Genomic DNA, 144179 nt, shown 5'->3' with positions numbered 1-144179 from the left:
AATGACAACAACCAATTTTTTTTTTTTTTTACAGTTTTCTGTTTGGCAGATCAGGCATGCAGAATGAAGAGTCTGTGCCCTGGGGTGCCAGAAAAGATGTGCTCATAGTTCATGCACACAAACAGGAAGAATTCATATTAAATCTACTGAGAGTGAAGTTCATGTAGTAAATGTTACTGAAAAATACAACAAATTTCAAATACATTAGAGCTCAGTCGTTAAATAAAAATAATTTCCTTTCTCTTATGTTTATAGCAACATGTCATTACTGGAATAAAGGAAACATGAATTGAAACATCCAGAAAGATACATTAAAAGTTGCAAAAGAGACCAACAGTTATCAGGTGGCAGATGGAGACTAACACATCTACAATTACAAACTGCTGCAACACATGATTATATCACCCAGCACAGGTTCATCCATTTTCTTCTGCTTATCCTGTTAAGGTTCACAGGGGGGCTGGAGCCTATTCCAGAGGTTGTTGGGCGTGAGGCGGGGTTCACCCTGGACAGGTTGCCAGTCCATCGCAGGGCCAACACATAGAGATTGACAACCATTGACACTCAGACACACCTACGGTCAATTTAGAGTATCAGTCAGCCTAGTCCCCATTTCCATGTCTTTGGACTGTCGGAGGAAGCCAGAGTACCCAGAGAGAACCCACACAGGCACAGGGAGAACATGCAGACTCCACACAGAAAGATCCCACACCTGAGCCAGGACTCAAACCCAGAACCTTCTTGCTGTGAGGCGACAGTGCTGACCACTGCACCACCGTGCTGCCACAGGTTCAACTTTTAAGACATAATTCATTTATTCAAGTGAGTGTGTTCTTGTACTTGCTACTTATTGAGCACTAGAACATGTATGTGTGTAAAATCAGTAAATGTGTGTGTCAATACTTTCTATTTATTTTCTATAATATGTTAGAAAAAAGCTAAGTTATTGAAAGGATCAGAACTCTGTTAACGTCCACAATACACTGATCCACATCTGTAGCTAAATAAAAGGTTTTGTTTCTCAAACCAATAACTTTCCCCTCAAACACATGATCAACAAAGTGCTATCCTGATCACACATTTGATCACCCAATACATGGAAATTAGCCAACTCATATTCTCACAACTTACACGACTGTCAAGACAGAAACAAAACTGAATCTACATCTCAAATTAAGATTTACACACACAAAACATCGGACAGGCAATGATATGCAATGCAGTCTCTCAGTCACAACCTGGCACAATAGGTAACTCTACTATCATTTAACATCAGTCATATTTGCAAATGTTTAGCATATGATGATTTCATGAAAAAAGCCATCAACACATGATAGACAGGAAAGTCCCTAAAAATCCTTACTACACCAATTCACATCTGAAGCTACTGCAATTGAGATTTCTCCTCACAGAAACAACACATGCTTCTTTAGTAACATGGCTAAGTAGTTTGTTAATTGTAACATTGGGGTCGCGTAAAAAAAGTCTTGTTCAGCATTTGGTTGTAATAAAAGACCCATCAATAACTCAGATGATCAGTTTTTCTGGTGAGGAAATTAGCATTAGCATTATCACTGTTAACCATAGATTGTAAATGCTAACCACGCTAGCAGTTAGTGCTATGGTCAGCTACACCCCCTCGTCCAAATGTGGGCACTTCCGGGTCAGATTATCAAACATGGCGACGGCCAAATTCAAGATGGTGATGGTCACTACACTGAAACGCTTCACAACAGCAGTTTGCAAACCAATGCCAGGCGATTACGTCCATATTTTCTACAGTCTATACCTCTTACTCAACTTTCCTGCTGCAGTCAAGTGAGGCACCACACAGGCAAAAATGGCTGCTACCGTGCAGTACTACCCCCATTCAAATGTACAGAACTGGTGTTTTTGCCGAACTGCCTGATTTTGCCTGAATACGACTTAAACATACAATTCGCATGAGCACAAAATGACGAAAAACCCTCAATAAATCATGTGATACATCTTACATCATTTGCACTCCTTATTATATGTTATTGTAACGTCAGCCGCCTGTGTCTACTGACTACATTTTATCAGGAAAATTACACTGAGTGAAATTTTAGGCCAAGCACAGAATCACCCAAAAACCTTCACATTACAAATTTACTGTAAATATTCAATAAAAAGTAAAAAGTAATTACTAAAGCCATCAGTAAACCTAACAGAAGTTCATGCTATACAGATGAAAAACACGTTCCTTGTATCACAGTGACCACCAAGTCACAATGGCGGACAAGCCGGCTACTTTTATGAGCTTGCATGAAGACACGTCATAAGATGTAATGTGGCACAGCAACTTTTGGGCTTACAGAATGCAAATGGTTGGAGTTACTACAAAATTTTTAACACCTTTTTTTCAGCACAGTGTCATAAGTCGTGTATTAAAATTTGAAGGCGATAGTATTAACCCCCTAGGAGGAGATGGCGTCCAAAATTGGTGCATCATGTGGACTTTCTGTTGGATTCAGGTCAGGGGTGTCAGCGTATGATTTGTAGGTATTGATGAGACGAATAATTGAGGTTGGGTTTCTAAGACATTCCTATGGGCAGTGGCGCCACCTAGGTGGCGTTGTGGAGCACATTTTGGCACTTTGGCAGGTAATTTTTACTAGGCTCAGGTCCTAGTAAATACTTTGCAAGAAAAAACTAAAGCTTGTCCAAATTGGACACAGAATGTGTAAGTGGACATCCTTACTACAGTTGCTTAAGTTGGGACATGGGCAACATCATGATTGTTTACATCCTGAGCCTCATCACAATGATGGGAAGATACCACACAGAGATTGCCATCGCAAGCAGCTAGTTTCCCAGCAGCCTTCCCACATTATCTTTCTGACACCAGCCTAACATTTCACAGAAGACGTAGAAATATTATGGTGGACTGGACTCACTTGAGAATTACTGAACAGAGCAATAACAAGTAGTGGTGGCACAGTCAATTACAGTCAGCTACAAACTACAATTCAACTCTTTCCCCTCAATCTTATAGCTTCTCGAATCCCATACACACACTGACCTGCATAACATGCATTTCTGTCATGATTTAAAGCCACTGCAAAGCTTTGACTGTGAGATTGGCAGTCAAATCAGTACAAGTATCTCCCTAGCTCACAATAAGTGGTTAAGGTAGGCTAACACATGTTGTGCTAAAGTAGGCAAACACATCTGCTGTAGTTACTAAATGGTATGGACAGCTACATCCAGTTATTAAGATCACTAGTGCAAATCTCCTCTCGATGAATGAGATAATTTGAAACAGCAAGCATTTCACTTTCAGGGTCAGAGGTCATCAGAATCATTGGCTGCTCAGTGAGCTGACAAGTGCAGAAAATCACTGTATCTGATGGTGATGGATCAACAAAGATGTAAAACAGTATTCATTGTGGAATTAAGCACCCTGTGATACAAAGTAATACAATGTATTCGCTCTGACAGGCAATGATTACGCACTCTTTAAAGCTGCGATAACTTCAACTTGAAGCAATTTAACAATATTCATTAGAAAATGTCAACTGTCATGGGCTCCTAAGCAGCTGTGTAAGAAAAAGAAAGATATTGATAACTACAAAGCAGGTGAGGCTTAAGAGAGGAAAGGATAACATTTTGACTTTGCAGTTTCCACCATGCTAAATGGTATGGTGACAGTAAGGATGTGTAAAGAAAATTGTGTGAACAACTGAGAAGTTCTTATTTCATTTTGTTAAATCTTCCTTGAGTTTTGGATGTATGCTTAGATTTCTGGATTTGTTTCATTTTTCGTTGTTTCATCCCACCTTTTATGTACCCGCCTATATCTTGTTGGTCAATCTGGTCAATGGTTATCCTTATATTCGAGACCCGTCCTGCTATGCAGGAAGATTTTTTTGGTAGGGGATGCAGTGTAATACACCAAATTCAATATTTTGTGGCAGTTTACCAAATCGGCACAAACATGATTATACTTAAAAGTGTGATATTTTGCCTGTTAAATTTATCTCCAGAGTCCAGATTGTTTGATTTTGTATCTAATTATGGCTATCTTCCAACAGAGGGCTCAATTTACCCCAGCCTCACGATCATAATTCCATGGATACACAATAATATGAGGTATATACTGTATAATAACTAATTATTTGAAACAAACACTTTAGGTTACCCAAGGATTACTTGTGATCCTGAGAGTCTCTAAAAGTAGAAAGGGAGTCAGAGCCTTCAGCTATCAGATTCCTCAATCTCAGAATCCCAGTTACAGTCCGGGACACAGACACCCTCTCTACATTTAAGAGCAGACTTTAGACCCTCCTTTTTGATAAAGCTTACAGTTAGGGCTGACTTAGGCTAGCCCTGAGATCTGAGATATGCTGCTACAGGCTTAGACTGCCGGGGGGATCTCCCATGATGCCCTAGGCTGGCTTCTCTCTCCTCCTCTCTGTCCTGCTGTACTCCTACATGTTATTAACTCATCTTCTCTGCAGCATTTATGCTTCCCCACTTCCCAGATCCCTGACTGATGCTACTGGAGGAGGCTACAGACCTGATGAGGCTCAAGCTGCCATCCTGAACATCACTATTAGTAGTAGCACTAGTCATATTCATGTCAGTTTTCTCAGTACTGTATTGGAATTAGCCTCAGCATTCTGTTTGCTACCATATAATTGCTCATATTATGCTGCAATTGATTGCTTGTTTTGTACCTGTAGATGTGATTATTGGTAGCTAGCTGTTGTTATTTTTTTGCCGTCCTTCTCTCTCTGGCCTGTTTACATCCCAGGATGTCCAGCATTCTCTCCACCTTTCTCTCCCTCTTTATCTCTGTCCCTCTCTTTCCTTCTGTATATCTGTCTTTCTCCATTATCTGTCTGTCTTGTCTCTGCCCCGCTGTTGTGCTCTCTTTCCTCCTGACCGGTCAAAACAGGTGGTCGTCCCCTTCGAGCCTGGATCTGCTCGACATTCCTGCCTGTTAAAAGGAAGGTTTTTGTCGCCGCTGTTGCAGGATGTGCTTGCTCATGGTGAACTTCTGGGTGTAAATTCATTAAAGGATTGTGGTACTAGACCTGCTCTACTTGTAAAGTGTCATGAGATAACTTTTGTTGTGATTTGGCACCAGTGTTGGGCACATTACTTTGAAAAAGTAATTAGTTATAGTTACTAGTTACTTCTCCTAAAAAGTAACTGAGTTAGAAACTGAGTTACTCCATTATGAAAGTAACTAGTTACCAGGGAAAGTAACAATTGGGTTACTCTTTTTTCTGTCAAGTTTAAAAATGTGAAAGAATTTGTTTTCATTTTTTTAGAAAATACCTTTCTGCAGGACAGAGATGCTCCCCTTCTCCTTGGTATTTTGCCTATGAAGGCTCTGAAGGAGTGTGAATCAACTGTTGACAACTGCAGCTTGTTTTCATCAACATAACATAACGGCCAATCAGTTTGTTAAGTTCTGTCTGTGTCACAAGTTTTTGTGGAGCAGGGCAGAAAAATCCAGCTTTGGCTGCTTGGATGGCGTGGCTCCATATCCTTCTTTGTTAGCGGAGGTCACTTTAACAGCACCTGGCTTGCTATCACCATTAATGGTGTCAACGGCGTTTCTGGCAACTAGTGTAGTAGAAGCGTGTGCTGTCAACGGTGCTTCATTAAATTGGAGTTGCTTACATTGGACATTGACAGTCTCTTTGTTTTCGCTCTGGGACGACATAACATACCCTCAACATGTACATTTTTACCTTTAACCTCCATGAAGGTAAAGTCGTGCCTATCTTGAAAACGCCGTCTTTCCTAGCGACTCCAGACTCGCCATCTCTAGTAGTTTGTGTGTGTGCTGCTACATGCTGGATTCGTGTTCAAACACCCACCCACCTGATGTCTCTGGTTGGCTCAACGTGAAATCTTACTCTATCTTAGCCAATCAGCATGACCGAGGCGCTTATCTCGCCCCTCCCCTCCCCCCGCACCAAAGGAGGAAAAAAAACACGCATTTGCGGCTCCTGTGTCTGTGTGAGCCAAGCCGGATGGCAGCTTCAAATGAGTCGCTTCAGCAACGCGTAGTAACGACGTGATGGTAACGGTAATGGCGTTGTAACGATAGTCAAAGTGATTAGTTAGATTACCCGTGACTGAAAAAAAGTAACGCCGTTTATTTTAACGCCGTTATTCCCATCATTGTTTGGCACTGTACAAATTAAACAAACTCGAAGTGACTTGGCTTTTGCAGTAAAGTCATCAAATGTAAAAACTGACTCATACTGTAACGTCACCTCGGATTGGCTGGTGGGTATAACGAGCCCCCTGATTTGCTGGCAGGATGGCCAATCCAGGCCCCATTCACATGAATGGGCACTGTTTTAAACATGGCGCCTAGCCGTGGGATACAGCACCGTACTGGACGCGTTAGTGCTGCATCCCGCGGCTGGGGTAGTGAGTCCCTCGTTGGATCATCGTTGGATTGGGATCAACTTCGTTCATTGTTGTCACCAAGCGGCCGCCGCCGGTTGGATAATCGACGACGACCTCCAATCATCTGCCACCCTAAGTCATCGCTGTCCCCGGGTAGGGTAAAAGCTAACAATCGCTGCCATAAACCGACTGACACTTAACGTGTCTCTGCCAGGTGAGCGTGTGTGATATTGTGTTGGCTACTTGATGATGAGAGCTGCTGTTGTTTTATATCCCCTCTCACTCTCCCTCCTCAGTTTTTTTTTTTTTGGAATGAGAGTGTGTGGGTTTTTTTGGACTAGATTAACTTTTTCCTTGAGTGAACTGAACTAATTCTTTCTCCTCCTTCTGGCTTACCTTCCTTTTTTTGTTGGATTAGACTGAATACCTTTTTTTTTTGGATTATTAATATTGACTGGGATTCTTTTAGAAGCCTATTTTCCCCCCTCTTCTCTTTTGGATTAATTCAAACTGTCAAATGAACTACTGAACTGACTCTGAGCTGAACCGAAAAAAAGAGAAATATAATTATGTTGAAAACGAATCCGAGTTGTTGTTTGACTATTTCTGTTGTTCTGGGCAGGGGTACTTGCAAGTTGGTGAAGGGAAGTTTTCATTGTTTGCTGCTTACATTCAGGGTTGATATATTTTGTGGTCATCAAAGTTCATTGATGCTCCCTTGTGTGCGGGTGTGAGGGGGACTAAAATGTGACAGAAAAAAAAAGACAAAGACAAATAATCAAATACCATTTATTCTCAGGCTTTATGCCTGGCTGGCACCCCAGAACAACCCAGTCCCCGAAAACCATCACATAAAAAAATAGCACCCCAGATTTGACAAAAACCTGAATGAAAGCAGAGAATCAAACAAAATGAAGAACGTAAAGGCTGGACCCTTCACCGAAACCCAGAACATAAGGACAAGGCCTGGAAAAAATAGCCGCTGCAAGCACCCACATGGACGGAGCAGGCGCAGACCAAACCTTTGGACAAGCCACTTCTCTCATGCTCCTCGAAATGGATTCTTGTGGACCTGAGGAACTCACACAACCTCTGATACCACTTCCACTGGGACCTCAGACCACCCTGCCTGCCGCAGCTGAAGGGGAAGGCAGAAAGGAGGAAGTGGAGGAGCTGAAACGCTATGTGGAAACACATATAAACAAAATGGCCTCTAGGTGGGAGGATAAAATAAAAACACAGGAAGACAAGATGGAGAAACACTTCCAATATCTCAACCAACAACTCTCATCAATAATAAACTGACGCCTGAAGCATTATCACACAGAATTACTATGCAATCTGAAATCCATCATGGAACCAATGGTTTCAGTCGTCCAGCACGTGGAAGAGGAAGTGAGTCACTGCGCTGCGAGCATCTGCACTCTGACCGATGAAGTGAATCATCGCAGCTTCGCTCCTTTTATGCGTCCTGCAGCACTGGTGGATGTTTCAGTGCAGACCCTCCCACCGCTCTGCCACCCTGTACAAACACAAAGACACAGACTCCAGTCAACTATTTTACCAGGTTGCCCAGAGCAGGACCTTGTTTCACCTCTTCCACCAGAAAATCAGCATGACCTAAATGCTGTTGTTGGTGGGAAGAGCCCCATTAAAATGCAGTTTCCTACCTTTGGGAGAATAGAGGATTCTCAGGACCCCCTCTCATTCTTGGAGCGTTGCAAAGATTATCTTGCGTTACATCCCCTCCATGACAACGAACTAATGGCAACACTTCGGAACTTGCTGCACGGAACAGCTCGGGATTGGTGGGATGTTGCCCTCCTTGATATCACACCTGGCAGCAGTTTGAGAGACGATTCACTTCAGCATTCCTGTCAGAGGATTACCAGGATGAACTTGCTTGAAGAGTCAGAACCAGGGTACAAGGAGAGAATGAAAGCATCAGGGACTTTGCTTACATGTATCGATCCTTGTGCAAGCGTTGGAATCCTCAAGCCACAGAACTAGAGGTGGTAAAGCTCACCCTGAAAAACATCAACCCCCAGCTAGCTAGCCAGCTAAGAGGCAGTAACATCACCACAGTGGAGGCACTGGTTCGCCTTGGGCAGCAGCTGGAGAAAGATAAAGACAATCAACGCCTCTATGAGCAAAGGAGGAAAGCTGTTAGGCTATGTGTTGGGGGACCCAAACGCAGAAGGACAACGGAAGGTGTCACACAGGATTTATTCGACAAACGGGTGTAACAAAAAGCGCTCATGAAGAGGATAACAAACAACAAAAACCTCTCCACTGGGAGGAACCAAGAAAGAAGATGATAAGGCCGGAAACTCCACGGCTGGCTGGCAAACAGAAGGCGCATCAACAAGTGACAGAACGGGAAACCTCGGGGGGGGGGGGGGCAGAAACGAAGGTTAGTCAATAATGAACCGTCCTGACAAAGTCCAAAAAAAACAAACAGGCAAAATACCACTATCCAAGAAATGATGAGCAAGTAAAGATCCAAAACCGGGCAGGAAGGTCAACAATCTGACAGCCGCAGAGAGGGAGACCCTACCCCCACAATTAATACACTTTCACACCAGGGGGAAAGAGCCTACACCCCTAAGGTTACTTGGTGATCACTTTCCCCAACAGCTTGTGATTCCGGCTGGAATAGGCTCATGGAATGGAAATGTCATCCTGGACTCTGGTTCATCCTACACCCTCATCACTGACACTGTCTGGAAGCAATTTAATGGCAGAGGAACGCAGTTGAAACCCTGGCATCAGGGCCCTCTCTACTTGGCTACTTGGCTGATGGTACAGCGAGGCATCCCCTGGGCTGGTGTGAGTTGGAAATCCACATACATCAACGTAGCCCAACGATACCTGTGGTTGTCCTTCCATCCCAGTGTTTGGCTTTTCCTGTTGTTCTTGGGCTGGACTTTACGTTTTTCACCGGGTTGCAGTTTGATGTGTCCGAAAACTCCTACTGGTTCAAATCTTGGGCCAAGAAGAAATATCACTTTCGGAGAAAAACTGTGAATGAACCCTTACCACCCCCGGCATCCTCAAACCTTGCTTTCTATTCTGCGATGCCGTCCGCTATGGTATTCCCAAGTCCCTCCATGGTTGACCCCAGAGAAACGGACATTGTGGAGACAGTTGTTCAGGCGTCTCACCTGGATGAAGCGGGGAAATACCGGTTGCAGGCTCAACTGCGCATGAACGGATCAGTCTGCACCACCAAGGTCGGAAAAACAAAGGTAGTGTCCCACCACATTCTACTGTCCCATAAAATGCCAATAAGACAGAAACCCTACCGATGTTCTCCTACAAAACTGCAGGGGATGAAACAACACATTTGAGGAAATGTTAGAGGCGGGCATCATCACCCCCTCAACATCACCATATGCAGCTCCAGTTGTGCTTGTCCCTAAGAAAAACACCCCCAAGTCTCGCTTTTGTGTTGATTACCGTAAAGTGAATGCAGAAACTCAGACCGATGCTTATCCCATCCCAAACATTCAGGAAATCTTGGAATCCCTGGATGTCTCCGCTGTCTTCACCACGATCGATCTCAATAGTGGCTACTGGCAGGTGCCTATGGAGGAAGGGAGCAAGGAGAAGACAGCCTTCATCTGCCCCTTTGGGTTGTTTCAGTTCAAGGTCATGCCATTCGGCCTGAAAAATGCTACCTTCCAAAGGCTGATGGAGTTGGTTTTGGGGGGCCTTCGGGGGAACATCTGCATGGTCTATCTGGATGATATTATCATCTACTCACCCACTCTTGAAAAGCACTACCATGATACAGGCCGTTTTGGACAAGCTGAGGCTGGCCAGCCTCACTGTGAACTTGAAAAAGTGCCTGTTTTTCAGGAAATCCCTCAAGTTCCTGGGCCATGTGGTGTTGGTGGAGGGAGAGCAGGTGGATGAGGGGAAGACTGAGGCCGTCCAGGCATTCCCCACCCCCAGGAACATCAAGGAGGTGCAACGGTTCCTGGGAATGGCGGGCTGGTACCATCGTTTTGTACCCAATTCCTCAGAGATCGCTGAGCCACTGACTGCCTTGAAGAGGAAAAACAGTAAATTCATCTGGACCCAGGTTTGCCAGCTAGCCTTCAACACCTTGAAACAGCATCTTGCTTCTCCACCTATACTCGGTCATCCTGACTTTAACTTGCCTTTCATAGTGTACACTGATGCCAGTCATGTTGGTCTGGGAGCTGTGCTGGCTCAAACCTCAGGGCTGGGCACTGTGAGCATCATTGTATTTGCCAGCCGTACCCTCAATCCAGCCGAGAGGAATTACTTCACTACCGAGCAAGTGTTTGGCTGTGGTCTGGGCACTGGAAGTGGCAGTATTATTTGGAGGGAAGGCTGTTCACAGTTGTTACTGACCATTCGTGCCTGATCTGGGTGTTCCGAACACAGAAACCCAGTTCAAGACTGATCAGGTGGGCCCTCAGGCTCCAGGTGTTTACCTTTACTGTGGAGTATTGAAAGGGGAAATATAACACTGTCCCAGATGCCCTATCCAGGGCTCCTGTAGAGACTGAGAGCTCCACGACCTCCCTGTGTGCCACGGTCCAGCCTGCGAAAAGGGAAATGTCAAAAGATCTACCGGTGTCAGATGAAACCATATGGAGGGCCCAGCAGCCTGACCCCGAGGTTAGGAAGCTGTATGACACCTTACTTGACAAAGTGGAAGAACACACAAACTTGACCATGTACTTCACCATCCTGGAGGACAAGGTTTACCGCGTGGTCAGGCTCCAACACAAGACCTTGTCCCAAGTGTATGTTCCGTTCACACTACATTCAGACCTGCACAGATTCTTCCACGACCATCCCCTCGCCCGCCATCTGGGACAGTACAAGACCTATAAACGGTTGCAGGCCCTGGCATACTGGCTCGGAATGAGTTTGGAGGTAAGAAAATATGTGCAGTGCTGTCAGACATGTCAGGTACACAAGCCTGAGAACCGCCGATCACCTAGGAAGATCCAGCCGACGGTGGTCAGCCAGCCGTGGGGGCTGTTGGGGGGTGGACAACGGGGCGTTTCCTCGGAGCTCCGCTGGAAATGTTTACCTGTTGGTTTTTGTGGATTATTATTCCCGATGGGAAAAGCTATTCCCTCTGAAGAAAGCTACTGCGGAGATTGTGTTATGATCTCTGACCAAGGGCCCCAGTTCATTTCGTCAGTGTTTTAAGCCACCTGTAAGAAGTGGAACCTGAAACAATGGAAAACAACACCATATCACCCCCAAAGTAACCTCACCGAGCGGGTAAATGGGAACTTGAAGGCTATGACATCCTCCTATGTCAACGGCAGCCACAAAGCCTGGGACAAGTACCTGATTTCCGGTTTGCCCTGAATAGCTCTGTGCATGAGTCCACCGGAGTGACACCGGCTGAGCTCAATGTTAGCCGTCCACTCAAGGGCCCCATGGACAGTGAGCTAAGTGCTGAACTCTGCACTCCTGATAGCCCCGCATACCAGAAGGTGGCTGAACTGACAGACCTGAGGGAGTTTGTGGTCAAAAACCTGCAGAAAGCAAAGACAAGTCAAAAAGTGAACTACAACCACTACAGGAGAGAACAAATATTTGAGGAAAAAGACAGGGTGTGGCTGAAGACTCACCCCTACTCCAAGCTGGACAAGTCGTTCATTGCCAAGCTTGAGCCGCGATGGAAAGGCCCATACAGGGTCCTGTGGAGAGTGAATCCCCTCAACTACGAGGTGGTGTTGGACGATTCCAGTAAGGATATGCGGCTGGTGAACATTGCGCAGCTCAAACCCTGTTATCCCACTGCAAGCGAGTTGGACGAGCTACAACGCCAGAAAATGATGAGGATATTTGAAGAGGAATGCCAGGACAAGGATTTTCCTGGTTTTGCATCCTCCCATTAGTGGGGCGACAGAAAAATTGCCCACAGCTGCAGGCTTCCCTCAGGGGGAAGGGGATGTGATGTGATTTGAGAAACCTATTTCGGGTTGTTTAAAATGGTTTTATTTTTATAAATATATTTATTGGTTTATATTTTTGTTTAGTTATTGGATTATATTTTTCTTATTTTCCTGTGTTGAAATAAATAATCAAACACTAACAATTAACTGTGAGTGTCAAATCTTTGTACAACAACCTGCTTTCAAGAGTGACTACAAACACAAACAAGAGTCCATGATATAAAGTTGTGGGATATGAATAGTGATGTCATCTGGAGGACTTTTGAACATTTTGGAATCGTATTGTAAGTCTTTGAAAAAGAGGTGTGTTTGTGCAACTTTGATCCGTGTGTTTTAAAATGGGTTAATTTGCCAAGTGCTTGTTTAGATTAATTTCGCTTTTAATAAAGATGCAAATGCATTTGTGCACTGCCTTAAGAAATTAAAATTTGTTTTGATGGAAAGAAGCTTTTTCAAGATACATCAAAGAGCATGACAACTCTTTGCTGAAATTTGTTCATAACAGCTCATAAAACAAGCAATTCTAATTACAGTAACAGAAGTTTCAGCTAGAAGGAAGTTTTTAGCGTAAAACTCAAAATAAAACATACCTAAGGTCAATCATGCCTCAAGAACGTCTCAGTGGCCTGTCTGCAATCAGCATCAACCATGAAGTTTGTGGTCAGATTTCATGCTGATGTTGAAAGGAAGGCTAGGCCTCTGTAAACATTGCCTGCTGTGCCCTGCTCATACACATACAACAGAATAGTGTTACATTTCATAAATTCCAAGTTCAATTCTCAAGAATTTTAATAAACTAAATTTTTTTTTATTAATAGTTACCTTAAAAATGTGAGTGGAGGGAAACAGATTTTTGAATTATCAAGATTGTTTCCACAATTTTTTTACACTGCCTGAGCAGCCAATAAAACCTTTTTCCTTTTTTATTTTTCAGATCTAATCCAAACCCCATTTAAATGTGATTTGGAATCCTATTGCACACAGAGGATTCTAAAGTATTTTATTGGCTGCCTCAATTTTGTGTCTTGTGGATTGGCTGCTGATGTCCAGACACAACAAACCTTATATTATCACTTGTAATTTACATTGTGGAGAGAAAATATCTGATTTAATATTTGTTTCCCAAATGAGATTTGCCTGTGGTCTGAACAAGGCCCAAAAAGAGCACCTAACTAAAAGCATCTGCGATTAGGACTTCATGAAGCACAAGATGTCCAATCGATGCATTTTGCGTGCAGCGGTGATGTGAGGTGTGCACATAAGGCAGTTCCTGCACTGCACATACCCAGCATCATCTCACTTGACCAATCATCGGTTGAAGATGTCACGTACAAGTAGAGCTGAGGGTGAGGAGACAGCATCTAAAAGACATCGTGAGCTGAAAGCAGGCTGGGGGGGGGGGGGACATCAACAATAAGAAGAAAGATGTGGTTCACTTGAAGTGTGATTGTTGAAGTGTGATTGTTGAAATGAAACTGCTACTGAGCCAGAAAAGAGACCCCCTTTTATATACAATACCGTGAGAGAATTCTGCTTAGGGAAATATTTATACAATGATAACAATAATCTTCAGAATTGTATATTATGGATTAAATGAAAAAAAGTAATATGATAAAATCAAAAATTTCAGATCCTTATTTTTATTTCAAAATTTTTTCTTAAAATTTTGTTTTTCATAAATAAGATTAAAATACATTAAGAATACATATTATATCAACCTAATATATATAAACAAAACATGTCATAAAGGATCATGTTAATGTTGGTCTGTCTCACGAGTGAAGCTCCATTATTTATGCTACAAATAATGATTGTGCTTCTCCTGCTATGACTGACTCATTCTAAAAGTAAAAATCCACGTGATCCAGCGAAATAAAGTGTTTTTGTTCAGTGTCTATAGTGTCCATGAGGAAATGTGTGCATTATTGTCATGGTCACATGACAGCTTTAGAGAAGGATTCTGCTGTCAAGGATGCAAGAAGCAGCACCTAAACAGTCAGCTCTCACTGCTACCTTTTGACAAGGTCTGTTGTGCTGGATGTAACATGCTGAGCAGGCCTCATTATATATCGAGCAGCTAGTAAAATTCCACACAAAACACTGCTAACATTTCTCTCTCTACCTGCTCACAGCTCAATCCACCACCTTCACAGCAGATTGATGCTTCGTCTTATTTTATAGTAGTGTTATTGATTAGCACTGTGCTTGTCAGTGGTGCATAAAATTAACACTGTGTTATAGGGGCATGGATTTCTGTCAGGCCTTGACAAGATAACCCATTATTGGAAGACTGCTCCTAATTTGTTTTTGTTTATTCAGATGTATAAAGTAACGTTCAGCCAGCCCCAATAATAAGACTATTACCTGCAAATCCTTGTTGCGCCATTGACGGCTACTAATCTTTGCTGCTTCTAATTACATCAGGATTCTCAGCCTTAATTAACCAATCTTTACCCCATTTTACCTGCTTAATGCTGCACACAACCCAACTTCATCAGCTCAACTGCTCGTGTTTGCTTAACAAGAGTTTACAGTTTTCCAGCTGGCAATTCCAAAGAAAGCAAATATGTTGAAGTTCTGTGCAACTGAAAACTTAGTATTTATATCATTCAGATTATATTTTAAGATTGTGTGTCCTTGTTATCCCCTTTTGTATTTTTTCTTTATGTTTCCAACCACTTCAAATTTCACAGTAATCTCAAAGAAAAAACAAAAAAATTACCAAAGACTCATAAGAACTGCAATGATGTTACCATGAAAAAGAAAGTAATTTATTGTTGTGAGGTACACAAATTCTATGCATCAACAATGTCGTGCTCGGTGGTTTTAAACCTTTTAGATATGAGGAAGTAGATGGCGGTTGGGGTAGTGATTAGATTCAATTTTTCCTAAGCAAAGCCAAATGTATTTCGTCAATAAACATAACTAGACCAAAACTGTATTGACACATCATAGAAAATTATTTGATGTCGAACGTTAGCATTGTCTCTTTCACAAAGCATGCAAACTCAGATGCAGATGCAGATTGGAAAATGTCCGTGCACTAATGCAGCGAAGGAGGATGGAATTTTTGGCTAATCTGGAAGGGATTTATTTATTTATTTAATTTCCTGGAGCTTCCACAATGACAAAATCAGAATGCGACAGGAAGGTAGATCTATGTCAATGGGTCATATCGCAGGAAACCTGAGACAACGCAGGGTGCCTTTTTCACACTGCAGGCAAGCCGAGCAGAGCCGAGGCGAGCTGCTGAACACCCGGGTCGCTTGGAGAGTCGGTGGACACTAGTCGAAATGCCAAGGCGTTCATCCTCATTTTTGGTGCAGTGTGAAAGGTGAAAGTGCCAGAAGATCCAAGTGTGAACGGGTGTTTGGTTTCCCAGGGAGGGTGCTTTGGACCATATTGTAGTTAGGTGACAGGTAATGATGAAGGCCACCTACTCTGTTCAGGGATGGTTGCTCTAGTTGGATATAGATAGCATCTTTTAACTCCTCTTTCAAAAAAAAACCCCATCTTCTCTGGCCAAGATGTGTACCTGGCTGTCCTCAAAGGAATATCCCTTCTCCTTCAGATGAAGGTAGAGAGCAAAGACTGACACAGGTCTCAAGCGATACCATGACCCGGTATGGTTGTCCTGGCCCCAACTCCAACCTCAAGTATCATGGCAACACCATAATGTTATTGAATACTTAAATATATAAATGACTTTGAAGTGTTTTTACCGATTGCTGTCCTTATAAAGACAGCATACAAACTGGGGTCTAAGTCAGTTAGATCACATCATTGGACAATAAAAAAAAAATTCATTTTATTTTCTATTGTTTCTCATGTCATAGTGCACATCAGTGCTTTGTAGCATGCTTAACGTGCTGCTCAACGTGCTGCTCAACAGTCTGCTCCAAGGTACAGTACTACAGCTTGAACAAGTAATAAACATGTTACAACTTTGATTTAAAAAATTTTATACGTTATGAATAAAAATGATGAAACATAAATATTTTTCATTTGTAGAGTATCATTCAAAATATAAGAGATAGGTCCTTCAATTTAGTGTTTAAAATAAATTATTCATTGAAATAGCATAAAATGTGGTCTCATATTTTGATGTATCATCATAATATGAAATTTTACCTGTATTGCACCGTCCTTTTAACATTTTAATCTTCTAACTTTATGAAAAATATGTGCTTTGCAGTGCCCCACTTTTTTTCATTGCCCCATTCAACATAATCTTCTTGTAAAACTTTGAGCTTTTCCTGGTCGTACAGTGTACAATTATGCTTGGGCAATATTATGGATTATTTTTTGCAAGCTGCTCTGACCTAATTGCCCCATGTGGGATTAATAAATTTGCTGTATTGAATTTAATTGAATTCCTATCATTTAATTTTTTCTCTCCCTCCCCTCATAGTGGGAAAGGTGAACAGTATATTTGAATTTATACTAAAAAGTATTATGGTCTGAGTTTTATTGTGTTCCTTGGTTGGGTCTTCCTATGATGTTGTTCATTCCCTTACCTTCAGGGCTGCTGTGTGACTGGAGGTGGGGTTGAGAGACTTTTCCACCATAGGCGGTGAGGACACACCTGGCTGAAATCTTGCCACATCATCTCCACTATGAGATCGGCTCTGCCCTTTGCTTCAGCACCAGATAATTCCAATTCTGGCGCCTATGCTTCGCGGAAATCCTTTTTCCTCCCAACACCAACCTGTCCTGCAGCCGTCTTTGTGTTGTTGTTTTTTTCTGTTGCTGTTTACAATAATTTTTTTGTTATCTCTGCTCCGTTTCTCTAAAGGCCCGAGTCAATTCATTACATATGTAAATATTAGAAATGAGTCAGACACTGATGAAACAAGTAACTGATATGGATATTGCTATTGTTAAGAGGCCAGGTAAACGTGTAAAAATGTGCTCGGGTGTCCTTAGTGGGTGTACCAAAATGTTCTGTGATAGGTAGCCAGCCTGACGGTCACATACAGAGCCCCCTCCAACCTCCACACACACACACAGACACACACAGACACACACACACACACACACAGCTGAGAAGCGCAGCTCCTGCTGCTGCCTCTGTCATCACTGGGGATTAGCAAGTACACCATCATCTGTAGCTGTACAACCATTGAAATTACAAGTATCCATATCTATACCCAAATGGGGCAGGTTTTCATCCAGAAGTGGGTTGGGCTTGACAGGGAATTGAGTGTGGCTAAGTGTGGAAGTGTGGGCTTACTGGAATTGGTTTCAAGAAAACATTCATTTTTGAAGTGTATGCAGAATGCAAACCAATTGCCAGTGGGTGTATAGGCACCTGAGAAATGGGGCAATTGCTTCTTTATTATTCAGAACTGGGGAAAAGTTTTTTCCCATCACATTTTTAAACCCTCAATCAGGTACCTGCACTACAAAGCAAAATCAGAGCCTAAGCAACATTACTTCTTATTCAACCCTTGAGTGTGTTCTACTATGATGCTTCATGTTGAGCTTTCAGCAATTTAGGCTGCAAATCTGACCTTAGGGGCGGGGCTTTTACTGTTTAATGTTTCTGTGACTTGTGTGTGTGATTTGTTTATCATCTATGCCCCCTCATTCATTATCTTTCATACCCCCATACATATTTCTGTGCATTTATTTTTGTTGTTCCAAGATTTGTTATTTCTCAAGTCAAGTCAATTTTCTTTGTATAGCACCAAATCACAGCAAAAGTTATCTCACGTCACTTTACAGGTAGAGCAGGTCTAGTACCACACTCCCTCAATGAATTTACACCCAACAATTCTCCATGAGCAAGCACATCCTGCAACAGTGGGGATGAAAACCTTAATTTTAACAGGCAGGAACGTTGAGCAGACCCAGGCTCAATGGGGACGGCCTTCTGCTTTGACTGGTTGGGGGGAAAGAGAGCAGGAGAGCGGGGCAGAGACAAAGACAGATAATGGAGGAAGACAGATATGCAGAAGGAAAGAGTGGGACAGAGATAACGAGAGAGAGAAAGGGAAGAGACTGATGGATAGACAGGGACGTGAGCAGGTGGAGCTACGGGTGGCAGCTTGAGCCACCTCAGGTCTGCAGCCTCCTCCAGCAGCACCCAGGATCTGGGATGAGGGGAGCCCAAAGGCTCTGGAAAAGAAGACGAGTTAGTAATACTCAGCCTATAGCAGCATATGTAAGGGCTGGCCTAAGCAGCCCTAACTATAAACCTGATCAAAAGGTAGGTCTTTAGTCTGCTCTAAAAGGTAGAGAGGGTGTCTGCATCCCGGACCAAAACTGGGAGACGGTTCCACAGGAGGGGAGCCTGATAGCTGAATGTTCTGGCTCCCATTCTACTTTTAGAAATTCTAGCTGTGTGTTCACACCGAATGCGAATCCGCGCTTTTGCGCAAACAGTTCCCATACAAAGTCTATGCAAACGCGCGAATGACGCGAATTTTCAGTTGGGCGGCGTGAATGGGCCAATGACGCGATTTCACCATTCGTGCAAGTTGAAAATATTCAACTTTGACGAAAAATTCACGTTACAACAGCCAATCAATGTTGAGGTTGTCCTGACGTCACGGCTGACTGTGTCAAAAGATGGAGGACAAGTTGATTGTGCCTATGTGTGGGAACCCGGTGCTATATGACACTACGTGTCAAAATTACAAGAACCGGCTGAATAAGTTGGTGTCCATTCGTGAATTTCTGTCATTGATCCTAGCTAGCAGGTCGTCAAACTGGCCAATCGTCATTTGAAAATACCACTGAAGCGGCAGTTATCCAGACGCAGCCCCTGGGGGAGCTGAGCTCGCCTCTAGATGGTGTTGTTAACCCAGATACGACGGCGTTTAGTTTTCCAACGTATTTCGGCCTTCCACAGCAGGTACAACGCAACAGTTCTTTGAATATCCGTGGTGAAATACTCGCTACTCGGCCAAGTGAGCAAATCCTCGTATTCGCGTGAATGACACAAATGGACACTAAAATGATCCGGCGGTCATATTTGCATGAATAACGCAACGCAAAATTCGCATTCGCGTTTGGTATGAACACACAGTAGGAACCACCAGTAACCCTGCATCCTGGGAGCGAAGGGTTCTAGCTGGATAATAGGGGACTATGAGCTCTGTCAGGTATGAGGGAGCCTGACTGTTGAGGACTTTGTATGTTAGAAGGAGAATTTTGAGTTCTATTCTAAATTTGACAGGGAGCCAATGCAGAGAAGCCAGTACAGGAGAGACATGGGGCCTCATGTATCAATACTTGCGTGGCGGTCCTGCAGTCGCAGGAGGACATAACGTGGATCAATGAGCGGCTCGACGGCCTGATAAATGTTCTGGAACGTTTCGTGGACAAAACAAATTAATCTGGCTTCATGAATTGTGTAATCGCTTCTTACACATACACACTGTGGAAATGAAATTCATGCGTGCGAGGACGGCTGCTAGGATCGGCGTCCATCCCTCCAGCCTCTGCGCATCGATGATCTGCACACTGATGGAGTGGAAACCCTAAAGATGAACGTAAGCGTGTTCCTCATGGGATGGCGCTTTTATAGCAACATGAGTGCAGTCATTAGAGAATCCAGCTATTGCTGCAAATTGCGCTTTAATATTGACCTGTTCAACCACACCGTAAGGGAATTTTATGTACCTGCGGGAGAGGCAGATGATCAGGTCCACCACCCAGGGCATGGCCCGGCAGAGGGTCGACTGGCTCACCCTGGAACGGTCTGCCATCTCCCGCTGAAAGGCTTTTTTGTGCCCAATGTATGTGCTGTTATCAAATAATGTCAGTTACCAAACACCGCCACAGGGTGTCGCCAAAGTGGCACCAAAGTGCAGTTAACGCAAGAATCAGCTTTCCGCCAACTTCTACGGCACCTCCAGAGTTGGCGTGAAACCGCAAGAATCGACAAACTTTTTGCGTTGATCCATTTCTCTCCAGAATTTGGAGAGAAGATTTATTTAATTTTCTTAATTTTTATGAGGTTTTTCCGATTGACTCCTCTACAAGTAGAATTGGAATGAGTAAACTGACGTGGTCGGGGGACAGACACAGTCTCTATGTAGTTTTGGGTGGGTAACTGCCCTAATGGACGCGCAGAGAAGCGTGTAAGACGGCAGCCCTGCTTCCTGGTCTGAACTCTGGGTTGTCAGGGTTTTGGTTCTATCATAAACTGGGCCATATTTCTGGAAATGAGAGCAGCTCCGTCCAACGTGGGATGGATGCCGTCCCTCCTAATCAGACCAGGTCTCCCCCAGAACGTTTTCCAATTATCTATGAAGCCCTCTTGGTTTGCTGGACACCACCTCGACAGCCAGCGGTTGAACGATGACATGCGGCTAAGCATGTCATCGCTGGTCCGGTTAGGCAGGGAACCAGAGAACACTACGGAGTCCGACATCGTTTTCGCAAATGTACACACCAACCCAATATTAATTTTTGTGACCTCTGACTGGCGTAGTCGGATGTCATTACTGCATAACCATATTTACGTTTACTTTTAGCCAGGAGTTTTACATTTGACTCGACGTCGCCCGCTCTGGCCCCTGGAATGCACTTGACTGTGGTTGCCGGTGTCAATAAATTTCACGTTTCTGAGAATGGAACTTCCAATTACCAGCGTAGTTTTCTCGGCGGGTGTGTCGCCGAGTGGGGAGAACCTATTCGACACGTGAATTGGTGGTTGGTCACTGACAGCAGGATTCTGCTTCGGACTACGCTTCCTTCGGTCAGTCACCCAGCCGCCCTGGTTTCCCGGATGCTCGGGAGCTGCCCGGGGAGCGCTAGTCGGGGCTAAGCCAAGACGGTCCGCACCAGCTAACAGGGACTGGCTAGCTGTAGCGGCTAATTGTTTTTGATCCATCGGTGCGGAGCCGGCGCAGGTCCAATTCAACCTCGTTAAGCCTCGCCTCCAACGCTACAAACAAACTACATTTAACGCACTTATCCGTATCACTAAAGGAGGCTGAGGAGTAACTGAACATGTGGCACACTGAGCAGGAGAGAGGAGAGCGAGAGGGGGAAGCCATTGCTAGCTTAGAGTGGAGAGTTTACAGAAAGAAAGACTGCAAAAAGACAGATGGTCTTTAAACTTCGGCCAAATAAAGCAAATAGATATGTAGTTTGGGCAGGTAATTAGTCAACCATTAAGGAATTAGTGGGGATGATAACACTTTAGCTAGCGCAACGAAGCAAAGCACTACGTTCAGCAATGCACAAACAGGAAGTGAGGTCACACGCTTACCGCAACGCAGGTAGAGGAGGAGACCAGTAGTAGAGGTTTAGAGTCACCATATTTCTCTTATTCCCTTTTCTTATTTATCTAATTTTAATTCATCATCTTGATCGTAAAATCATATTTAGCACCAATTCAATAAAAATACAAGAAGTGAAAAAAAAAAGAAATCCTGTTTTTAGTTTCTCTTCTAAAAATATTGTTCTATGGATGAGTTAGAGGTCCTGTCACTTACAAAGATATGGGTGAGTATGATAGTTAAATCCACTGAAAGAAGACACATTTGGGAGGTGTAAAAACTGTGAGGGTCAGTTGGCCACTCTTTGTTTGCAATGTCACTCCCTCTGAAAATTTGGCTGCACCGAAATTAGTTGCTTTTTTTTCACTGTGTTGTAGTTTTTGCATAATCCTGCTACAGATACGAGTTACAGCACCCTTGGCAAAGTTTTTAATGTCACTTGCTGATGCTTTTTTTTCTTAAACAAAATGCAACCCTAGTTCTCCTGCTTTTAGCTTATTAGAAGTCCTCTCATTAAAGCAACTATATCAATGACTTTCAGTGCTCTGGAATGAAGCACTCCGTCCTCTGTGCACCTGCCACTATGCACTCTAGGCAGAAAGATATGGAAGATTCAATATGCAAATATGCTAAAATCACACAAAGAAGTAGCAAGGACCAGATATTGCTGACTGTCTGCTAGTTAACAGCTGAGACCTTAACAAACACAGCTGTGTGTCTGCTTTGCCTGCCAAATGAATGTAGAAAGAGCCCAGTCATAAACACTGTCATTATGTGAATGGACCGACATCCCTTTCACTCTACTTTCTCACCAAGTGTCCCTCTGCTGGGTCAACAAACTAAGCCTGAATTAAGATCTTTGCATCCATTGTGGACAGAAAATCATTCACTCTTGCTATGTTACGTGAAAAAGAACTATTTTTTTTGGGGGGGGGGTGACAAATATCTCATTTTCTATTTCGATTTGGATAAAGAGCTGGAGACGATACTGTTATCTCAGATCTTCAACTGGATAATCAGCTGGTAGAAGGAGTTTGCTGCAGTGCAGTCAACCTTATTGAAGCTGCTCATTAATTGAGTAATGAGTTAATAATATTAAAAACTATAGGCTGCTACAAGCCAACTAGTTCACGAAGTGGTCTTGTCTTAACTGCTTACAACCTAAAAAAACAACAGACAAAAACCAGATCATGCTCTGAACTAGCCAGGACTGCTAATGTACTGCATTCCTGCTCATCGACAGCATCCTGGAAACTTTTGCTTATATTGGAGGTGTGACGGCCCAGAACCTGAGTAGTGTTGCCTTGCTACTGTGTGTGTGTTATGTCCTTCCAGGTCCTTTGGTGAGCAGGTGATGAGATAATTGTAAAACACTTGAGCAGGGAGCTCGTAGGTTTTAAGAGGCTGGTCCTGTTGCCCAGACTATCTTCGGTCTTGTGTCCTGCTGATCTACCTCCCTATTTGCTTTCATCCTTAGCCTTTGTTCCGCACCTTACAACATGCACTCATATTTGCATATTGCACTCACAAACATGCATGCACTATTGACTTCCATTTACATATCCCATGTGTTTGATATCATTTAATTTATATCATTTGACTTAAATCCTCAGGTTCTCTCCCACTTTTATTGCAGCCTACGAGACGGTCTTAACAGAGGACAAGTCCTAAAAAGGTACCCTGCTTTTGTTTTGCTCTAATTTGAGTGAAGTTGTCATGCTATGAAGGAAACACAACATGGGTTTGAAACAAACAGCAAAAAGAGGGCTTACAAGATGAAGGTTGCTCTGTTGGTAGAGCATGTGTTGGTTGGTTTGTGTTTTCTGTCATTGGCATAACTAGTTGCCAGAATAAATGTGTTGACCTGGCTGCAAGTTAAACGCAACCTATTAATATTTTAATGGTGGTTAGAAAAGTCACACAGTGAATTTAATAAGTTGGCTAGGAATATGGGCAGTGGAGAATCTGTGTTAGTTGTTGTGGCTAACATCAGTGGTCACTGGCAGTTGATGCATGGAGAGATGGCAAGAATCATTGGCTATATAGACTAGATGTCTTTGATGAGTGAGCTGAGCAGGGATTGACATATTTGGACAGCTTTACAGGTGACGGGCATGAGGCGGGGTTCAACTTGGACGGGTTGCCAGTCCATTGCAGGGCCAACACATACAGACAGACAACCATTCACTCTCACAGCCACACCTACCGTCAATTTAGAGTATCCCATTAACCTCTTGCATGACTGTGGGAGGAAGCCAGAGTACCCAGATAAAACCCACGTAGGCACAGGGAGAACATGCAAACTCCAAACAGAAAGACCCTATGCTTGAGCCAGGGCTCTAACCCGGGACTTTCTTGCTGTGAGGGGACAGTGCTAACCACCGTACCACCATGCCACCCATTTTGGTGACATTTCTTCTGTTTAATTCTCATAGAACCACAATCAGAGACTGAATTTATTCTTGTCATGGACTGACCAACCCAATATCACTACACTCTTAAAGTGATGCAAATACAGCTCAGCACATTACAACAAACACTGAAAGTAAATTTGAAACCAAAACCTCGCTGGTTCTTTACATAAACATGCATTTAACAAAAGTCAAGGACACAGGCTGACAGGTCAACAAAGCTCTGAGACAGATGTGAAAGCAAATCTCCCCGAGGAGGTGCTACTCCAGCAGCACAACTCCTAACAAGCCTCCCAGCCACCTCTGAGAAAGCAACAGCTTCTTCTTCATTTCAGCAATAATTGGGATCTTACCTCCTTCCGGCATCCACTGCCAGTCACAACCACTCTGCACTCAATAAAAGATAGCAGCTCCAGCATGTGTTTGTGTGTGAATGCTGCTGCTATCTTTTTGAGGATGTTTAAAGAGGCTTAGAGCATTATTGTAGGCCTTCCCTCTGAGAAGCTATTTCAGGATTTGGATTTGGCTAGTGGCTAAAGGTGAGAAGTGAGTTCCGGGGGAAGTTGTGAGTTTAGGAATACAAATTTTTGAGGTGTCTTCACTTAGCATCACTTCACTTCTCTGTCAACTCAGGTCGTGTTTCCACTGGCTCACTTCGGCTCTGTTGTAGGGTGGGGACAGTTTAGTACAGCTCGGTATGGGTGCATTTCCACTAGCATTGGGTACCACATCAGCGTGAATGGACTCACCAGCCTAGAGTTCCCCAGCATAATTTGTGTGCGACCCAACAATAACCATGGATGGCATGGAGGCAGCGTTATGCCTGTTGCCCGGTCAGTGGTTTTTGCTCAAACTAAAAGTAAGGGACGACAGTGTAGAATTACCAATTACACAATTAAGGGGGGGGGGGGGTGCACAACACATGGTTAATAGATGTATTTTAAACTATGATGTCACAAATAGACAGTGGCACGGTGGTGCAGTGGTTAGCACTGGTGCCTCAAAGGGCTCCGGGTTCGAGCCCTGTGGCTGTGGGTGTGAATAGTTGTCTGTCTATATATGTTGGCCCTGCAATGGACTGGCCCTGCAATGGATGGATGTACCCCACCTCATGCCCAGAAGTTGCTAGGGTAGGCTCCAGCAACCCCTCCCCCCCAGACCCTTAACAGGATAAGCGGAAGAAAATGGATGGATGGATGTCACAAATGGGTTTAAAAAATGAAGGTTCCAGGTTGAATTAAGGTAACAGGTACATTTGAATCGGGAGGTGCTAAGCCCACAGTGATGAAACACTAAATAAACAGCAGAACAAGCAAAATAACATCATGAGAGCAAAAGAATATATACAGTTAAAGAACCCACAACATGTCAAATGTCACACCATAATCAAACTAAATATAATTTTTAAAGTCCTTTTTTGAATTAAAAACACAATACAGTAAAATATTACATTTATTTGAGCTGTATAATGTGAAATTTATCATTTTACTTGTGAAATCCATAGTGATTTTTCCTTTTGTCCTCTGACTTTGTCCTTTTTGGTATGTAAAAATAACACTTCAAATGTGACTGACCAGGTTGCAACAAAACAGCTCACTGGACCAATTGCTTATCACAATCCATCTCAGAAAGACATACCCTGCCAAATATTTTCTGTTTGTCTCAAACATTTATTTGAATGATCCAAGTAGAAAATTTGTTTGGTAATTCTGTTCTGAGATATGGATTAATCTCTTCCAATGCTGTAACATATCACCCTCATGCCACAAGGCGCGTGGCTCCCATCCCATTTCCCCAGCTCTAGTCTGAACTATCACATTGTGTTTGCCAACAGTACCCCCAGAACACAGCATGTAATCTAAAAAAGGAAAAACACAGGAATGATCAGTGTATTGACTTTAACCAAGATAGAAACCTTGTCTCATTAACCACAGCTCTGACAAGACTTTCAGTCTGATAAGACTTCTATTCTACGTGAAGACAGTCATCTAGAGTAAGTCCTAAATATTTTAAATAGACAGAGCCACTGAATGGAAAAACAATAATTAATCTTCGGTCACTATTTAAAAGACCAGAAAAAAACAACATTCAGTAAACATTTTCAGTCTCTGTTTGGAGGACTGTAGCATCGTATATCACCTGAGTCCTGAGTGCTAACTATTACAGTATCAATAGCTGCTTGTGACATTTCTAGTGTTATATTGTTGCATTTAAATTAGATAGCAACAGTTTAGGTGAGAGCATATTACATTCAAAACCACCCTGTCTGATAGCCATAAGCCTGCACACCTGGATCTGGCTTTTAGATATTCAATAATGTACTACATAAAACAGCTTACATGAATGTCAGATTGGGAAGGTTACGATTTATACTCTATAATAAGTTCAGTTTGCCTTCTATCAAAATGTAATCACTGGCATCTATTTATCTATAAAGTCATCATTGGAAAACTATTATCGTGTTACATTTGTGTTACATATAAACACTGGTCAGTGTTCATTAGGCTCTAGAAACTGGCTTGTTCTGCAGGAACATTGTGCTTGGACTGATCTGGCTTCCAGCATCAGTGCACCAATCTTACAACATCCCACTTAATGTCTATAGTAGATAACTGCCTTTGCTCTCCTTGTAGTTGTTTTGATACTGCTGCTTGTGTTTGTGGTCCAATTTTGGTATTTGTTTTTGTTTGTTTAATTTCTGTCAATGCGCAACGTCATTGTAAATGAGTACCCCCCCCGATAGTGTCTTTAGTAAATGTTGAAATGAAGGAATGAATATATGCTGTGAAAAATCAAAAAAACAAAACAAATGTAGGCCACTTCTTTTAGCAAGAGCTAAAGGGGGTAAAGAATATGTCTTTTTTAAGACCAGTTAAAAAATTGCAAGAATTTACATTTTGCACTGTTGGACCTTAAGAAGGGTCTAACTAGAGCTTCAAAATGCAACAAGAAGAATAGGGGAACCAGAGACCAAAAGTTTTGAGCAGGCAATTTATTGAAAACAACAATTTAACTGAAATAGGCAGTTCATCAGCTGATCAAAAGTTTAAGACCACAGCTAAAAAAAAACCCCGAAAACCTCCTTAAACAGAAATTAAAGTGTCAAAAACTGACTCATTAATGAGCTCCACCGTTATTGTTGATCACTCCAAAAAATTCTTTTTGGAATGCTTGATGTAAGTGTTTCCAAAAGACCAGTGGGAATGTTGCTCCAAGTGGTGAAGATGGCCTCATGAAGGACATCCACTGTCTGAAACTGATGATGATGCCCGCTGCAACATCTCCACATAGCCAGCTGCTGTTTGACGCCCCTGCACAACCTGGAGCTCCATTGTTCCATTGAAGGAAAAAGCACCCCAGATCATGATGGTGCCCCCTCCACTGTGCTGCGTAGACAACATCTCAGGTGGCATCTCTTTGTCATGCCAGTAACGTTGGAAGCCATCAGGACCATCAAGGTAAAAAAATTTTCTCGTCAGAGAATAAAAATTTCTTCCATGTTTGAATGTCCCATGTTTGGTGCCCTCTTCCAAACGGGCAATTTTGTGGCGTTGAAGGAGACGTGGCCTTTGAAGACGTTTTTTTTGTTTTTGAAGCCCTTCCTTTGCAGATGCCGTCTGATGGTTATTGGGTTGCAGTCAGCACCAGTAATGGCCTTAATTTGGGACAAGGATTGTCCCATGTCTTGATTCGTGACATTCAGATCCTCCAACTCAGCCGCAGTGAGATTTTTTTTGGGTGAACCACTTGATTTTTTTGTTCCATAACCCTCAGGATCTTTAAAGAAATGCAAAATGACTGTCTTACTGCGTTCAACCTCAGCAGTGATGGCACATTGTGAGAGGCCTTGTTTATGCAGCTCAACAATCCTACTGCGTTCAAAGACTGAACTTTTTTTGCCTTTGCCATCAAGAGATCTTTACAGTGTGATAACTTGACAGGAAATGAAATGGAATCCAAATTTTTGCAGAGTTTGGCTTTTAAAGGCTGTGGTCTTAAACTTTTGATCAGCTGATGAACAGCCTAATTCAATGAAATTGTTATTTTCAATAAATTGCCTGCTCACGACTTTTGGTCTCGTTCCGAGTTCTTCTTTTTGCATTTTGAAGCTCTAGTTAGAACCTTCCTAAGATGCAACAGTGCAAAAAGCAAATTCATGCAATTTTGTAACTGGTCTTAAGATTTTGATCAGGAGTGTATGTGAAGTGACCACGACCTTGGAACATCATGTTGCTCTGATGAGAAGTGATTGCACTTCCTTTCTGAACTGGGAACATGTCTTCCCTGGTTCAACAGTGTTATGCTATGGATGGTGGTTATTACCATGAGAATATTGGCACCAGGAGGTGTTGCAGGCTTGTGTATCAACAAAGGCTGGATTTTGTTGTGGGAGACAAGTATTTGAGTACCTATAGAATCCTGTTTAAAGGCCTGAATCACAACTTTAATCCAAAGCACAAAGCATAACCAAATTGTACTTCAGTAATGTTTATCATTATTGTAAAAAACAAAAACAAAAAAAAAAACAGTTAAATTCATTCTTTTTATGTCCTTTTTTGTTGTGCTAGTTGTTTGACATTCAGGAAATATACACCCAGATGGTACTGACCTCAACCTTTGCTTACGACATGTCTAATAGTCGAATCTGATTTCCCATGTTGATGTTTCCCTCCATTCTGTCCCTGCCTTCACTGTTATTTCCCTCTGTGTTGTCCCCATCTCACTTCTTGGTTGTCATCTGACCTGACATGTTGAATGTACAATGATGAATTGGGCCTCACAGCCCCTGACCATTTCACAATGATTAAAAATAACCTTTTCCTAGAGTTGATGGGGGTTACTGGGGAGATATTTTTGAGTTGTGGTTTCTCTTAGATTTAAAGCCTCCCTGAATTCAAGACATCATGTTGTCACACTGAGAAACATCCCAAGACTTTGATTATTTACTTCAGATACATTTGATCAAAAGCATCTACATGACATATGAAAACATCTTCAAAGCAGCTGATATTCAGACTCTAACTAAACATCAACTCCCCGAAGTTTTTAACCTTATGGTTAAAAATGTTTTTGTTCCTCTCGTCGATATCAGTTGTTTCACAATGAACGATGATACAACAGTCCTCTCTACTGTGATAGTTCTCAAATTAACAGATTTGGATGTACCAGCATCCTTTATTTTAGCACAAAGTATCAGCAGAGGTCACTGCTGCCCAATAAATCTGCAACTGTGGCCAATACTGCAGCTTGAGGTTAGTTGGTACTTTTCATTGCCAGCAATCAATAGACACAAAGTAAATCAGGACATGTAAGTGAATGTGAATCTGATGTAGATAGGTGTGTGTGTGTATATATATATATATATATAGATAGATAGATAGATAGATAGATAGATAGATATAGCTATATATATATATATAGAGAGAGAGAGAGAGAGAGAGAGAGAGATAAATCACTGACCCAGACAAACATCAAGGAGGGCATTCACATTTGATACCAAAAGGCCACTCATGAGTGTCTCCATCTCCCTCAGATCTGTCAGCACATGGTCGCAGTTTCATACACCATGTTCAATGAAGGGTGTCAAATGTGGTTTCTAGATAAAGATGTGATGTCCTGACAAGTTTAAAAAATCTCTGCATTTCATGGTATGCAGTTGCCATATTTGACATTAATTACTTACAGAATACAATTACAATAAAGGCACCTTGCATGCATCAATGGTGTAGCAGTGTTGCCATCCTGTTATTCTATTCTGGAAGTGCACAGCAATGGGCAGCAAATAAAAACTCTGAATTCTTTTTTCAGTCAGGTAGAGGTTGATATCATCATCTACTGTACAGTTAACATAAGAGCAACAGTATTTGGTCTTTAGCTGGTTTATGATCCAGTGATGGCACTGTGACAGATGATCTTCAAAAGTATCCACAGGTTGACTGGTTAGGAAATCCCTCAAGCACACATTTAGAGGAAGTTTGTTAGACAGCAGATTATGGTTCAGTTTCACAGTTGCTGTTAAATTTGAGGTTGGACTGCCCTCTAGTGGAAGAGAGGGGGAATCTTTACTCCATATCATTGACAACCGTGAAGCAGTGTAATCCGCACCTAAATGATGAGTACAACCATTGACTCTCAAATCCTTGGTAAACTAAGAGTATAAATAAATGCAGCATTATATTTTGGGGCTCCAGCTTTTGGGGCTATAAAGCTCCATTTAAAATTTTTTATTACATAAGGGATATTCACCCTCTGATCTTATATTTTCATTCAAATAAATTGAAGTTATTTTGCTGTGGTCCAACATCAGACATTTGAACCATTAAGTGTAATTTTCAATTTAAGAATATCCACTATTATCTAAATGTCTTTAACTATTCATTTCCAGGCATCTAATTACAAGCACACCTTTGAAAAAAAAAGTTTAAGTATGACTACATAATTGGTAATGATGTACAATATGTTATTCAAAGCAATAGTCATGATTCACAAGTTTATTACAGTTTAGGCTGAGTACTTGAAACTGCTGCAGTCTTCTACATCAGAGCAAGTATTTTGATGTTCTAGAACCCAAATGTTACTTGCAATAGGCCACAGACCCCATTTGAAGTGATTTTGGACAATAGGGATTTTTATATCAAGAGATAACTTGAAGAGAAATTCAAAAACAGGGTACAAAAGCTAATAATGGTTTCCCATCTGAACTTGTCTATCTTATTTTCCTTATTTCATGCTTATCTGGAGCAGAGTTATCATTCCTGCTCCAGTTTGTTTTTGTATTATTTAAGTTACTTTTGTACTTTTTTACTTTTACAAATTAAGTAAGATGAATAGATTTATGATTAGCCTTTTAATGTTGGACTTCAGCAAATTACAAGAGTAATTGACAAAATGAAACAGATTCTGAAATTGGGACCCAGGGACCCAAGGAGGTCCTCAACAAAATTAGGAATACTGATTTCACCTTCCATCTAAAAGCATGTGAAAGGTTTTTTTGTATTTTAAAAAGGTGCAATCAGTGATAAAGGATCAGATATTTTGACAGCAAAATCAATTCAAATGAGTAATAATAACCTAACTTATAGAAAATGAACTTGGATGTCCGGAGCATGAAAAAAAAAAAAATGTCAAAACCGCCTGCACTAAAGCACCATCAACTATTAGTGAGGAAACTGAATGATTTCCAAAAGCAACAGATTTTAAACAAAGGAAAAAAAACTGAATAGCTTTAATAAAAACACCCACATGGTACCACAATTGAAAAATGCTGCAATTTTACAGACACAGGAAAACACAGACAACTTTTTAATAAGCTCTGTAAATTTGGAGTGAAAAATTTAGAGCTTCTCCGAGTCTTAACATTTTCAAGGGATAAATTAAAAAAAAAAAAAAAGGATCAACATTACAAGATTTGAAAAAGTGACCTGAAACTGCAATTAGAAGTCCAATCAGTCCCTCTGTGCAAACACACGTTACTGCTGTTGATGCAATTTTGGTCTGGCAAGGTTGCTGTACATCCATCCATCATTTTTCTATAACGCTAATCTGTTAAGGGAAGCGGGGGGGGGGGGGGCTATCCCAGCTGACATTGAGCAAGAGACGGGGTACACCCCGGAGTGACAGGGCCATTAGGAGCAATTTGGGGCTCAGTATCTTGCTCAAGGATACTTCGACATGGTCATCGGAGGAAGTGAGGATCGAACCAGCGACCCTTTGGGTGCAAGATGGCCACGCTACCTCCGAGCCACGCCGCCTCACGGTTGCTGGACACTTGGAAAGAAATTTAATGGTGCTGTTGATCATACGGTATTTTTACTTATCAAAGAGTTGGAAAATGTGAATTTTCATGTGGAATATTCTCTTATCAAAACACAGTTAACTGAACACTAGATTTGCAAGAGTAAAGGGGACATTGGCACTGAAAAATCCAATCTCCAGGGACATATACCATAAGATCTTTTTGCTTTCCTTTCTATGCAAACTCGTTCATACAAGTAAGCAAACCTGGATAGCTGAGCTGAACTGTTAACATTTATCTGCATGATGCAAACAAAAGAGCATTAACATTGTACAGTAAATGTATACATCTTATACACAATCACCTATACTGGAGTTGTAAAGGCTAACCGTGTTTTTAAGTCTTTGAAGCCCAGAAAAAGGTCCCTGAGATTGAGCTCCTGATGGCTGGGAGTCCATATAAAGAGCAAGCAATCTCCACCATGTATGATACAATAGCTGCCCTGTTTATCGCTCTTCATGTTCCTTCCTCTTCCTGTGAAAGCAGGCTGATGTGTTGATGTTGAGTAAAATGTTCAGTTCTAATCATCTTAAAACATAAGCATTGAAAGCAAAAAAAAAAAAAAAAAAAAAAGTCACAGTTCCAGAGAATTAACAAGACCAGGGGTCTCAAACTGATCCAGTTAAGGGCCGTGTGGCTGCAGGTTTTCATTCCAATCAAGCAAAAGCAACACCTGATTCAACAAACGAGCTGTTCTGACACAGCTAGAATCAGGTGTTGCTTTCGCTCAGTTGGAATGAAAACCTGCAGCCACACGGCCCTTAACTGGATCAGTTTGACACCCCTGAACTAGACTTTGAAAGGAAGGGTTTATACTTTTTACATTTACTGGTCTGAAGAGGTAAACAAAACCCTTTAACATAAAATCAGATGAACTGCTTGACAATTGCAACACTGTGCATGGGTTCTCAAACTTTTAAAAGAATTGTCACTGATTAAGTGCTATTTTTTTAAAGTTGAACAATTCTTTTAAAAGTTTGAGAACTTTTAAAAGAATTGTTCAACTTTAAAAAAAATAGCACTTCATCTGTGACAATGGAATATCAACCTCATAGCCAAGTATAGTATGTATGGTAGTAGTTTGATGCTCAGAAGTCATGGTGGGGTTAGCCTCGATTAGCATTCAAACTGGCAGCAGGGGAAACAACTAGCTTAGGGATTACAATTTAAATAAACTGTTTTTCTTATTTTTTTCATCGTCTTTATATTGTGTAAAAAATGAAACATTAAGTAATCGGCTTTTGAAATTGTTTATGAGCATGTGTTTTTCTTTTTCTTTTTTTAACCTTTAGCCAAAGCCAGGTTGTTCCCTCTTGCATTCAACTTTATACTAAACCAGGCAAAACCACAACCTGATGAACAAATCATGGACACAAAACTCCAGGTTGGATATTGAGTGGCAAAGAGCACCTGAAATAGTTTACAATCTGAATGACATTAACATCTATGTTATTCCTAGCACAGATTTAAATCATTATTGATCTGACTACATTTAGAAAAGAACAAAGGAACGATTTCCATCTCTATGACAAGAAAACTGCTCTGACAAACCCCATCAAGGCATTGACTGACAGCTATGGTTCAGATATTTTCAACCAATGAAAATGTCAGAATTGTTGACCAGCCATCAGTGTTTCCATTTCTGTTAATGAAAGGGTTACTACAGAAACAGTGCTGTTGACTAATTGTGAAAGGACAGAACTCCATAGTCATGTTTGTTCATCAGTCCAATGGAGAGAATTTCAAACAATTCATTCACTTGCCTGGCCATGTAATTCATATTCACATTAAGATGTGACACTTGAATTATAAAAAATAGTAAGATAAATCTACAAGTAACCAAATTTTTGCTAAACTTCACTTGTTCCTCTGTGTTTTAGTCATGGCTTTGTCAATAGTTACACCACTTAGAAATATTGAAGCTAAACCAAGGTAGAAAATATCAAGGAATTTTGGCTAAACCACTACTGAAACCCTTGTAACTAAATCAAGGTTAAAATAAAGGGAAATATTATCGAAAACCAAGGTTAAAACACAAGGAAGTACAAGATTAAATCAAACGGGATGGTAATGAAGGCTCAAATGGGTTGCCTTGATTGCTTGATAGATGTCTAAGATTTATGTTCAGTAGGTAACAGTTTGATAACACATGAGCCATTAAACGTTGCTCACTGAAACAATGTAAGAGCTCAAAGTTTATTTGGTAGCCTTCCTTCCTTCCAATGTGTTATTTATGAGATCTAAAGGACCACTTGAACATTTTAAGAAACGTGTTGCTGTCATCGAAGTAATTTTCTCATTTTTTTCTGACGAGAGATTAACGCTATCTGAAATAACTTCCTATTGTCTGCTCATCTAGTGTTAAGGGTATGACAACGATTTAGAACATTTTACCAAATCCTAAAATGTTCCTTTTAGAGAGTTGGTAATTAATGATGACGGACATTTGGAAATTGGCATGTCCTCAGTGTATGCTGTCTTCAGCAAACGTACAACAGTAGATAGGATAACACCCCCCCCCCCAAAAAGAGAAAAAATGCCTACAAATGATACCATTTTCATAGAGAAAATGCCACCAAAGTGCAAGTGTATACCAATTTAGGTAATGTCAAATACGACTGGGCAGTTACTCCATATCCCAACTAAAAGGCCACAGGAAACAGGCCAGGAAAGGTCTGGCAAAATGTGGCTCAGTCTAGAGAAATAATATCTGTTATACTGTTGTCAGTTCCTCCTCCAGCACCAACTCCCCCTGTGATCACCCGGGTCTCGTGGATAGAACTGGTTGTGTGACTGCTCGCTTCATAGTGACCGCTGGACGAGGAGACAAGGGCTGAGCTGGTGCTAGCTGAAGCTGCACTTTGCATGCTGCTCGTCAGGTTGTCCAAGAACATTTGAGGTCGGTAATGCTGAAAAGGACGAACAAGAAAAACAGGATGCACTTGGATGAAGTCCTGGAAATCAGAATCATTTAGTACGTCAACAATGAACTGATGTGGGGAGCCAATTTCTAGAAACATGACAGTATACAAAAAAATTCTGTTACATTCTGTCCACAATTTTTTATATGTATTTTTGCCAGAGCATAGGCACATTTGTCTTCTCTAACCCACACAATGTAACTTTTAAGTAGAGAAAGGCAAAGACAGGAGAAGGACACTTCACATTGGACATTCAGAAGCAAAACTAAACAGGGTCCTTTCAGAGATGCTGTATTGTCAACATTTCTTGCACCACAAAAAAAAATCTTTTATATCGCTAGATTAACATTTTACTATAACATTGACTGTACAACATTTGATTAGTACTGGTGGACTTGTCTGTGCTGTTGTTGTGGTTCTTATTTTTGACTTGTAAAATAGAAAATAAAACCCCACAATCCAATTTAACACTAAAGAAAAATACAAACATACCTGGGGATCTGCTTGAATTAAGGAGAACAAATCCAGACCTATATGTCAGAGAATAATCGGATTATTTACAATCCAACAAAGCTGGTAAAATACTCACGGGCAATTTAGAAAACTAGCTGACTTACTCTGCATGTCCGTTGGGATGGTAGCCAAAGTTGATGGGTGGAAGGGGACTGCATAGTCAGCGAGTGTGGATGTCAGATATGATGGGTCCAGGGCCTGAACGGTTGGCACACGCATAGTGGAAGGCTGGTAGGTCAACACTCTGAAAGAAAGTGAACATTTCACACTGAAAACATTTCTGCTGTTGAATGATGTAAACATGGAGGTGGATGACTAACCAACAGTTACAATAATGTAGAGCAAGGTCATTATTCAGAGGATTTTTTTAAATGTTGTGGATCCCCAAGTTTGATCAATAAGCTGCAGACACCCATATGAAATGATTCTGCACACATTTAAACACAAAAGAGGAAGGAAGGAGGAGAAAGGAAGGAGATAATACAGTTTTGAAGTGGATATAAGTTTTTTTGTATTTATTTTAGAACGCAGCTTTCTTAAATACTAAGTTCTGATTGGTTAATCACTAAACTTGAGCTGTGTTTATGTCTTGACAGACCACCACTGCTCTGTGAAGCTGGCTGTTGCTAGGGTCACTATAGCAACAGCTGACAACTTTTATATGAATAAAATGCCTCTTAATCATTATTTTGTGTCATATCATTGGATTGTTATGCTGTAATACAGGTGAAATATGGCTAAATGCTATCTTAATCTTTAAAATTGTTTTTCACAAAATCAACATTTGAGGACTTTCACATGTCATAATGCAGACAACATTTGGCAAAAAGGAAAAAAATGGTATTGACTTAAAGCTGAGATTTTCCTCTATACAGACAAATAGAAAACTTAAAATGGTTCAAAGTGACTCAAATTGATGGAGTTCAACAGTTTCAGACTTACCCCTTTGCATGCATATCCTGATCCTTGGGAATGTAAACACATCGTTTCTTCAGTGGAGGATCCTCATCCTCCTCGGAGGATGAACTTTCCAGAGTCAAATCAATGACATCAGCCTTTTTGGTGGTGCTGGGCTCAGCAGAATGTGGAACCACTGAAGACTGACGCAAAGGAGCTGAAGCTGAAAGATAACAGTTAAATAAATGTTTTGTGCATCATCAAATCACATGAAATGACAGAAACGAACAATGTGCCATCCTAAAAATACCTCCCAGTCAATGGCACACACAGGGTCCTATTGGAGATATAATCTGTAAAAACAGTTGTATTGTTTCATTGTCTAACAAAGCTCAGCAGTTTTCTAAAATCACAAACATTTGGGGAACTGTGTCATCCATTGATATTTGGTGCTCTAGTGACAGTGACTCCATCTGGAAAGAGGGCAGTGAACAAATGATAAATGATGCCTAACAATAACATGAACAATATTGAGAACACGTATTAGTTTGTTTTAGGACCAAAATATTTTCGTCAGGTTTAAATAAACAGCACTGCTTTTACTTCCATGTTGTGTTACTGGGATTCACATTGCATTGACTCTAAGACGAAAACATAAAAGCTGTTGTTCCACAACTTCATTCATTCACTCAACTTGCAGTTTTCTGTTTTTCCTGGTGGTTGAACAAGTTGGTCGTGTTGTTTTAAAATGCAGACCCAGGTCTCATGTATTCTTCTAATACAATTTACTCTTATTCAGCATAATTTGTCATAAAACTAACAAAAATCCAAATAATGGACAGTAATCTATTGAGGGAGGGGGACTTCACCTTTGCCAGAGATCTACATTTTAAAAGGTCAACATTGCAGATGATCTTGTTCATGTAAATTTTGAGGAGCAATCCTGATTGAGACGACTCAATACTGGTGTCACCCAGGAAAAAAGTGGGGTGTTTTTGGAAAGCAATTTAGCTACGTGTCACAGAGGAATGACATCAAGCCAGGGTATGATTCACACACAGTACTTGATAATACAAGAGAAATTCAAAGCCCTTTCATGTAACACGAGGATATACTCACTCTCAATTTTTGGAACTGATTGAGAGGGGACCTTGACGGCCTCTTTCTTTATTCTCATTGGACACCAGGTTCCATCCTCTTGGAACTTGATTTCATCCACATCTGAGCAGTCATTCAGGATCTCTAAGAATAAACTGCATGAAAAGAAAAACAATTTAAATTTTTCACACCATACAGAACAATCAAGGTGACATTTATACCACATCCTTTAAAATTTGGACTTGTACAAAAAGAAAACATGAATAGGAGTGATAGGGCTGGTGGAAGCTGGCATGCAAGATGCCAAACAGTCATCATGACAAATTCAAAATTTGGTGTCTTGCTCAAGGACCATAATCTATATAATTACCAGCTTGGTAACAAAGGGCCATGTGATCACAGGCACTCTAAGAACAATCAAGGTAAAGGTGCAAAGGTGCTTTTGCCTTTCTATTTGGTTGGAGTTAAAGACTCCAACGCACGCAGGGAGGATTAGAATGCTCTAGAGGGTTTTTGTGACAAGCTGAATAAAGTGAACAAACCCATCAATGATAAGACTCTCATATGTAGCCTTTTTGTCACAGACTGGACAGATCCAAGTGGGTTTCTTCTCATTCATCTGCAGATAGAGGGCAGCATCGAAACACTGCAAGTGAGAGCAGGTCACCGCCCGGCATGGCACTGTTAGACGCATCTTACCCAGCTGAAGGATTAAAAGTACTGAAGTCAGTCAAAATACATGAATAAATAATTACATTCTTGCACAAGAACGAAAATATTAATTGCACATTTTCATAACACATTCATTTCTCATGAGAGAGTTACATTTCAAAAATTGTAATAATCTGGGAAATAATATTTGGGACTTCAAATTTTGTTGACCTCAATTTTTAAGATTTATATTCAGCAGTGGTGGTCCACCACAGTTACGTTACTCAAAAATGCCACTGCTTCCAAAATTCTATGAAATGTCAAAGTTGAAGTTAATTTTGTCCCATTCAGGTGTTTGGTCTTCCAGGTGCAAAAATTCGATATTTTTGTTAAGAAGTACAGTCAAGCTAAAGCAATGCTTGCAAAAATCAATGGGATAGTTTGGAAAAAAAAACAAAAAGCCTCCTCACTTGCACACAGACCAACTAAAGTACCAGGACATTCATTATTTTTGGGGGGAAATGACCAAATCCCTTCAGTACTACAAAGTACTAAAGCATGTTAAAATGTTTGGCGCCAACTTTCAGTACCAAGAAGTAAGGGTGTCATGAAATTTCACAAAATAAAAATTAATGTAAAAAAACAACAATGCGAAGCGGCGCTGTGCACCACCAACACTGATGATTTTTGACCCTCTCGCCTACTGTATATACATATTACAAGAAGAAGAACTCTGTAGCAAAGCCAGAAAGAAGAGGAAGAAGAAGAGAAACAATTATTTCTAAATGGAGGAAGACGAGGTCAAACAAGTAGCGGACGCTCCTTCATAAAACAAATCGGTTGTGTGGACTTATTTTGGCTTCCCATGTAAAAGACAAGGCAACGGTGAGACGATTGTGGATAAACCAAAACTGTGTGCAAACTATGTTGGTGCACAACACCGTACACTGCGCCGAGCACTACTAGCATGATAGAAGAATATGCACCTTTTGAATGTTAAATACTACAGTTCACTGAGGTCACACATTACAGATCTAGATTAGACTGCAGCCCTGAGGATTATTTAAAATTTGTTTTCCTTTTCATTCAAGAATGTAGTTGTCCTCATTGTTGACAACAACAAAGCACTTTTTTATTGAAATTTTACATTTGCATTTGCTTGTAGTCTAAATAAGGGAAAAATACAAATGTTTTGTTTTTCAAAGCAAAGAGCATTTAATTTTGTACTGATGTAGCAATACTTGTATGTCTGCATATAAAGGAAGAAAATAAAGAATATTCAATATTTGCATTTCGTGAGTTGACTATTTCGTTGCACCCCTACCAAGAAGTAATCTCATCAAGTTGTGCCACAAATTCTTGACTTTGCTGTTGCTACTCGGGTGGGGCAAAACTAGACTCGATACTGAAGTAAAACCTTCACAAGTAAAAAGCCAAAAATCATTTAGGCAACCATACTACCTGTTCAACAAGCACATGCAGAAATGCAATATGGTCTGTATGTATTGTGGTGACTGAAACTGTCAGAGATTAAAAATCAAAGTCAGACATTTACATATTCATAAACATACAGATGCTTCCGTTTTCATTTACCGGGCACATGAGTGAGACACGAAGGCTTGTTGTAGCAACTTCACTGTCTGGATCTGCTGTCAGCTTCTCTTTTACTAAAACACAGAAGAAAGAGAATCCTCATTTAACCAAATATTGTATATGAAACCATCCATCATTGCAAATTCAGCAACTGTTCAATGTAGAATGCTTATCATACCCAACCTGACCTACATGTATAAGTCACCCTTTTCCCCTTTCTCCAGCCCACTTATGGTATGCTGAATCATCATCTTACCGTCACATAACCAGGACAGGTAGTTCGATTTCTTAATGTTATGAATGCAGAAAGCCCACTTTTTCTTATCAGGAAAGACATTAGAGAAATCAGACTTTCTCAGCTAAATTTCTCCTGCAGAAAGCAGATAGGAGTCCAGCCACACAAAGTCAAGTCCATATCTTTTGTTTTCCACCACTGAACATTCAACTAACTTTATATTTTAGACATATTTGTGATGGACAACTGGTGGCGGGGCTCAGCGGTGAGCAGTTGTCCCAGCCAGGCACAGCCCGAAGAGGCAACTTGGGTCCCCCCTCCAATTGGCTCATCGATAGGAGAGGCCAAAGGGTTCAGGTGCTATGTGGAATGGGTGGCAGCCGAGAGCAGAGACCCTGGCGGTCTGATCCTCTGCCGTAGAAGCTGGCTCTGGGTATGTGGAATGTGACCTCTCCCGTGGGGAAGGAGTCTGAGCTAGTGCGTGCGGTTGAGAAGTTCCAGCTAGATGTAGTCGGACTCACCTCAAAACACAGCAAGGGCTCTGGAACCAGTCCTCTCGAAAGGGATTGGACTCTCTTCAATTCTGGCTCTGCCAGAAGTGGGAGGCGACAGGCAGGGGTGGCAATGCTTGTTGCCGCTTGGCTCAGTGCCAGTACATTAAAGTTTAACCCGGTGGATGAGAGGGTAGCCTACCTCCACATTTGGGTGGGGGGACGGTCCTGACTTTTGTTTGTGCTTTTGTGCAAAATAGCAGTTCAGAGTACCCCCCCACACACACTTTTTTTTGGATTCCCTCGAGGGAGTACCAAATAGTGCTCCCCCTGGGGATTCCCTTGTTCTGCTGGGGGACTTCAACGCTCAGGTTGTCGACAACAGTGAGACCTGGAGAAGCATGATTGGGAGGAATGGCCCCCTTATCTGAAACTTAGTGGTGCTTTGTTAGTGGACTTCTGTGCTCATCACAGATAGTCCACAAAAAACACTATGTTCAAGCATAAGGGTGCCCACATGTGCACTTGACACTAGGACACCCTGGGCCACAGTTCAATGATTGACTTTGTGATCATGTCAGACTTGAGGCCATATGTCTTGGACACTTGGGTGAAGAGAGGGGTGGAGCTATCAACCGATCACCACCTGGCGGTCAGTTGGCTCCAATGGTCAAGGAGGACGCCGGCCAGGCCTGGCAGGCCAAAACGTATTGTGAGGGTCTGCTGGGCAAAGTCTCCCATCAGAAGGAGTTTCAACTCCCATTGCCAGGAATTTTGACCATGTTCCGAGGGAGGCAGAGTTCGAGTAGGCCATGTTCAGTGCCTCTATTGTAGAGGCGGCTGATCAGAGCTGTGGCCGTAAAGTGGTCATTGCCTGTTGTGGTCCCAGAACCTACTGGAGGACACTGGCGGTGAGGGATGCATCATGCCTAAGAGGGAGTCCTATTTGGCCCTTTGTGGCCCATGGGACTCCAGAGACAGCCGACAGGTACCGGCAGGCCTAGCGGTGCGCGGCTTTGGCGGTTGCTGAAGCAAAACTCAGACATGGGAGGAGTTTGGCAAGGCCATTGAGAAGAATTGCAGACAGCTTTGAAAAGATTCTGGACCACCATTTGCCATCTCAGGAGGAGGAACTATCAACACCGTGTATGGTGCGGGTGGCATGCTGCTGACCTTGACTTGGAAAGTTGTGGCTCAGTGGAGGGAATACTTTGAAGACCCCCTCAATCCTACGTCACATCTTCTAATGAGGAAGCTGTACCTGCGGACTTTATGGTGGGCTCTCCTATCTCTAGGGCTGAGGTTGCCGAGAGGGAAGTCTGGGCCTCTCTGCTAAGCTGGTGGCCCCTCAACTCGACCACCGATAAGCAGAAGAAAATGGATGGACAGATGGATGGGTGATGGGTGATGGGCAATGTCACAACACAATAAGAAGTAGGTATTGCAAAATAAGGTTGTTGTAGGGTTGTGAAGGTATGAAATTTCAACTCTTATTTCAAATGTCATTAAATATATCAGGGATTTACAATCACACTTATTTGTTACAATGAATATTGAAGGATTGAAAAAACAAAAGAATTATTTTTGTTTAAGGCTGAATCTTAGAAACATTTTGGTCATATAAGAATGTGTAAAGAGTTTTCTGCTGACACATCTATTTTTTGGTCCAAGGGGCAGATAGTTGATTCTTTAGCTCAACCCCTGCTTCTGTTGCCTTCATCATTTATGAATGAATGGTTGTGAATGTGTTGGCAAGTTCGCATAGCTACAACAGTGTATGAATGTATGCATGAATGTGCTATAAAGAATTTTGTTCAGTCACTCGACTCCAAAAGCAATATATAAATTAGGGCCCAACCAATAGATCAGTCAGCCAATATATAGACCAATAAGGGGCATATCACACATACATGATCTCCATGTGTATATTCTCTGATATGTACCAATATCAAAATTTCTATGGTGATTTAAAAATGGTGTAACATAGTAGGTCCAGCAGCGAGCTCTCCTACTCCTCCCCCTTGTTTATTTAACTATTTTATTTGGGTCTTTATTTAAATGGTCATATATGACAATGTATAATATTTTTTAATAAACTAAGTTATGTGTTTAAGAAATTTACTCTGAGTACCTTTATATAGTCCCATTGGTACAAAAATGGTACACAACAAGCAAAGAAAAAGGTCTTTTTTCAGTCCACCACAAAATTGCAATATATAAATTGGATATATCTGTAATCCTTAAATTGGTATGGGCTCAAAAATCCCATATCAGCCAGTCCCTTATATAAAGCAGTCCTTCACCAATTAAAAAAAAAAAAACAGAGATGGGCAAATATACATTGTATGATAAACAACTGTGTTTAAACTGGAATCGTAAATTGGCATAGTGGAGAAATCTTATTACTGATTTGCTGAATGTATATGTAGACTATAGGTTACCACATTAGAACAGTGCGTGTTAATGTGAAGCTTGATTAGGAAACCTTATTTTCCTGGGTAACCTGGATTCTTGCGTAAACATACTCATGTGTCCATTTCAACTAGGCCTGGGCGATGTATCGATTTCATCTATTAATTGAAGTTTTTTTGTTGCAGACAATTTAAAAAATAAAAAATTCGAGTTTTTACTCCTCTTGCTCTGGTGCACCTTTCGTCCCCCAGGAGCTTCCATAGCTTTCCCCCTAACCCCTCCCCTTTGTTTCCTGCGCACACATAGCAGCAACATGGCTAACGAGAGCAAGAAGTTTGTTTCTAAGAAAGGAGTAGTTTCAGCAGTGGTTTGGAACTGGTTTGGGTTGCGGCAACAGATGTTGAACAAGTGACTGCATGCTGCAAAATTTGTCAAAAGTCCATTGCAACAAAAGGCAGCAGCACAACGAACTTATTTCAGCATCAAAAACTGAGGCATGAGTTGTAAGAGAAACACTCAAATGTTGTCCATGCAGTGTGCAGTATAGTTACTTAGTGCTCTGGAGTGGTCTGGGTTTCTGATTCCCTTCATCCTCAGCCTTTGCAGTAGCAGCGGAGACGTTAGCTGCCTCACCAGGTACACAGACATGGAATAGGTCTGTAAAACATTATGATCAAGTCACTAATATTATCACGGAACACAACTCAACTTGCAAGTCAAAGACATTAGGGAGAAAAACAGGAATTAATTAACTGAGTGAAGTTCTGACCTTTCCAATTTCAGGTGCCCATGTCACTGAAATCTGATTGGGTACTGCAGATGAGAGGCGGACCAGTGAGGTAATATTTAAAGGTCTGCCTGGTCTCTTCTGTTCCACACCATTTTTGGGGGGTGGGGCATAACCCTTCAAAAAAGAAATGCTTTAAAAAAATCTTTGCTTTTTTGGGGGGGGGGGGGGGGGGGGGGACTTTCACTTACACTTTTTTAAATCAAACACTTACCGGCAAAGGAAAAAGTTTACCATTGACTTTTATACAGAGACTGTTGGGGTAATTATCTTCTTGAGGGCAACTTGTCTCTGACAAGCAAAACCTGACAACACACAAGCACTTCAAAGACTTAATATTCATAAACATTAGAGATTTACTAATGCATAACACATACCATAACAGCACATTACTCTTTAGTTACTTAATTTGTGACAAGAGAACAGATCTGAAGCCAGTGTTTTAGTAAACCTGAGATGAAACAGGTTCATCAGAATATTGAATGACATTATCAATTCATCAAAATATTGATGAATTGATATAGAATTTTCTCAACTCTTGAGTATATCACAAGAGATTGTTCTGCTAACTCTTTCAGTTACAGTCAGAAAATATTTTCTCACCTCAGTTGAATTTGAACCATATAGTCCCTTCTGCCACCTGGTAGAAAGTCCCTGTAAACATTTGAATGTACCTTATCTTTTGCGTCACAAATATAGGCTTGTTTTTAATGTAAAAAAATTAGAAATTAACAAACAGTACTACCTGGATATGCATACTTCTCGAACTTGCTGTGGTGTCAAAGCAAAAATAAAATATTTTTCTTGGTGGTATCTCTGTGCAGTGCTTGCTCCTAAAAACACAAACATTGATTGTCATTAGAGACACTGCTCTTCAGAAAAATGTTAATTGCAGAAATTGCATTCTTGTTGTTAATAAAATTTGTCTACCACTTTTTACTCTACACATTGTTTTTTAAGCAAGCTAGAGTAAGCATTTTTACCTGGGATAATGTTTTTTTTTTTTACTTTGTGTGTGTTTTTTTTCTGTGTCTTGAAGGACACAAACTCAATTTTGAGCTGACAATTCTGTACAATATGGTAATACATCTCATAGAAGTATAAGAAGATGGTCATTGATTGGTATGCTTGGCCAATCAAGGCATTATGAAGGGATCAGACTGCATCAGATTAGCCAGGCAAAGAAAAAAAAATCGCATCTTTTATTTCGTTTTGTGACACTTCAATTCAGTCCATTTTATAGCAGGTGTCATAAACGAGGGAACACAGCAGGACACAGACACTCATCTCTTGGCTAGGATGTCCATTTATTCATCCACTTTCTTTTACCACTTATCTGTTAAGGGTTGCCGGGGAATATTAAAGGAAATATATTGACTGATTGGCACCCATACTGACAAAAGTGTAGAGAGTCATTGGATATGGGGCAATTACCAGATATGTTTGATGAAGCTTTAACTACTTTGATCCTGAAGAAAGACAGAGACCCTACTGACCAATGGAAATATAGGCCCATAAGTTTAATAGATATTAATGACAAAATTCTTACTAAAGTGCTTGCTACAAGAATAGAAGGATCTATGCCAAACATAATGCATGCAGACCAAGTGGATTTTGTTAAGGGGCATTCCTCATCCGATCGTTTTAGGCGGTTATTACATCTTATGTGGGCATGCCGTGATGCGGATATGCCCACTTCAGCATTCTCGTTGGACACAGAAAAAGCTTATGACAAAGTAGAACTCGCTTACCTATTTTATAAATTGAGGGTGTTTTGATTCAGAGAGGGTCACATAAAACGGATCAAGATAGTGTACTTGTCCCCTTAAGCATCTGTTCTAACTAATGGCTTGTAGTCTTCCCTCTTTGGCCTCACGAGAGGCTAGAAACAGGGAGATCCATTGACTCTGCTTCTATTTACCGTGTTTCTAGAACATTAAAGGGGTGTGGGGTGGTGGGGCAGAACACCAACTATTTTTGTATACAGATGATATTTTGTTGCTTATTTCAGACCCTGCTAATTCTATTTACATAACCCTAAATAAGATTGAGACCTCTTCTCGAAAATCTGGATATAAAATTAATTGGCAGAAATTGGAGGTGAGGCCTGGATCTGGATCTTGCTCTCAGTCAGATCTCTTAATTTTCAATTCAGGTGGATCCCAGTGGGAATGAAATACCTAGGGTTAAAGTTAACTGCTGATCTGTCTGATATAATAGAAACAAATTGATTGCTATTACTTCAAGAGATGAAAAATTTGGTAAAAAGGAAGATACTTATTCTCACTCCGTGGGGCAAAATCAATACTACTAAGATGGTGATAGCACCACAATTTAACTATGTATCAAAGATGATGACAGTAATTATTCTACTGGTATATAAAAACAATATAATCAAATGGTTAAAGATTATTTGTGGAATGGGAAAAAGCCAAGGATTAATATTAAAAAGCTATGTACTAGGGAAAATGGGGGCTTGGCCCTTCCAAATGTATAAATATATAGTTTATCTTTTGAATTGAGTAAGATGCTTGTGCATTGGGCTAACTATGACTCTCAACCCAATTGAGTAAAGAGAGAAATGGCCATGGTGGCTCCCTGTAAACCCATACAGGCGCTTTCTCAGATTAAGTTGGTAGAGGGGGGAGGAGAATCGCATTGTGAAGAACTGTCAATGGTTGTGGTCTGAGGTACATAGGTTGATAGGGAAATCACAATACAAGCAGGGGTATTCTTCCATATGGGATAACCCACGTGATACAGTAGGTAAACACTCATTTTGTTGGGATCCTTGGCAGAGGAACAGTATATGTGTGACTGATGATCTATGTAAGGATACAGTTTTTAAGTCATATCAGGAGTTAGTTGATCAATTTCATTTGGAGGGAAGGGGTTAATTTTGGAAATATCAAAAACTAAGGAGCAATGTGCCAAGTGTGTTCCCATTAAACAGGAGTATAGAGGAATTAATATGTTATAAAATCTTTTTGACTTACCAAATACAATGCATACTCCTTCAAAATTTTACAAAAATATAATGGAATTACTACCTCGGGATCTTGTTCATGACTGAGGGTAGGATGGAGCAGGAGATTGACAGGCAGATTGGGGCAGCATCCGCAGTGATGCAGGTGCTAAACCGGTCTGTTGTGGTAAAGAGGGAGCTTAGCCAAAAAGGCCTAACCTATGGTTATGAGCTTTGGGTAATGACCGACAGAACAAGATTGCAAATACAAGTGGCCGAAATGAGTTTCCTCTGCAGGGTGGCTGGGCTCTCCCTTAGAGATAAGGTGAGAAGCTTGGTCATTCGGGAGGGACTCAGAGTAGAGCCACTGCTCCTCCATGTCGAGAGGAGTCAGTTGAGGTGATTCAGGCATCTGGAGAGGATGCCTCCTGGAAGCCTCCCTCAGGAGGTATTCCAGGCATGTCCAACAGGACAGGAGGCCTCAGGGCCGACCCAGGACACGCTGGAGGAATTATATCTCTCGGCTGGCCTGGGAAAACCTCGGGATTCCCCCGGAAGAGCTGGTTGAAGTGGCTGCAGTGAGGACAGTCTGGGCTTCCTTGCTGAGGCTGCTGCCCCCACGACCCGGACCCGGATAAGCGGAGGAAGACGAAGACAATGGAATTACATGTGAATAATGAGCATCTTAGACTAATATAGCAAAGAAATTTAGATGTGAAATAAGGAGAAATGGCATAGAATAGTTTCCAAGGTTGGGTGGGCCACTAGGGATATTAGAAGCAAATTTAACCATTACAAAAACATACATAGATACTACTGTACACTTTTGAAGATTTTTAGAATGAGCTTAGTAGAAGACAAAAGGTGTTGGGAGTGTTAGGGAGAAAATAGTACATTTTTACATGTCTTTTGGGAATGTTCTGTAGTATTACCTTTCTGGAAAGAAGTATTAACGAAACTGGGAGATTGGTTGGGACAAAGATTACCAAAATCTCCACTGTTTTGTCTCCTGGTAGATAGCACACTCTTGCCTCAAGGAGTCAGTAAAGAACAGCATGCGCTAATAACTGCTATAAAGTAAAATAATTACTTTTATCTTATTTCGTAAAATAGTGCCATTTGAATTTTTAAAACAGTATTGCACCTTTGTTGTATTTACATTTCTATGTTGAATTGAGAAAAAACATTTCAAAATCATCAGTAATTGCATTTTTCTTGATAACCAAGCATGACACCATTTATTATATTTCAATAATGTAAAAAACAGTCATACACTTTTCCATCAAATTTTTGCAAAACTAAAATCAATCAGAGCTTTCTTTAATGATTCGCAATACTAGGGTTTATTTACCTACATTTTTGTGTAAAGGTAATATTGTGGAAATGTTCTTAAGTGAAATTAATTTCAAAAATTCTTATAATTTTGCATTATAATTGATTGTCACTCAACAACAGGTGATGAAAAAACAAAGCAGTAAATATATTGTTTACGGGATTTGCCTAAATGTTTCGTAAATAAAGAAAAACCTCCCATTTTAACTTATCGTTTAGAAACTGTCCCTTGACGTGTTTTGTGAGGTGCATTCCCAGGGATAAGAGAGGTCTGTTATTTACTCCAATTACCTGACATTGTCACCCAGGATATAGAAGGCCCTGTGTGGTATCAACTTGAACTCATTTCTTCTGCTGCGAAAAGAGCAACAAACCCAGAACTGGACAGGGGCTTCCAGCTGTACCAACAATCCCAAATCATCCAAACAATCATTCCTTACGATGACGTAAGTCTGCTGCAATATAACTGTGTACATTTCCCTCTGTTATTGTTAAGTTTCTTATCCAACATTTCCCTTAACATTAGCATTTATTGACATCACTCAACCTGTGGAATCCCCTCCAGCTGCTTTGTCCATGTCCTTCTTTGAAGGATGTTTCACTGAGATTAAACTGAACCACAGACACATGGAGTGGATTCAGTGGACTTCCCATAACCTTTTGCTCCCCCCCCCCCCCAAGTTTTATTGTAAGTAAATTAAAAGTACAAAGAAATATTCAGCTCTAAGATTCTTCCCTGCACCTGACATCTCCATGCACATATGATGGTACCTAAGACTTTGCACATATGCACACTGGTATTTCCAGTCACAGAGTGGGGAGCTCGTCTTTGTGTAAAACCACAAGGGAGAATACAAGATGACTCCTCTGTTGTTTTCAGATGATTTCCTCAAGGAAAATACAGCAAAAAGCCATGGATAACAGCATGCTTTCTGGCACAGTATGTCCCAAATGGATGAAAAAAATCAAACACAATTTGCCATTTTAGTGAGATGCTATTCCCATTGACATGGGAATACTATTAGCAGATGAGTTTGACGAAATATGTTAAGTAATTTGGCCTGAAAAATGTACTTTACAAATCATGGACATGGCAGATTTGCATAGGATAAATGTCACAAACATCCTCTGATCATTACAAATAACTGAGGTCCCAAGGTAATACTAGTTACATCTGAATAGGGCTATACTTGGTTAATATAGATAATATTGACATCTAAAGATATCAGCCAAATCCGTTATAAAATACCGCCATTTCAGATATTACAAAAAAAACCTAAAAAGTGTATTCACATTCACACATATTACTGATTCTAAAAACATAACTTCTAAAATTCTGCATTTTCCAAATATGCAAGACGCTGTTGTACCCTGATAATAGCAAAACCTATATTCAGCACTATCCTATAACCCAGAACAAATAACAGACCTAAGCTTGAAGGCTTGATTAGGACATCCAGTACATCATAGAAGGGCAGTGGCTTCATCTGGACATCAGGATGGACAGGGGGGATGGGGGGTGGTGGCTGCTGGAGATTCATGATCGTTTTGATGTTGCGTCACACAGCTGCTTCCCTGGTCAACAGGATGAAGTCTTTACAGGTTTGACTCCTGTGAAAAGAAATTCCAATGTTCAGAAAATGGAGACTTCAGGTCTCTTTGATATGATCACACCTATCAATATGTTGACATTCTTCGAGGATTAGACATTCAAAGACTTTTAAATGTAGCCTTCTTTCTTTATCTCAACTACCTATCTTTGAAGGGGGAATTTAAATAGATATTCTTGGGGATTTATTTAACTGAAAGTTATTCATAATAAGGCTAATGTTTTGATGTTAAATGTTTTCCCAAGGTAGGGCTCGACCAATTATTGGCGTGGCTGATAATATCGGCCGATATTCGGCATTTTTGCAATCATCGGAATCGGCCGTTTTTTTCACTGGTAACCGATAAAATTAATTTATGTATTTTAAAATGTGCTCCTTCCGCTCTGATGCAGCCGTCTCTGCCTGAAGTCATCACTCTCTTGGTTATGTAACAATGTCCCGCCCACATCCCTCACTGATTGGCTACTTGGCACAAGTGAGCCAGTGACAGCCAATCAATCAACACTGAAGCCTCTACATTCAGTGCCTCAGACACAGAGGAGAAACAGACGACTGCTCCGGTGGCTGCTCCAGCAGAAAAGGTAAAGCAGTGTCAGTCGAAGTTTCAAAGCCCTTTAGGATGAAGTTTTAAAAATACCACAGCCTTGATCAATATTAGTGATAACATGCAGGCCCAGAGTCGACATTTCACCAACCTACTTGTCTAGTCACAACAAGCATACGGCTTTGCAAGACAGGACTAGCATCACTCACGACAAATAAAAACAAAAAAAGATGAAAAGATAAAAAGATGTGAGTGAAGATGACCTGAAGCCCCTTGCTTAATTAAATAAAAATATGACATAGGTAGGCTGTAGCAAGTATCAGGGAGGAAAACTTGCAGTTTGTCTGTTGAGATTAAACTTTTCACAACTTCAACGAGGGGTAAGCTATTTAATGATGGCTCACCGCTACGTTATAATTGACACGACCGGCCGCTTTAGAGCTGGAGCCAGATGCACAATAATAATAGGAGACCCTTACGGTTATCATTACTTTGTGGGAATAATTAATCTCCTAATGTGTCTCAGCCCGTGGGGCGGCTCCTGGTTTGTCAATAAACAACACCCGAGGCGATTATGGCCTATAAGTTTAACTCCACATGCTAACGTGTCCTTGTTTGTTTATAGTTGCCTCTCCCTCAGTGCTCATGCTGTCACTACACAATGATCCCACAGAATAGATGTTAAATATTCGGCTTTTTGCTGGTCACTCATAAAGTCCAGGGAAATGATGGGCCATTTCAATGAGTCAAGCAGAGAGCACACGTCGAGTTTTTTCAATCAATAAATTTACCGTCGCATAAATTCAATCCAAAATTTGAGAACAGTTCAGTTTATTTTGTTGATTTTTTCAAAAATTCAGGGAGCTATTTTATTTATTTATTCATTCATTTGAGTGAGTTTTAAGAAATGCTGCCAGAAGGCCCCTGCACTTTGTTTTAATATAATTAAAAGGCATTTCAATTAAGATTATGTGTTTATGTCATTATGTTAATTATGTGTTCATGATATTTTACAAAAAGTTAAGGCCATTTTTTTCAGTGTAAACAAACAGTATACTGTATTCATTCTAATCCCAGGTGTGTTTCTGTAAATTTTGACACCAAAATTTTCATTTTAACTGCAAATAGATATCGGTTATACGTATCGGCTATCGGTGTCGCTTGGTTATTAATAATCGGTATCGTAATCGGTAAAAAAAAAAAAAAAATCGGTATCGTATCGGCCCTGAAAAATCCATATCGGTCGATCTCTATCCCAAGGTTGGCAGTTTTGTTAGCTTAAGTAGAGTCAATTCACAATTTCAAATTTTGACATCAAACCAGTCCATTTACCTTTGCAAAGCAGTCAAAAGAACCATCTAACTAGACAAACATCATGAACCAAAGGAATGCATTCTATTTCCTGTTACTGTAAATACGTACTCTTTAAATGACATTAAGAATATGTCAGTTAATGCCATTTGATATTTGGGTGAAGAGTACATTGATCTAGCAATATGACTAGTGGAAATCTGTAGCTTTTCATGCTAAAAACAGCTGCCTCTTGCTGTTAGTTCTAATCCAAAATTGAAACCAAAGTAATCAGTAGCTTTTGGATAATTCAGACGGACTAATTGTTACAGTGCACTTTGAGGTGCCACTACCATGGTATCACACTCTGTCCACAGACACATATCAAAACTTGTCATCATATTAAAAATCACCTCTGTGGTACTTCCTGCTACAGTAGGCATCATTATAGCAACATTTTACCTTGACAGATAAGTGCACATCTCTCTCTGTCTCTCCCTCACTTACACATGGGGAAACAAACATACACACACACATGCACGCAAACACAAGGTGGAAACAATCACACCCCACAAGCTAAAGCCTGAGGTAAATATAGGTAAACCAGGACCTGAACCCTACACTTTCCAAGGGAAATCAGAAGGGAATTTGGAAAACACGTTAAAAAAGTGTAATTATTAAACTTGCAAAACAGAGCATGTAGTGTTAGCAGGTATTTAAAAATACAGGAGTATAAAACAATTTATGAAACTGACTAGTTTACAGCAGCTGGAGGGAAAAGAGAAACCAGAGCAGAGGGAGGGATTTACAGTTGTCATATCTTCTGTGACTCACGAACAATACAGGAATGTTGAAAAACACACATTCAAACTGTAGAGTAGAAAATTAAATTACTTAATTATATTTCTAAGGCAGACATTCCCACAGACTTTAGCAGATAAGCGTTACAGGTGAGATGTTCTAATGATATCACTAAAAATCTACAGCAGCAACAATTAAATGTTTTTGTTCTAACACGCTTTGTGCTTAAATTCCCTTATGATGTCAAGTACAAGAAATCTGGACAGTAATTACAATCGATATTGACATTAACTCGTGATTGTGTTGACTCGAGCCTAACTGTGTAGCTCCTAATTCGGTATGTACGATCTACACATCGATGCGGATGCTGATAATCAATAATAATACGTAAAACATCATTAAGCATACAAAGTGCGAACTTAAAAAATAACCATGCAACTAGACGTTGTTCATGACAGTGAAAACTAGTATCACCTCATCTTGCTACTAACAAAGAGCTGACAAGGGACTTTTAAGAGAGTTGCTAGTAATAAACTGTTAGCATTACAGCTAATAGCCATATCTGCTAACGAACTGCAGTAAAAAATGCACACTCCTGGCAAGCAGACCCCTAGCGTTGATCCAATCAAACCAGGGCTGCAACAAGTTATCTTTACACAGTGTAATATTAAGAAAAGTAAGTTACAATCAGTGTGTTTTTCTTTTCGCCTACCCGACATTCCTCGTATTCCGCCATCTTGTTCCCGGTCATCCCGCCCACCAGGACTACTTCCAGGTGACGCCACAGCTCGCAGTGGATTTTTTAAAAATTTCTATTAACAAATACAAATACACAGAACAAAGCTGTTTTACCAGGGGTACAACAACGTAGAAATGTAAAGCAATACAAAGACATCATAACTTCAGACAAATAATCAGAAAAAAATAGAGAAAGAGATGAAAAAACACCAACCAAAAAAAAAAAACCTTTCCAAAATAAACTTCGTTTTTAAGGCTTTTGGGTTTTTAAGTCCATTTATGATGGTGCTGTACTGATGAAGTTCTTGTAAAAAAAACTGTTAAGTTTGGTTTGCTGTCAGACCATTTCCTCTTAAGAATATGAAATTAACCTAAAATTATAACAAGTTGTAGAAATAAAATGAAGTCCTTTTTGATTTGGTTGTCTTCAAAATAAAGAAAAATTACCTTTTCTGCCGATGTAATGACCCTCATGTTTTCCTTTTAATAAAATTCACATAAAGTCCACATTGGACCAGAATATTCGACTGTACAAGCAATGAAAAAGTAAATGTTCAAAGGATTCTTCACACAAGCCACAGAATTACAAGAGGATTCGATTTCAATTTTAAATCTCTGTAATGTTTATTTTAGCTGGATATATTCTACGTGTAGTTTTGAAAGATACCTCTTTAATCTTATGAAGACAAAATTTATACCCGATCAGCCACATTTTTGTCCAGTTTATATCATTGTAACGAGAATTTTCATTGATCAAAAGATTTCTGATACATTTTTTTGAACATTTGTGTTTTGTAACATCAATATTTCCCCCAAAAAATATTGCAAACTGGAGCGTACATTTCAGTTCTAGAACCAAAAAGGAGCTGCAATACATTCCTAGGGATAGCATTGTAAACAACATTATTTTCCTCTGGTTTAACTGCTATATCAAATTTAGATACAAATTCTTCAAAAATTAACAATTGACCATCAGTTTTCAAAAGTTGTGAGACCAAAATGATACCATCATTAAACCAATTTTTGTTGTAAAATGAATTCTTTCTTATACTGAATACTCCTGTTATTCCAAATGTAATAGTTTGTTGCCAAAAAATTATGATTGTACACTAATTTCCATGCTAGCAGAGTTTGTTTATGAAAATTTGCTAATTTTACAGGTACAGTAATTTATCAGGATTGCAATCACATTTTAACAGGAAATTAAGTCCTCCAATTGAATTAAAAATAAATTTAGGGAAGGTATTCCAAATATTATGCTTCATGAATAACTTAAGTCAGCAATATAATTTTAAAATTGTTATTTAACGTTCCAAAACTTTGGACCTCCAGACCCCCGTTACATAGTACCTCTTTTCTTTGATAATGACATTTAATTCTCCAAATGAACCTGAATAAAATCTTATCTAATTCTTATAAGTTGTTGTAGGCATCCCCAAAGGCAGAGACAGATACACCGCTCATGATATCCCCTAAGCTTTGGACTCTGCTGTTTAATGATAAATCCCTCATTAACCACATATTACATTTCTTCTTCACTTGAGGTGTTACAAGATTTTTCATTGTCATTAATGATAACACCCAAATATGTGAGTGTATCCTTCACAGGAATATCATTTATCTCCAACATGTCGCATTCCTTCAGTGGTAATAACACCTATTTACTTAAATTAATTTCTAGATCAGATACTTTAGAAGAGGTATTCATACACTGGACCGCTTTGGAAACTTCATGTTTATCAGATAAAAAAATTTGCTGTGTGGTCTGCAAGTTGTGGTAATTTAAATTCTCTGTCTACCGCTATAATGCCCTTAAAGGAATCTTTTTTTATGTGCACATCCATAATTTGTGTTACAAGAAGAAATAAAAGGGGACTTAGAGGGCACCCTTGTCTTATGCCTCGATTAATATTAAATCTTGGACTAGTGCCATGGGCCGGTCCAACAGAGCTATTGCAATCTATATAAAGAGTACTGACAGTTCTCAGAAACCTATTTCCAAACCCAAAGCTGTGAATAGCTTTCAACATAAATTGATGTCCGACCGTATTGAATGTCTTATAGAGATCGATAAATAAAATAAAATTATCATCGAAAATATATTCATTATAATCAATCATGTCCAAAACCAAGCATATGTTGTTATATATATTTCTCCCAGGCATAAAACCTGATTGTTCCACATCAATAATGTCTTCTAATCCTAGTTTTAATCTTTTTTAGTAAAAATCATACCAAACAATTTGGCATCATTATTTAATAAACTAAGCGGCACAGTGGTGCAGTGGTTAGCACTGTTGCCTCACAGCAAGAAGGTTTCAGGTTCGACTCCTGGCTCGAGCACGGGATCTTTCTGTGTGGAGTCTCCATGTTCTCCCTGTGCCTGCGTGGGTTCTCTCCGGGTACTCTGGCTTCTTCCCACAGTCCAAAGACATGCAATTGAGGACTAGGCTGATTGATACTCTAAATTGACCGTAGGTATGACTGTGAGTGTGAATGGTTGTCTGTCTGTATATAATGGCCCTGCGATGGACTGGCGACCTGTCGAGGGTGAACCCCGCCTCTCGCCCGTAGCCGCTGGGATAGGCTCAGCCCCCCGCGACCCTTAACACGAATAAGTGAAAGAAAATGGATGGATGGATGGATTTAATAAACTAATTGGTCTCCAATTCTCAATACTTAATTTAGCTTTTTTTGGTTTAGGAAGAGGTTTAATGAGGCCTTGATGAAGAGTTGGTGGTAATTCTCCTCTTATTCAAAAACACTGACTAAAAATAAGGCAAGCTGCTTAAGAAATGTTTTATAGAATTCATTTATCAGACCTCCACTACCTGGAGATTTGTTGTCTTTAAGGGAGCCAATGCACTTTTGAACCCCTGTAAACTAACCTTCTGTTCACAAATTATTTAAAATTCTTTATCAATACCTCTGATGTCCGTTTTAACATCTTAAATGAATGAATCAATGTCATCTCCACTATAGCTATCAGGAGCATATAACTCCTGGTAAAAGTCAGCAACATGTCAGATGATACGTTTTTGGGCAAAATATGCAAAATATGATATGACCATTCCCACTGATTGGTCTTGAGCAGGGTTCATCGCTGTGTACTCACCACTTTTAAATGAATTCATTAATGATTAGGATATCCAGTATCTGTCGATATCTAGTCCAATCTCCAATCTGGTTTAATTGCTTGCATCTCAATAAGCAGGTAGAGTTTTCCTATTGTGAAAGAAAGATGATTTGTCTGTTTTTGTAGGTATTTCTCCCCAGGAGTTCACAGTCACAATGAGGATTGTTTTTGTTGTTGTTGTTGTTGTTGTTGTTGTTACTTTTTTTTGTTTAGGCTGCACGGTGCTGCAGTGGTTAGCATTGTTGCCTCACAGCATGAAGGTTCCTGGTTCAAGCCCTGGCTAGGGCAAGGGATCTTTCTGTTTGGAGTTTCCATGTTCTTCCTGTGCCTGCATGGGTTCTTTCTGGGTACTACGGCTTCCTCCCACAGTCCAAAGACATGCACTTGGGGACGAGGCTAATTGGATACTCAAAATTGACCGTAGGCATGGCTGTGAGTGGGAATGTTGTCTGACTATATGTGTTGGCCCTGTGATGGACTGGCAACCTGTCCAGGATGTCAGAGTGTAACCCGTCTCATACCCAAAGGCTGCTGGGATAGGCTCCAGCTCCCGCAACCCTTAACAGGATAAGTGGAAGGCAGTGGATGGACTTTCTTTTTGTTTTTACCCCTCCCCTGTGTATTCATTCACAGTAAGTGAAAATGTTTCATTTTTTGTGTCTGTAGCTCAACTGTTATTTTTACTCAAGTCCTCCTTGTGGTAGATTCAAACAGGGATAGCAGTGGTGGAGATCTCTACCACTGATCCCAAAGGTTTTAGTGCAGATGGGATCGTGGGGTTGAGCATGTAAGCTGGGGCTCCAGCTCCACAAGAGGAGGTATGGACTGAAATTTCCCAGTCCAATCATCAGTTTCTATCTCTACAGCTGCAGATGTTATTATTATATATTACCTGACCTGAACATCTACAGTGTGTAATATAATTTGTGTTCTGGGAAAAAAAATTACATAACACTTGGTATTCATAACTGCTGGCCAGAAATCATACACTTGAACGATGACTCCAAGCAGAGTTTTAACTTTATGGAAAGATGGCTAATTAGGCTATTAGCATACAGTGTTGCTGAAAAGCTGCTGGCATTTTGGTGCAAAATCTACACACTGTTCAGAAGGGGAGTCACTCTTAACAGAGATTTTGCTTAGAACACTATGTCTGTTCTTCAGGATGAAAGTGGCAGGCCAGGTTACATTTAGGGTATCATTGAAAAACATTGGAAACATGCTAAAGCAATGAAATATAAACATCATGAAGGTTTTACTTTATTACCAAAGAACATTCTGTGATTTAGGCTACCATAAGCCATAACTGAAATCGTTTACTTTGTATTGTTCCAGTCACTTCTTTCTGAAGATGAAAATATGGTTGTTTTCCTGATTGCTCATTCAGATCAATATATATTGAAGTGGAGAACAGAGACCACCAGGAGTCCTTGAGAGGGCCCCAGGGGGGCATGAAATGGGTGAAAGGTAAACTGAACTGGTTAAGGGATGTATGAGGTTGAGGAGCACTGAGTTAAAGAATATAGATTACTGTGGGAACAGATTTGATGAAAAGTGAGATGGTGCTGGCATTCTTTACAAATATGTGTTTCAAATGGGGGTCAAAACTGAGGATCAGGTAGAACAGCAGGGACTACCACAAAAAATTTGCAGCCACTGCATCTGCTGCCGCAGGAAGGGCTAGCTCAAAATGTGATAATGGCAGCTAGCAGTGGCCCTATCAACAGGATCTATAATAGCTTTTTGAGGACCTGCCGCAGCTTATGAAGGACATGCCATGGCAGGTTTAGGACTTGCCACTGCATTTGTGGAACTGTCACAGCAATTGACATAGCCACCATAGGTTATGAACCTGCTGAGCGCTTATGGGGGACGGCCTTTGACGGCCTACCATGGCAGTTCATGAACATGTCATGGCATGTGGAGGACATGCTGTGGCTGTTTTAGGACCTGATACGGCAATGGTAGCTGTTTATGGACCTGCAGCTGCTCTTGAGATACTCATCTTCATAGTTTGTAAATTTTAGGTAAGCAATATTATGTTATGTCTGTAGAACAGTATTTCATGACATGATTATCATTAAATTACATGTATTCCCTGATGAATTGCTCCCTATGAAATTTTGTATCAACAGTCCTTGTGGTATATGAGTGAATATAGTATCTGTGTATCAAAGATAGTTTGACATCATTCCTTTTCACAATTGAAGAACATAATAGTGTAACTTGCCATGTGTGAGCAATATCTGCCACCAGACTTGAACCTATGGCCAATGGCATGAGACCTGGACATACTAGCAGGGAGGCTAAAGCCTTTGTGCCTTAGCATCAGTTACCAGTGCATGTCCTAAGGTGTGTGGGAGTAAGGTTTCCTCAATTCACAGCACTTCCACTGGCCTCTATTACAATAAGTTTTGGCAATTTGAATGACAAGCAATTGCTCAAAATAAAACTGACTTCATCCCTGCCTTACACAAATGGTGTTAAACTGCACACTCTTTATTTGTTTGTTTTAAAAATGGAATTTTAGAATACTAGTATAGTCAAACTGAATGAACATCTGAAACAATGAATAACACCAAAATAAGTCACCTTTATTGTGTAATTCATTGGGGACAACTTGTAAATTAATGATAACCATGTCACAAAATACTGTTCTAAGTTAACATTTACAAACTATAAATCTGACAAACTCAAATGCAGCTGGTGGCCAATAACAGCTGAAAATGCTGTATCAGGTCTTTGAACAGCTGTGGCAGGTCTACAATAGACCTCAACAAGTCCACAAACCGCTGTGGCAGGTCCTCTGAAAGCTGTGGCAGGCCATCACACTGCTGTGGGAGGTCTTCAGAACAGCAGCAGCTGCTACCAAGAGTGCCACCACCAGCTGCCTGTGCTACAATTTGATCTTGCTGTTTTTCATCCAAGGGCTCTCTAATTTTACCACCTGACCTGGTCAACTCATTGTTCCCCCTTGCTAATGAGGAATTTACTATTATATTCATTGTTTCACCTGTACAACCACACATACACATATTTTGCTTTGTTTGTAAAATGTTCAAAAACAGCATTGATTACCAGGCAGTTGTACAGAATACATTTTTTGGAACACACTGAATTTATTGCAGTTCTTTCAGTACTCGCTACAATATTTAATGTTATTTGGAGCTTGTCTGTGGGTACCCGGGTTATCTCGGCTTCTACCTGCTGGATAAGTTTGGTAACACATTCGCCACGCGGCGCCATATTAGAGAGATATTATATTGCCGCAGACTGTGGCAAGGAAGAGGAACAGCACTTCAGATGACAACAGCAGCAAAACCGCAGTAGCTAATACGCTGAACACTTAAGACAGCTGATCTATGTTTTACACCAAGTGATTTAGTCAAACATCTCGGGCAGTGAAGTCCGAGGCGTGTTGTTTTCGTCGCTGTTTAGCCAACTAGCTGGCATGACTTCCTTGACTCAGCGGAGTTCAGGCCTTGTGCAGAGGCGCACCGAAGCCTCGCGCAATGCCGTTGAGAAAGACCGTCCGTCCTGCGAGGAAGACAACGAACCTCGACGGGGTGAAGGACAGGACGATGAAGATGCTGGGGACTCAAAAGAAACTCGTCTGACTTTGATGGAAGAGGTGCTGTTGTTAGGACTGAAGGACCGAGAGGTTAGATCACACGCACACAGCAGTCCTCGTTCCTGTAATATGACAATTTCATACAGTAGGGAGTCTACCAGCTAACGTTAGCTGCATTTTGCTAACCGTCTTAGCTTTAGCGTAAGTTAGCGTACTTGTTTGGCCAGCTATAGCAGCAGTTCTGATTGCCTTTTCTGTAATTGTTAAACAGAGCTGCAGAACTGTCTCATTTTACGATTACCACATATAAAAACATACCTATAAACGGCCTAAGACCTGATACTGTGAATTTGACAGGGGTTCGTGTTACGTCTGTGGTTACACCAGAGCGTGCGTTACATTAATTGAGTAAACAATAAGGTACCCAGATGGCTGCTTCTGACAGGGTTAGTACAACATGAACTGTTGTATTAATCATCGTATGCCTCAAATTAAATATAAATTTCGAGACGAGCCAAACTGTGACGTTGTGTATCTGTGATACTACCTTTAAAGGTAATTATTATTATGTAATGTGACCCTGTCAATGATTTAATAGCGGACAAATGTGAGGCATGATCCGCTGAAATAACTTGGCACCCAAGTGCCAAATGGTCTTTTTTTGTTGTTGTTTGTTTGTTTACCACATCAAACCTCAGTACTAGTTATTAAGACACACATTAACTGAACAAATTCAGAATTAAAAGACTGGTAAATTAAATGTTTAAATTATGTAACTACGAAATAGATCAAACTAAACATCTCTACCTCATCATAAGTGCTAACTGTTATCGGGTTGTTACATGTCATTGTAACATGTATGTGCCAAAGTGTAGGTAACATTATCAAATCCAAATACACTCAATATATTTATTAACTTTTTTAGTGCCTTCTACTTTAATGGTGCTCACAGTGCTTTAGAATGTTGCCTCATTTGCGCGCGCACACACACACACACAGACAGATGGTGGAGCCTCTCATGTAAGGTGTTACCCTACTCATCAGGAGCAATTAGGGGTTCAGTGTCTTGGTCAAAGACACATCAACGTGGTCATCAGGGGAAATTAGGATTGAACCAGCGACCCTTCTGATGTTAGTTGGTCGCTCTACCTCTTAGCCATGCTGCCCTCAAAATCCAAATGTTTATCAACTCTCAGTATATTTCCTATCAACATTTCAAAGCAACTAAATAATACATTACCACAACAAAAAAGTATGTTAGAAGATGAAAAGAACAACAAACATTTGGAAAATACTACTGTTTTTTTTAGTGGCAGAGTAATTAATGTTCATTTGCGCCTATTAAATGTGCAGCAGCACCATATATTGAATACAGATCAAATGCATCTGCGATATCTTCATATCAGCTTTAGCCCACTATATTTATTCCAAGCCACAAGGAGAACACTGACACCAGGAGATCCGTACCGTGCCCAAGCACATTTATCCCCGAGGGTTATCTCCTTGTGTGCAAATAATTTGCACATCTGTTGTTTTTCTCTTTCTGGTGCATAATGTGCGATGTCATGATGCTGTCACCTTACTGAATAGAAGGGAAGGATGTTGTCAAAGTAGCACTGCAGTGTAGCATCTCTGGCTTGTAAACACTCAAAAGAGCAGTGTGGAAGACAGTGCTGGTGTTTCTGATGCAAAAAAAAAAATGTTTGAGCATGCTATTGCCTGTACACAGGTTGAATCTATAGCTGAGATAATATGAAGTTGCAAGGTTACTGGCAGAGGAGACAGAGTTGATAGAGGAGTCCCAAACGTTTATGTATGTGGGTCTGAGATAGCAGGGTCATTTAACCTGGATGTGATTGCAGGTAAAACCTAATCCCATTACTGCAAAAAGACAGATGTTAACATTTCTTTGGCCACTAGGAAAGGGGCTCAAGAAATGATGAGTTTAATTACTTCTGGACAAAGCCTGACCATGAACATTATTTATTTGTTAATTCAGTATCCGTCCAATTTTGATGCATTTTTTTCTATTAGGATCTGATTTTTATGGACATCTGCCGGTACTAATGTGGACTCTGATACCAGAGCCTATTTTCTCAAATAATGTTATTGTTGTTGCTTTATCCATAAATATCAGTGAATATTGTCAGTCATCCGGGTCAAAAAATCTCTTGGCTGTTGTATTGTAGCCAGCTGGAATGTTTTACTTTTCTTTAAGTCATTTTACCTCTCATCCAAAAGGCCTCTTCAGTTCTAAGTCACTGGTGGGGAATTGCAGGCTTTAAAGAGTCTGCGTGGGTGTGACCCTCTAACAGAGTTGTTATCACATGTGAAGTAGTCTTTTGGATGAGAAGTAAAACGTCTTAAAGAAAACTGAAACAGTCTAGTTGCCTACAACACAGCACCTAAGAGACTTTATCAATAAAGTTACATCATGAGGCTGTAATAAACCGCACAGCGCTTCTTATTTTAAAACAATTCTACTCAAATGAATTTCATTTAAATGCATTTAGGAATGTTCTGATCTGAAGTAATCCCGGCATTTTTTATGGGACTGGATTGGCAATAAAATTAATCTGATACTTTGTGTACTTAAGTGCTCTTTGCTTGCAATACTAGTATAGAAGTGGACTGAACAGGAGTTGTTTCAGAACCAAACAAACACTCATCTCTCAGCTGGGACACATAAAATGCAAAGCAAAAGCAACAAGAGAATGCAAAGAAACTTTAAACACTGAGTGCCTCTATAGCACCTGGCATTAAACCCCAGATCTCCCTGTTGGAAAATATGAAGTGACAATTTGATAAACAAAGTAGTAAATAACCTGCCATACAGTCCTTCTAATTTAAACACAGACTTAAAACATAATAGGGTCTTCACCTGAAGTACCTTCAGGCTCAGGCCCTAAAAATATGGAAAAAAGCACACTGCTGCACAACACACACACACACACACACACACACACACACACACACACACACACACAAAATCCTGAAACACGTGCAGAGAGCACTTCAAGTTGAGATAAACTTCCTTCATTAACCTCGTCCACTCACAGCATATTTTCAGGAAAAAACGCCTAAAAAGACATACCAATAGTAAATGTGCAATTACTACACTTTACTAAAGGTTATATGCATGTTCTTGGTGTCCTTGGACATCTAGGGACTTCAGAGAATGTGTTCCACATGTCAGAAGTGTTGTATCTGTCATTAAGCCTGAGTAAATTGGAATAAACCAGAGGAAAAATTACGTTTTTTTTACTCTCGCCAAAATATTTTATTTTTTTGACAGAGGAAACCACTATGTCAGCTATGATTTCATGCACCCAGACACCACTGATTAGCTTCATCCACTCCTTGACCACAAATTTACCAAAGTTGATAGAATTTGGGCTAACAGTGAAGCCTACATCAAGGACTTTGTAAGGATACACCCAGGCGAGAACTCAGTTTGGCACAATTTGGCACACTTTTGTGCCAAATTGTGCCAAAGGGATTATTTTCACCTCTGGCTCCAAATTACAATAAATTTTAATATATAACAATATGAAACACAGCAAACACAATTAGAGCAAATGAAATCTAAGTAAGGAGTGCAACAAATTGAACTATTTACAATGTGCAATAAGGGGATGGAATGGCTTTCCAGCAGCAGTTCTTTTGTTAGAAAAAAGTGACAAAAAATAAATAAAATATAAAGTGATCAATGTTATTGTGGAGGAATGGAATGTGCAAGTAAAAAAAAAAAAACACAACAAATAATCTAAGAGTAAGTAAAAAAAAAAAGTGCAACAAATCAACTATTTACAATGGGCCTTCAACAGATGGGAGGGATGGCTTGAAGGAATTGATGTGGAATATCACAATAAGCAATTACTTTTTGTGATATTCCACAAAGCAATTCCTTCCAGGCACAAGGCAAAGTGACACGTTGATCCCGAGTGTGCAGGGTGCAGTTCAGCGGTCTGCCTTCGTCTGTGGGGCGCTGCGTGTAAAAGACAGCGAGAGCGCATCGTTTGCGCAGGTTTTACGCTCGAAGTTTTACGTAGCTGGGATTTGTAGTTCTTGGAATGGTAGGTGTTGATAAGTTTCAGTAGCTTCTCCCCTTTCCAAAGACTACAAACACTGCTGTAAAGAAGAAGTCTACGCGACACTATTCAACTTTGATTCCGCAGTGGTCGCAAAATTTAAATGTCCCGATTTCGTACCAAAACAGATCACCATAAAAAGGTAACATTTGCACTAAAACAGACGCCCGACCCTGTTTTGTGAGTATTAGAGTCCAAACTTTGATCGAGAATTGAAAGTAAACATTGCCGTCAAATTTCAGTACATTTTTACAGCGCCCAATCACGCACAGCGTTTTTTCAGCCCGGTGGCGGGCTGATCGGGCCATAAAGGTTAACAGAACAACTGACTGATTGCAGCCTGTCCCATCCAAGTCCTCCCGAATAACAGCAGGGGTGTATTGTGACATACTATCATGTCAACAAACTCTCTGCTAGTTTTGTTGGAAGTCTGTTAATTCATTGCAGAAAAATCCTGCTCCATGATGGTATTCACGAGGAGTGATAGGGTGTCCAATTAGTTTGGCACCTGTACGTTTACTTGGCACTTTACTTTTACTTCCACGATGTGACCTTGGCTCTATGAACAGGGCTACATAAATCCAAGTTGTTATTATGATTACGATCCAGAATTTTTCTGTGACTGTGATATATAACTGTGTGCTTGACTTGCAGTTGGGTGAATGAATTGATTGTTATGCAGCTTATTCTCCCACAGCACAAACTTAATTATATAACTTAGAAAATTAACCTCAAAATGTTGATAGTAGTTTAACCAGTTAATATGGCCATCATTATAAGATATTCAATGGTAAAGAATTAACATTTGATTGGTTTTAGTTACATTTAAGTAGGCCTTCTTGAAGTGTGCATTGTGCAACTATGTATTACTGTATCTGATGAGTGTAAGTACCAGTACTCTATCAACGTATTGTAATCGGATTGGGAGCCAAAAAAACTGAATCAGGACAGCGCTAAACATATTCCATTGATGTGTATTCTATCTGTATATTGGGACAGTTCACATCTCCATCTATTGGAGTTTGCATCTGTAGCCATCGTCGTCATCCTCCGCTTATCCGGTTGGTCCGGTTCGCGGGGGGCAGCATCCTCAGCAGGGAAGCCCAGACTGCCCTCTCCCCAGCCACTCCCACCAGCTCTTCCAGGAGAATCCCGAGGCGTTCCCAGGCCAGTCAAGAGATATAATCCCTCCTCCTGGTTGGGCATGCCTGGAACACCTCCCGAGGGAGGCGTCCAGGAGGCATCCTCGCCAGATGTCCGAACCACCTCAACTGACTCCTCTCAACATGGAGGAGCAGTGGTTCTACTCTGAGTCCCTCCCTAATGACTGAGCTTCTCACCCTATCTCGAAGGGAGAGCCCAGCCACCCTGCGGAGGAAACTCATCCTGGCCGCTTGTATTCGCGATCTTGTTCTTTCGGTCATTATCCAAAGCTCATGACCATAGGTGATTGTTGGAACATAGATTGACCAGTAAATTGAGAGCCTCGCCTTTTGGCTAAGCTCCACCTTCACCACAATGGACTGGTTTAGCACCTGCATCACTGCGGATGCCGCCCCAATCCACCTGTCAATCTCTGGCTCCATCCTACCCTCACTTGTGAACAAGACCCTAGATCAGGGGTGTCCAAACTGGTCCAGTAAGGGCCGGTGTGGCTGCAGGTTTTCATTCCACCCGAGCAAAAGCAACACCTGATTCTACTTAAATCAACTAAGCTGTGTCCACACTGCTCATTTGTTGGATCAGGTGTTGCTTTTGCTCGGTTGGAATGAAAACCTGCAGCCACACCGGCCCTTACTGGACCAGTTTGGACACCCCTTCCCTAGATACTTAAACTCCTCCACCTGAGCCAGTCCATCACAGGGCCAATACATATAGATGGACAACCATTCACTCTCACAGCCACACCTACAGTCAATTTAGAGTATCCCATTAACCTAGTCCCCACGTGCATGTCTTTGGACTGTGGGAGGAAGCTGGAGTACGCGGAGAGAAACCACACAGGCACAGGGAGAACATGCAAACAAACATGGAGCACCTTCTTGCTTTGAGGCGACAGTGCTAACCACTGCACCACTGTGCCGCCCTCCATAATATGATAAACCTTTGCAGGCCTTACAGCACCAAAGAGAGAGAAAAAATACAGCATCTAAACCATTGGATAAACATACGATATAAGTATAGTGAAAGGACAAAAATATATATACAATATAAACATGAGGATATATAAAGATAGGAACATTTTTTACATATCAACCACAAGAACAGATTCACAGTTTAAACGGGCCATATTCTGCTGGGGCTGGGGAAGGGTGCTTTGTGCAATTGGAGAGCAGTCACACTTGTGAAACTTATAGCTGGACAGACAAATTTGCTTGGGTGCAGTTGAGTGCCTAGTGTGAGTGCACTCTTTGTCGCTGGTCTGGACCCAGTGAGCATTTTGAACCCTTTATTCCATTTTAACTTTTTTTTTTTCTAAACCACAAGTCTAATATGTTTTTTATTTATATAGGGCTACACCTCTTTTTGGAATGACTGCATTTCATCAGGTTTGCGAGGATGCATGCTAATCGAACTTGGACTTCGGGGTCGCCTCCAGCTGGAGGCCTGTGGCATGAGAAGAAAAGGCCTGCTGGCCAGGAAGGTAGGATATTTCCAATGGAATTTACTGTCAGACTCAGATTTTTTTTTATCCTTGCCTTCTTCCCCCTGCAGATGTCTTTCCTTGATGCTTAGTGGTGCATGAATATTTTGTATCAACCTTCACAAACGTACACATTTTTTAGTAAAAAGTCATGATTAAGTCCATCAAAAGCAAGTGGGATTATTCCACTGCATTTTTGATTATTGCTGAAAATAAGTCATATGGCAAACAAAACAATGACACATGGCACATTTTGTTCAACAAGATATTCCGCTAAAATGAATGCTGCTCTCATGATTTTTTAAATTAAATGGAAATAGCTCGACAGAAATGGAAAATGTTAGCCTACAAATGAACTACGTCACACTGTTACTTCAACGTCACCACAACTGATCTTAGTGCTTCACTCTTCTTTGACAAGATTTCAGCAATCTTTGTAATCTTGTTTAGCCACTTTTTAGGAGCAGCTTTTTTAAAGACTTAGGAAAATGTATTTGTTAGTTTTTTATGGTTCTTACCAAAGTGGTTGTAAATATACAGTCTAAGTATACAGTATAAATCATAGTCTGTTGTGTGAACATTTATCCTGAAACAAAACTAGGTGAAACCTACTCTAGGGCTAGATGCATGGTCAGCGAGTTAAAATGTGGACCAACTGTTGTTCAGATAAGTATGTGTATTCCTGGATATCATATGTTCATCTGTTTTGTGTAGTGGGTCTGTGATCTTAGTCTGTTAAGGCTCCTGAAACACCAAAACATGTACCATGCTTAAGCTGGAGATGTTGTGGAGATTTCCAGTTGTCAGAGCAAAACTTGTCAGTTGTAAATTTGTTCTTGATGTTTGACTTGTGTATTTAAGATGGGTTGTAAGAATGTTTCTCAAAGAGTAATGAGCATTTGAATAAACCCACTTATCATGGGTACTGTCGGAGGCTGACAGATGTGAAACACACCGCTGGGTACCAATATATCAGTTCCTCTTTATTTAAGACAGTATATTATTAATTTGAACAATCTTAGGATAAGGTAAGTGCAAACAGAGCAGTATGAGTTTTGAAATGCCTCTCAACTGGCAGAGCTTATGAGACTCCATTTTCATCTTCGTCATCTGCTTTCAAGCAGTGATGCGCTCCAACATTGTTTAATTGGTGGAAAACAAATTGCAACTAAAAATACAAAAAACACCATTGCTATCCTCCACACTGCTGTCACTGTAGCTATCACAGATTGTATATATAATATTGAACCCTATCCTGTAGTGTGATGGGTTTACAGACAAAATCTTGATATCATTGAATGGATCAGAGGCTCTCAATTTTGAATCATAAATCATGCTAAATAGGGGTGGGCATCTATAGGCAACTCACCATTCTATTCTAATCTGATTCAGAGTGCCATGATTAAATAATTAAACAGGTATTGATATTTCTCTCACACTTGTTTGACCTGTAGGCTTGATTTTTGTAAATATGTTCTGTTTGACATCTAAACTTTTACTCAAGTCTACAGAGCTCTGTGTGTGTCAGAGAGATGCTTTACTAAATATGTTTAATCCCTTGGTCTGCATTGGTCACAGGCATGCCACAACTGTTGGCTGAGTAATGTCATATTTTGCTTTGTACTTCTGTTTTGTTGAACTGTTAAAGGTTCAACGCCTCTGTCCCCATGAAAGCTGCAGGGCAGTGGGAGAGAGTGGAGCACTGCATTCTCATGCATGTTGCCCTGATGCCACAAAATCTTCTAGAATGGCTGCTGTTACACTTGGCTGTCATGTCAACCATCGATAATTGACTATTCCACATGTAGTAGGAATCTGTCAAGAATAACAATACATACATTTAAGAATCAAGCCCATGATTAATATTTTACAACTAAACTCCAGACAGAGACAGAGGATCTCCAGCTCTTGCTGCAAATTAAAATCCTTACGGAATCTCCATTTCTCAGATGCATCCACAGTGTTTTTGTTTTTCGATGTAAAACATAGCATGCACAAGTACAACTAGCAGTTGTTGGCAGTTCCCCTCCATGGTTATTTATATCTGGGATTTGAGAAAAAGTCCCTGGTATCTCTCCTCTGAAGTCATCAGCAGTGGCTCAGAATAAATGCCTGTGTCTTGCATCTTTAAGAAATCATCTTCCTTGTAGTCCTTGGAATGGTAGGTGTTTGCATTCTTGGGATTAAAAAAACTAAAAGGGGGTTAATTTGAATTGAATCAAATATGATCTAACTTCTTCAGTTTGTCCCGTGCTTGAGGTAGTTGTCAACCGTTTAAGCATAAGTTGCAGATGGTGTCGCTTGATTACACCAAAAAACATTATCACAATTATTTTGGCTCATATATTCTTTTTCTTGTTGTTGTTGCTCCTCAGACTTCTTTAAGATGGAGTACTCTCTAATTTTTAAACTCTTTATATTGGCTTTTATTGTTGTGTATTACATTTGCAGGTTATTTGTAAGTCTGACGCTCCAACAGGGGATGTCCTCCTGGATGAAGCGCTAAAACACATCAAAGACACACAGCCACCGGAGACTGTGCAGAGCTGGATTGAACTACTCAGCGGTGAGTTGAACTGTTTCCTCTCTCTCCAAACTAGTGAAGCCCTGTGTTCTTATTATCAATAATATTATATAGGGATAGACTGATCTGGACTTTTTAGGGCCTATACTGATTCCGATTTTTTTTCCATCACCCTTAGCTAATGGCTGATTATGGACTGCTGATTTTCTTGAGCCGATACTGTTTTTGCCCCCTCAATTTACACTGAAAAAATGGACACAATGAAAACGCATATTAAAGGACAAGAAACATTTATTGAACAGTGCAGTTTACTAAATACAAGTATTTTAACATGTATAATATATATCAAATATTTAAACATAAATAAAACAACTGTATCACAACGAGTCTTCCCCAAAGTGGGCTCGCTGAAATATTGCCACACTGGATTTCTATAGAAAGAATAAATAAAGATACAGATTAGTATCAATCTTTAAGTATCATCTTACATTCATATCACCCAATATCATCACCCTTTCATCAATATCTACATCACAGCCTTGATGATGCATTGCTGACACAAACAGATATAATCTACTCATCGCAAAATGTCCTTTTGTCGCACATTTAAATAATTCAAGAGAAAGCTATGAATTTGAAAAGTAGCTTTTGACTTGAAGTGCTTTATTTGTAACTTAACACTGCCATGGTTTCAAATTTTGAGCACTGAGACAAAGAACAGGCATGAAAAAGATTTAAAAACTTTAGAGGGATTAATTATTATTAACCATGTACCATTTACGCATCTCTCTCTCTCTCGCTCTCTCTCTCTCTCTCACCCCTCACACACACACACACACACACACACACACACACACACACACCCTTGTAATTATATCTTTGTGAGGACTTTCATTGACATAATACATTCCCTAGCCCCTCACCCTAAACCTAACCATCTCAACTGACTGCCTGACCCTAACCTTGACCCTAAACCTAACCAGAAACTAATTCTAACCTAAGCCCTAAAACCAAGGCTTGACCTTCAAACGGCCCTTTGAAGGTGTGAGGACCGGCTAAAATGTCCTCAAGTTCCAAAAATGTCCTCACTCTGTTGGTTAAATACATATTCTAGTCCTTAATATGTAGCAAGTACAAGAACACACACACACACACACACACACACACACATACAAATCAGTTGAGCTGAGGCTGACTGAAAAACTCCACCACTGCTGTATTGATATATTGTATTATATATTATATATTGAAACGGCTCTAACCACGTTTTCACAAGACATTAGTCACATTATTCATACTATATGTTAAACATTTTTCTCATCTTGAAAGTTCTTCTAGTGCACACATAAGACCTCTGATATCCCTGCAATGGCTGCTCCGCCCCACTCTGGGGGAGAGCGGGAGCTCCATGTGTACTGGTAAATGCATAAGAAGCCAGAGAAAAATAAACACAGACTCGTGGGCTGGTGATGGTGAGAAATTTAGCAGCCGCCACTAAATTTTATATGAAGGAAAACCCTGGATGTTAGACATGCTGTGAAGTTAACTAAAGGAACAAATTTAAAACTAACTGTTGTCCTGGAGCAGCTTCCAGGGCAGTGCTGCTTTTATCACTGAACCAGTGGGGAGGGGGGCATGGTCTGCATGTGGGCTGCAGGGACTTCTGGCAACACGGAGCTGCCCGCGTGAATGGCAGACTGTAAATCATGCTGGGGAAAAAATAAATCGGAGAACCCACTTGTGAATCGGCCGATCCTGATACAAGCAAAAAATGCAAAAATTGCGCCAGTTAATCGGCCGGCCAATAAATTGGTTGATTTTTTTTAGTATTATATGGAAATCTTCATCTGGTACCATCAAATGTCTGACTATATTTGTAAAGGCAATAGGAATATGCATGACAGATAATTCAACATTCATGGTTGATAAAGGGACATTTGATTGCTGTGAGGGTATGATGAGAATCTTTGACTTTTATTTTTCACTTGGATTTTTTAGTAACAATGCAGATGTGATGATGAAGATTTCAAGAGTCTGGACATATTTTAGGTTTCAGCTTGGCAGAAGATTCTTGAATGTACTTCAGTTTTAATCCCACAATGCTGTGTAAATCCTGCATGATGAATCGCTTTATCAACTGTGGTCAAGGTCATTTATTTGTCACTGCAGCTGTGTACAGATCGATATGTGCATGTCTCCCACCTCCTCATAGCTTGGACTATGCTTTATTTTATTGTCTTGTCTTCAGGAGAGACATGGAACCCATTGAAACTTCACTATCAACTGCGGAATGTTCGTGAACGGCTTGCCAAAAACTTGGTTGAAAAGGGTGTCCTCACTACTGAGAAGCAGAACTTCCTGCTGTTTGATATGACCACACATCCTCTGACCAACAATAACATCAAGCAGCGCCTCATCAAGAAAGTTCAGGAGGCTGTATTGGACAAGTGGGTCAATGACCCTCATCGAATGGACAAGCGGCTGCTTGCACTCATCTTCTTAGCCCATTCCTCCGATGTTCTGGAAAATGCCTTTGCCCCGCTGCTGGATGACCAATATGACCTGGCCATGAAGAGAGTGCGGCAGCTGCTGGAACTGGAACCAGAGGGTGAAAGCATGAAGGCCAACACCAACGAGCTGCTATGGGCTGTGGTAGCTGCCTTCACCAAATGAGGCAAAAAGGACAGCAAGCAGTTTTGGCATTCAAGTGGCATTGTATATTGGGGTCCTTGACCTCAACATGGTGACTTGACTGACTTACTGTTCAGCCCTACCTGGACTTTTAGAATGGGTTGCACTCTCGTCTCATCTATCTCCCTTATTTTCTTTCCCTTCAGATAACCATGTTTGCCTCCGTGCCCCACTGCCACCCCATTTATCGTTTGTGTTCATTTTTGCTAAAAAAAAACAAACAACTCTCATGGAACTTTGGATGAAAGTGTTGGTGATAATATGGGTCATACTGGGATCTAGATGTCGCTTTGTCTGATTTATTTTGGTTTATCAAACTTTTTTTTCAAAGGTATGATACAGACGTGTGGATTTGATGAATTTGTTGTCTCTGCATTCTTAGACTTTATCAAACTCGGGGAAAAAGTATGTGGTAAGATCATAATAGTCCTGCTTCCTCTGAACTACCGCTTCAGTCAGTTTATGCCTCTTATTCCATTCCTAATTCCTTCTTAAGGGTCAGGGTTGGGGGTTCCCAGGTCCCTCTGTGGAGGAGGTGTGGGGCAACTGGCTTATTACTTAGGATTGCTGTGAGGTGACATGGCTTACAACTGAGCCACCCAACATTCCATCCCTTCTGGCAGAATGTTGTGTAGAAAACTGTTCATGTTATCAGGAAAGTCATATCATGCAGAGAAAACTCCAGGTAATTTTAAGGCCTTCTGATATAAAATCCTGGGTCAATGAAGTGCTTAACTTGTATTATTTCCCTTATTTCTTACTTAGATATCAGTCATGTGGAAAATTTTGGAAACACTGAAAATGAAAAGCCAAAACTTGATGATCATCATTAAATATACTTTGTTTAGGGCATGGTGTGAAAATATAACTGCAATAATACTTATTTTGAAGTTCTGCAAACATTTGGCAATTGCAGGTATATAATAAAATAAACACGGATTTAAACTACTGCACAGCAGTAAGTTGGGGCTGGGCGTACACATTTACATAATCAGTTTTGTTATTTGTTTATTTTTGTGATGAGGAGGCAGAGGAGAAAGACAGTAGAACTTGTAGATGGTCCTTTGAAGGATGGAGTGGTGAATAAATACTTCATATCTGAATGGAAAGATAATCCATTTTGATTGACTGCTTACACAAGAAAACAGAGAAAAAAAAATTTTGAGATAAAATTTTCATCTTCCAAAGTAGTTACCATGAAATGAAAATTGTCTTTTTTTTCCCGGAATCTGCAGTAGCAATTTACTATTTACACTAAATCATCACAAACTTATGACTGAATCAAAAATTCAGTCAGATTGTTTGTGGAGGGCTGTCAGAAGATGCCGCTGAACAAATTTGCTTCCAATTGAGCAAAATGTGGGAGATGGGTCTATCAGTTGATACAGACTTAGAGAAGAACAGAATGGCAGACTTTGCTGCCATGTCAGATCATGTGCGACTTTGGGCTACATTTTGATGTCAGTTACCAAGATATGGCATCTGTGGCTGATTTTTTTTTTGGGGTGAATTTTTAAAGGTCTAAAACATAGGATGCCACCTCCATCAGATCTAATGGCTTTTAAAGCCACCTGACAAAGTTTGGCATAGGACTGGACATGTATGCAAAGTTTGGTTCATTTTCATGCATGGGAACTTTGATTTCCTCAGATGTAAAAAGAATGGCAAATACAAGAAGCTGGGCTTCAAGTTGAAAACTGATATCACTCTCCCAGATGTATTCATCTTAGCACTATGAACATGTGTATATGTCTCATTGAACATGAGGGGCATTTTAAATCAAAGCCACCACAGGGAAGGTGAATGATTTCTTAAGTCTGGTGTTCCTAGTGGACAAAAGTGGTTGTGTTTTTACATAATGAAGACCACATTTCCCATCAACCCCAGAGCGCATTTTCAAAATGTCGCATCCATTTCTTTGAGAAGAAACTTGATGATAATTTACTTTTTCTTTTTTTAACCCACCACTGTTTTGAGGATGCACAAGGACAAGGTATCGCATGCAATTGTGGCTGCGAAAACTAATGAGACAATGGTGAAACGCAATAAAAGTTATGATGTGTTACTGGTAATTCACAAATACATGTAATAATGTAAGGAGTAATTCTGTTTAAACAACTGATGTTACCAGCGTACCTTGCTAAGCTTGGTACAAGTGATTACAGAGCTATATATATATGTTGCGGATAATAATATGTGTAATATAACATGCCAGTCACATCAATGTTCACACAACAAGTCAAACTAAAAATTGAACACAGATGTATTCAGGTTATTAAAGGAGGGGTAGGCGCTGCCTGTTTTTGGCTTTTTTCTTTTTTTTCATATTATATTTTCTTTTTTTAATTTATCAAATGATACACAATATATAAACAATATGGCATAAATCTGTCTAAATCGTTTTTTGAATCATACTTTGATCACAAACCCTCCCTCCTCACAACCCACATTGACGATAAATTACTGCAAATATAGCCTCTTTAGCTAGCAAAGTCGGCGAATGGGTTTCTTACCTGTCCAAAGAAAAGGCTTCTATTTGCGCATCTGTAGCTCATCCTTTTGATTGTTTTAGACTCCTCCAGCGAGTCAATGTATCCCCAAGAATCACTCATGTTGCACCTAGCCTTTTATCGTTCTCCCTTTTATCTAATGCTTGTTCTATAAAGACCTTTTTTTTCAGTGTTTTTTCCTGTTTTGGATCAATGCTCATCCTCCTTGATGCAGCTCACCCAAAACTGATCCAACAAGGCATTGATACCCACTTTACGCTTCCTGGTCTCAGACTTTTGACAGACAGCTAAACTGCCCAATCAGGTGCATTCTGGTTTCAACTGTTGATGCACAGCTATACGGGCCAACCAATCTAGCAGGTATTTTTTGATTGGGTGAAGGTAAATCTGGCCCTGCACCCCTTATGTATTAGGTATTTTGATGCTTCCATTTTTAAACATAGTTTACTGATTACCATCAAGACATCATGACAAACTTAGGGATTATAACAACAAAACAAACAACATAGAAATCTGGGAGCCTACCCCTCCTTTAAGTTAAAAGACAGTGTAGTGGTTCTACATGCAAGTAATACCTACAAAGCTCTGATTGCCTGTGGAGTGTTCAAAAATTCTACTTAAATACTCTATTGCAATCTAGCCAATTTATAAGCCAAAACTCATCAGCCTTTATTTCACATGTCATTGTATGGGCTGAGGTTAGAGAAAAGCAGACTCCAGTGGAGCCAGATGTTCTGATGAAGGGCTCCTGTAGTTGACAGCTGACCAGGTAGAGAGGACGACTGCCTGAGAAGCATGAACCAACTCCAGTAGGCCAGAACAAAGTTTTAAATTTTTTCCCCAGCTGTTTTCTGCTCATATAGGTTTGTTGCAAACTATATGTTTAGTCAGTGCCGATATACTGACTGTGATTGACAGCCCTCACTTATCAGTCCTCACTCCTGACTGCAAAGATCAGCTCTTGGAGAAGGTCACAACAGGGCTTACAGTGACTATTTTTTAATGTCATGGATGTCTTTGATGGGGGAGTTCTGGCCTCATGTGCCTAGCCTGTCGCATCTTTGCCATTGCTAACAACCAGGAGCCAGGCATAGAGCATCCTCATCAGCATGCAGTAAGCAGACCACGTATGTTTAGTCATTCAGGCATCCAGGTGATGGCAAAAGAATGATGATCCCCAGCAGCAACAACAGCAGCAATGTATGGAGAATTACAAGCACCCTCCCTGTCTCCCCGGTCCAGTACTTGGAGTTCAAATCTCCTAGGCTAAAGACAACAGAAATGCAAGGACCTCCACAATGGTTTAAGGTCATCATTGAGCCCTATTGTATGTTTGCTTCAAATTTGATTAAATTCTCTTGAGGCATTTCTGAAATTTAGCTATCATGTGCAGTAATTGTGACCTTGGACATTAACCATAAACATGTTTCATGTGCATCTTAAGTCCCAGTGATTGTTTTTTTCATATTGGAAGAAATTTCCTCAAGGCATCCCGATGGGAGCTTTCCCACCTGTATCATATACACTACTCAAAAAAAATAAAGGGGACACTTAAACAACACAATGTAACTCCAAGTCAGTCACACGTCTGTGAAATCAAACTGTCCACTTAGGAAGCAACACTGATTGACAATCAATTTCACATGCTGTTGTGCAAATGGAATAGACAACAGGTGGAAAAAATTATAGGCAAGTAGTGGTTCTGCAGGTGGTGACCATAGACCACTTCTCAGTTCCTATGCTTTCTGGCTGATGTTTTGGTCACTTGAATGCTGGTGGTGCTTTCTCTCAAGTGGTAGCATGAAACCGAGTCTACAACCCACACAAGTGGCTCGGGTAGTGCAGCTCATCCAGGATGGCACATCAATGCAAGCTGTGGCAAGGTTTGCTGTGTCTGTAAGCATAGTGTCCAGAGCACGGAGGCGCTATGGGGAGACAGGCCAGTACATCAGGAGACATGGAGGAGGCTGTAGGAGAGCAAAACCCAGCAGGATTGCTACCTCCGCCTTTGTGTAAGGAGGAACAGGAGGAGCACTGCTGGAGTGCTGCGAAATGACCTCCAGCAGGCCACAAATATGTGTCAGAAACAGACTCCATGAGGGTGGTATGAGGGCCTGACATCAACAGGTGGGGGTTGTGTTTACAGCCCAACACCTTGCAGGATGTTTGGCATTTGCCAGACAAAACCAAGATTGGCAAATTCGCCACTGGCGCTCTGTGCTCTTCACAGATCAAAGCAGGTTCACACTGAGCACATGTGACAGACTTGACAGAGTCTGAAGACGCCATGCAGAAGGTTCTGCTGCCTGCAACATCCTCCAGCATGACCGGTTTGGCAGTGGGTCAGTAATGGTGTGGGGTGGCATTTCTTTGGGAGGGCCGCACAGCCCTCCATGTGCTCGCTAGAGGTAGCCTGACTGCCATTAGGTACCGAGATGAGATTCTCAGACCCATTGTGAGACCATATGCTGGTGCGGTTGGCCCTGGGTTCTTCCTAATGCAAGACAATACTAGACCTCATGTGCCTGGAGTGTGTTAGCAGTTCCTGCAAAACGAAGGCATTGATGTTATGGACTGGCCCGCCCGTTCCCCAGACCTGAATCCAATTGAGCACATCTGGGACATCATGCCTCGCTCCATCCACCAATGCCACGTTACAGCACAGACTGTCCAGGAGTTGGCGGATGCTTTAGTCCAGGTCTGGGAGGAGATCCCTCAGGAGACCATCCACCACCCAGACCTCCATGGGTTAATAAATTTGATTTCCATTGCTAATTTTTGTGTGATTTTGTTGTCAGCACATCAACGATGTAAAGACAAAGTATTTAGAATATTTAATTCGTGCAGATCTAGGATGTGTTATCTTAGTGTTCCCTTTATTTTTGTGAGCAGTGTAGTTTGGTTGAATCACAATAATTTTTTTGTTTTCCCACTTCGTACGGTTAGTTTGGGCAGTTGAGAAAGTGACAAATGCACTCAGATGCACATCAAACAAGCACACAAGACTTCCTTGAAGAGGTGGTTTTGGTGTGGCAAGAGTTTAAAGCTCTGACTGAAACACTCCCCTGTGATTTGAAGCCTTGTGGAGGACAAGTTAAGACTGTTTTGCTCATGCAATGTCCCAATGAAGACTTCTTGAAATTTCCTACGGCATATCTGAGATGCCACAATTATGTGAGTTGATCTTGATCTTAGACCTCAACAAAGTTTTTAAACTAATCCTTGAGTTCTAATGTTTGAAATTTGTTCAAATATCGATGGATATTGGCACCTTGTATCTCAATATGAATTAGCACTCACATTAAATATATAAACAAAATGTGTTCATAACGTGGGACATTATCATCTTTGCTGGTGTCAGGCAGTCAGTGATTGCTTTGTGACTGTTGGAAAATAGAATTGAGTGAACCTTTATAGTCATTGCAGAATACAAGTATTGTGCAAAAAAAAAAAAACGTTATGGCTCTGTATAACAATGCCATATAGAAAACAGTAGGAAATACATAGAACAATGCAATGTAAAAAAACAGCAGGAAATAAATGAGTATGTAAATAATAAATGAGTATGGATAAAAAGTTAAATAGCTACACATGTAATTTCACACATTGTGCAGTGTGCAAATATGAAGGCGAGTATGTAGAAAGTATGTTTTGCGCTGTAATAGTGTGTCAAGTGGACAGTTTGTTGGATTTGTTTAGGGCAGCCACAGCCATGGGGAGGAAACTATTCTTCAGTCTTCTTGTGTGTGGAAGGCTCTGTAACGTTTGCCTGATGGCAACATTTCCAGCAGGTGATGGCAAGGATGTGGGGTCTTTGCAGATGCTGGTTGCTTTTCTGAAGCACCTGGTGGTGCAGATCTCAACCAATGTGGGGAGTCGAGTTCCAATTATTTTCTGTGCCCTTGATACCACACACTGAAGTGCCTTCTTGTTGGCTGTGCTGAGCTGCTGCAGTACCATGCTGGGATGCAGTATGTCAAGATGCGCTCTATGGGGCAGTGGTACGTTACCAGCATCTCTCACAGTAGTCTGGCTTTCTTCAGTCTCCTCAGGAAGAACAGTGCCTTTTTAACTTGTGTGATGGTGTGTGCAGTCCATATAAGGTCCTCAGATATGTGAGCTCCCAGGAACCTGATGCTGGACACACTCTTCTCTCTTTCACCCCCAATGAAGATTGGAGTGAAGTCAGAAGACTTGGATTTCCAGCTTGTGAATCTCTGCTCTGTTGAAATTCAGGGACACAGTCATGAGTGAACAGGGAGTACTGATGGGACTAAGCACACACCCCTGCGGTGTTCCTGTGCTCAGGGTGATGGTGGAGAATGTGTGTGGGGCTAGTCTCAGCCTGCGGGGGCTCTGTGAGGAAGTCCTGGATACAGTTGCAGAGCTGTGAGCTGAGGCTGAGCTGGAGTGTTACGGTAAGTTTGCAAGGGATGACTGTGTTAAAAACAGAGCTATAGTCCACAAATAACATCCTCACAGATGTGCTCTGTCTCTCCACGTGAGTAAGAGCAGTGTGAAGAGTGAGGGAAATGGCATCTTCTTTGGATCTGTTTGCTCTGTAGGCAAACTGGCGTGGGTCTAGTGTGGCTAGGGTGGAGTTCTTGATGTGAGGGAGGACGAGTCTCTCAAAACACTTCATCACCGTTGGAGTGAGGGCCACCTCACTTGGACACTGGCCGATTTTTGTTCAGAGAAGAGATGTTGGATTTCTTAGGCACTGGCAGGATGATGGCAGATTTCAGGCACTTTGGGACTGTTGCTCGAGACAGACAGGATGATGACATTACAGCTGGACTGGACAACTTGCACAGTCCTTGAGGACCTGCCCTGGACCGCCACCTGGGCTCACAGCTTTCTGTGGGTTAGTTCTCCTTAAAGTGCACTGTACATCTCTTGTGCTCAGAGTAAGAAGCTGATCCTCCTCTGTGACTGGGATTGTGGTCCCTCCCTCTCTAGTTCTGATGTCAAACTGAGCAAAGAAGCTGTTGAGCTCATTGGTCAGTGTGATGTGGGGGACAGGGGAGAAGACCTTTTCAAGATTTTTTTGTCAGCAGATCACAGTTCAGTGTGGAGTGAATACAGAGACATTATATATTATTTATTGCCTTAATAAAGTGGTCTGCTATGATACTTTTTTGACATATACAGTGGTCCCTCGTTTATCGCAGGGATACGTTCTAAAAATAACCCGCAATAGACGAAATCCGCGAAGTAATCAGCTTTATTTTTTATAATTATTATACATGTTTTAAGGCCGTAAAACCCCTAACCACACTTTTATCAGACATGCATTAACATTTCCTCACAGTTCTCTCTTATTTAAACTCTCAAAGTTCAAACTTTTGCAGATTTAAAAAAATAAGTACAATATTAGTAAATGAAACCAAAGATCAAAACCTGTTTTCAAGCCCCAACAGTTTTAACAATTTAATTTTAATGATCAATCTACGAGGTTTGACGCATAAGAAATTATTACCAGTAACTCACGCGTATTTCACAGTTCCTCTGACGGTACCTCTTTGTCCTGGCGCTGCTCCGCTGTAACGTCTTTTTCCTCTGAAGGCTTTGGTGCAAGTTTTCTACCCGAAACCAAGTTTTAAGCTTTTAAGTTTTAAGTAGAAAATTTGCAAACATACAGCACTTCAAAGTCACACTGCTAGCAATTGAAGATTTATGTAAATCTGGCTAGCTGAACACATTCTGTACTCCCTTAGCTAATCAGGACGCAGAACACACGTGCGGTTCTCCCTTAGCCAATCAGGATGCCGAACACAATGCGCGTTCATACTGTATGCTGTGAAAAAAAGCATGCAAAATTACACTAAAAAAATCCGCGAAACAGTGAGGCCCATACCTGTCAAGTTTTGGATTTGAAAATAAGGGAAATTTTCTGGTGATCGCTGCAAGCCATCCCACCACCCCAATTAAGCTCCAGTATCCCTTACATCTTAAGACAGGTGTACAAGATATCTAAAAACAACTTGTCAACCGCTTACTAACTAAAATTAGGTGATCAGAATCTGATAGGCCTACCTTTGTTGACATTGAAATGCTGTGAAAATTCCTACATTATAATATCCGGGAACATCTCAGCTACACACTTGTTGAAGTCATCGCAGAAAGTAAAAGCAACGTTGTTTTTGGCACACAGCATTGCCATTTTAACCTCTGCATTTGTGACCTGGTCTGCCTCCGTGGTATTTCTAGTCAGAAATACTGACATCGCCTGGGCATGATTCCGTGCCTCGAGCCCGCGCTTGTGCTTGGCGGATTTCTCATGCTGGCTGACATCATTCCTTCCTCTGTGGGAGACACTAAAGTCGCTATTACAAATCCTACAGAAAGCATGGCTATCCCCCTTTCTGCTCCTCGTTAGAAAGGTAAATTCAGAGTTCCATTTATCAAGGTATTTACAGGAAGACTTAGTTTTTTTGGCAGGAATGCCTTTGGTGTCACGTCCGTGATCCATCTCTCTTTTGTTTGTTTCCCGCCGTCGGCACTAACCTCGCGACAACTGCCACCCAGACTACTGCAGGTGGCAATTCTCGCGAGGCTAGTGACAGAGTTCAGCAGAGGATTTTTTTTTTTCATTGTAATACGGGAGATTTACGGGAGAATACTAAAACGGGAGGAGGGCGGGAAAGAGGGGTAAAATACGGGAGTTTCCCGGCCAAAACGGGAGACTTGACAGCTATGGTGAGGCCGCGATAGGTGAACCGCGTTATAGTGAAGGACCACTGTAACTGATTGCTAAGGTGCCTGTTTATTTTCCTGTGACTTACAAGTATTTAGCATGAAAGATCAGAAGTGTAAAGGAAATAATATAATAATAATAATAATAAAAAATCATTACTTTTTTAATAATCCTCATTAATTCATGATAGATATATACAGTAAAAAGGCACTATTATGTTTGCATGTACTGAATACATAATTACAGTCACATTCGGTTGCCGCCCCACTCAAAAACCCAGTAAAAACCCTATTGTCTTTGTCTTATTATATGTTTTGTCTTATTTTAACATCATAAATACCCCAGTGAAATGTGATGCAAGTATTTAGTATGAAAAATGTTTATTCTCCCACATTAAGGACTTCCACAGCCAAATCGTTGGTAAAACTGTTTATTATCCATTTGACTCCATGCACCTCTGAGGGGTTGTTCATGCGACTGATAAATGTAAAAACTAATAACATAGAAATTGAAGCCTGTGCTAAGTCATGGTTCTAAAGTCCACTTTAGCAACTGAGTGTCAACTGTTGGCGGAAAGAAGGCCATGAAATCTAATGTAAAAACAGCCGCATGGTCAAATGTTTTCATTAACACAGTAAAATGTTTTAAATTGTCATGACTGATCAAAATTTGTGATTGATTAGCAAGTTTCCAGACAGCCAACAACAATGCTTTCAGAGGAGAGACACATGGATGGTTGCATAACAATGCATGAGTAGGGTGTGCAGCTAAAGTTCCCTGGAAGTAAAACTGTAACAGCAACAGTGTTTGCTGTCATCTAAACTGAGCTAAAACCAACAGTGAGTAGGCTAGAAGTGAAATGTAATCAGATTCTTTCAGAAGATAAGAAATGTTTTTCTTGTCTTTACATCCAATCTAACAAAATTTAGACTATGCATTTGACCCATCCTCTCTAAAACTCTGCTTCTGATGCCTGTTGATGTTTGAGGAAACTGAAGCACCTGGTGGAAGCCATAAACTGATGGACATTGTGTCTCCATTTTCTACAACTGTCCAAAAATGAATTCAACACATCTTGGATGTGGGGATGGAGCCGATCCCATCTGCCTTCGGGTGAGAGGCGGGGTACAACTTGGATGGGTCCCCAGTCCATTGCAGGGCCAACTAAGTATATGGACAGACAACCATTACCTCTCACAGCCTCACCTACGGTCAATTTAGAGTATCAATCAGCCTAGTCCCCTCTTGATGTCTTTGGACTGTGGGAGGAAGCTGAAGTCCCTTGAAAGAACCCACGCAGGCACAAGGAGATGCAAACTCCACACAGTAAGCCCATGTGCTTGAACCTGGAACCTTCTTGCTGTGAGGCAACAGTGCTAACCAATGCATATTTGATATATATTTATATATTAAAAAAAAAATTGGTTCAAGTACCACCCCCTCCCATAGAGGAGCAAAGATTAATGTCCTATACTACCACCAGCGATCAGGGGGATCCAGAACTGTTGGCTTCACTTTTGGGGAGTTCCTATAGATTGGCGTGAGGCAATAGTGCTAACCCCTGAGTGACCTCAGTAACAGGCAACACAGGGCAAAAAGTTTCAAGGTGATTAAATGCCAAACACAGTATGACCCATCTCAAAGAGGAGAATCAGGATTCTGATTAAAGGCCATGATAACTACATTGGTCCCAAATCCTCCAGCTCTGTCACATCATCAAACGACAGATGTATCAGACCAACATGGAGAGGGAGATAAGAATGTCAGAAGCTGGAATGTCAATCAGCAAATTGTTGCAGCTTTAAAATTTTAATTGTTAAACTATAAGTAGAGAATGTGTGAAAAGAAAGTGTGTAACCACTGGCTTACATGCCAGCCATCCACCCAGACACTTTGACGTGACTGCTGTCAGGCAAAGCAACTTCAGCAGTCTAACATCAGTTGGATACTGGGATGAGCTTCTGCATCTTTTGTCTTCTTGTCCATCAACATTATATTACTTCCACAAGACAATGCTTGGCTTCAGGTTGCCAGGTTGTGCATACAGTTTCAAAATAAAACAAGTACAAAAACAATAGTAACAGAAAAATGCCCATGAGTGATTAGGAATGTTTAAAGCAAAATAACTGACTAAAACTACAAATATTCATGGTAAATCAAATCACATTCAAACAACATTAATTATCTCTTTGAAGTACATTGTGCCACAATTCCTTACATCAAGCTGCATACAGTGTGTGCATACAGTTACACACACAATGTGATGGTCTTTACATATAACCTATGGAGTGTGGTGAATAATGGAACGCATCCCACACTTTCTTCACTCAATTCCCTTGACTTTCAGTTCATCTCGAACTCGACTGAGATAATCAGGGTCCGGGTATCCATAGCTGAACAGACAAAGAGAGAAAAACAGATGTGACAGTGTAATTATCATGTTAATTATCATTATCAATAATCAAAATCAGTCCTATTAGTTTGCATCAGCACTCTTGTGGGCCTCATAAGAGTAAAATTAGATGTCTGTATTGTATATGTATTAATGATTTAAAGGTATACATATACATATTTATAATATATCTGAAAATATCTCCAGAGATGTGTTCCATGCCCATCAGCATATATGACAGTTTAAGAAATTGAGGATGTTGCAAGCATCACTGGCTCAGTTGTAGAAAGCCATAATTGAATCACTTATCACCTCCTCCATCTCTGTGTGGTATGATTCCACTCCAAGCAGAAACAGCATATAGTGCAGCATACAGAGAAAATTACTGGCTGACAGCTCCCCCCTCTGACATATTTATCCTCCTCTAGAAGGTCTCACACATTTGTACTCCTCTAGAAGGAAGAGAGAGAGAAAATCACGGCTGACCCCACACATCCTGGACACACTCTCCTCAATTGCTTCTCCACCCAGAGAGGACACAGCCTTTAAGAAGAGAACTAAACGGCACCTGAACAAATTCTTTCACTTGGATATTCACCTGAACTGCTGTCTGTGATAGAGCATACATGTAATACTTGTGCACTCATATACTGTATACTGTCTTTCCCCACTGCACATACCTGCACTATTTCATGCTCACTATATACACATCCTCAACCCCAGTATACACTTGCATACCTTTATTTATATCAAGAGTTTTGCATTTTATACCAACCTCTTGGAATGCCAGGAGGTTGGTATAAAATGCACAACCTTTTTGATGTCTGTTTTTTCTGTTTTTTGCTGCTGGGGACTGTTGTGTTGATTAAGTGAGTACTATGATGACCAGTGTTGTGCTAGTTACTGAAAAACAGTAATTAGTTATAGTTACGAGTTACTGCAATTCAAAAACAACTCAGTTACTAACTCGGTTATTAAAACCAAAAAGTAAAGCATTACTATGAAAAGTAACTATTTAGTTACAAAAAAAAGTTCAGAAATGTCAACATTGTAAGCTCTGTACTACTTGACATGCATTTTCATCACTGAACTGAACTCCACTAAGCAACATGGTCTATATTTATACAAACACTAAGATGTTTCAAAGAGATTGATTAACTTTAGCCTGGCTAGCAGTAGCACTCCCTCGTTGAAAAGAACAACTCAGGCGCTGTTGCTTAGGTGCACGGGGTGAGGTGACATCTGTGTCGGTATCTGTGCCGGTCCCTGACCCGCTAGCTTTAGCAACAAGTTTCGTTGCCGCCGCATGCTGCGTGCCTGGATGCTTTAATAGATTAGAGCTGCTGTTTGCGGCCGCAGAGAGTCTTAGTTCCAAGACATAAGTTGCATTTAACATAAACATTTTTCTCCTTTTGCTCAACGAAGGAGAAGTAGTGAGCGTACTTCCACGTGAAGAACCTTGCCCTAGGTTCCGCCATGATGTCTTGCACGTTCTTGCTGTTATAAACAAACACGCCCCCAGAGAGCAGCTCACTCTCCTCCTGTCTCTTGCACTTCCCCCAAGCCCCCCGACACAGGAAGTAAACACAGTAGCTCAGCCGAGATAGTAAAATAACGTAAAATAAACTAATAAACGGATCGTTTAGTAACTATAACTGAGTAATTGAATTTTAAAAATAATGCGTTTGATTATTAGTTACTGCCAAAGTTACTTTTTTGGCAGTAACTAATAACGCAGTAACGCGTTAGTCCCAACACTGCTGATGACACATCTGAATGAAAAATTCCTGGAATAGTATTACTTGGAGAATAACTAATTAAAGTTATATTTATAACTGGGACTGGACTGCAATCATATCTTACTAAGTTTTACATGCAGATGGTAATTAGGCAGTAATTCAGTGGTATGTTAAGCATATTAAGAAAAGGTTGTAGTCACAAATATAGAGAGTTCTTACTGAGTAGGTCCTCCATGCTGTGAGGTTTTATGGTGAATATCATTCCATGTGACACTGTTGCTCCTGCCACTGGTGGTCGATTGACCCACAGTGAAGATCAGTCTCTGGTCAAAGGCTCGTCTCAGCAGCTTCAGGACCCTTCTTCCCCCTGAGGAGTCTGGCAGATATGCTTTACGGGACACACCTTTATATGGCTTACCGGGGTTTGGATGTTCCTCCTGCAGACAAACAGACAAACATCTGATGGATCACATTTTATTAGATGTGTGTCAGCCCCCCTCTCAGACAGACTGTGTGTGCAGCAGGAGTTTATTTAGAAAATTTATTTATTTATGATGTCGACAATTATTTTAGAATCATTTAAATTCAGTATTGGAGCCAACTTCCAAATTTCTGGCATTGTAAAGATCCCTCAAACAAACAAACCTAAACATAACTTTACCTGCTACGATACCCATCTGTCATGTCAATATGATGAACATGGGGCATTCTTTTGGCTGCTAATTCCAAGAGCAAACAAATATAAAATGCCAAAATCAGCCACTGAAATGGCGTGGTTTACTTCCCAAGAGTAAATTATTAAATTGTTTTGCTGTCAAAATCCCCACTAACAATACTCATTTTATAATAATTCACCAAACTTACATTATATCTGTACAAAGGCATTTATTTCAGAGATTCATTGTCCAAGATCACATGTTGATAATATGAAAATGACAGTTATATAAATACCTATTTACAGTACTGATTTGTACTGCCTTTATGTTGTGAAAAATAACAAAATATGAAAAAAATGAAGCAAGACTATGTGAAAATCATGCTTCAGTGTTAACTCCTGGATTTTAAAAGAGCTAAATACAAAATTCAGCCAATTTAGATTTCAGGAAAAATAAATTTTGCTATGTTAAGACCTAGTTGGATCATGATATACGAAGTAGAGTTAGACATTACACATGACACTCTCTCTTTTTGTTTTTTTCCCCAGCCTCTTGTTTTCATGCCAGGAGAACCACATGTTAAGGTTAGTGTTTGTGAATCTCTTCCTCATCCCTCCCTTTGGACCCACTGGTCCAGCCTCCTCTATGAAGGGCTTACTGCTTCCCTGTTGCCATGGTTACACAAACACATCCCTCCATTGTCAACTGCTTATCCAGTTACCTGTTCAATTCTTCATTGAAGACTTTTGAGAAAAAAATATTTGTTGAAGAAAACTGAGTGACATAGACAATAAGTTACTGGTTCTAAAGTGAAAACAGACATATGGCAGTAAAATGATTCAGAATTGCCTTTATATTGTCTTACCTTTTGGACGCCACTTGGAATGAAGTAATGGATAATTATTGTTCCATATTTCTCATATCCAGGTAATGATGAAGATGTTTTGGTGATGTCCATTTGCCCTCCATCAGGTTGAGTTCCTATCAAAGTGCCATATACTTCTCCACACGTTGGGCAGACTGGTTTGTAGTCAAATGCTTTTTTCAAACAGTTTCTACAGAAGGAGTGCTTGCACTGCAGAGTGCACCTCTCCATTGGTAGGACTGGTTCCAAACAGATCAGACATGGTTCATCTTCTGAATATGTTCTGTGTGTGGATGAAGAACCTGAAGCTCCGCCTGTTCGAGCGACCCCTTGGCATTGGTGCTCTTGATTCTGGCTTGACCCTGGTGTATTGACTAGAAGGAATTCTTTTAGTCTAGCAAGATGCACAAAAGGCCCAATTACTGTTGTGTTAGATTTTTTATTGGAGGGTTTGAAATTAATGTCTGGAAATATTTTCTGCAGGTCTTCATGGTCGTGTAAACTGATGGGGACTGTTGTGACCTGCAGGTCTGATGCAATTCTCTGGTAGAATGTAATGAACCTCTGTCTCACAAAGTCAGCAGGAATGTGATGTACAGGGACAGGGCGTTGCCTAACTGTGAGCTGTATTTGGCTATAAGGGATGTTATCCACTGTTCTAAGGTCAGGCTGTGTTTCTATGACAAAACTGCTCCCTTGAATTTTTTCAAGCTCTTTTGCATGTTTTTGCATAATGTAGGCCATAACAATCCCAGATACCTCAAATGATCTGACCGTAGTTGAAGCAGGCTCCTCCAGCTGATAGGTCTGACCCTGCCTGCCAAGTTCGGAGGGATGCCTCAGTTCTGACAGTCCGCGTGTAAGGTTCTCAAGTTCATTAAACGTTCCTTTTACTTTGTAGGAGGAAGATATTTTCTCTGCATTGTAGACTTGTACAATCTTCCTTAATTTGCTGAGGTCTTTGTAATCAGCTTCATCAATGATGACTGAGATGTCTGTAATAAACTGCAACGATATATGACAGCAGGAGTTAGACATTTGGAGTTTTGATAATGATTAAGTCACAATTTTTTTTAATAAAAATTACATTATACATTGTATTAAAAATCTTTGGCTTCCTAAGCATTTTTACACACAAAAATGTTTGGTTTAGCTCATTTGTCTTTTACATGTCTTTAGTTCATTTCAGAATGTTTGCATTTTTCAAATCAAAGCCAATTTAAAACAAACACGTTATAACTTGTAGATTTGTTTCAAAACCTTTGAAATTTGGTACTGAATGACAAGGCATCTTTCTATGCACATTAGTATTGAAACACTTGAGTATTTACATATCATAACAACAACAGTGTATTCGGTCATTGCAAACACAGATCCTGGACATGCTTTCTTGTACGCAGAGCCAGAAGTGAGGTCCAGTCACAAGTATTTACTCAAGATGCTTGTGAAGTAGTCTCTATGATGAGACGTTGATGGTATGATAAATGTCGCAGTGATACCATGATTTTACAGAGTAAAGTATAGAATTATTATCAGTTACAAAGAATGAACACAGAAGGTTTCTGAATTAACAGAACTTCGTAATAATCAATTATTTTTTTAAACTTTAGTTTGTGTTACAGTCTTCCATTTAAAATTAAGGTTTGAAAAGGAGGGTCCAGTTGTCTTTTTCTTAAATCGTTGGATAAACAAATATAAAAATCTATGTCAAAATACTTTGGAATCTTCAAATTTTGAAAATTAAAGGACTCTTTGTAAGCTGTCCATTGTGACCAGATCACTTATAGTCTCTGACACACATAGCTGCATTCTGTTAAAAGAAGTTGGGTTATACAGAATGAGAATCAGGTGTTCCCTCATAGATCACTTATTGAACATCACCATATAAAACCACCCTGCATGGACCACAGAAGCCAAACTGAAAACCTTAACTAACTGTCATATACTTGAAAACATATACTTTTATGACGCTTAGGTTTTTAGGCATCAAGCACATGGAAAGACGCAAGAAAACGTTGAAGAGGCTTCCTCTTATTTTGTAGGATGATGGCAAAAACCGGAAGTGTCATTTTTATTGTTCAGGTTACCTTAGCATATTTTCTCTTTATTTTGACGTCTGTTTTCGAAACTTGTTTAACAGAATTAGGCTAAAGTAATCTGCTACCTTTCTCTAAGAATGACAACGATAAAAATAAGAACAGAGACGGATTAAAAGTAAAGCAACAAACTGCTAACAATAAAACCCAGTCTTACTGAAGTACGTCAACTCTCTTTAACCTGGTGGTCGAACTGCCACCCACTACTATATATATGGAGCCTACCTCCATGCTGTCGAGCTCTGCAAACACGGGGGAAATACTTGTTTATTGGAGTCGCAACACCGTGAGGACCCGAGTGTTGCTTAGTTTCACTTTCAGGTTTCGTCACCAAATGTTTTTCAAAATGAGCCTTTTAGCGACCTCTATGGGCAATCAAGGACTAAACAACCCACCAGCGTACATCTCAGAAACGTCTAGGTACGCGAAGACGCGCACTACTTTCCTGCAGCAGAGTACTTGCATTTAAAATATAACCTATTTCTGTATTTTCGAGAGACGTAGTATGCTATTTCATCAACTGGAATTGTCTCATAGGTTTACATACATTATTTGTTTGTTAGAATTTTAATGAAAAAAAATACAATTTTTCATACAAACAAAAGCCATGCTAATATAGAAATGCGTTGTATATCTTGCCAAAAAACGTGAATATACATGTATGATATGATATGAATGATGAAAATAGTAATAATAAATTAATATTGATTAAAGGAAAAATGTCTCACAATACAAGAGAAATTCAAAAGAGCATCTGACATCTGTCTTGAAAAACAGATAAAAATGGGTCTATGACTCAAAATGCAGCAATGTTATACGGCTAATACTACTACCACTTCTAGTATTACTACTACTACAACTACTACTACGACTAATAATAATGATAATAATAATAATAATAATAATAATAATAATAATTACTATTATTATTATTATTATTAGTAGTAGTAGTAGTAGTTAATAATTATAATAATTATAATGATAATAACTATAATACATGTCTTGATCACATTAAGTTCCATGCGCTTTTTTTAAGGCAACTTCCGAGCAACATGGAAGGCAGCGTCCCTGCTCCTATCGCAGTATTTTTATTTGTCCAGCAGATGTCACTGAAGCCCTATAAGTAGCTTTTCCCCGCCCTAATGAAAAATCGACGTTGCGGTGTGTGCGCGCGTGTGTGTGTGTGTGTGTGTGTGTGTGTGTGTGTGTGTGTGTGTGTGTGTGTGTGTGTGTGTGTGTAGGGGGGGTAGAATATTTGTGACGAGTTTTCTATGAAGTACAATGTGTTTGCTTGACACCGCGTCTCTTTTGTGTTGTTACACTGGATCCTCTTATTAACCTAAGCGATCTGAGCCTTGTAAGGAGTATTTCCTGTTCTCCGCATGAGACTTCTCTTCAAAGAATAACTGTAATTTGAGGTAACCCGGTACTAACTAGATAGAATTGTACGGAATAATTATTTTTTTATTTGGATCTCCGTTATTTAAATGTTTAAATGTTATGTCATTTATTTAAATTATACTTGTATGGTCTGTGAACTCTGTATACATTGTATGATGATGGAACTATACAAAAAGAGAGAAATGTTGAATTGAAAAACTCGGAATTTTTGAACTTTTTCTTATGGAAAAGTACATATTGAGATCAAAATAAAGCGATGCTCCTTTGAACAAATACATTCAAAGGAGCAGTCCTCAATGAAATTAAGTATTCTAATCATCCGCATGTTACTGATCGGTGTTATTTCTTTTTAAAATGTTAACTTAAATTCAAAATTCTATGAAACGAAAGAAACAAAGCAAAAAAAAACCCAAACAAACAACAAAAACCCCAAAACGGATTTTTTTAAAGAGTCGTTTGACCTGCAATTGACGCTATATTTAGCGACAAATCTTCCGTAGGTGCTGTACTTTTGCAGCAGTGAAAGTATCAAGCGGGTCGGATTGACAAGGTTTAGACATCTGTCCAATAAGCCAATAGAATACATTAGTAATATTGGACGGAGCAGGATTAAGTCCAGTTCCTAATCTGATCAGAGCAGTCAGATGGAAACGCAAATCCAAAGCAACATGGATCGCATGAAAAAAAGAAAAAGAAACGTGGCGTAATTTTTCCACTAATACATATTTTGTTTTATATTATATCGAATAGATTTTGATTTAAAGAGAAAGCTAGGTTGATATATTCAAGTGCACTGAATATCCTTGCAGCATCAGAGGGTGTATCAGTCTGTCATCATCCTCCTCCGATGTGAAGGGCTGCGCCGCGGCCCCACCAACTCTGGCTTTGGTCATTTTTCTGCTCAAGTGACCTTCTTTATGTTGAGATTATCTTTTGATGCATGTCTCACATGCCCGGTTCTTTAAACAACAGGAAACCCTATTGAAACAGCTGAAAATTCTAACATTCAAGGTTTAAACAATGTGAAAATGATAAAATAGACGTGTCTCTGCAGAATCTATGGTCTGATGCTAATTTTGTTTAGCTTTATCATTCTTTGGTGTAAATGAAAAGGAGGCCAAGAGGACTACTGTATGTAGGAGATTTTTTTCCCCCTTAGAACAACACATTTGACTATTAATAGGTTAATGACGCATCATGGGATTATGCCTTGCTTTTATTCGTGATGTCAACAGTGGAAGATACTGAATTGGGAGCGATGGTGAATTCATTATTATCAAATATGCTTATTAAGTAGTATCGATATATTTATTGGGGAACTGGGAACTTTTTATTTATTTGAATATTTTTTTTTACAGAAGATAAAATAGCCTTTTCTGGTCTGTGGTCTCTCTGTTAGCTTTCAGTGGTCAGGAGCTTCCAATGAAGTTTTGCAGTATTTTACAGTATTACTATATCCATACTCCATATTAGGCTACACCTGAAGTGGTTGTTGAGCCCTTAAGGCTGCTCTTGCTCCTGAGGGGAATCTAACTAAGTCGAACACATTACAACTCTGTACATAGTATCAGCTCCAAAATTTAACAATGAGCTGGTATTTTTCTCTGTAACCTTTCTAGTAAGGTTAGTTATTATTTGTTATTTGTTTAGTTATAGTTAGTACTGGACTAATATTTGGGTTATTCTTAGTCTAGAGAGGAAAAGCAAAGGATGGCACAATGGTGTAACTGAAGAAACTGAGGCTCCTTTTCTCTACTCTTAATACACACTAAATAAGTACAGAATGCATCACACTTTTAATAATGTTCCCTACCCTACTTATGGTAAATACATTTTCCCCCTTACATTGAACATGTATTTCGGCCATATGATTATTTAATCAGTTGTATTATGGTTCTTTGACCTTATTCATTTTGTGTTATGTTTCCCTAAAACCATAACAACAAATGTCATGTTCCTGATTGGCTGACAGACGTTTGGGCAGCAAATGGGATATCTCAAATATTAGTCAGGTTTGTGGAGCGCAAAATAGTAAGATAGATGTAAGTACAATATAATAAACCATAGTAGCACACATTTACCAAGTACACAGTCCATGCAAAGATGTAGTCAACCGTTAATAACCATGAAATACTTTCTTTTTGCAAGCAGGAGATAGTGGAAACAGAACCGCAAAAATGGCTTTGCAGTGGTAATTGTCACACTAACCATTGATCTTTCTCTATGATGGCACAGTACTATCAAATATTATATACTTGTTGTTGTGTTGGTAAAATATCAATGTAATTGTTTTAATTAATTTTCAAGGAAGTCATGTTCTGGCTCTGAGATGACAAACTCCAATATTACTGGATATAATATAGCTGACTATCAGACAGGTATAGCTTGGTTTTCTATATTCACTATCACAGTGCATTGCAGGACACTAAATATACTGATCCAGTCAGTGCAATCTTTGTTATCATGTAAACAGCTTTGACCTTACATTAATCCGACATACTGACTGATCACAGCATTATCTCCTCGAAAGGAGGTTATGCAGTTTGTTCAGTTTGTTTGTTTGTCTGTCTGTTAGCAGGATTACATAAAAATATTGAAAAGATTTGTACCCAGAGAATCCATTAAATTTTAGAAGTTATCCAGATCTGGGTGCACAAATTTGGAAGGATTCTTAGCCGTTATCAGGCAGATAAATAAATAAATAAGAAATGATTAATATTTCCACAAACAGGCTTCATAACTCTTTGAAATAGGACCTGAAGACATTGTCTAGAGTACCTAAAATCTGTAACTTTAAAAGACTAGAGCTATCTCCCATTGTTATGGAAATAGATCCAGATTAAAATGGTGCTTGATATATCAGATTAGTTTTATGACAGATGCAATCAATATGACAGAATCTTTATTCAATGTGAGCTTTGAGACACTTGTGATGATCTCTTTTAGGCAAGAATGGTCATGTAATTTCACAGCCTGGCTAAGTAACATTTAACATGGATTACTTCTGACATTACTGCGACAGTTTTTTGCTGAATAACTGGAGCTTTATTCATATTCTTATTCCTATTTTGGCAAGACATCAAGAATAGCCTCTTATTCATAATGACAACGGCGAGTCGGGGACAAAAATCAAAATAAAGGAACAACATAAAACACAACAGCAAAAAACTAATTATGGTTGAGGATGTCAAATATCGTATAACGAAGACATTTGAGCATGTTGATTATAATCACATCTTTTTTAGGAATTTTTCAGCCGTGAAAGAGGTTTGCGACTTGTTTTAGTTTGTCCCATGTTCTCCATAAACCAAGTATGAGCAACTCCTCAACTGAACAGTTGCTTTACTTTTGAGCCCCCTCTTCTGCTACTCTGATATAGTCACCTTCTTAAAATAATTGCCTAAGTTATTTTTTCAAGTTTTTCATAAAACCCCCAAAATGGAGACAAAATATCATAAAAAAGTCCAAAAAATGACTTAGGCAATTATTTCAAGAAGGTGACAATATCTAAAATTGCATCCCAGATTGTAAAATAATCATGCTTTGTCATGGACAACAGATACCAATGAACAAGGCTCCCTTTTATGTCTGTATCAAACACAGCAGGCAGGAAATGAAGTCCAACATGAAGCCTTTCATGTCAATACAAGAGTGTCAGAGTAGCTGCTCCAGCTGCTGTGTGAGTGGCACATGTCTGACAAAAGTGTGCGGGTTTCAAGTCTACAGGGGGTGGGGTGACTGCAGGCCCTGCTGGATACAAAACCTGTAAACTGACCCAATGGCAAGACTGGCATGTTGGGACCACCCTCCCCTCTCAAAACTACAGACAGCACGACTCAGGAGACAGAAAGACCAACTAGTTAGAAAGGCCGAAGAAGTTGAAGTTTTTGTAAGTTTTCTCACTTAACCCCTTGTTCCTGATGAGCAGGTTGGAACCTTGCATTGCAACTTTGACCATCAGTGTATGAATGTGTGTGGTAGAGACAGTAATATAATTGCTGTAAGACTTTCTTGGTGGAGAAGGTGTTAATACATGGAGCTTATTAAACATCATGTACGTTTATGAGTAATGTAGTGTTTCTCAAGCTTGTTTTACTTTTTACGCTATCCGCGGAACATGAAGTTTCTGTTCATGTATCCAAAGAAAACACATCGTACATACTCTGTGTACAACTTTCCTCTGTCAGTGTGAGGGTTGTAGCAGGTTGTCCTGAGCTCTTCCAATGTTGCACTGTGTTAAGCATCTCATTCCACCTAAACACATTGTCCAGCTTTATTCCATCAGCTATACTGTAAATAAGGGTTGACAAAAAATGTAAATCTAAAATTAATATGATGTTCAAGCCTGAATGTTTAGCTCATCTCTGTACAACCCCAGGCCAATCACACAAATGATTCACAACAAGGGATTACGAGAAATAGTGTATGGTTTCCATGGCAGCAACTCTCTGCAGTGTGAAAAGTGCAATCGTGAGTTATTTGTGATAGTAGCAGAAACCATTCTGACAAAAGGTGAAAATATGGTAAGGACAAGGATGGTACTATCCTTGGGTGCTTCAAGAGTCAGTTCAGAGTGTCAGAGTACTTTATGCTATGAAAATTTATGCAATGAATTTGATACAGTTTCTCCAGTCTTTTCTGGAGCTGCTCTGTTACTTAGGAGATTAGATGCCTGGTCAGAAAAGAGAGAACAGAACAGAATCAACAGCACTTTACTGATCTCCAGGGGGGAAATGATCTAACATGAAACAAGCAGCAGCAATCACAACAGGCTGCATGCAAGGTTGGTTCATGTGCACCTGCATTTCATCTGGGGAACAGCTGATGATAACTCTGTGTCTTGAGACTTTAACATGCCTTATATTAATAAAAAAAAGACAAACAAATAAGCTTCTGGTATTTTCACAAGTTGAATTGCAGGCAATGTCCCAAGCCAGTGTGAGTCAAGCTAAATTGGAGCAGTTTACATTGCTGTCACACTCCTTGCAACCAATTGTCTTATTGAGCTGCTTTATATGGACATCAAATACCACAACAATATTCTGTTATGCTTACAATGGAATGCTAACTAGACTAGTTTTGTTTGTCAGTATAGCGACAGAGACAGTTAATTTACAAGTTGCTGATTGTAGCTGCAGGTAATAAACATTATTGTGGCTGTGCCTGCATTCAGAGCTGCTCATTCATTCAAAGAGCTAATGGATATTGTATGAACATTTGTGTGTGATATTAAGCGCAGACTACATGAGTGCTTGTACAATTTTGTTAAACTTGCTACCCTGCAGCCCCACAAGTCAGGAGCTGACCTCTTATGTCAAAAGCTGATCCCAGAGCTTTGGAAGGATCTTTTAACAGCTCCACTTCCGTAATGTTACAAAATTTCCAACCTTACTTGCAAAACATTCTCAAGGAGACATCTGTGGATTTTCAGCATTCCTGAATCACTCACAATCCTCTGCACACAAAACATGAGTGCACTTAAAGTTGGAAGTAATGGCATATAACAAGGCAAGTGAGGATGAGGCAACAGTGGACATGATTGGCTGGTTTATGGATATCCTGTTTTGGTGGACTGTGGTCATTTAACACAGTCTCTGAGCTCCAGAACATTTTGAAATAATGTCAACTGGTTTCAGAGGAATATATTTGTTGTTTACACATCAGTTTGTGTAGGTGAGTCTTCAGTTGTATGTTTCTTATGGACAGTAAAATAATGCTGCCTTTGTGGCAGGAGGTTAAACTGACAGTTAAACCAGAGATTGCGTTGGGCCATTTTTTTCCATCCTTAGCGCAGCTTTTCTGAGGAATTTTCTTTGCCCTGTTTTGTTCACTTGCTGTTTTGTAATTTTCCTTGATTTTGTTCTCCTTCTATGGGTATGAATCACATATTAAATGATTCCTGCATTTCACTCCTCAATTGTTATCTGACAGGATGACATCTGGCCTTGGTGCCATATGATTGTGCAGCAATGTGATTTGTCATCAAGAGTCTGAATTATGTGTTTTATTTTCAAAATCAACAATTTGTATTTTATCTCTTAATTGCTAAATCGTCTGATGGTGTTATTTTACATACTTACACACACAGAAATCTTTTAACATGAAATATTCTCTTTGCACAATTCCATCAAATTAAATATTTGGCAAAATTCAGACTGATGGATTTTGTATATTATGACAATTTTTACAAGACTGTAAAAGACTCGACAGGTTTTTTTTTTTGTGAAAATGGGAACAGCCTTAATTGGCATTTATTTATTTGCTTGGCTCCAATTGGTGTTGATCAGAACACAAGCCTCAGGGAAAACAGAAAGACAATGCTTCACCTCTTTGCAATAGGAACAGGATCAATTGACTTTCATAAGTGGGGTTTTAGGATCTGAAAACCAACACTGGTTGTGCAGTGGGAAAGGTGTATTTGAAAAATAGAACATGCACCTCCATTTTGGTAAAGAGTGCAGGACAAACAAAAGATCAGCCTGAGATAAAAAGAACGAGTCCACACACTTTAATATGTAATGTAATGTAATATTTGCTTTGCTCCCACTGGGTTTACTGAAGGATCATCGTCAATGTTTTACTGGTGGAGGTCTGCACTCTCTGAGTGCCCGTCTGTTAGCAGTATGAATAATGAATAACTGTCTGTCTGTCAGTATGAATAAATGCATTTTTGTGAATTAAGTTTCCCTATGATTCTTTAAGTTAAAAAACAATACATTGTTAAATATCATGTGTACAAAATTAAATTCAATACTGTATTTGGTTTAATGTTTTTCATAGTATATTTGTATATTTTATTTAATTTCAAACTTAATTATGGTCATGGGACACTTTCCTCTTTTCTACTGACATCAAACCCACAGACAAAACAGAGAGGATAATAGGAGCAAGCAAGCTCGAAATAACATGGCTCTGTGGTTGTAGCCTTGCGCCACAGCAGGATGGGTCTGGGTTCCAGTTCTGGCCATCCCAGGTCCTTTTTATGTTATGTTTGCATGTTCTCCCTTGGTGGGTTTCCTCCAGGTTCTCCAGTTTCCCCCACCATTAAATATAATAATGTCATGTTCATGCTCGCCAATGCTTCTGATCAAGTCACGAGGATGGGTTGTTAAATGTGAATTTGGTCGGTCCAAGTTGACAGGGAACCTTTTAGCTATGGGTCTCTGTGGGGGCACTAAGAAGATACTGGCCTCTCTCTGCTATGGACAAGCAACATTGTAGAAAGTATTTTATTAATCATAAGATCTGGTCCAATCAGATCCTTACTTTCTATGGTGTGAGACAGCTGTCTCTCACATTTCATCTCACTTAATGTCATTTAGATGCCTATAGTTGAATAAAAATCGAGACAATAATATTGGATTTGTGACAAATATACAATAACAATGCGCCTCAGTGCTCATCTCGATGCATGTTTTATGTTATTTTCATTATATTTTGGTCATTAGCCTGATGAACATAGTGCTAGCACTTAGTGCAGCTAATATGGCTCCTACACAGGCAGGTGAAGGTACAAGTAATGTCACTTGGCAGTGTGCTCAAGTGAACAGTTGTGGTTTGGAAGCTGACAAAGTTTCCATGCTTACTATAAGGAAATTTGTTTCAGAAACTGCCTGGAAATCAATTTATTTTTCAGAAATGGGATTTCTCAAGGTGGCACGGTGGTGCAGAGGTTAGCACTGTCGCCTCACAGCAAGAAGGTTCCGAGTTTGTGGCACGGATCTTTCTGTGTGGAGTTTGCATGTTCTCCCTGTGCCTGTGTGGGTTCTCTCCGGGTACTACGGTTCCTTCCCACTGTCCAAAGACATGCAATTGGGGACTAGGCTAATTGGATACTTTAAATTGACCATAGGTATGACTGTGAGTGTGAATGGTCGTCTGTCTCTATGTGTTGGCCCTGCGATGGACTGGCGACCTGTCCAGGGTGAACCCCGCCTCTCGCCCGAAAGCCACTGGGATAGGCTCCAGCCCCCCCGCGACTCTTAACAGGAATAAGCGGAAGAAAATGGATGGATGGGATTTCTCAATGGGGAGAAGAAAGAATCTACTCCTTGGTCAAACTGAGTTCAGCTCCAAAAAAACTGGCTCCATAGGAAGTTCAATTTAACCCTGTCTCATTCTGACTCTGCTGAAGATGCTCCTGACTTCCAGGAAACAACTCCTAATATCCTCTAATGGTTAGGTCAATTAAATATTGGATGATGTCGTTGTCTTCCTCTGCTTATCCAGGGCCAGGTTACAGGGGCAGCAGCCCAGAAACCCAGACTGCCCTCTCCCAGGCCCTTCCACCAGCTCTTCTGGGGAAATCCTGAGGCGTTCCCTGGCCAGCCGAGAGATATAATCCATCCAGTGTGTCCTGGGTCGGCCCAGAGGCCTCCTCCTGTTTGGACATGCCCGAAAAAGCTCACCTGATGCTCAAACCACCTCAACTGACTCCTCTTGACAAGGAGGAGCAGCGGCTCTACTTGGAGTCCCTCCCGGGCATTAGAGGATGTGAAATTCAAAAATGATTACATTGAAGTATGTTGTCTTATTAAGTGTTCTGGCTGATGCTATGATAAGAAATCTCAAGGCTCAAGAGTGTGTTTGATTTGAATTAGTGGTCGAGTTTTGTCTGCTACAAAGTGCCCCCTGAGGTAAACATGAAAAATGTGGTGGTGTGTCCAGGACACCTTAGAGATTTTGAGGTGTGAAAGTGCTCAAGCTTATGACTTCAATCAAATAGTTTCAATCAAATTTAATGGAGGGGTGGGGCATGTGCCAAACAGTCGTACATTTAGCGCAGATCTGATTAGATGGGGTTGGTTAAACATGTTCCCACAGCCAAAATTGACACTTTTTGTGGCACAGAGTGAAAAAGAGTAGCCATATCCATTCAGAGTAGCAGCTTCAGATGATTATCATGGAAGCCCTGTGCTACAACAGCTGTGTAGTGCTGTGCCCTAGTTATTTCAGTTGATAAATGGGCAAACATGACTGAACAGTGGTTGGGGTCTGCATTGCCACAGAGTGTGGTTACCTTCTAGGGCAGGTGAATTTTGATATAGATGACAAATCAAAGGGATAACCAGAATTAATGAATAGAGAAATCCATATAGGGAAGTGATCTGGTAGCTCAGTTTTGCTGTGGGAATCATTTTGCTGACAAGGTTTGAGTTTATTTGTTCCCTCAGAGAAATGCTTCACTACAAATCAATACAAGGTCGATCTTAGTGACAACTTTTATCTTGTAATGAAAGATTTCTACCCTGATGGGAGTGGACAATGCTTATATCTATAGGGCCACTGGATAGTTTGATAAGTAAGAAAATGATGTGAATCATTTGCTTTGGCTTTCACAGTCTCCGGTCAAGTTTCTTTGAAAACAAATTTGAATATGCAAATGAGCTATACGCTAACAGAATAGGCTACCCAAAATATACCCGCATAGGCTTAATTTTTCCTTTACTCCTATCACAATCAAACCTCACACAGTGAAAGTATACATCAAAATTAACATTTTTGTTATACAAGTTTCTTGGAAAAATCTATTTTATATATGCAAATGAGCTCAACAAATTGAATTATGACCAAGAAGCCATAAAGTCACAAGTAAAAAACAGGGGCCAAATAATTAACACATTTATGTCCATTCAGTAAGTTAACCCATGCATAAACACAATAAATTTTAATTCACTTGCCACAAAAATACTAATACTGACCTTAAGAATCGATTGCACAATCTTGCCCCCAGTTGCTTTCTAAAGTCTTTTTTATTATTTGCAAACAACCCTTACCCAATAACATTCCCCCACAGATAACATCAGAAGAAAGTCAGAATAGCCATCTTAGTCATTAGTAACATTGTGAGATAACATTTTGGGCTGGTAGATTTACAAATGACTGGTAATGTTGGTAAGATTGCAAAATAACAGGCAGAAGTCATTCTTACCAGCTAAACGATTCACTCTCACACAGAAGACAGATGGAAAACCAGATAGACACACTTTCCAGACCTTCCAGCTCTTTAAAAAAATTTTTTGTCTGGGGCACCACCAGAAATACTAATGTAGTCTGCTGTAGATGCAAGAAAGACTGCATAAAGATGCACATGCAAAAAACATGGACTCCCTTGCACTGTCATTTGCGGAGAATGTCATGGTACTAGCTGCACAAACTCACAGTTGCCTTATTTATCAGATGAATATGACCCAGAGGGGAAGAACTAAGCAAAGAACAAACCAGGAACTGATATAAGGGGTGCCAGAACCAAGCGCCACAGAGAAGGGGTTGAGGATCCAGGCTGGATTTAAAAAAACAAAATGGTCACCACTGGAAGTGAGGGTCGAAACCAGTGACCCTTTGGTTTCTAGATGGCCATGCTACCTCCAAGTCATGCCACTCCCTCAAGTCTTATTTAGAATAAATATTTTTAAAATAAATAAACATTACTTATTTTAAATTTAGGTGTAGTGGAGGCACAGTGGTGCAGTGGTTTGCACAGTCGCGTCACAGCAAGAATGTTCCTGGTTCGTGTCCCAGCTCTTTCTGTGTGGAGTCTCCATGTTCTCCCTGTGCCTGCGTGGGGTCTCTCCAGGTACTCCAGCTTCCTCCCACAGTCCAAAGACATGCAAATGGGGACTAGGCTGATTGATACTCTAAATTGACCGTAGGTATGAATGTGAGTGTGAATGGTTGTCTGTCTCTATGTTGACCCTGCGATGGACAGGTGACCTGTCCAGGGTGTGCCCCGCCTCTCGCCTGAAAGCCGCTGGGATAGGCTCCAGCCCCCCCGCGACCATTAACAGGATTAGTCGAAGAAAATGGATGGATGGACATTTGAATGTGTTTAAAATGTCTGATAACACATAAACATAAATGACTACATTTAGGAAAATAAGCTTGAAATTGATCCTCTCTCTCTCTCTCTCTTTTCCAATAGGACATGTAAGCCCTGTCAGTGATGAGGATTACTGAACTTTTTAAACATAGGCATGCACATTGCAATGTACATTTATTAAAATAGTGTCCTCAAATACTGAATATATTGAAAACAGATTCAGTTAGTGGTGGAGTCAGCACGCCTGTTATTATTTACTCAAGTTTTTGTTGTAATATTTGTTCTACCGTATTTTCCGCACTATAAGGCGCACCTAAAAGCCTTTAATTTTCTCAAAAACCAACAGTGTGCCTTATAATCCGATGCACCTCATATATGGATCAATATTGGTTAATTATGGCTACCATAGTCAGGGGGCGTCGCCGAAGTAACAGCGGTAAAAACGGTAAAGGGGAATTCCAGTCCCACACCACTTGTGTGTGTATAAAGACCCCAAAATGGCACCTTTCAAGAGACATGCTTACGATGCAGAGTTCCAACTCAAGGCTATCAGTCACGCAGCTACCGGTATGTACGGTACCAAATTGTGAATGCACGAACTTGTTTTGGTCGTGAACAGAGTTTTCAGAACGTTGGTTTGTAATCTATTAATAAAGTTTGACTGACTTACTTAGCTGACTGTTTTGTTGACGTTCCCTTTAGCGCAGCTCCATCTAGTGGATGCATAACGCAACTCCAGCCACTGCAGTAGTTATATGCGCCTTATAATGCAGTGTGCCCTATATATGAAAACAGTTTTAAAATAGGCCATTCATTGAAGGTGCGCCTTATAATGCGGAAAGTACGGCATTTCTTTCTTTTTATGGCAGTTTAATAGGAAAATTAAGGACTTTCTCACAGAGCATTGGTATTCTATCCTATGAAGTTTGTTCTTCAAACTGACCTATGGGGTACAAATCACCCCATGGAAAAACAGACTTTCTGTAGCAGAGTGGCTTAACACCTTACCATGACTTAGCTTTTCCTTTCATTTGTCAAATACCTTCAAGATGTCAATCCCCTGTGTTTACCTCTTAGATAAGACTTTATCTGCACATAGTGAGTACAATTTGTAAGTTTTACTTAGCTTTCATAGTCTGTCCTGTTTGGACAATAAACAGATGTCTCATCACTTACATTAGGGATTCCTCCAGCACAGAGAAAAGCCTTTCTTCATGAGCACAAAGCCCCAGCTTGAGGTAACTTGAAGGCATCACTTAAACGTGGCAAAATGACAGTCTGACAGATGCCTTGTTTAGACTTCTGCTCTGTATACACTGATACACATACATTTCCTTACAGTAACTAATGGACCTCTGTCAAGTGACTGCTTTAGCAGAGACGAAAGAGATAGTTGCCATGGTTTCAACCATAAATTAAAGCTCTTAAATGAGCCACAAGGTTGGGGGGCAAGGGGGCTGTGCTCTTTTTGCTCAACTTATTTCCCCTCTAAAAGGAACCATGTGTTTGGTGGTCTAACAAAGGAAGTAACTTTTCAGGCTGTATTTAATGTTTTATCCTGAAATGGTATGTAAAGATGCCAGGACTGACAAATTGAGACCTTGAAGAAGGCCTCAAACATGGCACAGCGCTCTTTGCCATTCTTTTTTATCCAAACAAACTCTGACAGCTCAAGAACCCTTAATACACTGCATAAGATAAAATGGGAAGTTTTGGGGACAGAGTAAATGATTCTCCTTCTCAGGCTCAAGCTCCATGCCAAAAAGGGCAAACTGTGTTTTGTGTGAGAATAGAAAAACACTGTTTACATAAAAGCTGCCAACTGCTAGTGTTGATGACCTTTCTGATGGCTATATGTTTGAAAGTGTGCATTTGCAGTTTTTTTCCCCAACGTATCATTTAACAAAGTTAGAACTACTTATTGGGAAGTCAATAGGATGTTTTGCCAAAAAAAATGCCTGTTGAATTATAAAGTGATTTCCGCAGCTGGTGGTATAGTACAGATGTAAAAAAAAAAAGAAAAGACAAGAAAAGCAGGAATGCTTGTTGAATGGAGAAGTGTGTGACTTCAAATTAAAAGGTTTAGAGGTCTGGCAAACAAACATACTTACAAACATCTTTTTTCAAAGAAGGTTTTCAAAGAACTAGCCCATTTTTTTCTGTTTGCACTGCAGAAATTTATTGACTGGAAAATCATGACATACAACAAACGCCCAGCTTCAAAAATGCTATCCTCTATCTGGCCTGCAGAAATGATGTTGGCAATAAATGATTGCTTTTGTCAATTCAGTCAGTCAGATGACGCACATGCAAACAGAAAAACAGCGTATGCATTCCTTGGTAACTTCTTTGGCATATCAGTTCAGATAATACCCTGGATATCCAGGTCAAGATTTGCTTGTTATGTTATTAATTACATCATCCGTCAGTTTTTTTCCCATGAGAAATCTTTACCATACCACAGTCCCACTGACAAAATTTCCAGCAAAGCTTTTTTGCATGGCCAGTATTTTAGTCTAGTGGTGGGTAAGCTATGATGTGAGCTGTAATGTTACAGCAATAAATCTAGTAGTTCAGTGAATGAAGATAAGTGATGCAGCTCTTCGTGCCGAACTACATTTGCTTGCCTCATGCTGTCGAAGTCTGAGATGTACCAACTATTTTCATTTGAGCATCAACTTCCTCTTGTCTTTTGTCCAGCCATTTGTGAGTCCCATAGCTCATTGGCGTCTCACTTGGGTCAGTGGGGAAGCCCAGCACCTCAGAAACAGGAACAAATTCGACCGCAATAGTAGTGCCTGGCAGTTGGGACTGCAGTAACTCATTGGCTGGAGATGGATGCTCTCAAGGTTTGGGCTGCTGTGGTGCTGTGGCTGCTGTGCTGAGGTTTAAAGCCCAAACCCAGGGGGAACAGGTTGAGGCAGAACATTTCTGGCATGAAGAATAGAAGTTCTGATTATTGCTATTGTCAGACTTAGCATATCCAAAATCCATGATCTTGACGGCATTACAAAAAAAAAAAAGGTAATGCTGCAGCTTGTACATCCTATCGAACAAGTTTGAAGGTTGAGACTGTCAGCAGCAACTCTTATTCAAATCCTCAATTTGGGATGCTAATATTAATAGGTCTGCTAATATTAATAGGCCCATCCTGGGTCGGATCCCTCTGTTATGATAGATAGAGGCAGGGGGACCCACATACAGAAATCAGCAGCAGGATAGCAGGTATCAATTCATGGGTTACTTATTTATCAAACAAGATGGTAAATCAGTGTAAAAAACAAAAACAAAAAAACTGTCAAATAAACTGGCACTGGTGTACTGACACCAGGGACAACAGAACTCAACTGATGTTGACTGAAGGACACAACAAGACTAAATTCAACAGGACAAACAAACAATTAACAGATGGTCATATGGCGTCAAATTTACGCCAAAAGTCCACCACAAGCATGTATTACACTCCATGCATGCATAGAATGTCCCATGCGCGCACAACTAAGTGACCACGAGCGCTTCTCTTTACTGCAGGCACAAAAGTCAACAAATGCGCGCATGAGTTGCATCTGTCTGTGCTTTCTATCAATCTGCTTGCTCGTTGATCTTCTCCTGTGCGCTCGTGTGAAACATTGGAAAACCAAATGTAGAAAAAAAGCACAGAAGCAATCATTTCTCCATGATTGGCCACTTTCCTGCTGTCCCCGCCCTGTGACCCCGGTTGCTGTGGCTTCCATGACTAAAACGTGGATGTATCAAGCTAATGCGGCTGAGTCGGAGTTTGGTGAAACATAGTGAAACATGCATGTTTCAAAGAAAAAAAATCATAAAACTCTTCCTCACCAAACTCTGACTCAGCCGCATTAGCTCTGTTGAGATCCCCAGCCCATTATAGGATCGACATACTAAGAAAAATAAACATTCACAATTACATGCACAGGCAATTTGGAATATCATTTTAACCCTACCTTGTATGTTTTTGGAGAGAAGAGGGAAGACATAGCACCTGGAGAGAATGAACGCAGAGAACAATCAAATTCCACACACCCTGTTGGCCATTGGATTTGTAACTCCAAATCTTTTTGTGAGGCATGTTGCCAACCACTACATCACCATGCCCCTTGGCAATCTGTAACTTTCATAAAAAATAAAACATGTACTGAATCTTGTCTCTGGACACTTCCATTAGTAACTCAGGAAATATTACACGGACCTTGGTGGAGGTCTGCATTCTTCAGGTACACTTAGTTACGAATATAATTTCCCCATTTCTGTATTCCTTTAAATTTGCAGGTGCAATGTATTCTTGTATATTTAAGAAGAGCTGTTTATTTCAGAGTATAATGAGAATTGATTACATTTTTTAAGATTTGTGTAGAATGTTTTACATAGTGGCTGCTGTCATTGGTTCCTCAGCTTTATTTAGCAGCCTTATTTAGCAGCTTTGACTGGTTCCAGGTTATGAATAAGCTTGACTGTAACACTGAAGTCTGCTCCCAAGGAAGAGAAAGCAGCCTTGGCCAGCTGCCCTCAGCCTTTCATATGGACATGTTACTGTGATCCTAACAGGAGGCAGCAGAGCAAGATGTCCATTCAGAAAGAAGCCAGGCATTTGATTTGGTTCATGGGGATCACTTCTAACTGGAGACAAGCATCAACACTGAGTGGGTTGTCATCTTTGACTTATTAACCAATGATAGGGGAGCAGCGGCGCTCTGGTTTTAAAATGATCTGAAGTAAAAAGGATCTCTGTGCCACCACCACCTGGCTGAATCAAAATGTCTTTTATTCCAAACCCATTAGCAACCTCCCGACACATGCTATAATAAAAATACACATTTATTTTGGTCAAAATGGGATGAAAACAGCACTTCAAAGCTCTTGGAGATTGAAGTAGCAATTTGGTTTTATTTTTTTTTCCTTTTTCCTTACATTGATGTTGGTTTGGTCATGAGGAGACCTATTCACAGAGCCAGGGGCTTTCCATTTCGAATGATGATTCTCTAATGAAGAGATATCATTTCTTCTATTAATATGTGAGTGTAGTCCCCTCTATGTGCATGTTTGTGCAGGCTTCAAGCAGATGCCTGTCAAAAGAGAATTTCTAAAAGTAGGCTAATGGAGGTTTAGGTTGTTGAGACTCTCATAATAACCAAATATCAGAATGATTGAAAAGGAAATAATAATAATAATAAATATAGGTCTTCAGAAATTAGGCCAGTGCTGTGGAGCATGTATAAACTATTTTCACCGGCATACCATCAATATAGGAATCGGCCATGCAAGTTTCTTACTGTCAATCCATAACTTCTCTACCCTCTGGGGTAAAACCTAAATTTTTAACATTTCATCTTAAATATCCATCCATCTTTTGCTGTTCAATCTGGGCAAGTAGCTTTGATGCCCTTCACAATGTGTCTAAACTGTATATATGGGTTGAGTTTTTTTTCCAGATCTATAACCTATTCTAAATCTTGGCATTAGACTTTGTTTTTAATTTTGTGTTTTTGTGTAAAATGGAGGATTTATCAAGGCTGCTTTTCAAACCAGACTGTTCTGGAGCCTTTCCCAGCTGACAAAGGGTGAGAGGTGGAGTACACCCTGGATGGGTCGCTAGTCCATCACAGGGCCATCAGGAGCAATTAGGGGCTCAGTATCTTGTCCAGGATACTTTGACATGATCACCAGGGGAAGTGAAGAGCGAACCTTAAAGTTTGATGTGACAGTCATATATTATGATATTATTTTTTTGTTTTAAAGATGGACATACACACACACACACACACACACACACACACACACACACACACACACACACACACACACACACATATATATATATATTTATATATATGTATTTATTGAGGTAGTATTCATGGTAGTGCTGTTATTGGTGTGCTTTACATTGCACAGTGTCTAATTAAGATGTCAGTAACTGTGTATCTGTAGGTAATAGGCAGTTGGACAAGCAGTGTCATAAAAGTCTCTGGTAATGCCTCTGGGATGTACTCTCAACGTGCATTCACATTGTCTTTTCCTCCACAAACACCTTTTCCTCCTCAAAGCCATAATTTAAAAAACACAGTCCTTGTACTGCCAAAAATAAATGCAGCCCACAACAGTTTTTGCACAGCAACAAAGCATTATTGTAATTTACTCTTATCTAGTCTGGTAGCATGCAGCTGCCTGAATGGGTATAATATTACTTTGAGGTACTGTAACGCAACCATTACATCATCCATGGTGCTATGTCTGACTCCGTTTAATAGTTTAGCAACGTAGCTAATATTTAAGCCAGAATATCCTAACTTTCTTTAGCTTGCTAACATATGTCACACTCCACTGATAATATGAGTGAATCATGACAGACACAACGAGGCATGTCATGGGAAACTTAGTAAGTTATTTTTTATTTCACAAAATATTTATTATAGACTTATCACTGAGGCAAACTGCTCAGTTTTAGTGTGCATACGCTACTGGCTTTTCAGTACCCTGCACTACCTCATGCTCACTCTGTGGGGTTGCAGTGGAACATAACATGAGAGGAGTCAGAGCGCTCTCTCCCAGATACACAAGTATATCATTTCTAAGAAAAAACATATAAACGACATGTTATTATTGTAAATTACAGGTTTAAATTGGTGTCAACCGGTCAACTTTTGGCCAATTGACCAATGACATTACCATTTATGTTCTAATGGCTATAATCGTCCGATTAAATCGTCTAGCCCTCATGTATATATATATGTACATATACACATACACATACACATACACATAAACAGTATATATATGTATATATACACAGACACAGACACACACACACACACACACACACACACACTTATATGTATGTATATATGTGTCTATACACACATATACTGTAGGTAAGTACACTACCATCCAAAAGTTTGGACACACCTTTTCATTTAATGGTTTTTCTTTATTTATATTGTAGATTCTCACTGAACTCATCAAAACTATGAATGTTCCCATATGGAATTATGTAGTCAACAAAAAAGTGTGAAATAACTAAAACATGTTTTATATTTTAGACTCTTCAAAATAACCACACTTTTCTTTGATTACTGCCTTGCACACTTGACATTTCCGCGATGAGCTTCATGGGGTTGTCACCTGAAATGGTTTTCCAACAGTCTTGAAGGAGTTCCCAGAGATGCTGAGCACTTGTTGGCCCTTTTGCCTTCACTCTGTGGTTCAGCTTGATTGATTTTACGTCAGGTAAATGTGGAGGCCAGGTCATCTGGCGCAGCACTCCATCACTCTCCATCTTGGTCAAATAGCCCTTACACAGCCTAGATTTTGTGTTTGGGGTTATTGTTCTGTTGAAAGACAAATGATGGTCCAACTAAACACAAACCGGATGGGATGACATGTCACTGCAGGATGCCATGCTGGTTCAGTGTGAATACAGTTTTGAGTAAATCCCAAACAGTGTCACTAGCAAAGCACCCCCACACCATCACACCCCCTCCTCCATGCTTCACAGTGGGAACAATACATGGAGAAACCATCCGTTCACGTTTTCTGCATCTCACAAAGACACGGCAGGTGGAACCAAAGATCTCAAATTTGGACTCATCAGACCAAAGGACAGATTTCTCCTGGTTTAATGTCCATTTCTTGCATTTCTTGGCCCAAAAAATCTCTTCTGCTTGTTGCTTTTCCTCAGTAGTGGTTTCTTAGCAGTTATTCAACCATAAATGCCTGATTCCTGCAGTCTCCTCTGAACAGTTGATGTAGAGATGTGTCTACTATGCTACTAGAACTCTGTGTGGCATTTATCTGGGCTCTAATCTGAGGTGCTGTTAACTTGCGATTTCTGAGGCTGGCGACTTGGCTGAATCTATCCTCAACAGTAGAAGTGCCTCCTGGTCTTTCTGTCCTGGGGTGATCCTGTGAGCCAGTTTCGTTGTTGCACGAGATGGTTTTTGCGATTGCACTTCGGGACATATTCCAAGTTTTTGCAATTATCGGGACTGACTGACCTTCAGTTCTTAAAGAAATGATGAACTGTTGTTTCTCTTTACTTAGCTGGTTGGTTCTTGCCATAATATGAATTCTAGAGGTGCGTTAACACCAAACGAGACACAAATTTTTGTGCATTAAGATCACATGTAAATTCTATGTAGAGAGGCGAATAGACACAAACTTGCATGTATTCTTGCTGGGCGGTGCAAATGACATGAATAACGTAACGCCAATTGCGTATCTGGGACTTCTTCAAGAGGTACAAGGCAGCAACGGTTGGAACGTCAGTCGTGGTTGATGATGGAAATAAATGGCGGAAAAAATGCCCCTCTTTTCTAGTGAATATTCATGGGGGGGGAGGGGGACGCTTGAGTGACGTACCTGCAGCCAAACTCATGCAAATGACGTGAATAAAAACAAATGATCCAGTGATCAAACTTGGGCGAGTAAAGCGAGGTGAAAATTCAGCACGTTTGTTGTGACCACACCTTAACAGTTGCCAAATGGGGCTGTCAGCTGTGTACCACTCTGATTTCTGTATAACACAACTGATTATCCCAGCCCCATTAAGAAGGCAAGAAATTCCACGAATGAACCCTGACAAGGCAAACCTGTGAAGTGAAAACCATTTCAGGTGACGACATCATGAAGCTCATGGAGAGAAGGCCAAGGGTTTGCTGCACTGTCAACAAAGCAAAGGGTGGCTACTTTGAGGAGTCTAAAATATTAAGTTATTTTCAGTTTTTTTCTTTGCTACATAATATATCTTGCTTTATATATTCAATGTCTTCAGTATGCATCTACAATGTAGAAAGTAGTCAAAACATTGAATGAGAGGGTGTTAGGATCCTTGTCTTGTTCTTGTTTTATTTTGGTAGTTAGTGTCCTGTCTTCCTGTGGTCCCTCCCATGATTACCACCTGTGTCTCATTTTCCCTGTGTATTTAACCTTTGTGTTTCCTTTGTCTGGTGTTGGATCATTGCCACTGTTCCAATAGGCCTCATCTTGATCGCCTACATGTTCGTGTCCCCTGCCTCTCTGTTTTTGCAGGTCCTTTGTTTGCAGTCTTGGTTAGTACTTGTTTTTGTTAGTACTTGTTTTTGTTAGTATTTTGATTCTTTCCAGGACTTTTGCCTGTTGACCTTTTTGATTTGATACTTTTTCTTCTGTAAGTACTTCGAACCACCTGTGTTGTTATTCTGCCTTTTTGAAGATTAAAGTATATTTTTATTTAAATGCCATCTGCACCTGGGTCCTGTATTCCACCTCTGCAAGCTCCTGACAGAAGGTGTGTCCAAACTTCTGACTGGTAGTGTGTGTGTGTGTGTGTGTGTGTGTGTGTGTGTGTATAATAAAATCTCTCATGTAAGGAACCTTGTGCAGTCAATGCAGGTCACTGAATTGTTTTTCTTTCTCTAAAAAGTACAGGTTTGTTAAAATGAATTTCTCTTTTAGGTAGAATAAAGTCTGCTCTGGCTACAGGTGATATAAAGTTATATTATTTGCCTCTTCTCCATTGTAAAACTTTCTCTTCCACATAAATGATACAAATATGACCTGTCTGCTCTCAGAATTGTTTTTATTATTTGCTGCTATTATAAATTAGTTGTGTTCCATGGCAGAACTACTTTCTATTTTTTCTGGTTACTGAAATCATCAGTGATTGTACAAGGCTGACTTGACTTTCATTTCATTCAGGCTGATTTAAAAAAAAAATCTGAAATCATATTTGGCCTTAATTTGTTCTAGAATGGACCAAATGTGACTGAATTTCTTTTCTGCAGGTCTGCAGTCAGGTTTGTAAGTTCTCCCTCTTTTTCTTAATGATTTTTATTTTTTTATGTTATGACGTTTACCTAATCATCCTCTTTTGTCACAGCTCATTCCAGTAATTGATGAAATAATGTGAAACATTTCATTGGATGCATTTTAGTTAGTCTGGGCACTGGTAGTGCAAACCTTGAGTCCTGGTGTACAACATCCAACAGCATCGGGTGATGTTTGCGTATGTAGCTTCATGTCCCAGTGGGTCTAATTCAACACTTGTTTGTGGCACCATGGCACCTAGAGACTAGCAATCCGATGTCTGACATGCTGTTGCCTATGGCTGCTTTCCAGCTTAGCATCAGTTGGGGATCAGCAGCCATGTAAAACAGGCCCACGCGACCTGAAACTTTAATGCTGACATGAAGGCTACCAGGCTCCTGCGGATCCCATCCAAATGTGCTCTGGGACTTCCTCCATGTTGGGAACAGTGTTCAGCACCCATACCTCCCTGGTGGAGCTGGTCTGACCTAAGTCCTTGTCAGAGTCACTGGTAATGAACACATGGAGCTAATTTTCAGAGGTTTCAACAAGTAAGCTGCATGACTAGAAAGGATGTCTTCAATCTTACCACCCATACATGCACAGTGTTCATACACACACACACACACTGTTCCTACCTTCTGCCTGACTTCTTCCACCACACTGCCAGCATTCATGAGCAGCATGCAGTTAATTATTGAGCACCTGAAGAGCACCACAGCTCTCAGCCTGCTGATGTCTGGCTGTTTAAAATAGCTCTCCACACATTTGTGTGCAGCACACACGCTGTATACACCAAATTGCATTTGACGCTGCCTTTTCACCATATGTCATTCCTTCCTTTGTAGGCCAGAGTATAAGCAGCGGCTTCAATTCAACTTGTGTCATCATAATAACAGTAATTATCAACATCATAATTTGTAACTAGATTTTTTGGAGTGAGAGGTAGTGTTGGAATTCAGGTGAAATATCAGATCACGAATCCTTGTTCATAATTTTCACTCAGCTTGCCGAGTATGTAGAGTATAATGAAAAATTACCATGTTAGGTTTAGAGTACATGGATTCATGGAGAGTGGTGAAAATCTATAATGCAGTTGATCTGTAGACAAATTAGGCATCCAAAGGACAAAGATTCAATGTTTCCTTTATTGTCATATCAGGGAATAAAGTCTTCTAAAAAAAAAAAACCTTGTCATGCTAATCTGTAACCCATAGATAATGCTTATTAGTACTGGGATGAAAATATAATATGCCTGACAGAACGAAAAATGCAGGTAGTTTAGGAGGGAGGGAGATTTAAATGGTTTCTCTGTTCACTATAAATATGGTTTTAAAGACATTACATTTATTGAATGTACATGCCTATTGCCTCATTGTCCAGAGTTGAAACAAGTTTCCTGGGCTGTTTTTGCCTCTGGATGCATCTCTCACTTTTGTGCAATTGTAACAGGAAATATACAATGTCCTTATTCAAATATCCAGGCAATACATATGGTCATGTGTCATCAGCAAATGCCCCAATATGATTATATTTTTGTGACAAAACTTCAGTGGTCATATATATTATCACTGCTAGAAGCATTCTGTTGGATAAAGCCATGTGACTTGAATGTTTAGTACATTTGTAATTTGATAACCAATAACAATGAAAATCCCCTAACATTAAAAAAGGGTTAGTCACAACCAATGTATTATGTATGTGTTGTTGTTTTAGGACAATCAAAATACATTTGGTTAATTTAGAGGACATGATTATTTGCATCACCTGCCGCGTTTATCTAACGCCACTTTAGCTCACATTTTGGCAGCAGCAGCTATCATTTTCTTGCCAGTTCTGTAGAGGGGCACAATGATGACCACAATTAGGCCCCTCGCTTTGGAAAAGCGGACAAGTGTGAGTCATGATGATTATTTTTGTGCTCTGCTTTGAGTTCATTGCCCAACTTTAATGCAAGGTCAGTGTGCCAATGGCAAATAACTAATTATAACTACCACTTAGTGCTGGGCCTAACCCATGGCTGACAGCCATTGGCCATTGAACGCTCAAACAACTAACGTCGTAATTTAAAAGCCTACTGTACTTCAGGAATTGTGTCCCCTTGGAGTTGCCGTAAGGCAGAGTCTTTGTCCCTTGTTCCCTTTCCTTCCCTTGTGCTCTGTTTATCTTTTTTGTCATTAAGCCTGCTCAGTTGGAAAAAAAAATAAGGTGCTTGATTGTCAGTTGCAGCACTTTGTTTTCCTTTCAGTGGGTCATAGTTAGTGTGTGTCCTTCAGTCAAGCAGCTACTGATTTATTTTACCTTCCTCAGCACAGCTATCTGGCTAATTTGGCTTCAAGCAGTGATGAAGACCTATTTAAACTGCCTGCTGACCCGATACCGGTGAGCGTGTTACGTCATTTCCTGCCTGTAATGCTGTCGCTGTGTTGTTCGACTTTCTCAATCCTCCCTCAGGTGTACTGCTAACTTAATCGCTTTAAGCACCACTGTATACGACGTTTTGGTGTAATACATAGGTTTCTGTCACTTAACTCTTTAGCAGGACTTTGCTCTGAAATTCCTCGTTCTATTTGTTATATTTGCCACAGGTCCGCTAGCTCATCTTAGCACACTAGCTATGGCCACTCTCTCTCTTTCCGCCTCTCCCCCCACCTCTCCTGCTCCATGTGCCAGATGTTTAGTTACTCCTCTGCCTCCTTTAGTGATAATGGTACGTGTAAAAAGTGTAGTTTGTTTGTAGTCCTGGAGGCGAGGCTTAGTGAGTTAGAGACTCGGCTCCGCACCATGGAAGCTAGCGCTAGTCCTTTACCTTCAGGAGCTGCTCAGTCCACCTTAGCGGGTGCGGAGCCACTTAGCTTAGCCACCGCTAGCAGCTCTCCCGCAGCTCCCGAGCAGCCGGGAACTAGCCAGTCCCGCTGGGTGACATCACGAGGGAAACCTAGACGCAGTTAGCCCGTGTTTGCCCACCAACCCCTTCATGTTTCCAACCGCTTTTCCCCACTCAGCGACACAACCGCTGAGAGTGAAACTCTTCATGTCGGCTCTGTTGCTCGCAGCCCCGCTGTGAAGCCGACATTAGTTATTGGCAGTTCTGTTCTTCGCAACGTGAAGGTAGAGACACCAGCGAGCATAAAGTGCATCCCAGGGGCCAGAGCGGGCGACGTTGAGGCTAATCTAAAGCTGCTGGCAAAACGTAAGGTTAAATACAGTAAGATTGTAATACATGTCGGCGCTAATGACACCCGGCTTCGCCAGTCGGAATTAACTAAAGTTAACATGGCTTCGGTGTGCAACTACGCAAAAACAATGTCGGACTCCGTAATTTTCTCTGGCCCGCTGCCCAATTTAGCGAGTGACGACATGTTTGGCCGCATGCGTTCATTCCATCGCTGGATGTCTAGGTGGTGCTTAGATAACAACGTGGCTTATATAGACAATTGGAGCTCCTTCTGGGGAAAGCCTGGTCTGATTCGGAGAGATGGCGTCCATCCTACTTTGGATGGTGCATCTCTCTTATCTAGGAACATAGGCCAATTTATTAGCAATACTAATCCCTGACAAGCAACCAGAGTTCAGACCAGCAGGCAGAGCTGCAGTTTAACACGCCCCTCTGCTGGTTCCTTCGTGTTGTCACCCACCCAGCCTATAGAAACTGTGTCTGCCCTGAGGCTTTATAAGCCTGCACCCAAATCTGGAGGAGTAACTTATAGCAACTTAGTTAAAATTAAAACCACTGCTCCAGCAAACCAACCCAGTAAAACTATTAAATGTGGTTTGCTTAATATTCGATCTCTTGCATCCAAGTCTCTCCTAGTGAACGAGTTAATTACTAATTATCAGATTGGTGTATTAGCACTCACTGAAACCTGGGTGCAGCAAGATGAGTATGTTAGTTTAAATGAATCTTCCCCTCCTGGTTACATTAACTACCATGTACCTCGCACCACTGGCAGAGGAGGAAGAGTAGCTGCAATCTATCAGTCAAATTTGGTGCTTAACCCTCGACCTAACAGTTCATTTAACTCATTTGAGAGCCTTATTGTCAGCTTTTACCACCCAGACTGGAAAGCAGAGAAACCACTCTTACTTGCTGTGGTGTACCGTCCTCCTGCACCTTATTCTGAGTTCTTAGAAGAATTCCCTGACTTTCTTTCTAACTTGGCATTGAACTCAGACAAAGTCATTATAGTGGGTGACTTTAACATCCATGTGGACGTCAATGATGATTCTCTGGCCACTGCGTTTAAGTCGCTTCTTGATTCTGTTGGCTTCTGTCAGAGGGTAAACAAACCCACTCACACTTTTAATCACATCCTTGATTTAGTACTCACTTATGGAATAGAAGCTGACCGCATCATAGTTCTTCCTCAGAACCCCGTCTTGTCTGATCACTCCTTAATTACATTTGAATTTACTTTAACAAATTATATTCTACCTGGGAAAAAGTCCCGCTTCAGTAGATGTCTATCTGACACTGCTGTTTCTAGATTTAAGGAGCTTATTCCAGCAGAGCTTGCTGCCACATCTTGTAATAATATGTTGGGCAGTTCTGCTGATTTCACCCCCTCGCAGGTAGACTATCTTGTGGACAGCACTGCAGCAGCACTCCTTGGGACACTTGATGCCGTAGCTCCCCTGAAGAAGAAGGTTATCAACCAGAAAAGAATAGTTCCCTGGTACAGCCCAGAGCTGCGTGCCTTAAAACAGAAGACCAGACAACTGGAAAGGAAGACACATTCCAGCCAGCACGAGGAAGTCCACCAAGCCTGGAAGGAGAGTTTATTAACATATAAAAAAGAACTCCGTAATGCCAGAAGCGCTTACTACTCGTCCCTGATAGAAAAGAATAAGAACAACCCCAGGTTCCTCTTCAGCACCGTGGGCAGGCTCACCAAGAACCATAGTGCTGTTGAGCCATGCATCCCCCCAACTCTCAGCAGTAACGACTTCCTTTCTTTCTTTACTGAAAAGATTGTGAATATTAGAACGAAGATTGCCAGTAATGGAGGACAGACTACAGTCCCCATAGAAGCACCTCCCAGACTTGGTGCATACTTGGACAGCTTCTCCCCCATCGACCTGTCAGAATTAACTTCTGCAGTCGGTTCCTCCAAGTCAGCCACTTGTCTGCTGGATCCCATCCCAACAAGCCTCCTTAAGGATGCCTTCCCTCTAGTCAACACTTCTATATTAAATCAAATTAATCTTTCCTTAGTCACAGGTTATGTGCCACAGGCCTTTAAGGTGGCTGTCATCAACCCTTTACCTAAAAAAACCTTCTCTTGACCCAGATGTGTTAGCCAACTATAGGCCAATATCCAACCTCCCCTACATCTCCAAGATCCTTGAGAAGGTTGCCCTGGAGCAGCTACATGAACATTTGCACAGCAACGAGCTCTTTGAAGCCTTCCAGTCTGGATTCAGGGAACACCATAGCACTGAAACAGCACTGGTCAGAGTCTCTAATGATCTTCTTATAGCTTCAGACAGAGGTCTTGTCTCTGTGCTTGTCCTTTTGGACCTCAGTGCTGCATTTGACACCATCGACCACAGCATCCTGCTACAGAGACTAGACCATGACATTGGGATTAAAGGAACTGCCCTAAAATGGTTTAAGTCCTACTTATCTGACAGGTTTCAGTTTGTTAATGTTAATAATGACCATTCGGAGTATAGCAGAGTTACATATGGTGTACCACAGGGTTCAGTTTTAGGACCGATTCTCTTCACTCTTTACATGCTCCCATTAGGTGACATAATCCCGAAGCACTCGATCAACTTCCACTGTTATGCAGATGACACACAACTTTACTTGTCGATGGAGCCAGACAACACAAGCCAGCTTACTCATCTGCAAGACTGCCTGAAAGACATTAAATCCTGGATGTCTTCTAACTTCTTAATGCTCAATTCAGATAAAACTGAGGTAATCATTTTTGGACCTAAACACCACAGGGACACACTCTTGAATCGGATCTCTACTCTAGATGGCATCACCCTAACTTCGAGTACAACTGCAAGGAACCTTGGGGTCATTTTTGACCAGGACCTTTCCTTCAGCTCCCACATAAAGCATGTGACTAGGACCGCCTTCTTCCATCTGCGAAGTATCGCTAAGATTAGGAATATCCTTTCCCAGAGTGATGCTGAAAAACTGGTGCATGCATTTATCACTTCTCGGCTGGACTACTGCAACTCTCTCCTGTCAGGATGTCCTAAATACTCTCTAAAGAGTCTCCAGCTGGTCCAGAACGCTGCAGCGAGGGTTTTGACGGGAGTTAAGAAGAGAGAATACATCTCTCCCACTTTAGCTTCTCTCCACTGGCTTCCTGTAGGATCTAGAATCGACTTCAAAGTCCTTCTGCTAACTTATAAGGCTCTCAATGATAAAGCTCCATCCTATTTGAAAGAGCTCATTAGTCCCTACTGTCCGACCAGAGCACTCCGCTCCCAGAATGCAGGTCTTTTAGTGATTCCCAGTATCAATAAACAGACTGGGAGGTAGAGCCTTTAGTTACCGGGCTCCTTTACTGTGGAACCAGCTCTCTCCATGGGTCAGAGAGGCAGACACTTTAACTACGTTTAAGTCCAGGCTTAAGACCTTCCTCTATGACAGAGCCTTCAGTTAGGACTGGTTCAGGTAGCTCTGAACCATTGATAGCTATGCTGCTACAGGCTTAGACTGCTGGGGGACACATCAGGTTACATGGAGCCCTTCCCTCCTCTCCTTTCCTCTCACCCTCTCTCCTCCTCTCCTCCCTGCACATTTTTGGAACTGTCATTACCATTACTTGTTGCACTTTGTAGTTTGGCCTTGGTGTCTCGCAGTCTCTCTGTGTTTCCACAGATCCACCAGAGCCCCAACGGCCGCCTGCATCGCCCCCCCCCCTCTTATTCCCTACTGTTACACCGGCCTGCGCTCCCCTTCCATGAACCAATCTGCCATCCAGTCCCCCATCAAGCTGGCTTGCTCTCCCTGCCTCCCCTACCAGAAGCTTCCTTCTTCAGCTGTTATTAACATTTCCGTGTTTCCCACATTTTGTATTGTAAACTGTTTTCTTGTCTGTAACAACATCTACTGCACGTCTGTCCGTCCTGGGTGAGGGATCCCTCCTCTGTTGCTCACCCTGAGGTTTCTCAGATTTTTCCCTGTTAAAAGGGTTTTCTATGGAGTTTTTCCTCAGTCGATGTGAGGGTCTAAGGGCAGAGGATGTTGTTATGATGCCATGTGAAGCCCTTTGAGACAAACTGTTTGTGAAAACGGGCTATACAAATAAAATTGCCTTGCCTTGCCTTGCCTAAACCCAGAAAGATGTATGTTGAATGTTCACCTGGCAGAGATATGAGAGTTCCCTGGGAGGTAGCAGAGACTATAATAGCCAGCTTTTCTGTTGTCAATCCATTTTCTACTGCTTATCCTGTTAAGGGTCACGGGGGGGGGGGGGGGGGGGGGCCTGGAGCCAATCCCAGCTGCCTTCGGGGGCAAGAGGCAAGGTACACCCTGGACAGGTTACCAGTCCATCGTTGGGCCAACCTAAACAGACAAACAACCATTCATACTCACAGTCATACCTACAGTCAATTTAGAGTATCCAATTAGCCTAGTCCCCACTTGCATGTCTTTGGACGGTGGGAAGAAGCCGGAGTACCCGGCGAGAACCCACACAGGCACATGCAAACTCCACACTGAAAGATCCCGTGCCAGAGCCAGTGCTCGAACCCGGAATCTTCGTGCTGTGAGGCGACAGCGCTAACCACTGCACCACCGTGCCGCCAGCTTTTCTGTTGTAGGACAGCTAAACCGCTACCCTTCCATAAAAACAACAGTGGCATAAGTGCCAGCAGTGAAATCCTACCTTTATCTGAATATTGAACAGAGAAACCCTCAACATGAGTAGACCAAAGAGCCAGATTTGGTGGCCAAGCCTGTACTCTTTGGTGCCTAGTTTAGGATGTCTCAAAACACATGAATAGGCACGGGGGTCTAGAACAAATTAGGTGGTGGGGAGATGGGACTTGACACGTTGAGCAGTGTAATGTCTCACATGTTTTTAACAGAAAACCCAGGACATAGAGGCGGGGTACACCCTGGACAGGTCGCCAATTCATCGCACGGCCAACGCATATAGACAGACAACCATTCACACTCAAAGCCACACCTACGGTAAAATTTAGATTATTCAGTTAGCCTCGTCCCCACTTGAATGTCTTTGGATTGTGGGAGGAAGCTGGAGTACCTGGAGAGAACCCAGGTAACGGAGAACATGCAAACTCCGCACAGAAAGACCCCGTGCCCAAGCCAGGGCTCGAACCCTAACCTTATTGCTGTAAGGTGACAGTGCTAACCACTGCACCACCATGCCGATTAATTAAGTCGCAGTGTACAATCACCGGTACAGGAAGTGAACTCCTTCAGTATTTGATGGATTTAAACGGCATACAATGTATCTGGTCATGTTATACCTGGTTTAAACCTAACGATTAAGTAGCAACCAATCACAGTGAATAAAGTTACTTTTAGCCAGAGCTGTGTTAGAATGTTGCTAGACAGATGGCAGGTAAAAAAAAACAAACCCTACATACCAACTTTGTATTACTGACATCATCATTGCCCAAATTTTGAAACAGGCTGCTTTTCAATAAGGTAGCAGGAATCCATATATGTGCACTATCAAAGAATTTCTTTCAATGATCAGTGATTCCAGTGCAATAAATAATGTAGTTGTAAAGCTGTGTACCACAATGTCCAAAGCATCACAGCTTGTTTTCCTCACAGTGTCACATATGGCTGCCGGTATTCATTTAGTCCAAGTGACATGACTTGTTCGGTCATGGTAAAGCCCTGCTGAACCCAAATATATCACATGCGAGTCAATAAGTGCCTGGGTTGTTGAGCTACAGCGCTGAAACCCAAATCAGGCCCCAGTTTACAGAATGGATCATGCATCATTTGATTGACTCTTACGCCTGCCTATGAGATTTTTTTCAAATGGAAAGTAGATAATCTTTTAGCCAATAAACAGACGAAAAAATACGGTACCTTGCATGATGGTATCAAGTTTGTAGGCAACATCAAGACGCTTGCGTACTTGCTGTGCGTAAAGTTAGCTTGGCTGCGTAAAGTTAGCTTGGCTGCGTAAAGCAGCGCTATAGTAGTTGATGCCGGTGAGCGTGAGAGAGTGAGGGAAAAGATGTCCAGTAAGTGATTTTCGGCAGAGGAAGAGGCTGAGATAGTGCTTCAGTCGTCCACCTCGGACACTCTGACACTTGAACAAGTCAAGTCAGTTTTATTTGTCTAGCGCCAAATCACAACAAAAGTTATCTCATGACACTTTGCAAGTAGAGAAGGTCTAGTACCACACTCTGTCTATGAATTTACACCCAACAATTCTCCATGAGCAAGAACATCCTGCAACAGCGGGGAGGAAAACAGGCAGGAATGTCGAGTAGATCCATGCTCAGTGGGGTCGGTCTTCTGCTTTGACAAGGAACCTGTGCTTGACCGTGAAAACATTGAACAATTTTTTGCAGGGGTGGACCCAGACATGGAGCTATGAGTTACTGATCCAGTTGTCCTAGATGTGGGTTCATGTACAAACAATGAATAATAGGCATGCTATTGTTTACTTCTCTTTATTTGTGCCAACCAGTCAGCAGCCTGATTTGCATGAGTAATGTGTGAATTAGCTGTGTGTGTGTGTGTGTGTGGGGGGGGTGGGGGGTGGGCACGTTTATCTACTGTAAGTCCAAGTGTATGAGTGGGATAGAGAGGCTGGAACAGCCTCACAAAAGCCTCACAGTTGTTATTGTCAGTCATATTCAATGTTAATTTTGAATACAGAACAATTTATGACCACTTTTACAGTTTTATATTTTTTTGATGTTGTTGATGATGATTTGCTCTATTGTTATCTATTTGTTCGATTATTGTTTTATAGTTTTATTGTTGCACTATGAGCTACCTGCATGCTCCAGTGAGACCAAAATTGTGTTTGTTAGGCAAAGGGATCTGATGTTATTGTGTTTGGGTATCTAGATGTCCCTTTGGAGTCTCCAAATAGGACCCAAGGATGATGCATAGGACTTTATGTGTGCCAAATACTGTGTACAGGTCATTTTTTGACATTTTGACTTCAGATTTGGTATGTATGAAGTCAGAATCTGTGTCTGCAGAATAGTGATGCCTGTTCCCTCTAGAAGGTCATGGACCTAGTTTTTCCTAGTCAACATTCAGACTGATTAGTTGGGCGGAACTAAAAACCCTTTATTCTAACCACTGTGTCTCCTTGTCAGTAAATCACAGAATCAAACAGACACTTCTGCAAGACATCTGAGAATGTTACCTTTCCAAAGAGACCAAAAACACATCTGAGTCTTAAACTATGTGGCAACTGTGCTGCTTTGAATGTTGGCATGGCGCTTTAACAAAAAACACTGACAAAAGCCGTGATTAATTATATCACACTTGAGTGGCAATTTCATGCAAATTTTAGCCAGACACAAGCTTTTTAAACTTGTCCCATTGAAAAAAACATATTTGGCAGTGGCATGTCACTTCACACATGTGTCACTAGTCAAATTACCTACTTGAGACTCAGCCTTAAGATGCCCTGACTTAGGTTTTATTCAATCACCAATAAAATTGTGGATTTCAAATCTTCTCTTAGTGTATTAATTTGATTAGTCATGCACTACAATTTTGTAATTAAATAATGTCCTAGAATTCTAAGTCTTTATTCAGGGACCTTAAGCAGATATGAGATTAAAATGCGATTAATTACATTAATTAATTACAAATCCTGTAATTAATCAGATTTTTTAATAGCCTGACAACACACACACACACACACACACACACACACACACACACACATATATATATCTCATAGTATTAAGTTCTGCAGTTAAATGAACTTTTTTGATCTGCATTAATTATATTCCATTGGTTTCAATAATTTCTTGTTCAAACCATAGACTGGTCATCAGAGGTTACTGTCTGTGTAAGACAACAGGTCTATAATGGAAGAAAATTTCACAAGCTTTCACTGTGGCCTTGTGTGGATATAATGACTCTGTTCTCATCATATCCTGCAAGAACTCCAAAATCAGTATGATAATTAGGTCATTTACACAACACAATCGGGCCACACAATCCAGTGCCCAGCTACACTTTACAAAAGACAACTGCTAAAACACCAAAAGAAACATGATCCCCCTGATCAAAACAATCTCCCATCAGTGCTGTCATGTATTACAGCAAGATGCACAACACATTGTCAAATGTAAAAGAATATAGCATGTCTTTGTGATGTAGCATAAGATCAACAATACATGTCAGAGATATGAGCTCCATATTGCAGTGTTTTGATGACATTAAATTTTCAGTATATGCACACATTTTGTCAACTTGATGGGAACAGTAGTGACCTTCTTTCCAAACAAAATGTTGTGATTGACATTACAAAGGTCTTCATAAAAGTAGAATACTTTGCTGAAGATCTTATAAACTATTCCTCACACTACATAGTTGTTGGGAATGATGTAGTCCACACAGAAATAAGGTAGATCTGTGTCCAAACAAAATTAAATAGGCATATCTTAAAAAAACAAAACAAAATCCTCTAAAGGATTACACGCACGCACGCACGCACACACGCACGCATGACGCACACACACACACACACACACACACACACACACACACACACACACACACACACACACACACACACCCCAGGAAACCTACAGAACTTAATACAATCCTACATTTCTTAAAATTTGACCTAAGATTTCACACAACACAAAAATTACAAGGTCGAACAGGCAAAAATTTGTTTATCCCAGCAGGGAAATTATTTTCAAAGTATCCAGTTTTACATGTTTGAGGTCCCCACAGACCATGAAGAAAATATATTCTTATGCATATAAAATTACTGTGTTTTATTCGGTGACCTGCTGTACTCGGGGAAATCTCTGATACATTATATGATTTAACACAGCTAGTTTGGTCCATAACACAACCCACTAATTTTCACAAGAGCTCTGTCTGGACTAACTGTTGTTTCGAGCTGTTATTTGAATGATGTGATGGTGCATGAATGAATGAATGCAGGTGTTTATTTCAAATTAAGAGGAAAAACATATAGACAAGGCAAGAATGTTTGAAAAGGAGTTGGAAGAAACATAAACTTATAATTTCCTACCACTATCTCATGGAAGTTTACTATAGTGTTTGTCCCTTGCCTTTGTATTTATCCAATGTGTGTGGAAAAGCAAAGCTCTATGTGCCATCTCTGGGAGCTGATTGGCACACCTGCTTTGTCCCCTGCTTGCTGATTAGTTTCCCTACCATCCAATCAAGACTCTCCTCTGCTGGAAGTCCTCTACATGTCATCAACCAGATTATGGTATTGGATCAGCATGTTTAAAAGCACATGCAAAGACTGGTTATGGTAACTATGATTTACAGTTTATGATTTGTGAACAGCTTGTATAGTCATGTCCCACTTAGTTCGAGTTTCTCTGTGTAGCTGGTACATGTAGCTTAGCATTTTTGGAGTACAGGTTTGACAGACACTCACATATTTTTAAAAATGTTTATTTTCTTCCTCTGCAGATCATTGATAAAAAAGGCTGAAATAATGACATCATGGTGTGTCTTTATATTATAAGTTTTATTAGGTCAATCGGCAAGGAATATTTCAAGGAAGAATATGTCATATAATAAGTAAGTCACATTGAATTTGAGATCTCATTTGAAGTGAGACTTAAATACCATAGTTAAAATAAAATATTATAAAAACTGTAATGTTTAAGCAATAAAACTGATGATGAAAATCTGAAAAAAAATTAAAACAGACAGCATATTCTTGTTGATATTATAAGAGTGGTAACATAACACTTTGTTTTTCAAATGGAGTTTGGAACAGGTATGTGAACTGTTTGGATCTCCCCTCCATAATTCTCTGTTGTGACAACCCAGCTCTCTTCCCTCCCCATTTTGTGTCATCTGTATCCTCTGTGTGTCCGAATAAATTCTGTAGTGATCGGTAGATAGGTTGGTCCTTCAGCAATTATTAGCTGGTCTCTGTTGTAAACAATAAGACTGTGGAGTTGCTGTGGAAATTCACTCCCTATCTAGATATGAAGGGCTCATTCTAAGCTAATGAAAACACAGCTTTAATTTCAAAATGATTTTGCTCTAATTAAAACAGATGTGCATATTATATTACATTTCTGCTCCCATCCCTCTAAATCCTACACAAATGGTGCAGGTTAATCTGTGATGTTGTTTGTGAACAAACAGTTCATGTAAAATGAAATGGCCCTGTATGCACTCTGAAATGAAAACCTTGTAGAGTTTGTACTTGTAAAGAAACAACTCAAGTTTGGGCCCATGCATCAGGAGATGATCCTCCTTACAGGAATGTTATATCAGCAGTGTCACCAGTGAAAGCCTTTACCCTGTTCTGACTGTCAGTTGGTGTAATGGACGCTGCCATCCTCCTGTCACTCTCCCCACTGACTGTTGCTGCTGCCCGCACTCTTCACTTTTTCAACAGATAATCGTTTTTAGACATTTTCTGAAGTTCCATTCTTGCTATTAATCACTCACATAAATGAAAGCTCATATGCTTCCATGCTTGTCACTCTGTACCACTACCAAGACAAAGCAGAGAACAACAGCATCTAATGCAAGAGTCTATATAATTTTCTTTAATCTCGGCTATTTGCTGAGGCCAAGTATATTTTTTTGCATGGATACTCATAAGACCTCCCCATGTGACAATATCTTTCATTTGTTGTTCATATGAGTGAAGATTTCTTGTGGTTACCTTTTGTGTGTGCATTTAAACATGGAAGGACTGACATCAAATATTATTCTTTCCAACTCTTGGTCTCTGCTTTAAATGAACAAAAGTTATTTGTCCTTAAACTGTATATACATACACAAAATCCCTCTTTACATCACCATCATAATATCAGGTAACATGGCTATTCAAGTCCTGTTGGAGGAATGGGCTGAAGGGGGACACAGAGACAAACAAAATGTAGGACACAAATATAAAAAGAATAGCCGCACATGTGACCTCTCTGAATATACCATAAGTCATGAATCGATACCTTGAACTCAGAAAAGCATAAATCCAACTTTAGCCTTTCACCATTCACATTGGAAAAACCTAAGACTGATGAAAGCACAATCCCAGTCAAAAAGCATATAGCTTCAGGGCATGTTGTGCAGCTATGTTTATCTCCAGAGGGGCAATAAAAGACGCTTGTGCATCTGTGTTGTGAGTGAATTGATTCTGTTTTTGTGCACTTAATTATCATTTTCAGTTCAGTCAGTGTCATAAATAAATGTCACAAAAGTGGGGATAAAATTGTTTTGACACAAATATGTGTATTTAGGTTTTTGTGCTTATTATTCTTTTACACATTTTTTTTCATGTCTGAGGGTATAACTCAGGTATTAATGACATATTTCACAGCCTGTTCAGTGTTTAACTGGTCTGAATTTTGGACAGTACCATCTGTCTATCTATGTAAATACACACACACACACACACACACACACACACACACACACATATATATATATATATATATATGGTGAGTGAGTGAGAGAAAAGGAGAGCATCATGAATGCATCCACGAAAAAGGAAAGGGGATATTCAGTGTTGCATTTAGAGTAAATCAGCCAGGCAAAGAAACAGGCATTCTCTCCCCAGTGACCTAAATAGGGAGTCACAGGAGAATACCCGTACGAGCTGCTCTCCACTAAATGCACTCTCATATTAATATTTTAAAACCTCCCCTAATGCTGCTGGAGAAAAAAAGAGGAGAGCTCCAGAAGGAGGTGGAGGAGGAGGCATACATCAATTTGCCCAAGGTCCTCACTCCAGGAACTTGAAATAGAGGGATATTTTGCCATTAGATGAAATAGTTCATAGAGGCTGTTTCTCAAGAGTGTACAACCCCCCCTTTCACTCTCTCTCTCTCTCTCTCTCTCTCTCTCTCTCTCTCTCTCTCTCACACACACACACATACACACATACATACAATGTAAAGACATGCATCATGTCTCTGCTCAGAGGCAAATTTGGCCACACCTTGGTATGAGCAGGGAAACACAATTTGTCAGAGGGCTTTTTGTAGCACGTGTGAGGCATATAAACAAAAACAAAAGTGAGCTCATGTGATTTGGGGGGAATTTTTCTGTTATACTATTGTGCTTTATTTTTTAAACATACCTCATCTCAACACCGTTTAGATGTGCCAGACAGGTGAAGAAAAGAGCAAGAGCAGCTAATATTAAACAAACTTGTTAACAGATGTACCCGTGAATTCTTAGTGAGATTTCTTTAATATTTTAATGACATAGTATATTTCACACATCAACAGTATTTTGCTTTATTTTCCTAGGTATCATTATGTTTCAAAGACATATAGAGTATATCTTTGCAGCTTTAAATTAAACATAGTTTATTTGCGTTACTCAGCAATTTTATCATGTGATAATTATACTTAGCTTATCTCCACACTTAGAAGAAATGATACTGAACTTCAAACCAAGGACACAGAATTTCTTTTAAGCTGCTGTGTCACCCGCTTGTGAATGCTATTCACAGGGGGAGGGGTGAAATCGTATTTGTTATAATCGTAATTATAGCAACTGCTAATAGTAAAAAAAGAATGTGTAATTGCTTGATAAGATTGAGACCAGTTAAATGTATTACAAATGTTTAATATTTTCATGTATTAAGTTGTTGTTGTTTTTTTTTTTAAATTTTCTCTGCCTTTTGGTTTTTTGTCCTCTCACTGCCTGGGATGCATGACCTTGCTGGATACTTACTTTTACAGAGGTTTCATGTGAAATTCATTAGCATATCATTGACTGTGACTGTAATTGTTTAATGAGTCGTTAATAACTAACATAGTAATTAGCATCAGTGGTGTAATTATGTGTAGTGGGTGAAGCATTTTGTTTGGAATAATTAACACCATTACAGCCTTTTCCACAAACAAGCAAAACCCTAAGGGGCAATGGATGGTGTGTATAAACTGCTGCTGAAAACACAACAATACATTCAATTTGAGAAGCAACATGACAAAACAAAACACACAAATACAACAAAAACAACAACACAAGGCTAAAAAACATATTCATCTGCCTTTGGGCTCTGGCAATTTGTAGTTGCCCAACACCATATTTAGACATTTTATATTTATTTTATACTTGTGTAGTGTATTTGTAACATCTGAATATACATAATATATAATAAAAACCTTTCCATTATTTTGCTGCTGCAGAATTGGTAGGTCTACAGGACAAGAATAGACAACTTCTCCTAATAAACATCATGTCAGTATAAAGAAGCTACCAAAAGCCACTACCTCCATCCTTCTGCCATTATTTTACCCATATAGAGGGATAAAAATGCAATATAAATACAAGCAAAAAGTTGTTCCAAACAAGTGTCTAAATAAATTAGATAATTAGCACTCTTGCTAACTCTAGCATGACTACATCTTTTATTTTATAATGATGTCTTCATATCAAGCAGTCATTTGAAGAGAAAATTGATAAATACAAAAAAAAACATATTAAATTCATGCAAGATTTCAATTTGATATGCACAATTATGAAACAGTATGATTTATGAAATATGCAAAGCAGAACATACTGTACATAAATGCATTGAATGAAATCAAAACTATCCACCACAATTTTATCTGGATGGCTTCATAATAAATATAAATAGATGTAATGTCATACATTCATGACACGCTTGATTGTAATCTACATTTTCAGTAAACCTCGGATGAAAAACAACTTTTCTGAAGCTTTTCATGGGCAAACTCTTTTCTTTCTTTAATGTAACTGGAAGGAGACTCATTGTCAGCCTGATTAAAATAATGCGGGGAATAATTATGATTGATGCATTGTGGAGCTCTGTATGGAATTTATGTTCTGTACACAAAAACATTTCATGGAAAATAAAAAATAAATTAGTGAAGTTGGGCTAGAATGTATATGAAAAATAAGGACACAAGCATGTTGGCTGAACAGATAAAGATGCTGGAAACATTCTATAAAACCTACAGCACTTCATCTCCGTCTGCTATCTGTGTCCTCTCCTCTGAAACACAATGATGTGACCACTGGCAAACACTAGTGCCAAACACAGCCATTTTTCCTCCTTGCCACCAGATGGTTTCATAGAGAATAGAAGCACAGCCACTGTTTGTCCTCTTCTTAAAGCTAGCGTCATAATGGAGTTGCTAATGATCATAAAACACCTGCTCTGAAAATAAAACAAACAGAAACACTGGCCATTGCCGAGAGCTAAATACCTATGTGATCAGGTTGAAAAGGTGCAGGGTTTGTGCTTGGCTGGTACTTATCTGGGGACACAAACCCATAGCAGATGTCTCGCCTATAGAGGTTAGAGGCTGAAACCTCATCCACAAAAAGCAGACACACACATCCTCACATTCAGGCTCCATAATTGGCTGTTTGCTCAATGTAGAGAAAGGCTTGTTTCCACAAAGGGGTTGTAGCTGTGATGCTCTGTGGTCTCTACAGGCAAGGCTAGAGTTTCATGTGGTTTGGAGGTTATAATCTGCTTTACAGTTGAGATGTTTGTACAGTGATGAGCACGAGCTGGCTGTCAAGAGGGGACACAACTTGTAACAAGCAGAGAAGGTGAGCAATAAAAGTGACATTTTGCAAATACCAACCATTTCATTCTCAGTGACTGATATAATGTTTCTCTGTTTAATTGATTCATCATTTTAGCTAGTTATTGAAGCCCCATTTCAAACCATGCCGTGACAGTTTAGTCACATAACATATTGGATTATTTTTTTAGTCACATAATATATTGGATTATTTTACCAGCTTTGTCAAACATACCCTAATGACCATATTTTGCAATGGTTAGGAAACATCTCTTTTATTCTCCTCAGTCATAAATGTTAATTTAATTGTAAAGTAATACTGCAAATAATAATTCAAATTGCCTATGTATTGAAGACATTGTCTAGAATTTAAATGTAAACCAATATCTTATCTAGCAAACTTTTTCTTAGTTGAAACATGAAAATTATTTAGAGTTTAACTATGATTTAACACCTTAAAGTGGCAATTCACCAAACTGGTTTAATGTGTGATGCTTGATCAGTGATGTTGTGATGTGCAAATACACACAGCCTATCCCAGCTGACCTTAGGCGAGAGGTGGAGTACACACTGGATGGGTCGGCAGTCTGTCACAGAGTCTTCAGGAGCAATTAGGCGCTCAGTATCTTGCTCAAGGATACTTCGCATGGTCATCAGGGGAAGTGAGGATTGAACCAGCCACCCTTCATTTGCTAGATGGCCACGATACTTCCAAGCCACAATGTAAAACAATATCCACAAAAGTAAAGAAATCCATTTCACTTTTGTAGTTGATTTGATTTACATTTTCTCTGTTTATGTCTTTTTTCCTTCATAATGTTGGTTATGCAGCTATTACACTGAGCTACAGAGACAGAGAAATAGAGAGGGAGAGAGAAATACTTACCTGTTGAACACACACACACATCAGTATCTTTAGAATCAGTGAGTTTAGATGGATCAATTAATAAATGAATAGTGTAGACAATTAAAATAATCCAGATAGGACATTTATTCCTAAAAAAATAAAATTTGCATAACCTATATATTCCTGAATATATTGTAGCTAAAAAAAAAGACTGCTTGCTGTCTGTAACCATGACATATACAGATTAACAGGCTGCAAATCTACATGTGTGTGGGGGTTGGTAGTGCTGGAGCGTACCCTCCCCTCTGGTCTTCAACATCTCAATCATGTCTTGCGGGCTCCACCCCTTTGTATTAGCCCACAGAAAGTGATGGACATCCTTTCACTGGCTGCCTGACCTCTAGTAATCCTGTTTCACAGACCAGCTCCCCGCTGAAGCCAACACAATGGCAGGCGTTCAGCCTCCTCCCAGTCGATATTCCGACAGACTTGATCGAGCAAATTAGTATCCTTTGGTAAGGGCATGACCAAAGACCTTTTCAACACCCTACCAGAATCAATAAAGACCAGTGAACAGCATGTTTCTTTCTCTTTTTTGTCCTTTTACTTCCTTTCCTTGCCACTTTGTGTAACTTCAATCCTGGGTTCAAGCCCCAGTGTGCTTCTCCTAAAAATTACCTCCACTACTGGGTGAAGATCAAAGGTTAAAATGGCTGATGGTCAGTGTGTAATCAAGATTTCACCTCTACTCACAGTAAAACAGTTGTTGCATGATTTTTAATTGAGACTGGTGAGAGAAAATGAAAATAAAAAAATAAAGTGAAAATATCTTACGAATGGCGCAAGCTGGTGCCCAGTCAAGCGCAAGCGTAATTGTAATCATTTTTTTTACACATATGTCCTCGCCATCAACTAGCAAATGAACCTGTGCTTTGCTTATACCAGGGGCTGAAGTATGTTAATGAGGTGTGGTCTGGTGCAACCATGACTTATTGTTATTTTGGGACACCAGAAAATGTTTGTACCATTGACCAAGAAGAGGCTGCTCTTTGGTCAATGGTGTTACTGGTGAAGTGATATTTAATGGGCACATCAATCAGATGAGTAGATGCTAAACATTGCAATGCAGTTCTATTGATGTCTTAAGACACGGAAACACAGGCCGCCACCTCTTACCAGGCCTCTTCATCTTTGATGGCTTTGGCAGATGCCTGATGTTCCCACACATGAAACTATATGTGCACACACCTTCACCTGGCACAGTAGGAGGTCTCTTTCTTCAGATGAGAAGTGCTAGCTTCTCCCAAGTTGGAATGGGTCAGCTGTTGAAATCACAAAACAGCAAGTCCTGGCACAACCTGGGCTTTAAAGGGCATGTAGGATGTGGCACTCTGGTTTGATTAAAATCATCCTGAAACACACCTATGAATAATTAGGTGTCTAATGACTGCCTTTTTGCACCGTGTGCCGTGCTTTGTACTCTGGATTACATGCTCTTTAAATACCAGATAGAAGCTGATCACAACCGAACACATGGTGCGCGAAATATCGCCATCCGCCAACCACCCGGCGCTACAGATTGCTCAACTAGGGCCTATAATCTTTATTGTTAATTTCCAATAAAGAGAGTCAAAAATGTCCACAATTCACATATTCTTACTGTCAGGAATCTCATATATTCTGTAAGTTTTTGAGCCTTGTAAAAAATACAGGAACCAGACTGAAGAAAATTTAAAAACACATCCATACTGATCCATGTATGTGCAGACTGACATGTTTGACTATAGCCAATTCTGATTTAATCTCACATGCAGCAGAAATACTCCAAAATTTATTATTCTGATGCTGAAAATAATTTCAAAAACAAAACAAAAACAAAAACAGAGAGAAATAACTTTTTTAAAACACAAATAATAATTTTGACGATCTTAAATATGGACCAATGAGCTTGGAGCTCAGTGTTAACACATTTTCATAAGGCATTTACTCTGTCCTATTTAAATCTACAAAATTATTGTGATTAGAGGCTTCAAATGACTTAAATAAACTATTTGTGTCTACACAAGTATCCAAACAATGTCCCATGCTCATACAGTATATGTATGCTGGTTTACAGTATGTTCAAGGGTATTATGTATAGATTTATAGTCTACCAATGAGTTCATGCAGATGTACTGTATGTCCTTTTTCCCCTCATGGTCCTTTTTTCACCCCGCTCAACTACATGTCTGGCCATATAGTTTTATGAGAGCATTTTCTTTACTGCAGATGCTATGTTCATGCTAAATGGTAAATTCACTTATTTTTATATATCCAAGAGGAATAGACAGAGCAGTTTTGTTTATTCATGGAGACAAATGTTGTAGTAATTTATATTACAAATATCCACATAAATTTGACATGTTTTTTACAGCTATTATTCAATTCAGAAACTTTTGTACAGAAAATCTAAATCTACACCCACAAAACCTATGCTTTAAAGCTCTCTCTAGATGTCTTAAAGTAGGCTTAGAGGGAAAGATCTTATGTTCTATTCCCAAATTCCCTTTAGCCCCCCTGTAATTCAACTGCTGTTCTGAGCTCAATGTGCAAAGAAAAATACAAGGTGATAGCACAGGAAGTAATAATAACAGCAGTAATCCGAGCACCAGTTTTGTTCATATGTACATGTTTAAAGCAACATTTACTTTTTCTTCTGTTTTAGATCTTTTTTAAAAATCTTTTTTCCCTTCAACCACTTTCCTTTGTGTAAACAGAATGGACAAGCCCAAAGTGCCACCCAGACCTGAAGCTGAACTTAATTTCAACATTTTTGTCCTTCACATCATGATAGAGGGTGGTGACATTCAATGATAATGTGATCAGCTACAGGTTTTGTACATCCAAGGAGGATAAGAAATGAACATTATTCATATATTATCACTACGACTAATGACTCAAACTACATCCCTTTACACAACCACTGAATATCATGCTAATAATGGGTGCTGGTCACTTATGTATTGCTTATATTTTACCCTTGTTATTCAACATTTGTCTGTCTTTAACTAAATATTGTACTGTTATTTTCTGGACTAGGTCTCTCTCGTGAGTGAAACTCAATGAGATAATCTGTTTAAATAAAGGCAAAATAAAAATAAAAAACAACATATGTCCTCCTGAATAAGCCCCTAATAATCCCATTTGATGCAATTTGAGCCCTACAGAATTGAAATAAGTTTAACCCTTTGACAACAACAGCTATAATTAGGGTGTTGAATGACACAACATTTGTTCTTACTTGTTTGAAGTCTTGTTAATTCTAGTTCCAGGTATTAATAATCTGCAATATTGATACTTGGAATATGAATTTGAGGCGTAAAAATGTATTTTCCTTCAGTCAAAGGGTCAGGTTAAACTGATAAGTAGACACATACTATGATAGCTTTAGGGGGACCAATTACACATCCTTTGGGCCCCCTGACATATTTATTACAGTAAGATCCTCCCCTCCCACTGTACTGCTCTTTTGTCACTTGAGTGTGTCTCTTATTTGTCAATATTCAATTATCACCCTCAGGACCTATAGATGGCGGTCTGATGTTAGGACACTCCAAAGCAAGTCTCTAGCTTTCCCTGTATCCTATACAGAGCAACTCATACGTGCAACCCTCCAACTCTGCCAGGCCATGTCATTCAAACACAAAAGTGTTCATGTGATGGGACACTGGGAGCACATGCCTCTTCCCTTTGATGAATTCATAGGTCATGGAAACAGATCACTTGCCTCACCTGGTAATCAATCTACATCTGATTAAAAATCTTGACGAAAAAATTTCAATAACACTTTTACACGGAAGTACACACATGATAAGAAAAGGTATTTCATAGAAAATGAGAGCAAACAAATCAGTAATTAGGAAATTATCGATTTCATGTACAAAAAAAGCACATGAAAATTCTCATGGTCATAATGACAAGTGCATTAATAATAACAATAATAATAATAATAATAATAATAATAATTGTAATAGTTGTTATTTTGTTATTGTGTAATTGATTTGATAATTATTCAGAACAAACAATAAGCCAGGGATGTGGGTTATAAATGACTCTATATATACAATACATATATGCTTGAAAGATTTCTGAGAGCATGTTGAATGTAACTGGGTCAGCCATTTGTGAAGATGAGCAGCAGGAGACTGACAGTGTTTAGTGGCTGCACTTTGTCACAACAGATATATGATGCTTTTCCCTCTGAGCAGGCAGCCTCTGTGAACTCACTGCTCTGATAAGGAATCAATAGGGATGCTACCTCTTACAGGAGACTTCTTAGAACTGATCCCTTTCTGTTTGTAGATAGCCATACCGTTAACATTCATGTTAGTATTAGGCTTAAGTAAACATGGCCACTCCCTGCCTGCCATCCACCATCTATCGTTTGCAGGCCAGGAAGGATAGTATCCCTTTATCATTATTTAAGCCTGCCCACTTACATCATATCATTTGCGAAAAGGCAAGATGTAATCTTTATGTCTCCATCCCTCTTCCCTGTGCTGAAATTAAGGCAAGCCAAAAACAGCTCTGCATTAAAACAGCAGTGGGCAGTCGTCTTTACAGTTCTCGTGACTATGGTCTCCAAAATCCAGGTAGAATAACATCTTTTTACATATAGAGTCTTATGAATCTCTGATTGTTTACAGTTTGTAATTCTCACAGGCAGGATGCAACAAGTCAGACGTGACAATACAATTAGAATTGTTGCAGCTTTTGAATGTATGGCTGATATTCTGGGTAAGGTTAAATTTTAAGTTACATGCTATAAAGTAGTCTAAAGGGACAATGCTTGAATGTATGAATGTGCCATTTTGACAAACAAACTCTCCAGGATGAGACATCATATCATCAGTTTCTTAAAATAATTGTCTAAGTCATTTTTTGACAAAATTATTTTTTTTTGCTTAAATCAACTCCTTAAGATGTTTTGTCTCCAGTTTTTTGTGGTTTCTGAAAAAAATTGAAAAAAATGACTTCGGTGATTATTTTAAGAAGGCGACGATATGTGAAACTTGCAGGGGGAAACAGGAAGTGCAATGATTAAACACTAACTTACTAACCAGACAAAGCACTTTATGACACATACCTACATACATCATACTAAGCATTACACAGATGGTAGAGTCTGCCATGCCAGTTGACAACCTGCTCATTAGAGGTTTAGTGTCCTCCTCAAGGGCACTTCAACACTGCCACTTAAGAACAGGGGGATTGAACCAGAAATCTTAAGGTTATTCAGTGATTCACTGTACTGCGAATAAATAGTTGTCTCATTCAAGCTGTATATACACAGCTCAAAAGTCTGATGTTTGTGTTGACCCACACCCATACATATATATATATATATATATATATATATATATATATATATATATATATATGAAATAATAAAATATTCCTTTGTTTTCTCATGATAACTATGACCTTTAACATTTAAAATGACCCTTGAGGGAGCATCGTATTTGGTACTTGATTTGGTGGAGCCCCTGACCAAGCTTCGGTATTAATTTCCATATTGGGATGAATATTTTACATTACACCAATACACCTTTCTTTAATGTTAATGTGTTGTAGAAAGATGTGATTAAACTTTGTTGCCAACCCTGTAATGTTTTGATGAGGCTGCATGTTTTTGCCACACAGAGCTCATGTACAAAACCAATGGCAATGCAAAACATGTGCAACCTTCCACTAAGAATACCAGAAATACTTCTTGCAAAGGTCATACAAGGACCAATTCACAGCTCTCCCTCGGCACCAAGCACAAGATGTCTTGAGAGGCATGTTTGTTAGAAAGATTCAAATCACGTCCTGCATGTATGGGCAAATTTCAGTGTCACATTCAGTATCATTGCAAGAGCAAGAGCTTATCCACACTATCAACTGACATTAGCACACTCTACAGTTGTCTTTTTTCTTCAGCTCTATTTTCATTTATCTACTGAAGAATGATGCTATATATACTTACAAATCAGAGTTATTACAAGTTCTTTCATTTCTACAAAGAGGTTGAATTGCTATGTGATGTGTGTCACATACATTGTTAGATAAAATACAATGCATCTATGTATCCAAATTGTTCCTGATTAGGAAAAATATATGTTATGTCTCTGACAACACACTGCATAGTCTCAACCTACCTAAACATATTTTCAGATTCATATTTTGAATACGTCCTTGGATAAGAGTAACAATACACCAGCCTTGGCTCCAGCATGGTATGGAGATGAATCTTATTCCCTAGTGTAGCACATTTAAGGCCCTCAGTTGCTCTATTTGTTCGTTCATGAATAAAACTGAAAAGCTGATGAGTGCACAGGGACTTTCTATATGTGTCAGTGGCAAAGGTCAAGTACCTGTTGTTTGCTGGAGCACTGATATTGACAGACTGGGCTGGAGTGAACACAGCTGGAAGCTGATGGACCAAAACTAGTGTAACCATTGATTAAGGTATCCGCACACAGGTTACTCAATCTAAGAAGGATTTTTTAATGAAGATTTCCAAAAAGCAACAATAATATGTCCCCCAAAACCAATGACACCAACCAACACACACACACACACACACGCACGCACGCACGCACGCACGCACGCACGCACGCACGCACGCACACACACAGCCCACTTCATTTAGATTTACATTTGTTCATCTGAATATAAACAGTTCCCAACATGATGTGTTTAAACTTACTTTAGAGACTATTTAGATTGGATTTTTTTTTTAAGGAAACAAAAACCCCAAACAAAAATGTAAACATGCAACTGAGAATTTCAGATTTGGTGATATATTGCTTCAATATCATGGCTTCTGTTAAATGTGGGGACAGAAAACCTCCAAAATACATATTTTCAGATTTATGTTCATTCATATTTCTTATATGGACCTTGATCCTAAATGCATTAGATAGCGCCACTTTTTCATACTAACACAAAGATTTCAGAAAATTATGAATAGTCATAATCATTGCCTAGATATCCAGTGAGTGATTACATTAACCAGGCCAGTAATCTCTGTCTTAGTATAAAAACACTCTATTTGTGTTATAGCCACCATCTCAAGGTTTATGTCATTGAGATTTATATTTGCTAAAAACCTTTGTCTCTAACATTCCAACATTCTTTTTTAATCGCTGTTGAAGGTATTCTCCATTCCCCTCTGTAAAATCTTTTACTGTAAATGTCAAAAACATTGAAAAAAAATTCAAATCTCGGTCGATTCAACATTTAAATTTGTCCTTTGAATTTCTTGTGAATTTGAAGATATTCATTCAGGTAATGCTATCATACATTACAATGGACAATACATACATTTTTACAAAAAAAATTGCAACACAAAAGAGAATGAACTCAATGCAAGTGATCAATTCGGGAAGTTTCATGTTTATATCTAACTGTATAGTGGGGTTTACCCTATTTACCTGAAGTGTCTTCCCTTAATTATTTATACTTCACAAGTATACAAGTGCTGGCCTAAACCTGTCAGTGCACTAAGTTAATGTAAGAACATACCACCAATACATAATTATAGTACAGTGTTTAACCAGCCTACGAAATGGATTTGAAGGCCTCCAATCTCAACCTACTCTTCCCATTGGTATTTTAAAAAGAGCCCTATCTTCAGTCATACCATAAGATAAATTCACTTCCTTGTCTTGCCCATGGGCAGGGGTTTCAGAATGGAAAGAGAAGGAACCCCCTTAGGAGTTTTATCAGAGGCATTCTCTGGACTTGTCTTCTCCTTAAGAGGGTCAAGAGTGGCAAGCACACACTTTCCTTTCTGAAGAGGGCAGCCAAACAAACTCAGCTGACAGAGATGATCTCTCCAGGGAGCTGAAAGGCAAACCCTGAAGAGATTCCGGCTTTATTGGTGCACCATGAATAATCACTATTGCAACAAGTAAAATAAAGCAGTGTTTTTGTGTTCTTGAGGTTTTTTTAAAGGTTTATTGCAAATTTTTAACATATTTATGCACATCATCCATCACAAATTACATTGTTTACATCCCAAAACTACAGTGAGGGTTTGTCAGGATTAGTCTTCAAGTTATGCTGGGTTTGTATTTGTTTAAAACCCGGTAAAGTGGAAGAATAAAAAAAAAATCAGGTGGTGACCTTGGGTCCATTTTCTGCAGGACAGCGTGCAGTGCTAGTGAATGGCCAGACGCAGCGGGGCTTGCAGGCACCTGGCCGGACGGCTTGGGCGCTCCACAATGCCGTCTGGGGGGTAATTACTACAAGGTATTCTTTAAAAAGACCAGATGGGGATGAGATCTCACCCCACCCCATCATTTACAACAGAACCCCATTCAATGACATACTTAATCCACCCACCGGTTAGCTCTTTCAGAGTCTGCTGTTGTTGTGCTTGTTCCTTTATGCTAATTCCCCCACCTCCCGCACAGATAGAGCGAGAGAGAGGGAAAGTGAGAAAGGCATAAGTGCCTCAAGGGACTGAAAAAGCATTATTCATTTTCAAATCGTTTCCGCCACAGCAAGTACAGTAACATTTGTGCCTCCCCTACTCTCTTTTATGTGTCTCTGCTGCCCTGAAGTGCTGCTTGGCTCTTTGAGGAAGAGTTTGCGAAAGGGAAGCTGAGTGACAGTGAGAGGAAAATAGAGGGGGAAGGGTGGGAGACCTAGGCAGAGACAGAGTAAGAGAGGTCTTTGTAGACAAGGTCAAGTCAGAGTTCAGGGTTCATGGTGGCACCAGCTGAGGATAGGGTTGGGGGCATGTGTTATTTTGTGGGTACATATCTGTTTCATTTCCAGCTGGACTCCCCACCCCCTCCCTCGTCCCCAGAGCTAACCCAATCTAGTTAACCAGGACCCCCAGTTTCAGCTTCCCCAGAGTATACATAATCAGATCCTCCCTCTTTTATAGTAGTGTTCTCTTCTGCTCATCACCGGCTAATGTTACATTGGACCAGTGCTTGTAGGATGGAGTCAAGTGATGCAAAATATTCTCAACATGGTTTCTTTTTTATTTCCAGTATTATAATACAATTATGATCAATACAAGTGGCTTTTGTTTCTGAGAAAAACACAAGATTCTGAATATGAGAATTACATTCTGATTACTTGAATTGAGTCATAGTGTAACCAAGCAACAGAGATGGAGTATTCTGATCTAAAGTTCGTTATTGCACCGAATTAAATACATTTTCACACCTTCATTGGAGTCCTATTAGATTTAGCTGATGCAGCTGTTGGATCTGCACAAAACAGTTCAAATAATTTTGCAGTCTATTACTGACAAAGGTGGCCAATAACAATTGAATAACACCGTTGCAAACACAACAGGTATGTAGACAAAGGTGTATGTAGACAAAGTTATCATCGGTGATTGTGATCAAAACACTTAAGTTAAGTTCAGCAAATTTGTCATCACAGTCTAGCCATTCCATGTGTCCAATGGGAAAAAAAAAACAGTACTCATATGCAGTGTGTCATGGCTTTGTTAACTGGAAAAAAGTGGCTTGGACTGAGCTTGAACTGAACTTTGTAACCACAACAAATAACTACATATTTAAATGGAATTAAAATAAATGAAATGACCTATGATCCTCGGCCATTTGACAGTGTACTGAAATGAGTCTTCTAACTATAAGATGGAATTTAAAATGTGATTAAAGGACTAAAGTACGACAAATATATCTGTCTATTACAACTGTACTAACATGCTTAACCATACATGCAGATTAGTTGCCATGGTCATGTTGTATTATTTACAAAAAAGTAATAGAATATATTCAATAAAATGCAGTGTCACTTATTTCATTGCAGATATTACTTAATATTCTATTGTGAAAAATATTAATTATTAATTTTAAAACAAATGTAAGATAAAGTCCAAAACATAAAGCTAGTCATTCATTTCCAGAATGGAAGATGAAGGAAGAAAGCACTTGGTGTGTGCCTTGTTGAACTTTTTCTCAGAAATGGCGAACAAAACCGAAGTGCATATGGTTGCTTCGTATTCTGCAATCATGCAGAATTGATGAGGACTTATCAGCTCATCCAGGAGGTCAAGTTGAATGAAGACAGGTACACATGTCTAAAGCATTGTAGTGTGTATTGATTTTACAGTTCCCTGTTGCTGAGTGATATATAAACACAATGGCCCCTTCTGAGAGATGTTAGGATTGTGGTCACATGGTTGATAGACCAGTCTTCTGTGGATTTCTGTGGTCAAGTCAACCTTTGGTGAGAGCACAACTACACAAAGAAGTCCAAGAGCCAACAGGTCAACCTGTGGACTTCAGATGTTCCCCAAGATTTTGATTTGCAGCCGAGGGATGCAGCTGTTGTCTTTGGCTAACTTTATTGTGTGGACTATATGATTTAATTTCCTTTTTGTCTGAGAGACAATAAGCTTATAAACATTATTTATATATAACAATGTACTTAATTGTAACAATATACTTGAAAAAAAAGAATAAATATATAATAAAGTCTTATACACAGCAGTATTCCTATCTGCAGTTTTCCTATATTGTGTTTGTTCCATTGAGTCCAAGTTACTGGCTGTTTTTTCATTTGAATATTAGTTTATCAATGAATATGCAGATACAGTATGTGCTTACACACATCTACCATTTACTACAACTGTTTCCTGTAGCTCTCATCTACCACTAATGTGGACTGGGTTACAGGTATGTGTGATTTTTGATACAGCTTCAAGTTATGCAAAAGCGTGTCTAAATATAACAATGCATCCAGCCAGATATGTAGTGGAGTTACAGCAAGCTGGGTAAGTTGAGCTGTGCTGAGCTTTGATGTCAATTTGTGGGGGATTTCTTTGAAAATTCATCCTTCGTCTCTCACAAAGAGACAAACTATCAAACTTAAAAAGGCAACCAATAGGGAGAGTGAGGGTCTCATCTTGTCACTCATTAAAGTCTTTTCATACAGGGGAAATAAACATTACACTAATACATGGAAGTTTTTCAGTTCAGTTTCTTTCAAGGAACAAGTACTTTTCACCTATCCCAGCTGTCTTCAGGCCAGAGGTGGGGTACACCCTGGACAGGTCCCCAGTCCATTGAAGGGACAACACATATAGACAATTAACCATTCGCTCTCACAGCCACACCTACTGTCAATTTAGGGTATCCAATCAGCCTAGTCCCCTCGTACATGTCTTTGGACTGTGGGAAGAAGTCGGAGTACCTGGAGAGAACCCAAACAGGCACAGGGAGAACATGCAAACTCCACACAGAAAGATCCCGTGCTGGAGCTGGGGCTCAAATCCTGAACTTTCTTGCTGTTAGGTGACAGTGATAACCACTGCACCACTGTACCACCTGAAATGCAACCCACTTTTCACTAATCTTGCCACATCAACATCACTCTAATGAGCAAATCAGATTTCGGTGTCAGCAACACAGCTCAAAATATGTTGTTCAACACAGAAACATTAATCATGCCTGACAGGCATGCATCGTCTTTTCTGTCTGTTACTGCCCTGTCTAGTTCTGACAAACTTGAATTTCCCCCTCAGCTCATTTTCGGTCATAACCAGACAATGTTCCAGACATTGACCTTACTTTGTGCAGTCGCTACTTATAATAGGTTACGACCAGTGAATTGGCTCCAGAACTTTGTCACCTCTGACTGCATCACTCTGAAGGCCTGGCTTAAGTGATCTAAAGCGCAAGGTCTAAAGTACAAGGCACACGGCGCAAAGGGGTTGTCATTACTCACCAAATTAAGGTGCATCTGCCACTGCAGACCAGACGGCACAAAGACCATCTAATGGAGCAGCAGGAATGTAAGGAAGCTCCCTGAGGGGAAGCACTGGTGATGTTCATGATAATTTTGTTGCAGTCTTTTGAATGTTTGAGCTGTGAATCCCAATGTGTGTAGAAAGGAGAGTGGAATCCACCTCAATATTGTAACAGTTCAATAGTTCCATAGACTTTTCTTTGGTCAGTGGTGCAGACATTTTGTGCTATGTCAAAACATGTTTGTTCTTCTGTTTTTGTTTGTTTTCTACAGTTTGATTCGATACCAATTGGGATCAACGAAACGCAAGTGTTAACGTAAATATTTTGCATAAATATGGAAGACATAACTCACTCACCCTAATGGTGACACCATGGGTAAACATGGTGTCACCATTATCATAGATTTGTACTGGCGTGAACAAGAAAATGTGTATTTGTATCATGCATAATGCTGGAGATATGTCTTATTAGAGTGTCAAAACAAACTTCCATCCATCCATCCATTTACTACTGCTTGTCCTGTTAAGGGTTGCAGGGGGGCTGGAGCCTATCCCAGAAGCCTTCGGGTGAGAGAGAGGGTACACCTTGGGTGGATCACCAGTCCATCGCAGGGCTGGATATTTTATTTTGCACTGGCCCTAAAATATTGATAGAATGCAACCAATTCCATCCAACAATTATCCTTTTAGGGGTTGCAGGGGGACTGGAGCCTATCCCAGCTGTCTTCAGGCCAGAGGTGGGGTACACCCTGGAGAGGTCCCCAGTCCATCGCAGGGCCAACACATATAGACAGACAACCATTCACACTCGCAGCGACGCCTATGGTCAATTTAGAGTATCTAATTAGCCTAGTTCCCACTTGTATGTCTTTGGACTGTGTGGGAAGTCGGAGTACCCAGAAAGAACCCATGCAGGCACAGGGAGAACATGCAAACTCCACACAGAAAGATCCCGTGCTTGAGCCAGGGCTGGAACCCAGAACCTTCTTGCTGTGAGGTGCTAACTACTGCACGACTGTGAACAAACATAATTTATAAAAGGCTTATACTTGTTTTGGTTGGTGGATATGTTGACATACTGTAGCTGTGTTGCTTTTCATGTTCTTAAATACATGTTAGATTTTTTTTTATCATACTTAAAAGTACAATAACATTGTCATAATAAATTTATATCAATTGTGTTTGTGAATTAAAGTGCCTGAAGCATGGGGAGAATACACGTGAAGAGAACAGCTATATTGTTGCCGCAGCCATCAGACTATGGTACACAGTAAAATTCAGGGGCCTCCTCTCTAGCCTAGCTATTTGTATACCCATGATGAATATTTTATTGTTTTCCAAGTGCTGTTCTAATATCAAGCCATAAATTAATATCCATAGTCAGTATTGCTCTTGACTAGCATTGTATTGTCTGCCAAGTCACTGAGTGCCTTTTATAAAAAAGACTTTTATATGAAAATTAGGAGCCGGGGATGAAAGGCAGAAAATGCAACAATATCCTGCAAATTTTTCTTTTGTCTGAGAGGGATTACACCATTAGGGTAATTTATGGAAATTCAGCCAATTTTACTTTGTTGAACTTTCATTTATGTAGCAATATCATTTTAAAGCTGAAAAAGTATGTGATTTATTTGGAATTAAGATAAGGAGAGGCAGTTATGTATTTCAATGGGTCATTTGGTGTTCATACAAAGTAGCATACCCTTTGGCAGTGACTTCCTTTAGTCAGATAACAAGGGTCATGCTCATATTATCTGCTGCCCTTGCAGCTACTAGTTTACAGATGAGAGACATGAAAATCTGAGTCCTAATAACATCAACATGCTGAAATGCAACAATACAGTTACAGGATGTGATATGCCCCTTCTCTGAATTCATGGCATTAAAGAAGGAGATCCTGACTTCAGTCACATTTTGCTTCCTCAGGGGTGCCAATTTTTCTTAATAATGAAGAGAAAACCTTTTTACACACACCAGACATGTGAAAATGCATTTATTTGAAAGTGCTGTGCGTTGAATTTAGGATTCTCTTTTGGCAGAAATGGAGAGTAAAATTCATAACAATATTTTCATTATAATCAACTAAAACTATCAAGCAGACAATCAACATCATTTGATGTTTAAATTTGGTTGGATTCAGGGAAACAAGGCCTGATGCCAATACCAATATTATGTAGAATGCTGACAACAACTGAAGTTGCTACTTTTTTAAGTTAGGTTAAGGTTAAGGAATCAAAAATAAAATCTTCAGAGATCGCTATATGATTAGTTCAACATTAGAGTTTTGATATCAGCTCCAATGGAAAACACAACATAAACCTGGTTTACAGATTCAAATAAAATTCAATTGGGTGGTACAGGAATAAGTCCTTAAACTTAGAAGTATGTTCACTGTTGTTTGTGATCTGGTTCCCCCGTCTTAAAACCAACAGGATGTTTCCATGGGTTTTCAATTAAATGCCAGAAATAAAGTCAAGTCAAGTTAATTTTATTTGTATAGCGCCAAATCACAACAAAAGTAATCTCATGACACTTTACAAGTAGAGCAGGTCTAGTACCACACTCCTTCAATGAATTTACACCCAACAATTCTCCATGAGCAAGCACATCAGACAACAGCAGCGATGAAAACCTTCCTTTTAACAGGCAGGAATGTCGAGCAGACCCAGGCTCAATGGGGTCGGTCTTCTGATTTGACCGGTTGGGGGGAAAGAGAGCAGGAGAGCGGAGCAGAGACAAAGACAGATAATGGAGGACAACAGAGCTACAGAAGGAAAAAGAGTGACAGAGATAGAGAGAGAAAGGGAAGAGACTGATACACAGACGGGGATTTGAGCAGGTGGAGCTATGGGTGGCAGCTTGAGCCTCTTGGTTCTGTAGCCTCCTCCACCTGGGATCTGGAATGCAGTTTGTCATATTGTTCTAGGAAATAAGACACATCACAAATATTTCACTCGCAAATATCAAATACTTTATTTCATAAAAAGTAAGGTTAAATGAGATACAAACCTAAAAGCAGAAGAAGCATGAAGCTAATTTTGTTGATGTTGAAGTCATGTGTTTTCAACATTGCCAATATTGAATGCTATCTTTTCAGCAATGTTGGTGCATAGCATACTGATATCATACTTAAAATGACTGCATTTACTTAAAAAATGATAAAAGTGGTGTTCAGTTGTGCAGCTCATCAGCTTGAACAAAAGGTGTAATTATCACAAACCTTTGTTTGCAGAAGAGCTTATTTTCAGTAATGCTCACAATTTCATTGAAAAAAAAATCCCAATTACGCTTGACTGATGGAACCCATGGCAATCCAGGATAGCTTTTAAGATAAACCACAAAAATATGTCATCCCTTCAATGTTTTTCCAACATCAAGTCAAAAGCTTCTTTAATGTTATATTGGGGGATGGTATCTGCTGGCAAGAATCATTGGGATTTTTGTTTATTAGTTATATATATATATATATATATATATATATATATATATATATATATATATATGCTGCATGTGATGATGATTGCCTTCAAATAGTACATTGATGACATGCAGTGGACATTGTGGAGCACGGAACCTATAAGGA

The 144179-nt window shown here is 40.1% G+C and overlaps 3 protein-coding genes, 1 long non-coding RNA gene and 1 pseudogene across 6 annotated transcripts; 1 reads left to right on the top strand and 4 right to left on the bottom strand.

Moving 5' to 3' along the window:
* Window positions 1-8113: 8113 nt before the first annotated feature.
* Window positions 8114-11555, bottom strand: LOC147260425 (uncharacterized). The gene is made up of 3 exons (XR_015116292.1): window positions 11471-11555; window positions 8358-8510; window positions 8114-8270 (listed from the first exon to the last, which is right to left on the bottom strand). It is a non-coding gene; the product is annotated as an uncharacterized LOC147260425 (long non-coding RNA).
* Window positions 11556-20481: 8926 nt separating this feature from the next.
* Window positions 20482-21361, bottom strand: LOC147260424 (uncharacterized; annotated as a pseudogene).
* An 11143-nt stretch (window positions 21362-32504) lies between these two features.
* pias2 (protein inhibitor of activated STAT, 2) lies at window positions 32505-52823 on the bottom strand. Of its 3 annotated transcripts, none has more exons than XM_086207009.1 (14): window positions 52645-52823; window positions 49117-49298; window positions 44136-44223; window positions 43994-44044; window positions 43605-43695; window positions 43373-43507; window positions 43155-43260; window positions 39466-39539; window positions 37764-37924; window positions 37243-37376; window positions 36169-36346; window positions 35331-35470; window positions 35206-35243; window positions 32505-34701 (listed from the first exon to the last, which is right to left on the bottom strand). In XM_086207009.1, the coding sequence occupies exons 2-14, from the start codon at window positions 49226-49228 to the stop codon at window positions 34483-34485; spliced, it is 1527 nt and encodes a 508-aa protein (XP_086063135.1). In that variant the 5' UTR covers window positions 49229-49298; window positions 52645-52823; the 3' UTR covers window positions 32505-34482. The 3 variants fall into 3 exon arrangements, with proteins under 3 accessions (XP_086063135.1, XP_086063136.1, XP_086063137.1); XM_086207010.1 differs by lacking the exon at window positions 52645-52823 and adding an exon at window positions 47979-48041 and having other exon boundaries at window positions 49117-49262; XM_086207011.1 differs by lacking the exon at window positions 52645-52823 and adding an exon at window positions 47979-48038 and having other exon boundaries at window positions 49117-49231.
* A 6205-nt stretch (window positions 52824-59028) lies between these two features.
* On the top strand, window positions 59029-76481 carry golph3a (golgi phosphoprotein 3a). Its single transcript, XM_086207008.1, has 4 exons — window positions 59029-59467; window positions 65981-66112; window positions 68564-68678; window positions 70885-76481. Exons 1-4 carry the CDS (start codon window positions 59258-59260, stop codon window positions 71307-71309), a joined length of 882 nt encoding a protein of 293 aa, XP_086063134.1. The 5' UTR covers window positions 59029-59257; the 3' UTR covers window positions 71310-76481.
* A 4383-nt stretch (window positions 76482-80864) lies between these two features.
* LOC147260421 (E3 ubiquitin-protein ligase DTX3L) lies at window positions 80865-88630 on the bottom strand. Its single transcript, XM_086207007.1, has 4 exons — window positions 88508-88630; window positions 86187-87191; window positions 84885-85102; window positions 80865-82927 (listed from the first exon to the last, which is right to left on the bottom strand). Exons 1-4 carry the CDS (start codon window positions 88511-88513, stop codon window positions 82858-82860), a joined length of 1299 nt encoding a protein of 432 aa, XP_086063133.1. The 5' UTR covers window positions 88514-88630; the 3' UTR covers window positions 80865-82857.
* Window positions 88631-144179: the final 55549 nt, after the last annotated feature.

The sequence above is a fragment of the Aulostomus chinensis genome, chromosome 6 (genome assembly GCF_037954235.1).
Source record: "Aulostomus chinensis isolate RoL2024-O1b breed Wild chromosome 6, RoL_Achi_v1.0, whole genome shotgun sequence".
Taxonomy (NCBI): domain Eukaryota; kingdom Metazoa; phylum Chordata; class Actinopteri; order Syngnathiformes; family Aulostomidae; genus Aulostomus; species Aulostomus chinensis.
This window is presented reverse-complemented; position numbering and strand designations above follow the sequence as displayed.

Bases quoted from the DNA above. Each gene is read 5' to 3' on its own strand.
- pias2 (XM_086207009.1), bottom strand. From the start codon at position 49,228: ATGAATCTCCAGCAGCCACCACCCCCCATCCCCCCTGTCCATCCTGAT. The intron at 36,347-37,242 runs GTGAGTATATCC...GTTATCTTTCAG, and splicing joins ATCAGTTCCAAAAATTGAGA to CTTCAGCTCCTTTGCGTCAG. The intron at 35,471-36,168 runs GTAAGTCTGAAA...ACTTTCTTTCAG, and splicing joins CAGGATATGCATGCAAAGGG to AGTGTTGACCTACCAGCCTT.
- golph3a (XM_086207008.1), top strand. From the start codon at position 59,258: ATGACTTCCTTGACTCAGCGGAGTTCAGGCCTTGTGCAGAGGCGCACC. The intron at 59,468-65,980 runs GTTAGATCACAC...TTATTTATATAG, and splicing joins TAGGACTGAAGGACCGAGAG to GGCTACACCTCTTTTTGGAA. The intron at 68,679-70,884 runs GTGAGTTGAACT...TCTTGTCTTCAG, and splicing joins CTGGATTGAACTACTCAGCG to GAGAGACATGGAACCCATTG.
- LOC147260421 (XM_086207007.1), bottom strand. The intron at 85,103-86,186 runs GTAAGACAATAT...GTTTGTCTGCAG, and splicing joins TTCCAAGTGGCGTCCAAAAG to GAGGAACATCCAAACCCCGG. The intron at 82,928-84,884 runs GTAAGAACTCTC...TTGTCTGTTCAG, and splicing joins CAGCATGGAGGACCTACTCA to CTATGGATACCCGGACCCTG.